The 140,765-nt window shown below is 40.6% G+C and overlaps 12 protein-coding genes and 1 non-coding gene across 21 annotated transcripts; 10 read left to right on the top strand and 3 right to left on the bottom strand.

Annotated features, from left to right (window-relative positions):
- The first annotated feature begins 437 nt into the window (after positions 1–437).
- LOC146518572 (inositol hexakisphosphate kinase 2-like) lies at positions 438–6,486 on the top strand. Its single transcript, XM_085159722.1, has 5 exons — positions 438–1,037; positions 3,333–3,564; positions 3,678–3,844; positions 3,952–4,127; positions 4,231–6,486. Exons 1-5 carry the CDS (start codon positions 824–826, stop codon positions 4,819–4,821), a joined length of 1,380 nt encoding a protein of 459 aa, XP_085015848.1. The 5' UTR covers positions 438–823; the 3' UTR covers positions 4,822–6,486.
- A 12,644-nt stretch (positions 6,487–19,130) lies between these two features.
- Positions 19,131–25,910, top strand: sec61a1a (SEC61 translocon subunit alpha 1a). Its single transcript, XM_085159721.1, has 12 exons — positions 19,131–19,248; positions 19,894–19,961; positions 20,085–20,150; positions 20,420–20,498; positions 20,582–20,713; positions 20,821–20,930; positions 22,095–22,248; positions 22,394–22,554; positions 22,674–22,871; positions 23,260–23,451; positions 23,543–23,619; positions 24,824–25,910. The coding sequence occupies exons 1-12, from the start codon at positions 19,242–19,244 to the stop codon at positions 25,008–25,010; spliced, it is 1,431 nt and encodes a 476-aa protein (XP_085015847.1). The 5' UTR covers positions 19,131–19,241; the 3' UTR covers positions 25,011–25,910.
- Positions 25,911–28,877: 2,967 nt separating this feature from the next.
- Positions 28,878–32,790, top strand: chchd4b (coiled-coil-helix-coiled-coil-helix domain containing 4b). The gene is made up of 3 exons (XM_085159220.1): positions 28,878–29,113; positions 30,845–30,943; positions 31,023–32,790. Exons 1-3 carry the CDS (start codon positions 29,092–29,094, stop codon positions 31,343–31,345), a joined length of 444 nt encoding a protein of 147 aa, XP_085015346.1. The 5' UTR covers positions 28,878–29,091; the 3' UTR covers positions 31,346–32,790.
- Positions 32,791–32,930: 140 nt separating this feature from the next.
- On the top strand, positions 32,931–39,257 carry uroc1 (urocanate hydratase 1). Its single transcript, XM_085159204.1, has 19 exons — positions 32,931–33,179; positions 33,690–33,820; positions 34,303–34,396; positions 34,503–34,562; positions 34,645–34,773; positions 34,860–34,921; positions 35,012–35,078; positions 35,197–35,340; positions 35,446–35,534; positions 35,986–36,048; positions 36,175–36,354; positions 36,455–36,552; positions 36,640–36,712; positions 36,857–37,046; positions 37,171–37,269; positions 37,365–37,464; positions 38,413–38,494; positions 38,585–38,684; positions 38,781–39,257. The coding sequence occupies exons 1-19, from the start codon at positions 33,054–33,056 to the stop codon at positions 38,919–38,921; spliced, it is 2,028 nt and encodes a 675-aa protein (XP_085015330.1). The 5' UTR covers positions 32,931–33,053; the 3' UTR covers positions 38,922–39,257.
- A 286-nt stretch (positions 39,258–39,543) lies between these two features.
- LOC146518576 (MAP kinase-activated protein kinase 2-like) lies at positions 39,544–45,203 on the top strand. Its single transcript, XM_085159213.1, has 11 exons — positions 39,544–40,052; positions 40,163–40,418; positions 41,387–41,526; positions 42,463–42,527; positions 42,615–42,694; positions 43,018–43,144; positions 43,321–43,396; positions 43,568–43,692; positions 44,174–44,259; positions 44,338–44,418; positions 44,508–45,203. Exons 2-11 carry the CDS (start codon positions 40,170–40,172, stop codon positions 44,742–44,744), a joined length of 1,266 nt encoding a protein of 421 aa, XP_085015339.1. The 5' UTR covers positions 39,544–40,052; positions 40,163–40,169; the 3' UTR covers positions 44,745–45,203.
- Positions 45,204–45,311: 108 nt separating this feature from the next.
- On the top strand, positions 45,312–58,771 carry LOC146518577 (actin nucleation-promoting factor WASL). Its single transcript, XM_085159214.1, has 10 exons — positions 45,312–46,117; positions 49,558–49,704; positions 49,927–50,013; positions 50,108–50,183; positions 50,274–50,346; positions 50,428–50,512; positions 50,619–50,772; positions 50,885–51,111; positions 51,194–52,468; positions 55,147–58,771. Exons 1-9 carry the CDS (start codon positions 46,019–46,021, stop codon positions 51,332–51,334), a joined length of 1,089 nt encoding a protein of 362 aa, XP_085015340.1. The 5' UTR covers positions 45,312–46,018; the 3' UTR covers positions 51,335–52,468; positions 55,147–58,771.
- On the top strand, positions 52,350–85,438 carry pfkfb4b (6-phosphofructo-2-kinase/fructose-2,6-biphosphatase 4b). Of its 7 annotated transcripts, XR_014874054.1 has the most exons (15): positions 52,350–52,468; positions 60,057–60,173; positions 60,258–60,354; positions 60,743–60,809; positions 60,907–60,981; positions 61,073–61,129; positions 61,627–61,748; positions 62,147–62,354; positions 62,454–62,600; positions 62,696–62,800; positions 62,902–63,031; positions 63,132–63,194; positions 63,485–63,549; positions 72,571–72,743; positions 84,904–85,438. XR_014874054.1 is itself a non-coding variant. In XM_085159207.1 (14 exons), the coding sequence occupies exons 1-14, from the start codon at positions 52,426–52,428 to the stop codon at positions 84,961–84,963; spliced, it is 1,356 nt and encodes a 451-aa protein (XP_085015333.1). In that variant the 5' UTR covers positions 52,350–52,425; the 3' UTR covers positions 84,964–85,438. The 7 variants fall into 7 exon arrangements, 6 of the variants coding, with proteins under 6 accessions (XP_085015333.1, XP_085015332.1, XP_085015335.1 ...); XM_085159207.1 differs by lacking the exon at positions 72,571–72,743; XM_085159206.1 differs by lacking the exons at positions 72,571–72,743; positions 84,904–85,438 and adding an exon at positions 68,263–69,943.
- A 2-nt stretch (positions 85,439–85,440) lies between these two features.
- Positions 85,441–90,551, bottom strand: arpc4 (actin related protein 2/3 complex, subunit 4). The gene is made up of 6 exons (XM_085159219.1): positions 90,442–90,551; positions 87,988–88,106; positions 87,783–87,894; positions 87,573–87,668; positions 86,608–86,778; positions 85,441–86,512 (listed from the first exon to the last, which is right to left on the bottom strand). Exons 1-6 carry the CDS (start codon positions 90,442–90,444, stop codon positions 86,507–86,509), a joined length of 507 nt encoding a protein of 168 aa, XP_085015345.1. The 5' UTR covers positions 90,445–90,551; the 3' UTR covers positions 85,441–86,506.
- A 2,092-nt stretch (positions 90,552–92,643) lies between these two features.
- On the bottom strand, positions 92,644–97,853 carry LOC146518580 (ras-related protein rab7-like). 2 transcript variants are annotated; one of them, XM_085159215.1, is made up of 5 exons: positions 97,708–97,853; positions 96,943–97,069; positions 96,539–96,757; positions 93,721–93,849; positions 92,644–93,614 (listed from the first exon to the last, which is right to left on the bottom strand). In XM_085159215.1, exons 1-5 carry the CDS (start codon positions 97,758–97,760, stop codon positions 93,510–93,512), a joined length of 633 nt encoding a protein of 210 aa, XP_085015341.1. In that variant the 5' UTR covers positions 97,761–97,853; the 3' UTR covers positions 92,644–93,509. The 2 variants fall into 2 exon arrangements, with proteins under 2 accessions (XP_085015341.1, XP_085015343.1); XM_085159217.1 differs by having other exon boundaries at positions 97,695–97,803.
- A 2,740-nt stretch (positions 97,854–100,593) lies between these two features.
- LOC146518581 (ras-related protein rab7-like) lies at positions 100,594–109,121 on the bottom strand. The gene is made up of 6 exons (XM_085159218.1): positions 108,837–109,121; positions 105,094–105,156; positions 103,467–103,593; positions 103,094–103,312; positions 102,134–102,262; positions 100,594–101,998 (listed from the first exon to the last, which is right to left on the bottom strand). Exons 2-6 carry the CDS (start codon positions 105,144–105,146, stop codon positions 101,903–101,905), a joined length of 624 nt encoding a protein of 207 aa, XP_085015344.1. The 5' UTR covers positions 105,147–105,156; positions 108,837–109,121; the 3' UTR covers positions 100,594–101,902.
- A 134-nt stretch (positions 109,122–109,255) lies between these two features.
- Positions 109,256–118,280, top strand: LOC146518582 (fibroleukin). Of its 2 annotated transcripts, XM_085159212.1 has the most exons (6): positions 109,256–112,665; positions 113,244–113,439; positions 113,794–113,871; positions 113,944–114,056; positions 114,212–114,474; positions 115,447–118,280. In XM_085159212.1, exons 1-6 carry the CDS (start codon positions 112,387–112,389, stop codon positions 115,787–115,789), a joined length of 1,272 nt encoding a protein of 423 aa, XP_085015338.1. In that variant the 5' UTR covers positions 109,256–112,386; the 3' UTR covers positions 115,790–118,280. The 2 variants fall into 2 exon arrangements, with proteins under 2 accessions (XP_085015338.1, XP_085015337.1); XM_085159211.1 differs by having other exon boundaries at positions 113,794–114,056.
- Positions 118,281–127,575: 9,295 nt separating this feature from the next.
- gata2b (GATA binding protein 2b) lies at positions 127,576–139,471 on the top strand. The gene is made up of 6 exons (XM_085160321.1): positions 127,576–127,745; positions 127,984–128,412; positions 128,957–129,544; positions 131,128–131,273; positions 133,798–133,923; positions 134,778–139,471. The coding sequence occupies exons 2-6, from the start codon at positions 128,187–128,189 to the stop codon at positions 135,057–135,059; spliced, it is 1,368 nt and encodes a 455-aa protein (XP_085016447.1). The 5' UTR covers positions 127,576–127,745; positions 127,984–128,186; the 3' UTR covers positions 135,060–139,471.
- Positions 139,472–139,758: 287 nt separating this feature from the next.
- Positions 139,759–139,831, top strand: trnaf-gaa (transfer RNA phenylalanine (anticodon GAA)). The gene has a single exon. It is a non-coding gene; the product is annotated as a tRNA-Phe (tRNA).
- The last annotated feature ends 934 nt before the right edge of the window (positions 139,832–140,765 follow it).

Genomic DNA, 140,765 nt, shown 5'->3' on the forward strand with positions numbered 1-140,765 from the left:
ATTCCACTCATACACCTTTCACACCGTTGCCCTGATCAATGGGATGTGAAAAAGTCCCCCCGAAAAGAAAAAATAATCAAAGAGGTATAGTGTAAGAACAATTTGGATTTCCTGCTTGGTTTGGTGTTAAATTCACTGCTTATGTTCGGTGCAAATTAAAATAACAGTACTTGAAAACTGTAGCCGATCTCTAAAGCAAAAACATCGATGAAACCTTCAAGTACAGCAAACTTAAAAAAAATCTCCAGTGTTTTGTTTTGTATGAAGCATTTTTCATGTTCTACCCTCCCCCATGTTTTCTCTCCTTCCTCTTTGTTTGCTTGTTCCTCTCCTAGGTATCTCGTCTCCTCCCAGCGACAGCTGCGTGTTTCTGATTGGGTGATTCTGGAAGAGGGGTGGGGCTTGCTCACTGCTTTGCTGTTTTCTAGCAGGCGGATCAGCCCAGCTGTCAGTTTCGGTAACAGGAGGCGACGAGTGTGGTCGCTGCTTACGCTGCTTGAATTTCTTCAGGCAGCTTGTAGGAGCTTTATAATCATTTTTTTACTAAACGTACAAGCACAACGAACATACCGCTTAGTCGGCGAGCCTTATAATTTGCTCTCCGGGAAAGGAAACTAATCGGAATACGGGATTTCGTCGCTAGCGCCGTCTTTCCTGTTCAGCCCTTTGTTTTGTACTGCTTCGGTCAAGTGGGAGAGCAGCAGCGCCCCCCTGTGAGCGAACAGGAAACAGCCTGAGGATAGGGAGCCAAACGAGCGGCCGAGCCTCTTGCCTCCCGTACGACGTGGGCCCCCCCAGCTCAGCTGTCCGATGCGGGGTGAGGATGAGTCCCGCTCTGGAAGCCCTCATGCAGGCGGAAGGGACTCCTTATCCCGGAAAAGGGGTGATGCTTGAGCCGTTCGTGCACCAGGTGGGGGGCCACTCTTGTGTGCTACGGTTTGGGGAACAGACAATTTGCAAACCCCTCATCCCCCGAGAACACCAGTTCTATAAGAGTCTCCCACCAGAGATGAGGAAGTTCACCCCTCAATATAAAGGTGAGTCTGTGCATCCCAAATATGAACTATTGAGCTGCCCGTTAGAGCAGCATGCATCTTTTCATTTTCTCACCTCTGTGCATGCGTTGTATAAGAGTCTCATGGGTGCTTTTAATAGTGCATTGCAAAAAACAAAACCTCTATTACATGAAATTTTGTGCTTATTTGCCGCTGCAGTACCTTAAAGTGCATTGTGTACACAACAACACTACAGAATGTATGTTGAATATTTGTAAGCTGAATGCATTGGCTTCAAAATGACTCACGTTACATTGTCAGTCATGTTGGAGCCTTTGGCAGACACAGCTATCCGTTTTCTGGCATATCCCTCATGTGCAAGGCAGGGTTTCAAGTAGCGTCAAACCTAATGGCTTGACTTCCTGCCAAGAGAATGAGTAGCCAGAGTATCCAGAGGTCTTGACTGTGTGACGCTTTTAAGGCAGCTATAGTTTCAAGATGCGTATTAGAGGGCCACGGCAAATCTAAAATAACTGCGGCAGATCACCAGAGTAATAATTTACAAGTCATTTGAGGAGATTTCCAGGTCTGGTTTCAGGGAACGCACGCATAAAGACTCACACACACAGAGACCTGAAGCAGGAATGCTATGTTCCCTGGTTGCATTCAGGTCCACAGTCTCTCACAGTTTCCCCTACAGACAATTACACCTAGTACATGCTGATACGGAGATCTTCGGGCAGAGATCTTTTGACGTGATGTGTGGTAACTGAATCCACGGTCATGCAGCATGGGGCTATAAAAAGGTCCTGGATATGGAATGGGATGTGAGGAGCTGATAGTATAGTAGACGTCTGGGGCCTTCAAATGCTCAACCCCACTAGCATTTTCCAGTCTTACATTTCACATTATGATGAGAGACGGGGAAAGAGCTGTGTTCTTCTAAAGGAATGTAAGGTTCCTTATCCGCGATTGTTGTAGATAAATGTGTCTCAGCAGTATCTGATGATTTAGGGACATCTTACAGTGGAATACTGTATTAGAAACATTAAGACTTTTGAGCAGATGTAGATTAAATTTATAAATTAGGGATAACTTATGTTGTGTAGAGGATACTATATTGCAATTTAATGTCACGGCAGTGACCTGAAAAAAGATTGGACAGGAACGTTTGTACCTAATAAAATGATATTGATAGCGATAATAATGTCTAAGTCAGTTTAGCCCTACTGCTGTACTACAGTCGATTTGCGCAACTGGGATGCAATAATCGCGCACTTGATATACGTTTATCACAAATTTATGAGCCCTTTTATTGAAAGAAACTCGGAGTGACTCATAAGTTCCTTTGCTGGCTGCAGTGGTGTAATGACAGTGCAGTGCTGAGGCACACATTCCTTCAGAGGCGGGGCTTCCCGCAGACTGATGATGTCAGTGCGCATGACATAAGTCAAGCCTCCGCCTGCGTAGAAGGATGGCACCCATGATCCAGTGGCCTGCCATTTAACATCCAAATCCAGTGCCATGTTATTTGCATGGCTGTTTTTTGGGTTTTTTTTGGGTTTTTTTTGTCGTTGTTGTTTGTTTGTTTGTTTTTTGGTCATTGTAATAAACTGTCATTTAATTTTCTAATTCAGTGGCTGATTTGTAATGACTCCTACTGCTGCTTGGTTTTGGTATCATGTTTTGTGTCATGTAACTTGGATGTTACATCCAGATCTAAAACAGTTCCTCTTGAACTGTTTCAACCACATCCCCTCCCTCCTTCCTGTCTGTGGTTGATCTGTTTCGGCCTTTGCAGCTGTGATGTTTATTCTCAGTGCAACACCTCCCCCACCCTGCCTGCAATACGCAGGTCCTTGTAGGGAGTTTTATTTTGGGGGGGTGACCCCGGTGGCTTTTTGCGGGTCATGTCAGAAATTAGCATTGGCGTCAAAGTACACTGGGTTTCTTTTTTTCCCACTGAAGGCCTTCCAGAAACATCCATTAGTCCATGAGTTTATCAAATTGTGTTAATTATTACTAACTGAAGCCCTCAGAGCATAATGTGGTAGTGCATTTGAAATATGAACTATGTAGATATACTTGCTGCTTAATATCAGTATCTATATTCTTATCTGTGTGTCTGATTCATTATGATTTGACACTTTAAAACTCTATCATGGAGGACTGCTTTAACTACTACAGTGTTACATTTTCTATCTCTTTTACTCATTGTGGATCATATAGTTTTCTTTGTGTAGTTGCTTTTTCAAATTGTGAGAATTTGTAAATGTAACAAACATGAAGATAAAACCTCTCCTTCTATTTCTCTCTCACACACGCTCACTCTCTCAGGTGTAGTTTCAGTCAGTTTTGAAGAGGATGAGGAAGGGAATTTGTGCCTCATCGCCTACCCCCTCCACAGCGAATCAGGGGACCTGGAAAACAAAGATCCCTCAACAGACTGTGAGCCCAAGAGCAAGATGGTGAAGTGGAGCAACAAAAAGCAATCCCCTTTGGGCCCTGAGAATGACAACTATAGCAAAGACAGAGGTAGACACAGTCGTAAAGAAGACAAGATTATGAGGTAAGAGAGCACCTTTATTGTTTCACGGAAATAAGAGTCATGTTGAAGACGTGTATTGTTATGAAGCTCTGTAGCACTGAAGCTGATGTCTTTCTTCATTCTCTCCTCTGCAGTTATAATCGTGATGAGATGCAACAGCAACAGCAGGCAGAGGTACTTTACTTTAGCCTGGAAAAAGGCAATGTGGTGTCACAGATCAAACACAACCCCTGGAGTCTCAAATGTCACCAGCAGCACTTACAGAGGATGAAGGAGAATGCAAAGCACCGTAACCAATACAGTATCCTTTTACCACATGCTTGAAGATATGAGAATTCTCAGTGTCTGCTGAAGTGGCTGAAGTGTTCCCTTTTTTTTGCCATGTGATCCTTGACTCTCCCTTTACAGAATTTATCCTTTTGGAAAACCTTACATGGCGCTATAGAGTACCGTGTGTCTTAGACTTGAAGATGGGAACTCGTCAGCATGGAGATGATGCATCAGAGGAAAAGAAAGCCAATCAGATTCGAAAGTGTCAACAGAGCACATCTGCATCTATTGGGGTGCGACTTTGTGGCATGCAGGTAAAGTATATTTGTAAATGAAACCATATATGCATGTGTGTTCTTTTGTATTTACTTGTTTATGTGCCGCTGTAGTGCTTATGTTGCTGTGTGACCTTTGCAGGTGTACCAGTCAGAGCCAGGCCAGCTGATGTTCATGAATAAATACCATGGGCGAAAGCTGACTCTCGCAGGCTTCAAGGAGGCTCTCTACCAGTTTTTCCACAATGGGCATCGCTTGCGTCATGAGCTGCTGTCTCCAGTGTTGCGGAGACTTCGCGAAATGCAAGCTGCCCTCGAGGCCTGCGAGTCGTACCGCTTCTACTCTAGCTCCCTGCTCATCATCTATGATGGCGACCCTCCCAGGGTTCCCACTAGACCTAGACATAGAGGTGGGGAGGAAGGTGATGAGGATGAACCATCTGATGAGGAGGAGGAAGAAGGAGCCTTTGGTTTCCCTCGCTCCTCCTCTGCGGGTGTCGGCGCAGGTGTGTCCGGAGGGAGCAGCAACAGTGGCGGTAGTCGCTCATCCCACAGCGCAGGAGAGGCTAGTAGCCCTGTGGTGGATGTACGCATGATTGACTTTGCTCACACCACCTGTCGCCACTATGGAGAAGACAGCGTAGTGCACGAAGGCCAGGACAGTGGGTTCATCTTTGGCCTCCAGAACCTGATCACAATCATCTCTGAGCTCGAGGATCACAGTGCAGACTGAGGCTGGACTTTAGTCAGCATGGTCTAAATTTTAAGCGTGGGATGAGCTCACTGAGCTGAAACCCTGCTACCCCAAGATGCATTATCCCTATGCCTATGTAGGGGTCTGCTTGGTGGGAACGTTGGACGCCTCTGCGTGAGGGGATAGTTTCAGTGGTGGTACCTGTGGTCTCACTCACCTGCCAGAGGATTGGGCTGCCTGTGCCCTTTTTGCACTTTTCAGAGACTGCTCCTTTTTGGTTTTTTTGTAACACATGATAGGAGAAGTGTAGTATGAGAGAGGTCCTTCAACAGAGACTCCTGTAGCATCCTAGGGCTCTCTTCCCTCCTCTCGCCCCCTGGTACAGATACAGTTCTTTATTGTTAAGTTCTCTCTGAGAGAGAAAGCCTGAGGCAGAGAACATTGAAGCTGTAGGTAACTAGAAACCTGTCGTGGTGCTTTACCTGTGATACTTTTTTTTTTTCCTTGGGATGTCGCTTTGACTGCTGGTCCCCAACAGCACAACACAATCATGGGGAAGCTGATTGAACAAGCTGACCTTGGCTGGCTGGGTCAGCAGCCTTGTAGCAAATGAGAAGCTTGCATCAAATAAGGACATTTTGTGTCTATTAAGACCCTTATATGGTTTGTGTGTTCAAGTAAGCACTTGGATTTACACTTTTTGGTGGAAGAATATTATTTAGTTCAATAAGAAGGGATCTGCCTTTTTCAACAGTTGTTCCCCTGTACTTATTGCCTATAAACAAAAGACTTTTTGGAAAGGGAATATTAACCTTTTTTTCTGGTCATTATCTTTTTCCTCTTTTTCATTCCTGAAAATTTGACTTGACAAAGAGAATATATTGATAAAACACTAAAAAGACTATAGACTATTTATTTCAACGGATTGTTAGAAATGTAAACAAGTACATTCCATATTACCACTTTAAATGTTACGTCCTTCTTATACAGACTTGGATTTCTTTTGTTATTGGAAGAGCTCTCTTGTATAACTGTGTGTTAACAGTATCTTGAAAATAAAGGCATTCATTGAGATAAAATTTATTGTCTGTGGTTTGTGTTTATAGTATGTTTGGGGTTTGAATTTCAGAAACAAGTATGGGTTATGAAATAGATAGTGAGGATCCTAATGAGTACCAAAAACTGTGTACTTTTGACCAATAATAGTACTTCCAGTTTCCAGTTTTGATTTGGGAACACAGACACCCTCTGCCAATGTCAAGTTTAAATCTTTCCTTTTCGATAAAGGATGTGGTTAGAGCTGGATCAGGTGACCCTGAACTTAGTTACGCTGCAATAGGCCTTGGCTGCTGGTGACTTCCCAGGACACAATAAGGTTTTCTTCAGTCACCTCCTTTTACTCCATGTGTTTATACACTGCTGTGAATTTCATCACTAGTTATTATTAAACTCTGGCTCTCTTTCCTGAAGTCTGTCTTATGCTCTGTGTCCCTCCCCTGATCAGCAGATGGCTGCCTCTCCATGAGTCTGGTTCTGCCTGAGGTTTCTTCCTGTTAAAAGGGACTTTTTCCTTCTCACTGTTGCCAAGGCCTTTCTCATGGGGTGGTAGGGGTCATCTGATTGCTGGGTTTTCTGTGTATTACTCCACGGTGTTTACTGTACAGTTTTAATCACCTTGAAGTGACTATTGTGATTTGGCGCTATCAACAACCAAAAAAAAAAAAAAAAACCTGAAATGAAATTGTTTGTGTTGACTATCATCTGCATTTGAACTGGAGACATCATATTTAGATCACAAGTGAGGTCATCTGTGAGGTATTGGATATTTTCATAGTGCACTTAATGTTCCAGTGTGAATGAATCAAACTTGAAGCTGCACTTCAATACACCTAAGGCTGATGGCTGTCAAAGATTGAGAAAGAGGTGACTCATAATTATCAGTAAGAGTCATTTCCTGAACTGGAACTGCTAGAATGGGGAAAAGATCAAATATCACAATGCTGAAACTAGAGCTGCTGTAAAACTGTAAAATAAGGAATGCGTCTTTATTTTTTTTGCACCTGGTACTATGAGTTTTTCCATCCATCATCCATTGTTCATATTAGGCAGGTACAAACAATGCTTTCTTTTATGAAAGTAACATCTCTCCTTAATGCTGTATAGTACAAAAAGAAAGGAGTCATTGTTTCAAAGAAAAAACATGTTTTCATACTTGAAAGTGTAAACGTAACTAAAGGGCAGCGTTAATGTAGCATAAAAACATTAACCTTCACAAAGCAAACAGTTATTTTGAGTTGAGACCATGCTGACAAATGACAAACAGTTTTTGTGCGCAAGTTGAACTTCAAAGGATCATTTTTCCTAAGAGAGTTCACTAGAGGTGTGAAATTGTGAACATAGGATTGCTTTTTGACCACACAGAGACAAATGTTTATCTCTGAAGAAGTCTGGGATTTTATCAAAGCTCAATTTAGTTGTTAAGCTCGAATATAGGGAAAGATTAAACCACTCCTGCCTTAATCGTGATGTGATGAACCTCATTCTGATAAAGGTTTCAGCATAAAAACCATTACTATAGTACAAGTATGGAAATATCAGACACCCTTTCACTCTGTTTAGACAGAATTAATCTGTGGGGGTGGGCAATGATTTTTTCCAAGTGGCAATAAATAAAGCAAAATTGAGTTCAGCTTATTGGTGCAGCCCTCAACAACAAAGCTAAATTCTCATCTAGCTTCTTGGGAAAATTAATTGGCCACCCTGACACAGAAAGCTTCCCAGAGAACTGGCTTTGGGTTTTTCCTTTCCTTTCGCAAGTTTGCTTGGTACGGCATAAACACAAAGATTGCTTACGCTGCATGCGTCACTGTCGTTACAGAGTTCATTATTAAGCAGTTTAGTTGAGGTTTTTGGCACAGTTGCTCTTTGGCGGTGACATTGGTGACTGATCTGCACAAAGCTCAGATTACAAACTTCTATTCAATAACAGTTCCATAGTGATAAGCAGGAAGAATGAGAAGGTGTTAGGCAGCAGCTCAGATTAGTATTTTCTAACATACTGTATGTACCCTAAACTCCACAGTGAAATGTGTTGCCTGTTAAAGCTGGCAGCTTTGTAGTCTGCCTAATCAGCTTTCTTGTGCTGGAAAAGAGTGTGGAAAGCATGCCTAGAATTTTGACACACCTGCTGGAAGGGTGGAATGAAATGTGACAGAACAATAACTTTGTATAGACGTATAGCAGGTACTGGTTTTAACCTTGCAACAACCTGATGTGAAATGGGTGGAGAAAGTTAACACGAAGAGATGGTTTAATCTATTAGGATTTCTTATTTATCTTTCCATGTTGGAAAAGTAAATATGGTGAACAGGTTCTTCCATACTCGCGTTTGTGTGTGTGAAATAAGATGTGACTTTAAATTAGAATTAAGGTTGGAGAAGCCTGTGACCACAAACGAGGAACAGAAATACCTGCTGAGAGGAAGAAGTTCAAATTACAAGAGAAATGAAACAGAAAGTCAGTCATGCAAATCATCTGATGCCACGACCACTCAGCAAGCTTAGCTTCATTTACAACTGGTTGGACTCAAAGCCTCCAATTGACCCACATTATCCTACTTTGTGTGCAAAATTCCTCTCCCTTCTTCAGTTAGTTAAAATTCTGTTTATGGACAGAAATTCTAGGTGCAACCAAGGGGTGTGACAGTGTCTGGCCTTGGAGGCCTCAGGATCACCTCTCTGCTTTTTGCAGAAGATGTGGTTCTTTAGGCTTCATCAAGCAGTGGCCTCCAACTTGCAGTTTTTAGCTGAGTTTGAAGTTGTTACCACTAAACCGCAGTCCATAATGAATTTAAGTTGAGCTAATGATGTAGCATCCACGAGCAGCTATCCGTGCATGTATCTTTGTGCATGGTGCAACTGCAGTGCTCATGCACTGCAGTTGGCCAATTTCATGGCCAAAGCACTAGTTAGCAGTGAAGTTTCTCTCTTAGAAATGATCTGTTCACTAGAAAAATGGCAGCAGTGGAAGAAATAGCCAGAAATGGCTAGGAATGATTGAGGGCTGCATTGAGGGTGCATGTCAGGTTTTGGCATTAGTTGTGGTTTTGAGAAAGGTTTAACATAATGTATTAATCCCATATCAGCTGGAAAATGGTGGAGTGCCTACTCCAAATTAGAGAGGAATTTCTGTCCCAAGTGGAGAAGCTTCATTATTTGGGGTCTTGTTCAAGAGTGGGGGGAGAGTAGAGAAAGAGACTGATAAACGAATTGGTGTGGTGTCAACGGAAGCTGCCTGTTGTGGTAAAGAGAGAGTCAAGCATAAAAGCTCTCAGTTTACCACAGGCTTTACGTAATGACTGAATGAATGAGATCATAAATGCCAGCAGCAGAATTGGCCTTCCTCAGTAGGATGTTTGGGCTGAGCCTTAGAAGTTAAGCAAGGAGTATGGTCGTGAGGGGCTAATACTGCTCCATATCGAAAGAAACCAGTTGAGGTAGTTTTGGCATCTGACAGTGGCCCTTTTTGGGTTTCTTTAAGGTAAGGGGATTTGGCATATCCTACCTGGAGGAGATCTCAGGAAAGATCTAGGACACACTGGGAAGAGTCTGTCATTCGGCTGGCTTGGCAACAGTTTAGTGTCCCACTAGAAAGGTTCGACAAGCAGCAGAAGATGGATGGAAGGATGGATGGATTTCTTATCAACAATATATTGTTTTGACATTTGTTTTATCAGTTGACTTCTAATCTTTTGGCCCTGCCCACTATATTAGGGGATTCGGTTCAGTAAACATCAACTCAGGAAGGTAAACAGAGATGCAGTCAGTTCAGGGGCGATGATAGTAGGAGGCATGAGAGGAAAGAGATTATAATTTCCTCGTTTCAGATCTAAAAATAACTTCACATCCGCTGCTCACGTGCTGCCTGCTGCAAAACAGATTTGGATTAATGTTTTTCTCCTCATTGGAATATACTGCTGGTTGTTTATATGGGTTTTGTGATGAAGCTGAAAAAGCATATGTAATCAGCAAAGAGCTTTGATTGGATACTTTGATTTGCTATATTTTTTAACTTTTTGCATTTTGGGGATGAGTCAAACTGTTTTGCTGTGATGACATGACATGGAGCATGACATGGAAAGACACAAATTAGAAGCATAATACCAACAGCTTTGTAATAAATGTGATCAGGTTGAAGGTTACTAGATCAAAGTAGGCTAAGGCTATTCAGGCCAAGGATGTAGGAAAGCACTTGTTATTATGTAAGATATTGTATTATTAATCATACTCTAATAATGCATGAATGCAGCTCTCTTTGCATACGTGAAGATAAACACATAAGTGTTTGTGTTTATTTGGTGCAAGGAGAACTGCAGTGCATATCTGACAGCCCTGTATGTGCTATTACAGCCTTTACTGTTCAAGGGTTATAAATGTTCTTATCTGATTGCATGTCAGTCCAGCTCTGTGTGCTTGAATGACTTTGAAAGGCATTTTGTTGCAAACACTGTCAAAAGAAGTTGCTTCTCAGCAAAACAAACTACCAAAACTGGATTTGAATGCTATATGGCACATGCACTCTACTCCGCCCTCCAGCAAAAACAGAGAATAGTGTACTATTTCAAAAAAGCACAGAAATAAGCAGAAAAGCAGGATGGTGTCTTCAAACAGTGGACAGAGAAAGGTTTATTTGCCCCAGGTGCTATTTTACAAAATGATTAATGTATGAAACTTGAAAACCTTAAGATGAAATATGGCTTGGAGAACAAAGATTTCTTTACCTTTCAACGCTAATTTATCAGCAGTAAAGGCCAGCAGAGGATGAAGACCAAGCAAAGTAAACACACTGTTCTGGCCAATATTGTGAAGTCTGTTAAGCACCTGTGTCAGAAACATTTACAAATTAAGAAAAAGAATGAAACAGCATTTTATTTAATCCATCTCATTAACAGGGTCAATTTTCATGTTAATAGCAGCAATTATTGTTGAATAGAATTTTCATCTAAAAATCTTTTAATTGTTCACTGATACATTTTTCAAGAATTTGCTAAAACATACAATATAGATATTGGCCTGCAGTTGTAATTTTTTATCTCAATCACTTTGATGCAGTTCTCACATCTGGAACATATCTCTACACCCACAATAGCCTTTGTCTGTTTGTACATACTGCTATTGTTGCTATTGTTACTTTTTTTATTGTGCTGATCCATTTCTCATCTCAATTGCAATACTCATCAAAAAATTCTTTTTTTAATCAGTCAGAACTACATATCTTTCACTCATCTTAATACTCTCCAACATTTCATTAGTGTTTTCAATCAAATTAATTCGAACTTTGTTTCATCCATGTATGAAAGCATGAGACCAGTCACATACTGATGGTAGTATTTGCTTTCAGTCTTTCAACTGAAAGCAAATACACACATGTTCATGTCTTGTATCACATGTATATCATGGCACTCCGAATTATACACAAGCATGTACGTACATATGCGACTTTACTTGCTTGTGAGTGGAACAGTGCAGATTGCCAGTAAAACCGTGCAGAATAAAACCCCCATCATCTCTTAAAAAATCCACAGGGCACAAGAGCAGGACCCCCTTGATCAGTGTGCAAACACTGTTTAGCAGATTATACTTTGTTTCCAAAGTACTTTTTGTTTATCGATAGTGATTTGTACAGTGCTGCGAAATTCTTCAGTTTCCTGTGTTTACTGTATTGTACTGTGTTGTATGAACATTGAAGGGAAAATAAAATTGTTTTGTCCAAGTTATACATGTGATACTGAAATAAGCTTTTCTGGAAAATTCACTTTTAGACACAATAGCAGTCAACTATACTCCACATAAAAGAATAGTCAGATACAGCATGTATTCAAAGTAAATGAAAACTGCTAGTCATTATGACAAAACACTGAAACATTTTCAATCCCCTGCTTTATATAGGCTCAACGCAACTTGTCAATTTGGTGAGAATAAATCATTGGTTGACAAAAAAACAAAAAACCTTTATCTTGACATTGCATCTTCAATGTTGAAACTTCAAAATTAACATGAGCCAAAGCAACTGACAAAAACTGTTACAGCCTTTTGCAAGTTAACTGTTGCATATGTACTATGAGCTATTTTGGGAAATGCATCTTTAGTGCTGAGAACTTAAGAAATGTCCAAAGGCAATTTAGAAAATGGTAAATGCTGAGGAAGCAAAGTGTTTTACCACATTCAAAAGCACAAAATAAGTACAAATAAGATTGTCTCAACAGGCGCATGTGTTTTTTTTAATAAAAGAACTCAAACTGCTGTGGAAAACCACACACATGTCATATTTTTTCTGACATCACAGTATGTTATGCAACCCTCCTTGAACCGTACCTAACAGATAAGGCTTTGCCACCATTAGGAATAAAATTATGGTTGACTGTCAATTTATGATCCTATAAAGCTGAACACACTCTGCTCTGCCAGTTCTTGTCCCATTTTCATATCAAGCAAGTGGGGTCACAGTCACTTGATAGCTGTGCTATAACTCTGCTTGCTCTGGCTTATCACTTCTTTAACTTTTGGTCCTGGTTAATTAATAAACACTTGATGAAATGTATAACTTTATCCAAGCAGGTAGGCGGGTTGAAATGATCTCAAGGGTCGTGTAAGTCACAGTTTGTTAAGGAACTGAAGGACAAAGGAATGTCTGTGAGACTGAACAAAAATGGGACTGGGGTTGTGTGAGTCCTTATTTTCACAGACTGTTGTCTGTTCTCAGGGTTGTGTCAGGACATCAACATCAATTTGAACATTTATTTATATTACTTAATCCACAGTCTGTTGTCCGTGCAATTACTTTGTGCTGACTGTTTCTTATTCTAATGCAGACTACAGACTTAATGGATTGCCGATTAAAGCAGAAGTGAACATAGTGTGTAATGTGTCAGACCACCATTAACCTGTAGAAAGTCTATGGTATGGATTGTTTAAGTTTCTTAAATGAGTGCCATTTTTTCAAAATAAATTCCATCATTTGGTGTTTTGGCATCAGTACAGGAGGGCGCTGCTCATCTAAACTCATTTGTGGTGACCTTTTCTTGTAATAGAGGGCAGTGTATCCAAACTGCAAACTGCAACAGATGAGATCACTGTAACTTTTAGGGCTATACTAATCTGATATATCTAAATCTGGGTGTTTCTTTCAATTTGTTACTCATCTGTAACTTACAACTGTTAATAAACATGAAGTATTTTGTTCATAAATAATCTATAAGGCTTTATGTGGCATTTTATGTGGTATGGGACCTGTGTGTGGTTCCGACTACCTTTTGGCCTGATTTATTAGATGTAACTGTAGTTGACAAACTCAAACTTGCAGACATCCACTGTGAAGATGAATTTTCTTTATATGACGGCTGAAGCATGTCAAGATGTGATGTGGGGGCAAGACTGAGTGAATCCTTTATGTGCACTCTAAAACAGAAATCCTTTTTGTCAAGTAAAAAATAAACAAAAACAAAAACCCACGCAAAACCCTAATACTGTACAGGTACACTCATTCTCCCTGAAGCAAAAACCAAGTGGACTGTATGACTCTGTATGCTTAAAATATCCCGGACAAGATGAGACACGTACTAGAGAAGGCATTGAGTGTTCAACTCAATAATCTGGATTAAGCCTGATGACTACAGCCCCGTTAAAGATGATTAACTCCTGTGTGGTTATGTTCTGGATTGTCAGTTTCAACACATTCCCTGGTCAGTGGGACTGTTTTTGGTTTTCTGCTGGGTAACTCTTTCCATGGAATAACTGCATTTCTCATGGATGGATGGATTATAATGAATATAATGAGCAAGTATGTGGGTGGAGGAGGTGAAGGCAGGATGTTTCTATGATGAACACGCCCATACATTTACAGCATAATGATGTCAGCAAAAAACCTTTAAAGTATATATAAGTGAACTATGGCAATAGTTTCAAGGAGTATTGGCTGTCTTGATTTTAAAATCTTCTTCATTGCTTTTTTTTTTTTAAATTGTGCTTTTAAAAAACACGTTATATGTTCTGACCAGATAAATCAATTTTTCCTCAGTTGGTTGTCTTGTTTTTATCTCCAAGAGATTTAGATGTATCCTTACAGTATTATTAACATCCACAGTGGTTTTTTAGACACTTCATAATGATTTTTTTTTTTAATTAAAAAGTAACCTAAGCAGTTCTGCTCAGTGGCTGTCAAGGTCATGTTTATGTTCAGAGTAAAGATGTGGAAGAACCTTTGAACAGGTTACATAAGACAGCTACAATGAAGCTGAACTGAGTACAGCTGCTGTTTATTTGTTTATTTATAAGGAACCCCATTAGGTTCCACAACAGTGGTTGCTAGTCTTCCTGGGGCCCAAACTAATTTGTTTGAGATTACGAGGACAAAAGCAAAAAAAGAGAAAATACACAACAACTCTGTCCCCATTTTGTTGCACTGACATTTAAATGTGCCATTATTTACATAATTGCTAAATAAGACACCCAAAGACATATTTATATATCCTCCTTAAACTCTGTGATCTCTATTTGTAAAGTGAGTGTGACCAAACGGCAGCAGTAGGTGTTTCAGACACAAATTTCTTGTGTTATTGGCTCGATCACTAGGAAATTTTCTACAGATGTTCATGAGTCCCATGTTTTGTATCTTGCAGATTTTAGTGGACCAGAAAATTGACATACATAACAACAACTCCTGGACATTCCTGTTGCTTTGTGGATCATGTTTATCAGGTTTAACATGCAATTTCCCCACCATAACACAACATATAATAATGTGATGGCACTAAGTTAATGACAGTGTTTGACGCAAAACTATTTACAATCCTGTGCTTTGTTTTCAGTGATAATTATCATGGCATGCTAACACACTGAACTAAAAGTCAGCATCGTTTTTGTTGGTATTTAGCTCAAAGCACTGCTGTGTTTGCTGTGTTAACTGCATTGCTTCACAGAGCTTCTCATCTCCGTGTATAGCTCTTTAATCCTTTTAATTGGTTTTCAGAACTTCTCCAAGAATATGCTCTTTCTACCAGCTTTAATTATTTTTCGTCAACCCTCTTAAGACTAAGACTAAGAAATGTCCTTCAGAGAGGAGCTCTTTGGTCACTAGGGTTTATCTAGCCTGGAGTTTAGGGTCGAGGACATGGCGTTCTTCTGTGTGCTGGATCAGTGCAGTGGATTACAGGAACAATTTAAATCAACCAGTTATAACACACTGACATTAGCACCGGCTCTGTTGCAGTTACATTTTAAACAGACCTAGTGAAATACTATATGTTAGCAGTCTGTGGGTCACCAAGAGTTCAGATCAGCTGTTTGCCTGAGACAGGCCTGTTTATTCTGAGCAGTGAAGGCTTGGCTAACTTTAGAGCAAGTGGGTGAACCCAAATTTAAATCAGTATGTAGAGGATTTATAGCATAATAAACCAGTATGCTGGCTAAACAAGCTTCAACGAGTTCTCCTCAACAAGCTTCTCCTTACTGACAGACAATCCGTGGGGTACAGGCACAGAACATCAGCATGTGGCCTTATAAATCCCCTGGTGACTAACTCTATCTCTCTCACAGTCAGCTATTAGTGTGACCATCTGTTTTACACACACAAACACGCAAGTCAGTTCAAACACACACAAATTCATTTAAATTAGAGAAAAATGTGGATCTTTTGATGTCTGTATGCTGTGAGTGCCCTGGTTTTTGATGGCAGGTAAATTAATGTCTTGATGCATGCTCAACCATCCAGGTAAGTAAATCCCTAAAGGTTGATTCTGTTCATCTGGATGTAGCGTTTGCAGTGGGAGAAATGTTTCCCCAACCTTATAAACAGTACATTGCACAATGACTGAAACTAGCACCACTGAATGAACAATGGGCTGGGAGGTCAGTTCCTTGATCATGGAGATGAATTAACTGGCAGACTTGCATGAGAGGAGAGCGGACCTCCAGGAACAAAACAAGGAATGAGATGAATGTGAGACAAAAAGGAAGGAGAACAAACATTCACCAGTATCAGTCCAAGGAACTCAAAATTCCTTCATGCTCATATTTCAATGAAATCAAAGACTCTTGTGCAACACCAGCTGCCAAGGAACTTTTCTTTGCATGTGTTTTTGTTCAGCTTGAGTATGTGTGTTCACAGTGACCATGTCACAAGTCACGTTTACAATTCATATAATGTTTTGGGGCACTAGTTCAAAAATTTTTGTTCAAGACACTAATATCTTCTTTTTAGAATTAAATAAAATGTATGAATAATTCTGAGATCTGACAATGTACTATGATATTGTGTGCTACTCCTCAATGCTGAAAGAGCCAGTTGAGGTGGTTCACGTATTTGATTAGGGTACCTCCTGGGTGCCTCCTGGGTAAGGTGTCTTGGGCATGTCCTACTGGAAGGAGGCCCTAGTGCAGACCCAGGACACACACTGGAGAGATTATATTGCTTGGCAGGCCTGGGAACACCTCAGTGTCCCCCTGGATAAGCTAGAGGAGGTGGCTAAGGAGAGGGAGGTCTGGACCTCTCTGCTTAGCCTCTGCAACCCAGCCCCAAATAAATGAAACAGAAAATGGATGGATGGATCTGACAGTGTTACAGTATATAAAGGTCCTGGTCAAATCTTGCGTTTGTGAGAGGCAGCCAATCAGGAGAAAGTTGCAGGGAGGGTTGCCTCTCACTTAAAGTGAGAGTAGTTTTAGACAGTTGGTGTTAAGAGGCTGCATTAAAGCCCAGTCTAAGAATGGGGAATTGGTATAATAGGTCCTCTTTAAAACATACAGGGAACTGATCTGGAAAATGTGGAATTAAAAAAAGAAATGACTAGAAGAAACAAGAACATCCTCAAAGTTACTATGTGTTTCACCTCCATGTAGATCAAAATCTTGTTTGCGGTTGCAACAAATTGCCACTTTAATTACGTAATGTTGTTACCTTTAAATGCTATTTGTATCTAAACCAGGAGCATCAAATCAAAGCATAAATAGTGGAACCCTTGTATATGCTGACGTCATTGCACAGCACTAAAAAAGAAAGAGCAGATATATTAATCTTATTCATCATTGTTAATACTGATGCTGGCCTATTGTTTTGCCTTTACTGACAATATCAACTGCTCTGGTTATTCTGTAAACTCCTTTGTGTATATTATTTTGTCTTTGTTGACAGTGAAACTCAAAAGGAGCTGTACCACTTTCTTGACAACCCTGTATTGCCTGAGCTACATTTTTGCCTCTGGTCAGCGCTGCCCTCTGGTGGAGAAAGTCATGTTTCAGCAGTGGAGGAACAAGTAGTCAGGTCGATTTTAAGCAAAAATAGTAATATTTTATACAGTTTATGATGAAGTTAATGCTTGATATTGTAGTACTTTGTATTATATACCCTCAGAATAAAATAAGTCATTATGGAATAGCCTCTTTTGAGTGTTAAACTGCTAAATCGGACAGCAGCAGCAGCCGAAGCCTCGTGGTGCAGGAATATGAGATGAGGTGCACACTTAGGGCAGTGAACCCCAGGAAGGCCGCAGGTCCAGATGGGGTGACCAGAAGGGTTCTAAAAGAATGTGCAGACCAGTTGGCTGGGATTGTCACTAAGATCTTCAACACTTCCCTCTCCCAGTCCTGCATCCTAAAGTCAGCCACAATTGTCCCACTGCCAAAGCATACCAACATTAGCAGCCTCAACGACTACCGACCAGTTGCTCTAACCCCTGTTATAATGAAGTGCTTCAAGAAACTGGTCCGACATCACATCATGTCCTGCCTGCCACCCACACTCGACCCGCTCCAGTTCACATACAAAGCTAACAGACCAACTGAAGAGCTCCACACCACTATCTCTCACCTGGAACAACAAGGGCATTATGCCAGGCTGCTCTTTGTTGACTTTAGCTCTGCTTTAAATACGATACTCCCATACAGACTAATAGTTAAACTGCTGGATATTGGACTTCCTTCTACCACCTGCCGCTGGATCAGAGACTTCCTGTCAGACCGTGTACAGAGAGTTAGAGTGGGGTGTCATCTTTCCTCACCCCTCAGCCTTAACACCGGCTCTCCACAAGGCTGTGTACTGAGTCCTCTACTGTACACTCTGTACACACATGACTGTGTTAGTACCCACCAGGACAATGCAGTCATCAAGTTTGCAGATGATACCACCGTGGTGGGGCTCATCTCTGGGGGAGATGAGACGGCATACAGAGCTGAGGTTCAGAGGCTGACAGATTGGTGTGTAGACAACAACCTGGATCTCAATACCACCAAGACAGAAGAGCTGGTAGTCGACTTCAGAAGCAGGAAGTTTGAGCTGCAGCCTGTCAACATTAGCGGGGAGTTTGTGGAAAGGGTGTCCAGTTTCAAGTTCCTGGGTGTGCACATAGACACAGACCTCCAATGGAGCTCAAACACCTCTGCGGTTTTGAAGAAGGCCCAAAAGCAAGTCCACTTTCTGAGAATCCTCAGAAAAATAGACCTGAAGAAGGAGCTGCTGACTGTCTTCTACCGCTGCTCCACTGAATGTCTTTAACCAAAGAATCAAAAATGCAAAGGAAAGAGACAATGCAACTAGCATCTATTTAAAAAAATATTTTCTTCCTCATCACATCAAGATTTATTTCCTGAACTGAACTGTTACACGTGAAAATATGCATAAACATGCTTATTTATTCCCAATATTGTTGCAATTACTTACTGTCAGCAGATTAGACATGTCCAACTGGTTGGTTACAAGCCTGGCTGGTTATGCCAGCTAAAATCTGGCTTGAGTTTCCTAAAATTACTCTATCATAAGCACGGAGGAGAGGAAAAAGGTCAAAGCCAAGATGTTGTCTAACGTTGTTTTTTTTGTTGTTGTTGTTGTTGTAACGTTTTCAAACTTTTCCAACATCTCCACTAAAATGGCAATAAAATCTGACACGATTGTACACTTGTTACTTCAACCAAGATGCGGCACAGTGCGCCAGGTTACAAAAATCGAGAGGTGCAAGACTGCCCAGTGGACAGGACACAAGACGTGACATCAAAATCAGCGCGCATGGCACAGGCAACACGGCGAGCATAATGGCATCGTTATGCTCTTGAGTTGGAAGGCATACATTCATTTGACTGTAACTTTAACTGCAGTAGTAAGAGCTGAAAAATATTGTCCCTCTGTTTCTCTGGGACTGTCAGGCTCCGGAGTTGTTTGCTTTACACCAGTATGTCAAAAATTAAAGTAGGTCTATTAAAATGTAGCTTTTCATATTTGTCCTTCGTTTCTTTGTATTGCAACTGTGATATGTGATGTTCAGTTAAAAGGTCGCTGTCTCTTTAAATCGCTGGTCTTCGTGTCTGTAGTGATGACGTGTCTCCTTCTTTTCCTCCCGGTGGTTCAGTTACTCAGGCTCAAGCTGGTCTCATTTCCACTGTGAAGAACCGTATAAAGAGACCAGTTGGGACATCATGGGCAGTAAGTTTCACTTTGGCACATGATTTTTAAGACTGTGATCTGCAAAAAACGAGGAGCAAAACTGAAACAGTGTTTTATGTGTTTTTGACAACTTAGTTAGCTAACGGTAACTAGCAACTGGCATTGATCGCATGCAGCTAGCATTTAGTCGCTAGCTTCCTGGTTGATAAATGTTTTTTTCCCTGTTATAAAAATATTTCTAGTGAGAAGTAGTTGTAGGGTTTAGCTTAATAACTAGGTGATATTTTGGCAAACTAGTTTTCTAGTCTGTAGATATCCTTTAAAAGCGATACGGTGAGGGGCTTTATTTCGAGACCTTTACGCTAACGTGTTAGCCACTCATTCAAAGACATTGACAGTCTAGTGATGACGACGCATAAGACGCTCTGTTTTTTGTGAGTCCGCTGTTCCTGTTTCCTGCCTTGCATTACTAGAAACATGTAGGTTGTAGAGGTACTGTAAAGATCTGACATAACAACAGGAAACTGATTTTTTTTTTTTCTTCAAAGCTTTGCTTTACATCCAGGTACATTGTTGGTACATTCACATTTGTCTTTAAAGTCCGCCCCCCATTCATTACCACGTCCCGCTGATGATAACCAGATATAATCACCTTTTTACTCATGTTTGTTTGTTTGTTTTCAGTCAAATTCTTGGAGGTGATAAAGCCTTTCTGTGCTGTGCTGCCAGAGATCCAAAAACCCGAAAGAAAGGTATGTGTGTTTTCAAATACCTCCCCCTTGTTTTCATAGTTCTAAATAAGCTTTATAATGTGTATGCTTTTCTTTTTTTTACCCCCCTCCCCTCGTTTTAAACTTATTACATTTGCTCATTAGATCCAGTTCAGAGAGAAGGTGTTATGGACTGCTATCACTCTTTTCATCTTTCTGGTGTGCTGCCAGGTGAGTCTCACTGTTGATTAGTTTGTGTATTTACATCTTTATGATATTTTTAATTGGGGAAAAAACCTCAACAGCTTAAATAAGTTTGTAATAATTTATGCTAAGTTTTTTTTAATGTTATTATTACATTAAGTTGTCTGTTACAGGAATGTTTCTTACATAATAGTTAAAGTATCAAGCTGAAGCCAGTGAATTCAGGGGACACACAATTATAACACTTCATGCAGCCAATTAAGACTCAACTATAAATGCAATATGTTGCTTTTCAGATTCCCCTGTTTGGCATAATGTCCTCAGACTCTGCAGATCCTTTCTACTGGATGAGAGTCATTCTGGCCTCAAACAGAGGTATATACCTTTTAATATATTTGTGTATAAGTTAGATATATGTCTGCTGTTTTCTGGGGTCTAACTTGAACATTTTCTTCTAGGTACTTTGATGGAGCTGGGTATCTCGCCAATTGTCACCTCAGGCCTGATCATGCAGCTGCTTGCTGGAGCTAAGATCATTGAAGTTGGAGACACTCCAAAGGACAGAGCGCTTTTTAATGGAGCACAAAAATGTATGTAAACTCTGCTCAGGTGCTGGTTTTAAGTAGTTTAAAATTGCCTATCAAGACTTTAGGGTCTCTGACCTCTGATTTTTTTTATTTATTTATTTTTTCTTCAGTGTTTGGCATGATCATCACCATTGGCCAGGCTATTGTGTATGTGATGACTGGCATGTACGGAGATCCATCAGAGATGGGTGCAGGGATCTGTCTGCTGATCATCATTCAGGTGAGAACAGGATGAATATCTGCAAACATACCTGAACTGTGTAATGTCAGGACATGTATATAAATTAGCTATAAATTGTTTTATTAATTAATTATTAATTGTTTGGTTCCTCGGAGTTTCCAACAATGTTGTTTTTGTTTTTATCAACGTTATTATTACAGATATGTTTCTTACACTGGCATTACTGTTTATTCAATGTCATTCTTATTAAACTTAATGTTGACATCACAATTAAAGAAGTGCACAAGGCGCATTTCAGAGAGAGGTTTCATTAGTTACTCTGTCAAATACAGGGTAACTAAGTACAAGGTCTGGTTCAGCATTCATATTAGAGTTGTGTGATTAGTAGTTGATTATACAACAATACAAAATTCTAATCTCTTTACAAAAGGCTGAGGCAACAGAGATTTTCTTTTTCCAGCTTGTCTTTTCCCAAAGCCTTGCCTGCTACCTTTTCATAAACACTCAAAGAATACCAGTGAAAACACTTTGATTAAAATCAGCCTTTTTTAAATTGTTATTAGTTGGTAATTGTTTTAAACCTGTGAGTATAATTATACTCCTAATGAGATGTTACTTTCATACTCTAGAGAAACAGGAAAGCACCTTGAAATCAACCTAAAGCACACATACGCCGTACTTTCGAGTACTGAGATGATGCTACTGGTACTTTAAAGAAATCTTTGGGCTAGGAAACATAATTAAATTTCAGTTATTTTTGGCTTTATTTATCATTTAGGGTAACTGTTATACTCATTGATAACGTAACAACAGGTATAGATGCAGTAATTTTCAAAAAAATGAATCAACGGAAATCATTTCTTTTTCATTTATTCTGCTCAGCTCACAACCTGCTGGGGTTGTGAGCTGAGCAGTTTTGCTGTCACCACAGCTTCTTATAATCTTGTGAATGTGAGAACGAAGTGGAGTAAAATTTTTGAATTTATCCCATCTGCTGTCAGTATTTTTATTTATTTTTTTATTAATCATTCATTCCACAAGCCTACGTAATTTCTTAAGAAAAATATAGTTTATTTTTATTAATTTTAAATGTAAAAACAGAAGACATAATGTGTTTGTTGGAGTCGATACTCAAAACTTTGAAAAACATGGCGAATCTCCATAGAAATCTCATATGACTCGAACTGTTACGTTTCTCTCTAGCTGTTTGTGGCTGGGCTGATTGTGTTGCTGCTGGATGAGTTGCTCCAAAAGGGCTATGGTCTTGGTTCAGGCATTTCCTTGTTTATTGCTACCAACATCTGTGAAACTATTGTGTGGAAGGCCTTCAGTCCCACTACTGTGAACACTGGAAGAGGTAAGGAACCAATAATTGGTTTTTACAAAGTGATTTTTTTTTTTTTTTTTTAAATTAAGTAATAATTAAAAAAAAAAAACATGTTGCATCTTTGCAATCCAAAACAAGGTTTCTAATTTGAGAGGATTTTTTTCTGTGTTTCCAGGCACGGAGTTTGAGGGTGCGATCATCGCTCTTTTCCATTTGCTTGCCACAAGGACTGACAAAGTGCGTGCTCTGAGAGAGGCCTTCTACAGACAGAACCTGCCCAACCTCATGAACCTGATTGCTACAGTCTTTGTTTTTGCTGTAGTAATATACTTTCAGGTCGGTTGCGTTTCTTTTCTTTTGTCTGACTTCACACTAACCCACTTGAGATTTAAAATGTGTATTTAAAAATAAATAAATAAATAAAATCAGTGTGATGAATTAATCTCTTCTCACAGGGATTCAGGGTGGATCTGCCAATCAAGTCAGCTCGTTACCGTGGACAGTACAACACCTACCCCATCAAGCTCTTTTATACTTCCAACATTCCCATCATCCTGCAGTCTGCATTGGTCTCCAACTTGTATGTGATCTCCCAGATGCTCTCCACGCGCTTCAGTGGCAATTTCCTGGTTAATCTGCTCGGAACGTGGTCTGTGAGTACATGTTTGCGTTTTATAGATTCTTCAGTTCAGTTTGTTAGTGTGTTGACATGCAAAGTGCAAAAAGACCCAACAACCCAAAAATAAATGCCTCTGCTAATGGTTTGGCGATCCATCTTCTTTATAAAAACTACCTCCTCTTAAACAGTCAGGTTTTTTTTTTTTTTTGTGTAGTTTTTTTCCTAACTACACAAGCTGCATTTATGTAAGCTTACCATGACATTCACACCTGTGTGCCAGGACAAGCCTATTCTTTGATATTTTTGGTTATTGATAAAAGGGAACAAAATAAAATTGTGGAAAGGATGTACCGGAGTCTGACAACTCATTATCATGTTAACATTAGTGACTGATGGAGTACGTTTTGTTCCTGTTTTCCCAGGACGCATCGTCTGGTGGCCCGGCCCGTGCTTACCCAGTCGGGGGACTCTGTTACTACTTCTCTCCACCTGAATCATTTGGCTCTGTTCTGGAGGACCCAGTCCACGCAGTAATCTACATCGTCTTCATGCTTGGTTCATGTGCCTTTTTCTCCAAAACCTGGATTGAAGTATCAGGCTCCTCTGCAAAAGATGTAAGTTATTACTGTTTTCTAGTAGGTTGTGTTATGACATTGTTTCAAGAAAACTCGTTCTTAGAGCTCTATTCCATTTCCTGTCATGCAGGTTGCAAAACAGCTGAAGGAGCAGCAGATGGTGATGAGGGGACACAGAGAGACCTCAATGGTCCATGAGCTTAACAGGTAAAATACAAAATCTGTTACACCTGTTGACCTTGAACGTCTGTCTTTCACATGCTGTGGTGCAAATAAAAGGGACATCAGGTGTATTAGAGGGCTCTTTTCTCTTCACAGATGATCTTGCAGACACCATAATGTTTGCCACAGTGTTTACAAATGTATTTATACCTGTCACATGAGGTGAACTTCCTTCCTTTCATCACTGAAGAAAATAGGGCGCCAGTGGCGAACCTGCCAGCTCTGGTTTTCTCTGGGGGAATGCCAGTCAAACTGCATGGTGCCAGTCTGTTAGCACAGGTTCCACTAAAGGATTGCGGCCTTTGTGTAACACTTGTCGAGTCTGTATCTGACACTTTAATTGGAATAATGCACATGGAGGGTTGAGGGGTAGGTCATTTTGTAGGGCTCTGGCAGTGTTGGAGCAGATACAGCTCCTATTGCTGAATTGACGATCTTCTCCTACTATTTCCTCCACACTCTTGAGACTGTGGTAGGTGTAGCGGCTCTTTTTAATGTGCCATCCAGGAAGAGCTGGAACTTGAATTGTCTCATGTTGCCAGCAGTGAGCAAAAAAGACACTAGTAAAAAGTCTGTAGTCACCAAAACCTTTCACAATCATTCCCTTTTGGAGGAATTATTATTGTTGTGTCTCCAATGCATTTGTTGTCACTTTCATTTACACCACAGTAGATGAAATGAGTTCACAATGGCTTGTGCTTTCTAAATTGACGGGGTGATATTAAACTGTGATTGAGTATTCCCTTTCTTTCTTAAGAAAGTATATGGTAAATGGCCGTATATGGTAAATGGCCTGCATTTGTATAGCGCTTTTCTAGTCCTTTACACTACATTCAGTCATTCACCCATTCACACACACATTCACACACTGGCGATGGCAAGCTACATTGTAGCCTGGGGCGCACTGACAGAGGCGAGGCGGACACAGGCGCCACCGGGCCCTCTGACCACCACCAGTAGGCAAACATGGGGTTAGTATCTTGCCCAAGGATATTTGGCATGCAGCCAGGAGGCAGCCTGGGATCGAACCACCGATCTTCTGATTAGTGGCTGACCTGCTCTGCCACCTGAGCTACAGCCACCCTTGTGTATATGTATATGTGAATGCTATCATCCTTGCTACAGAGTGCATTTTCAAAAAAAAAACACAGGGTGTATAATTTCCTTAATTTCTCTGTTTTCATTTTAGATACATTCCCACTGCTGCTGCCTTCGGTGGACTGTGTATTGGTGGTTTGTCAGTGATGGCAGACTTCCTTGGAGCCATTGGCTCTGGCACTGGCATCCTGCTGGCCGTCACCATTATCTACCAGTACTTTGAAATATTTGTGAAAGAACAGAGTGAAGTAGGGAGCTTTGAAGGCCTATTCTTCTAGCCATCGTGCTCTTGCTTTTGACCCAACTTTTTTTAGCACCACAAAACCCGCGTTTATTTTACAGCCATGAGAAGCCCCTGCATCATCGGCACTGCAATTTTTTAGGACGTTTGAGGAACCTTCAGGAGTCTCAGCTGAAATCGGGTACTGTGAGGTGCTGGGACAATATGCTGACTCTTCACTCCATTTGTTTTCCCCACAGACCTTCCAAAATGATGCAAAGAAAGACATTTGGCTGTGCTTTATCCATGTTTCTACCTGATTAAACATGATTAAAGCTTCCTATATTCACCTATAGGCTTCTTGCAGGAGTCCCTCCCCCCCTTCTGGACTGACAATACTTTGGTATGCAGGCATACTTGATTTGGATGGTGACGGTCATCTGTCTTCAGTGTGCTTAGTGTTATCTCCTACTTTTACTTTCAGCTTTATTTTATTTTTTTAGTTAACTTGCCAGTCAGTTAATGGTGTAAACCAGGAGGTGAACTATCAGAGTCGAGGAGTGAATATGCTTCTGATCGGGACACTGCACTGAAGCGTTTATTGGGTCAGGGTCCTCTGAGAAGAAGAGATGGAGCTCACATTGGGTTCCAACCTCTGGGAAATATTCAAAACTCATTTTTAATTTAAGGCATTCCCAGGGAGCTTCAGTATTAAATGACAGCTTTCATTGACTCTTGTTACCCACACCATGCAGTCTTATGTCTTGTTTTGTTTTTAGTTGTCTGCTTTGTGTACTTTCAATAATAACTTTTCCAAACAGACTGTACATAGGCCATATATTAAATAACTTGAATTTGTCTTAAGTGTAAGATAAAGTCTTTGAATATGTAAAAATAATTGCATTTCAGAACAAACTTGTACAAAAAACATTCTCAATAAAAAAAATTTGTGGAAAAAGACTGACTTTTAACTATTTGCTTGGAATGTCCTTTTTACACATGCAGGTGAATCTGGGGAGGTTTTTGTGATGTTTATGTCACCACAATGTTGTGGATTTAGTTCCCATATTTTGATGTATTTGTTAACAAATGATGGCTTTACTGTCTGGTGGTTTACAATCAGCCCGCAGGACCCTGTCAGAATTAAACTTGTGGTTTCAGTTTGAGTTTCTGGTCTTTGCACATAAACCGCCAAAGTATTACACAAAGAGGAAAACAGACAGTATAAAAACATGATGAAATAATGTGGTTTTGTCAGAGAATAATACTAAGTAGGACTGTTTGGGCAGTCTCATTGTGAGGGGCCGTGGCTTAGCTGCAGGGGAAGGCTGACCAACACAGGTTCCATTTCCATTGTATAATCACGCCTTTCGAGTAGGATGACAGCAGAGCTGGGTATGCTACATTGGAGAAAGGACTCACTGAAAACAGTATAAATAAACATTTGAGTGCCTGCAAAGCTTTACATCGCACTCATCTACATCTTACAAATATCAAACAAAAATATCACACACAAGGTTTTTTTTGAAAGTGTGTTTCCATAAGAATTGATTATAGTTGTCATTAAATTAAGAAACTTGAACTAATCCTGCTTTAGCATAACAGTGGTTTAAGGAAAATGACGTTATCTCGGGTTTGGGTCGCTAAATTACTGAAGGCAATGTTCAAATGACTACGCACCAACCTCATTGGACCAACATGCCATTTTCAAAGTCATTTTCATCACAGTTCTTCTCCATTTCGATACTTGGTTTGAACGTCTGCATGTCATCTTGACCTTCCACCTTCTCTCCAGTTCTTCTAATGTTTCCTGGTTTTCCTTTTGCTTTTCTCGCAGGGCTTTGTTTTTCTCCTGCAGTTCTTTGTTTGCCTCATGCATGTCCTTGTTTCTTTGTTGTCATTTGTGATGGATGGCTTTTAACTCTTCATGTCTCTTCTGTAGTTCTTGAAATAAAGACTGCACGTCTTTGAGATTTTTCTCCTGTCGTTGCTTTTGCTCTTGCATTTTGGTGTTTGCGTAATGGACTTTGTTGTAGAGTGCTTGTAATTGGGTGTTTTTGGTCACCACTTCTTGGATTTGGCTCTATTTCTCTGCATATTTTCTCAAGCTGTTCTTTCTCTTCCTTGAGTTCAGTGTTTTTGTCCTTTACTTTATTAATACTCACAACTCTGTATTTTATGTTTCAAAGTCTTAAAGAATATACTGCATCTCTCTCTGGGTTTCTGGAGTTTTTCCTTCTCTTTTAGCAGGTCTGAATTTTCTTTGAGTTCTTTATCGAATATTTCTTGTAATGCTTCCATTTTCTCTGTGTCTTTGAGTTTGCACTGCATCTGTTGGTGAACTGCTTCCTGTTGTTCCTTCTCTTAAAGCATTTGCATATTTCTTTGGAGTGCTTTATCGAACACGCAAACCTTCATTATTTTTCTCTGATACTTGAAGTTGGCACACAGTCTCTTGGTGTATAGCTCCTGTTTCTCTTTTCTCTTTAAGCATTTCAGTATTCAGTATTAATTCTCATTGCTTAGTAAAACATTATGTGTAAACCTTCCATGTCTTGAAGTTTGCCCTGTATTTGTTTGCACATTGCTTCATTTGATTTGTCTTTCAACATTTCTGTGTTTTGTCTCAGTGCTTCATTAAACATTGCGTGTAAGCCTTCATTATTTTTTTCCGTGATGTGAAGCTTGTACAGCATCTGATGATGTAATGCTTCCATGGTTTGGAGCCTGCACAGCATGTGCTGGTGTATAACCTCCTACTGTTCTTTCTCTTTAACCACTTCTGTATTTCTTTTCAACACTTCACCAAACATTACGCACAAACTTCCATTATTTTTCTCAGTAACCTGAAGCTTGCACCGCATCCTTCTCTTTCAGCATTTGTGCATTCAGCATTTGTATATTTGCGACTAAAAAAATTTGTCTGTTTTTTTTATTTTATTCAATTTTGCATCAACATTACACATAAATTTAAATGAAATATAATCTAATATAAATTAGTTAACTTAAAATATATAAATAAAAGTCTATACCACAGCTTTGATTGTGGGAGACGTTTAATGTATTTGCTTTAAAGATCTGATTTCAAGTTTCAAGTTTTTAAACTTTTTAATTTAAAAAAAAGAGATGGTGACCATTTAAATGGTCAAAATATCTGATCATTCAAAAGTTATTTTGACAAAGGAAGTAATTTGTTGGACACAAGGCATCAGTTATTCAATAGATATTTCAGATATTTCCTCTTTTTCCCCATTAAAGAGGGATTGAGCAATGGTGAATGCTAATGCAATAATTTGTTCATTAGCTTCCTACTGTAATTTTTTTTGTAATAATCTTTAATTAGTAGTATTATTTTCAATTTTGTACAATGTATTATTCAGGAACAGCAGGTGTTTGGTTTGGGCAAAGCAAATGGATTTTTTTTAAATTAGATACCAGAATAACCGGTATTACGACTGGCCATTCCTGTATTGTTCATTTCATGCGTGAAACAGTTTGCTGAATTATATTTTTCCCTCAGTGTGCATTAACACCTGTGATTATAACTCACAATATATTTACTCCAAAAATAAACATTTTGGAAAGCTCTTTTTGTAATCTCTATTTTATTTATCGTTTTATATTTATTACACACTCATATGTTTAACATATGAGTGTGTAATTAACATAAAAAAAGTAGAAGATGTAATATTGTCTCTTCATTCACTTATTTTCAGTGACGTTAATTGATTTGTAATACAACCGAACTTTAGGGATAAAAGCTTTAATGGACGGGTGTACCAAACTACCTGTAATTACTTGAATAATATTCAATAATTAAGCGGATAACATTTTATGTAATTTCGCAGAAATAAAGTGTGGTCCAAACACAAGATGAAGATGATATTTCTGTTACGAACTCCAGGAGGCAGCAACGCGCACCGTGGCGTGAACAATCCCAGCAACACTTTCGGAGAAGAAGAGTAACCACGTTCTGGCAAGGATAGTTGTGAAACAGCTTCCGAAGGATGGATTAAAACCTGCGATGCTGTGATTAGCGTTTGTTGCATTGTGTGTCAGTAAAAGGCGCAACCATCAGTGACCTGCCATCTATTTCAAGGAGTCAAGAGGAGGAAGTTAATGTGCTTCGGCGTGAAGAGATGAGTTCGGTCAGACAGGAAGGTAAGCATGCTGTGATAGCCGGCTAACTTTTCTGCAAAGCTACTCTCTAAAGCTTAGTTGAGTCTGAATGAAAAATGAATCTTGGTGTAATAATAAGGTGGATTAAGAAGCTCCCTCATAGGATCTGAGCTGGGACAGTTATCCTGAGAGGGCAACAGTGCCTGCCACCTGTGGCCGTCAGAGTTTAACCTTGACCAGAAGGTGCTATAGTCCACTAGGCCTGCAACATACCGTAATTATTAAAGTGACTAATATTAGCACGTTAGAAAGTCACTTCTAGTCTAGTTATAGTTTAAAGTGTGTGTGAAAGTATTTGGACTGTCATGGTAGCAGATTAAGTAATTCGTCACACCAAGTGTGGTTTTAAGATGCTTTTACACTACACAGCCCTTATTGGCTGTAGATTAAGTTTAGTTATTTAGTGGGGAAAAAGTGGCTATAATAAATGCTGAACTACAGCTGAATTCGTAATGTATAAGCTATGATTACGTGGCTTATTAATCCTTAGTTAATGTTTCCGAGAACAGGGAGAGGGCACACTCGTTCTTGGAGATAAGAGTTTATAATCACACATAATAATAATAATTATCATCACACAAATATGTTTCATTTAAAGGTGGGAAGAGAACATGCTTTATTATATAACTCTGTATAATCACAACTGTTAAATGCGTAACTACCTTTTCTATTTATCAGTATTAAATTCACGTGAATTTAACTAATTGAAACTAGCTTATTGCGAGCTTGTTTGTGCATGCAACGGAGTGGCAGGAACCTTTGCACACTCACTGAAATGGCAGCTCAGGTGCCTTCATGATATAATGACCCCTCTTCATATCTATGTTTCAATCAAAGTCAGTTTAATCTCAGTTTGCTCTAATGTTTATTCACTTGCAAGGGAGGAAAAGCAGTACAGAGTAATAGTGTATGCGAGTGCTTGCCAGGGCAGTCCCGCTGAGCCTGTTTTATACATTTCCCCATTCATATCAACCAGTAAACATGTACTGTGGGAACAGATGTGTGTCAGAGAAAACAGTTTAGTTGTATAGCGTGCTAGAACACAATGCTGATGGAACTTGAATAACAGATAGCAGAGAAGACACATCACAGATTGGGAGAAGGACAGACAGACAGAGAGAGATTTTCTCAGCTTACCTCGAAAGAGTGTTTATCTTCGTCTTCATGTTTTTGCTGTGTCTATGGGGTTTTCTCTGTATACTTTGGCTTCCTCCGACCAAAGAGAAGACTCAATGCCAGATAAAGCTCTTAAGTCCTTGGAAAAAAATCCTGGGATTTAGTTTGAAGTGCTTTGAGTGATAACTTCAAATAATCTTTTATTGGCTGTTAAATGATTCAAAGAAAATTGTATAAAATACCAACAAACAAAACACAAAAAAGAAAGAAATCAGCAAATCTTCACTCCAGAGAGTCTGTTAAGAATTGCTGAGCATTGTTTTAAGTGTGTTAACAAAATAAGAACTCCACCAATCATCTCCTGTGGAAGCTCGTTTCCTCCACTGGAAAAAGATACAAGAAACTGCCAGTCATAAGTAAGCCGGCATTTCATGTTATCTCGTAAAAATTCCATTTATTCAGTGGAAATTTTGAGATGTTCAACTCAAAATTTTGACTTATATATGGCAAAACCCCCCCCCCCCCCCCCCCAATGACAGGAAAAAGTTTTGATACCTTCCTGATGATTTATTTAAAATACTCTATTTCACACAACAGGTAAAGACACGATCATCTTTGCCACCAAAGAGGATCATGCAGCACCCAGCACTGCGGAGCTCGTGGAGGAAGACCCCAATGACCCATTTGAGGAGAGAGGTGAGAAACGGTAAAGAAAGCTTTGGTGAAGTTGCACAGTTACAAGTTATTTATTCTGTATTCTCCTCTTTTGTCCCAGGCTTAATTCTTCCCAATGGGGAGATTAATTGGAACTGCCCCTGCCTGGGTGGGATGGCCAGTGGTCCCTGTGGGACTGAATTTAAGGACGCCTTCTCTTGTTTCCACTATAGTAAGGAGGAGGTGAAGGGCTCTGACTGCCTGGAGCAGTTCAGGTCTATGCAGGAGTGCATGCAGCGTTACCCAGAGCTCTACCCACAAGAAGATGACAAATCACCCAGCGAGACCCCAAAAGACTCTGAATCCACAGATGCGCTGGATGAAAACTCAACATCTGCCTCAGATCAGGACTCTGATACCAAACAGGCCAACACAGAGAGCTAATAATGAGTCTCCGCAGCAACAGCGACGCTCAGTATCCATACATGACATCCCTTTATTGAGCAAAAATAATGCAGAGATATTTTTTCATTATTTGTCATCAGTTTATTTTTACTATCGACAGTTTCTTTTTAATAGCTCATTTGTAAATGATCAGAAATGGCTGTTTTGCTTTGGGCTGTGTGGAAGCTGGATAGACAAAGTGAGGAAACGCGCAGTACAGATTATTATGAGTTCATTTGAAGTAATTTGAATGGCTGGATGAAAGCAGAGGCTGCCACCTTAATATCAAAAAGTATTTAAGATTTTCCCTCCACTGGTTTCTGATTTGTCCTTAAAGGAAAATGGCTACAGAGCAGATACTGTTTGCATGCTGTTGCAGATAAAACATTTATTTCAGTTTAATTTACAAACTTTGTCAGCAAAGCGATTTAATGGACAAACGAAAAACAAGGTTTGTGAAGTTGTTTAATCCTGCCACTGTGCTCATCCAAAATGGTTGTAAATAATCTTCAGCTGAGTGCTAATTAAGGACCAAGCTTCCTACACCCGCACAGTGCACTGTGTGTATACGTTTGGCTCTTTTTCTTCGTGTCTCAGGATGAACATTTGTCTGCTGTGTGATTAACCATCACAGGTTCAGAGAGTGTAAACAGTATATTGTCTTAATTTTCTGTGTTTTACATTGTTACACAAATGTTACTTATATCAAAATTGTCTCAAAAGTTTATGTTAGTAACATTATTGAAAAAGCTCCCAGCTTTACGAGGCATGAAGCACAAACTGAAGGAAATGACTGCAACATGTTTTTGTTTATGAGCTATTTATTTGTGTCTTGGCACTCTCTGTCCAGTAAGACTGCATTTTTTTATAACCAGACCTGAAAAATTTACCTCATCTAAGCTGAAATGAACCGTGTGTGTGCCGCACAGGAGTGACTGACTTGACTTGAAGTGGATATTGTTAAAAGTTTTATAATAAAATCAATTACAAATCTCTGGTTTGTGAGATATTGTTGACTGTACACATCATATTGCAGGTTTACATCATTAACGATGGGAAAATTAACAATGTTACTCATCACGTGTTTGCTTACCGACATTGAGTTTTCACTCAAAAAACATACTGGTGTACAACATAAGATATTATATTGTGTATTGATAATATATCAGTACATCAGGTTAAAGAACCATAAACAGTAAGTCAGTGTACCCACCATCTTTGAAAACTGACATCGTGCCTGTAGTTTCCTGTTCTCAGTGAAACTGTGGTATTTAGTTGCACTCGTGGTTTTGTTAATGGGGAGCAACATTTATATAATGATTCTGCACAGTCACTGTGCTGTCTAAAAGTTTTCGGTAAGTTGTGACGCACACTTTTGTGTAACTCAGTTACATGTGCAAGCGTCAGGGGCCAGAGGTCTCAGTAAGTGTTTGTCTACTCAAGCATGTGCTGCTTCAAACTCCGCAAGGGATCAATAATTACCAAACAACCTCTTCTAGTCGTGGTGTACCATTGGTGCATTGTGAAGGGCAAAGATGACCAAAGAGCCAATGGGACAGTCAGCCAAAGAGCGATTGCCCTCAAATGTTTCTCCTTCCCTTGAATTCTTTCTCTCCACAGGGGATCGTTAGAGCTACTGTCAGGTTCCAGTCTTACCTTTGTCTACAGGTTTCTGATCAGGTGTGTCGTAGCAAATATCTAATACAGCATGTCTACTTTAAAGGAGATATGCAGCGGTTTGCCCCTCAACCCGCTGCCCCCTAACTGGGGAAGAGATCCAAATGTGCCACATGCACCTATTCGGACTCCCAACCTCACCACAGAAGAGGAGCGGGTGAGTAAATAGATTGCAAAACTATATTCTCGCACAGTTTGTAGGAGTTTTACCACCAAGAAATAGGTCCGTGAGTAGCACAGGTATATCCTGCCATAGTTTTTTTCATAGTTTTAGTTAATGTTAAGCACTAATGATGATAATTCAGATTTAAAAGACGTGACCAACATTAAAAGCGGTGACATTACAATTTATGCACAGGAAACTTTTGGACATTATCCAAACAGAGCTGCACTATCATGTCACATAATTGGGCTTCTCTAAATATGTCTGATGGGAAAGTGCATTTGTGTCCTCTGTCCTATTGCGTCACCTCTCCTGCATCATGCCCTTTCCTAAAAATTGATTATTCTCAAAGGTCCTCCACTAAGTGAGTGAATAATTTAGAGAAAAACACAGAGATGCTTAATAAGTTACACGAGAAGACCGGGGAGCAGAACGAGATCTAATCATGTCTTCTGAACATTTACGTTTCTTGTCTAACGTCCTCTAAATGCCTCTTTCCTCTAGCTGGCGCTGAGAAATGCCCTGCGTTATTTCCCCCCCTCCCACCATGCAACGCTCGCACCTGAATTTGCTCAAGAGCTGCGGCAGTATGGGCACATATACATGTACCGCTTCTGTCCCACATTACGGATGAGGTAAAGCTCACCAAGGACAGCCTGAGAGAATTCTGATGCCAATATTTCTATTCTATTTAGATATTTAACACTGAAGAATCTTTCTGTGAGTGTTACAACTAATAGAAGGCAAACAGTTGCACTTTGTAATACTTTTAAAATGTATTAATGTACTAATATATGGGCTGAGCTATACAGGCACTTACCAGTGTGGGCGTGCATTTACATTTTTTACATAATTTTTATATAAAGATTTAAAAGAGATGCTCAGAATTACGGTCATTGGAATCTTTAGGCAGAACAGGTAGAACAGAGAAAACAAAGAGGAAGAAAAGATTTAAAAAATCACATACTATAACAGTATGAAACTGAGAGACCACTCAGTTGATATATAAGATATATAAATATATCTTATATTTAAACTGCATTTCAACTTCAAAGTGGTATTTTGTTGATTTTTCCCCCATTTTACAAGTAACATGAATTTCCTTCTGCTTCCTAAGAGCTTACCCCATAGATCAGTACCCATGTCACACACGTCAAGCAGCCGCTATGATGCTAATGATTATGAACAACCTGGATCCAGCAGTTGCTCAGGTAAGCACAGCTTAACAAGGCTAAGCCTACTGAATAAAATGTTAGGTTTTCTGTATAATTTATGTGTTTGATGTGAATAACAAAGAATTCGTTCTTCATCCTTCAGTTTCCTCAAGAGCTTGTCACCTATGGAGGGAACGGACAGGTGTTCAGTAACTGGGCCCAGGTATGGCCTGAGTTAACATGATCGTTTGCACGTCTCTGAGCACAGTGTATAGCTTTTAAGTTTTGCATTTGTGTGGGTGCAGTTCCGCCTCGTGATGCATTACCTGAGCGAGATGACAGAGGAACAAACTCTGGTTATGTACAGCGGTCACCCCATGGGTCTTTTCCCCAGTCTGCCTTCCTCACCTCGCGCCATCATCACCAACGGCATGGTAACGGCGCATCAGGCATTTAGCTCTGTAATGTCATATGAAGAGATAAGTGACGCATTCACATGTTTTTCTTTTGCTTGCATCAGGTTATTCCAAATTACTCCTCCAGAGATCAGTATGAGAAGATGTTTGCGCTGGGTGTATCAATGTAAGTCCTCAAGGTCCATTATAGCTACTTGCTTTTTTTCGTCTGGAGATGCCAAGTGTGGTCTCTTTGCTTTTTGCTGTGCATTTTCAGGTACGGTCAAATGACGGCAGGCAGCTACTGTTACATTGGGCCTCAAGGGATTGTTCATGGAACTATGGTTTGTAATAATTACAAACAGATGCACACAACACAGTCTGAAAGTCCCTCACACAAAAATGTAATAATGCACGCTGTAGTCCCTGTTTTAGATTTATATTAGTGGTCCTTTTTTGCAGCTGACGGTACTGAATGCTGGCCGGAGGTACCTGGGCTCTGGTGATCTGAGGGGGCGTGTGTTTGTGACCTCTGGCTTGGGGGGAATGAGTGGCGCTCAGGCTAAAGCTGCCGTCATTGCTGGCTGCGTCAGTGTGATTGCAGAGGTCAGCTGGTTTCAAGTCATTTCCCATGAACTCTGATGACTAAGCAATAACAGAGGAAGTACTGTGTAAAGTCAATGTGACTGTGTATATTTGATTTGCGTTTAGGTGGATGAGGCTCCTCTGAGAAAGAGACATGAGCAGGGTTGGCTAATGGAGGTCACTAGCAGCTTGGATCAGTGCATTAAACGCATAAGGTAACTGAGAACATTGGATTAAAAGTCTTTATCAAAGGTTCAGTCAGACTGCTCTCGTTTGAAATGATTTACTACATCAGAGATCAAAAAGGTGGCCCTTAAATCAACTCAAGTTGGGAAGGTGTGTTTGGTTTTTGATGTAAGGAGACTGGTTATGGATGAAGCAGTGCATATCCAGCTGACTGCCTGTACTAGCTTGCAGGATTCACTCGAGCATGTTCTCTTTGTTGAGACTTTGTTCAACGAAGGGACATTTAACCAAATATCAGTGGGGGTGTTTGCGCCTGTATGTATACTTTTAACCTTGTGTGGATTAGAGGTGGTAAAATGTTTCGTACATTACAACAAACCCCATAAACATACAAGTAGCATGGTGATCCAATGTTAGAATGATTCCACAGGTAAATCTCTCAGCTGTGAAAGTCACTAATTACTACTTTGTTTCTTACAGAGAGGCTAAGAGCGCCAAGACTCCCCTCAGTCTGGGATACCATGGCAATGTTGTAGACTTGTGGTGAGTCAGACGGGATACGTTTACACTATAAAACCCAGGTGTACAGCTGCAGCTGCAGTGAAGGAGACAGTTTTTGTTGTTGTTGTTCCCTTGAGGTCTTAGTCATAGTCTGCTCTTTCTAAACAGGGAGAGAATCCTGCTGGAGTTTGAGAGGACAGGCGAGCTCCTGGTAGATCTGGGTTCAGACCAGACCTCGCTCCACAACCCATATAATGGTGGTTACTATCCAGTCCAGCTCAGTTTCCATCAGGCCAACCAGCTCATGTCTACTGATCCTGACCGTTTCCGCAACGTGGTCCAAGAAAGGTTAAATTAATCACAGAGCTTAACAAAGCTTATTGTTGTGCTGTTGTTTTTATATGTCTCTCTATTAAGCTGAAGAAATGTGTTTTAAATGCTATCACAGCCTCCGAAGACAAATAAAGGCTATTAACAAGCTAGCTGATGCAGGCATGCACTTCTGGGACTACGGTAATGCTTTCCTCCTGGAGGCCCAAAGAGCTGGTAGGTAATTTAACAAACACAGAGAACTCCATTATCATGCAGTTAATTATAGACTAATAACGAGGAACATTGTCTTTTGATTTACAGGTGCAGAGGTTCAAAAAGTTGGTGGAGGAGCAACAGAGTTCCGTTACCCTTCTTATGTGCAGCACATCATGGGGTGAGAAACCTCCTGAATGAACTAAACTTCACTAAGTTTAAATATGTTGTGAAGCCTGCCATACTGTGACTAGACCCTTTAATGAGATGTGTGAATAAGCGTGTGTGCAATATTTGTGATCTCATTTCATATGCCTTTACCCAGGGATATTTTCTCATTGGGCTTTGGGCCATTTCGCTGGGTGTGCACATCTGGCGACCCCAGAGATCTCGCTGTAACTGACAACATTGCCGCTACTGTCCTGGAGGAAATGAGCGCCAATGTACCTGATCGTGTGAAACAACAGTACAATGACAACATTCGCTGGATTAGAGAGGCTGGAAAACATAAAATGGTAAGCTCCCTACTAAAACAATCCACCCACTGGATATTTCAGTGTAAATTACACAGGTAATAAATGAATAATAATACAACAAGAATGCCCATATGCTTCATGTATTGTTTTTTTTTTTGTTTAGGTTGTAGGATCACAAGCCAGAATCCTGTACTCTGACCAGAAAGGAAGAGTCTCCATTGCGTTGGCGATCAACCAGGCTGTTGCTGATGGAAACGTTTCAGTAAGAGGATAAATTGTCTGCTGAGGTGATAATGAGGCTTGATGTTCAGTTTTGAGTGTAGTCTCAGTAGTGTCTATGTTGTTACTCTTGTTCAGGCGCCAGTGGTTATTAGCAGAGACCATCATGACGTTAGTGGCACAGACAGCCCCTTCAGAGAGACTTCTAATGTGTATGATGGTTCTGTCTTCTGCGCAGGTACGTGGTACACTCACTACAGCTGAATACAACTGAAATTTGAAGCTTAATACATTGAACTCATTTTACATCACGGGCCACATACAGCCCACTTTGAGCTTAAGTCATCTTACGTGGGCCAGATCAAATAATTATGCCTCAGTGTGTGTTACTGCCTTCTTTATTTTGTTGGAGTCCCCTAGCTCCTGTGTGTATGTTCAGTTTTGCTTCCCCTGTCTCTTTAGTCAGATTAAGTTCACCTGTGTTCCCTGGTGTGTCCCATCCTCCTGATTACCTCATGTGTGTATTTAAGCCCCTAGTTTTCTTTAGTTTGTTGTTGTGATCTCCCCTTGTGTTGTGTGTTCTCCTATCAGTCCAGCAGTGTTAGTTATTTTAGGTCAGCTCTGCCCTACCTGTTTTATTGGCCTGCCACTTGCCAGCTGATAAAGCTGAGCTTTTTAGTTCAAGTCTGTCTGCCGAGTCCTGCATTTGAGTCCGCACTCAACCTGCCACACACAAGTGTCCCATGACACAAGTCAGTTCCTTAAAGGCATTCTGAATGCAAGAATGGGAGACTTACAATATTTTAAAGCTCACTTCCAGGCAGCACATTGTGGTGACAGATGCAGCTTTATAACAGAGCGTATGACCCATTACTGGTTGAGAGAGTTTCAGTGCCTCTGCAGGAAACCAGTATCAAAGAAAAATGCTCTGTGCTTTGCTTCATGGACGGTACTGAAACCGAATTGTGTCTTTAAAAAAAACAAAACTGAATCTCCTTGACTACTGCTGATATGAAAACTGTTGTGGCTGAAAGTTGTGGCTTGGCCCAGAAACGTATAACTTTGGTGACATAAAGCCTTTTTTCATATTCTCATCGTTCTTGTATTTCCACATTCATATAATCCATAAATACTTGAGCAGTAATAAAAAAGTCCACTCACAGCTCACAGCGTGTACCTGTTGCAGACATGGCAGTTCAGAACTTTGTTGGTGATGCATTCAGAGGTGCCACATGGGTATCCCTGCACAATGGAGGTGGTGTTGGCTGGTAAGTCTGACTACAACAGTTCGCCAAAGCCATATTTATCTATTAATACAAATTTAATTCAGGGTGATTATAACTGCCGCCCATTTACAGGGGTGAAGTCATTAATGGAGGATTTGGTTTGGTGCTGGACGGCTCAGAGGAGGCAGCAAAGCGTGCCCGTTTGATGCTCAACTGGGATGTCTCCAATGGGGTGAGATAGCTGAATGCGAAGCAGCTTACAGCCTCACTTCACAGTCTGCAGACGATAATTGTCCTGCTGCTATCTGTGTGTTTCTGTGTGTTGCAGGTGGCTCGTCGCTGTTGGTCTGGAAATTCAAACGCTTACGAGACCATCCAGCGCACCATGGAGGAGAACAGGCAGTTGCATGTCACCATGCCCTTTCCTGTGCAGGATGAGCATGTGCTGGATCGTGCCCTGCAGGGCTAAGCAGCAAGGCAAAACCAGCAGTCTGTGTAAAAAACCAGCCACAAAACTTATCCATCTGTTCAAATTTTACATAACAGACTTATCATACCACATTCATATCACAAATACATCTGAATACGCAGAAAGCCTGCAAATATTTGTCAGTACTGCAGTAGGTAATAAATCTATATACAGTGGCAATTTTTAAAAACAAAACTCTATCAGGTTGCTACGGTGTTTCATATATTTTAAATGCATGTATTCTTTATTTTCGAACTTGTATACATTATAAAACCTGTGTTATTTGTGTGTACTGAACCTGCTATTACTATCAAGTAATTAAAATGCCAAGTCCTACGTGTCATGTGCCATACAGGATGTAAAGTAAGAAAAGCTGCAGTTCTCCGCAGTAAGAGTTAAACGACTGATGTTCGAGCCAAGGCCAAGTTGGTCACAGTTGATAGCACATAAAAAAACAATATGGATTGTGCCCTGAACATTTTCACTTTGCACTGCTCATAGCTTTGTGTGTGTGTGTGTGTGTGTGTATATATATATATATATATATATATATATATATATATATATATATATATATATATATATATATATATATATATATATATATATATATATATATATATTCAACTCAAAGGGAGCCAATTTCTTGCTAATTGGATCAGATTTTATTCTTAAGGATCCCAGTTCCGTTTTGTTACACTCTCGAAGGCGAATGGTCGCGTACTTACTACAGGTCTTTGCTCTGTCTGCTGAGATCCTGCCGTGCGTCTTAACGCGGGATTGTTCCTTTAAGAAAACTGTGAATGGTCCACGAATTTGAGCCTCGTCGCGCTGACGTAAGGGAATTGGAGAGGTTGGTGTGCCTTGCAGGAAGAGACAGATAACAGTGATGAGGACCAGGCAAAGGTACCAGCTTTTTTTGCCGAGATTTTTTCCCCCACTTGTTGTGTTTTTATAACCTCTACATTTACACAGCCAATTGCTGAAGTCGTTTGAAGTCCGTGACAGTATAACGGTGCTTGTTCCCCTCCCTTTTCTGCACATCGAGGATTCTTTTTTTTTTTGTTATTTTAGATTGCCTAATTTTTTTTCTTCAGCCATAAAAAAAGAATGGATCGTGACGTGTTGTAAGTAAGTAAGAAAGTCGTCTGGATATATGTGGATGAGCTAAGATGACTCTGGGTATTTTATGCGGCAGAGCCTGGTGACATTTTCTTTTCTGCGCCACCGTCGGCTTTTAGAGAAAAAATGGATCATTACCAGGAGGAGCAGTCGGTAAATTCTATTACCGCGCAGCACGGGACAGCGACCAACAGCGACTCCAACTTGGGCAGCGGCCTGACTGACCTCCAGCCACCTGCTTACTTCAAACTGGAGTTCAGGAGAAACGCGGTGACCGATGACTACAAAATAACATCTCAGGTCCTTGGCCTGGGAATCAATGGCAAAGTACTGGAGTGTTACTGCAAGAAAACAGGAGAGAAATGTGCGCTCAAGGTTTGTGACTGTGCCTGCCGCTTTATTTTGTTGTTGTCGCTGGAAAGAAAGAGAACAGCCATCAATTATTCATTTCCCCACAGTTGCTGTGGTCTGCACCGTGTAATGGTGACTGGAAATCTGTGCAAATATCCTAATGTCGTTTTATCTTCAGGATTTGATGTAAACTTTAATGTGCGGCAGCTTCAAATTTCTTTGAATGATATATCATATGATACACATGAACCAGGGATGAATGGAGGAGTAACCTGAAGCAGATTTCCCTTTTGAACTACCCAGACAGTAGTTGTGTCTCACACGCTGTTGTATGCTGTCTGGGATGCTGCTGCACAGTTTTTACTGTTGTGATGTTGTTATGTGGACAATGAGCTTCTCTGTTAAAACTTTATACCAGTGTCTCTGACATATAAAAAGGAAAAAAAAATCCCGCATTTTTCACTCATCCATGCAGCGATGTTGAGCCCACAAAAGCTTATGTGTTGGGAGAAATGCAGCTCTAAAGCTACTTTCAGCCGCTCTCTTATTCACAAGGCTGTCGCCAGATTGGGTTGCTCCTCATGTTTGATTTGGCGGATTTTCACGCAGGATGTAATTCCTGATGCAACTCCCAAGGAACTGGTGTTAATTAAATAAACAGCTGGCTATGGGATTGCAGGAAAGCCTTATAGAATTAGGCAGGAAGGGCAATCACTCCAGTTCCTCCACGTCTTTTCTTTGGAGGTTTGTGTGAGTGGCAATGTATGTTGATGTGTTATCTTCCTCCTTCAGCACTCAGCTTGCATTGTCACAGCTGTTGGGATATGTGTGCTGAGTGCAGCTTTAAAATCCTGACTTTTATTGCTCCCTCTGGAATAACTGCTCAGCAAACAGCAGTAATTTAATGCCTTTAATTTTGCTTGCCTTGAACACTGATTTGCATTTGGAAGCATTTCATTATAATGTTTAAAACATTTTGTCACGTTCAACAGATTCTCTACGACACTCCCAAAGCTCGACGGGAGGTCGAGCTGCACTGGCGAGCTTCCGGAGGTCCCCACATTGTACGGATACTCAGCCTCTATGAGAACATGCACCATGGGAAGAAATGTCTCCTCATTGTTATGGAATGGTGAGAATAAACACACTGTTTTTTTGGCACCTTTAAGCAAAATCCGTTGCTTAAAAATGGCTTTTACAGATATTGGAGAACAGTTTGTGAATCTGATTTAATCAACAGACTTTTCAAAGTAAATATTGTAACTAAATGGCCTGTATTTGTATTGCGCTTTACTAGTCCCTAAGGACCCCAAAGCGCTTTACACATCCACCCATTCACACACTGGTGATAGCAAGCTACATTGTAGCCACGGCCACCCTGGGGCGCACTGACAGAGGCGAGGCTGCCAAACACTGGCGCCACCGGGCCCTCTGACCACCACCAGTAGGCAACGGGTGAAGTGTCTTGCCCAGGGACACAACGACCGAGCCAACCCTGGCTCGAATCGGCAACCTTACGATTACAAGGCGAACTCCCAACTCTTGAGCCACGATCTCCCCTAATCATTTTGTCATTTCACTGATTAATCAATGGTGTTTTAAACACTCTAGAATTTTGAAAACTCATTATAACTTTGCTGAAGAGGTGGTTTGAGTGTGATTATTCATAGAAACAGCCAAAATTAAAAAATGTGAGTTTATGTGAGCATGTGTATTATTCCTTTGTGTTGTTATTTTGCTTCCAGTTAAATTTTAACTTGTTAAAACAGTTAAACTAAAACTCAAAGTGGACGCAACAAAATAAGTAATAAAATAAATAAATATAAATAGCTAATAATAATAATAATAATAATAATAATAATAATAATAATAATAATACTTGAATGCATGCAAGTCTAAGAAATGGTGGTCAAACAAAAACCCTCAAGACTGAACCCGCCTGAGCAGTTAATAGTCGGGACAATGACTTGCTTTGTTATAAAACCATGATTGCAGTGGACAACTGCAGTCATTTGCCAAGAGTACCCCCACTGCCCCAGTTCTGATCTCTTTGTTAATCTTGTCTCAGCATGGAGGGAGGGGAACTGTTCAGTCGCATTCAGGCCAGAGGGGACCAGGCTTTCACAGAAAGAGGTGGGTTCGAGTTCACATTTAACAGTTTCATTTAATGGTTTCTGCATTGCAATCTGTGCTACCATGTCTCTCATATCCTCCAATCAGAGGTGTCGGAGATCATGCATGACATTGGCATGGCCATAGAATACCTCCACCACATGGACATTGCTCACAGAGATGTAAAGGTACTGTAACGCTGTTCTTTCAGAAGCTGCTGAAGACTGCAAGTCTGGTTAAAATGTGCAACATTGCATTAAAAAGTTAACCCTCCACACAGCAAAATGACACATACCCAGAGTTTTAAATACAATGTCAAGTGTACATATGTAATAAGATGATGGTGACAGACCAATCTAACTTTAGTGTAAAGTTGATGCATTGAAAAAGGCCACTGCGTGCGTATTAGTGAGATGCAGCAGTACACTGTGCCCTGGAAATCATTTACACAGTTAATAAAAGATTTTATAAAACACAGTCAGATTTTCCTTCTTTGTTATTCTCACCACAGCCTGAAAACTTGCTCTACACAACTAAAGAGAGCAACGCTACTCTAAAGCTGACTGACTTTGGCTTTGCTAAGGAGATGACGCTGCACAACTCCCTGCAAACTCCATGTTACACTCCGTATTATGTAGGTGAGTGTCCAGTGAAATGTGATCGCAGGAGTTTCAGGTGCACTGCGTATTTGTCAGTATTAGAGTCAAAAGTTGTTTTATTTTATTTATTACTGTCTCCATGTGTGTCTGCATATGATCGACGTTTTGGTGTGACTCTACCCACATTATCGTGTTGTATCTGTTTGCCCATTCAGCGCCAGAAGTGCTTGGGCCAGAGAAATACGACAAATCATGTGACATGTGGTCTTTGGGTGTAATCATGTACATCCTGTGAGTATCTTGTGCCTCTCTAATTAGCAATACTAATGACTAAAAATCAATTCTGCATAGTGCAAAATTAAGAAAGTGTAAAGTTCTCTTCTCTTCTCTTCTCTTCTCTTCTCTTCTCTTCTCTTCTCTTCTCTTCTCTTCTCTTCTCTTCTCTTCTCTTCTCTTCTCTAGACTCTGTGGGTTTCCTCCATTCTACTCAAACACAAGCCAGGCCATCTCTCCAGGCATGAAACAGAGGATCAGGTTGGGCCAATATGAGTTTCCGAACCCAGAGTGGGCAGACGTTTCTGAGGAAGGTCAGACTAACAGAATAACTAAACAATACTTGCACTGCTGTGAAATAAAATGCAAGTAGAGAGAGGCTCTAAATGAATATGCTATTGGTCCACAAAGTGTAAATTACTGCGCCACGGCGCTTCAGCGTTCAGCCTCACTTTAATCCTCGCACGCTTTAACAACATAATCATGTGCTTAACAGAGAGAATGGAAATGACCTGCATAAACTTTCCGCTGTAATAGGAACCTCATGGTTTGCAACACTAGATCTCTGTATGTTTAAACTTCCCATGGTGTTGTCTGTGTGTATCTTTTTGTTCTCTTGAGTGAAGAGGATTTTTTTTGTTCTTTTACATTAGTTCTCGTTTCCAGTTTCCAATCACTGAAGAATTGAGAACTTTTGCAACATAACAACTGAGATAAACCCATAAACATATCTTTATTCCACATGCACGTTGCCCTGTTGGATTGCTTGTCTGTCTTTTTTAATGTTACCTGCAGCCAAACAGCTCATCATTCAGTTACTGAAGACAGACCCCAGTGAGAGGATGACCATTGGACAGTTCATGAACCATCCTTGGATTAGTGTGAGTTAACACCTGTGCCCGTTCACCTCTGTGTTTTCTCCCATTGCACACGCTGATGTGAATGTTTTTATTTAACAGCAATCCATGGTGGTCCCTCAAACACCTTTGTACACCTCTCAGGTTTTGACAGAGGACAAGGAACTATGGGAAGATGTAAAGGTGAGAATTGTATTTACTTCAGAATCTGGCCACAAGATGGCAGTAGACCATTATCTCAGATTTAAAGCACAAACTGTGTCTTCCAACAGGAGGAAATGACCAGTGCCCTGGCCACGATGCGCGTGGACTACGACCAGGTGAAGATCAAAGACTTGGATACATCCAACAACCCTCTGCTGAAGAGACGCAAGAGGCCCGTTCCTCAGGGAGCTGATGGCGTGGAGGAAGCTGACAGAGGGGATGGAGATGGATCAGGAGTGTGTAACAGTCAGAGAGAAGTATTGTTTTCTGAAGAACATGGTAACATGATCACGGAAGAAAAGTAGCATTAAAACCAGAGTAGCAACATTTTCCATCCACATATCAATTGTTGTACTTTACTCGTTCTTTGTGTTCCTGCACTCACTTTAAAGAATGCCATTTATTTTTAACTCTCACTACTTAAAGTGAAATAAAATGTTGTTTTTTATCTTTTACATTGGTGTCCTGTCACATTTTACATGGCAGCTCATTTTATACAGAACACTAAGAAACTTGGAAACTTTACATTTATTCTGATTGTGAGTAACACAAGAAAAAGCATTAAGCTTAGAGACTTTGTATAAGCATTAGGAACTGATTTTCCTCTCTGTAACCAATGAAAGACGATATATGGAAGCCATAAAAGATAGTTACTTAGGCAAGATAACATACAACTAATTCCTCTTTACAAGTCACAACTGTTTACGTGGTTATGTCACTGCGCTGTCAAGGGACTAATAAACCTTGAGAAGTGAAGGTGTTAACATGGTTCATGCTCGTTATTAATCTTGCCAAACATTTCCGCGTGCTTGAAATGTCTTTCTTTACCAAGCCATTAGTGTTTCCCGTTGTACTTGGCTTCAAGATAAATGCTGTTCACTTTTTCACTCTAAAGTGTGCAAAGCCAAAACACAAGCTCTCTAATTCAAGTGTGGCAATTGGACTTGGATGTTTCATGTACACAAAACCATTAGAGAACATAATTATACTAACTACTTTTTAAACCTTGTGACTGAATCTTAAACAATGTCAGATTTTAATGGCTTCTACTGAGATTTCTATGTGAAACCCTGATCTCATGCAGTGGGAGAAAATTAGTCAATATTTTTCACTGGAAGGGTCGTGGATTTAAAGCAACATGGAAATGGAAATATTCAGGGAAATTAAAATAATTTCCTTGGGTACAGAACTTAAGCAAATGTATGAATGTAGGTGTTTAGTTTTGTGTTTGTCTTTAAAAGTTGTGCCCCAACCAGAACAGGGAACTGCCTTCCTTAAAAACGACTTTATTTACACTTCATCCCACATATGGTTAATAAGTACTCCTTTGTTTCACTGACGATTGTACAAGTGACCTTTGAGTATGCACCCTCAATCATTTGGTTACTCAAAACTGAGTGGATACATGGCGTCCATAAATTTGCATGATGACATGCTGTAATGGAAACGTTACCATTCAAACTATGGTTAGGATCAGGAAGTGGTGTGTTCAGGACAGGTCCACTGGACGCATCTGGAACAGGAGGAAAGGCGAGATTAAGAGGGTTGAGGTAAGGCGAGGAAAACAGGAGTCTCTGTGATGGCCTTGGCTCTGATTACTGGAAGTCAGGTTATAAGTGACCTCCTGACGATCCGTGAGAAAGGCATCCTCATCGGTCTGCTGGAGCCGCAGTGTAAGGTACACTTCATTAATTTGTATGAAAACAGCTGAAATATACTCATTTTTGCTGCATGTGTAGTGACATTTTAACCAGATTAGCGTCCAATTTAAAATGTTTGGTGTTTATTTGTTACATTTATTTGATACATTTATTCATAAATGCTGTAAAATATGATGGAAAAATAAATAACAAAGCTGAGAAAATTGGATGTGTTTTAAGAGAGTAAAACACATTCCCACCATCTGTTAAATTCTACATGATGATAATAGTACTGTAGTAGCTCGATGTACTATGATGTATGTCTCTCTGAATCATTTCATGCTAACACTTGTTTTCATGTTATCATCTGCTACTATCAGAAGGAGCCTGGTGTATGAATGGGTCATGTGTTAGAGCTATTTTAGTTTTACATTTAGCCTAATCTTGTCATCTGCAGTCTCAGATGCTTGTTTTGTCTGGCACCGTTGTGTTGCCAGAGCATCAACCACAATATTTAAATATTATTTAAATACCACTCCGCAGTAAATAAATGAGGCATTTTTAAACAATTTTCAGTGTTAGGGCTTTAGACAGTTATTTAATTAAATTTTAAATTCTGTGGTGTATTTGTTACCTTCCCTCTGTTTTCTCTTGCTTAGAGACTAGAGGCTGTGTTCATTCTGGCCAAAACATTTCTGTTGCGAAACACAGAGGCACTGTGTCTCTGTGTCTCTGGTGTAGATCAAATTAGGCTATGCACAAACTGGCTCTCCCAGTTCATTACGTTACACTGACATTATCACTACCAAGAAGAAACAATTTGGGAAAAAAGACACAGAGCAGACCCAGAACAGAGACACTGATAGGAAAGAAATTGTCTTCATGGTGCAGCCATAGATGGCCATTTGATTGGCAACATAAAAATACTAAATGGAGAAAAAAAATCACAAAAGTGAAAAAAATACATTATTTTATATCCTCCAACAAAATTCTAGGGTTAACTTCCAGAGTTCACAAATACATCCTTTATAGTGGCATGTAAATGGTTAATGACCCCTTTTTAGGGCACTATAAAGTTCTTGTATGGTATCCTGTGTTTACATGCACACAAACTGCATTGCGTCTGGTGTTGTGAACTGGCACTCAGTAGATAAAACTGAATTATGTTAAACTGAAAATCTGTAGTGTGAAGAACACACATCCAGATCCAGGAGGGCCAGTATAGCCTGACTAACACATTCTAGACAGATGTGTCACCAGCACAACAGAGAACATTAGATATCTTGATTAATCTCTTATAGTCTGCAGTCTTGTTATTCCATGTTTTATGTGGTATGGATGAGGCTGACTTGCCTGTGGTGAGCAAAAGCTGCTTTGAAAGTGCATTTTGAAGTACAAACTACTGACAGTAATTTATGATGCAGCATGTCACTGCCATTGTGGGTTCCCTGAGACACGTACAGATGGTTCTTTTATGGTGCTTCCTTCCTTTATTACTTGTGTTTGCTTTCACAATAAAATTGTCTTTCCAAACAACGTCAAGTTCACTCACCTGCTAACACAACCTCACCAACTGCCCGTCCATACTCACTCCACACACCTGGCCCAAGTGTACTACTGCACAAGTACAAGAGATACAATGCCTAGCCCGTGCTCCACCCCTCCCCTGTCGCTGAGCCAAACCCACATGCCTCCACCACAATGAAAGACAATTATAACAATTTATAATGCTAAAACATTCAAATCACAACAAAAATCGACAGAAACTCTAATATACATGAACCGAAACATTAAATGCCACTGAAAATGTGCAAGGTTCCAGGTTTGGTTTCATTAAAAGAAAAGGAAAGACATGTTGATTAGTCCTACTTAAGAAGACTAAAGAGTGCAGGCAGGGTAGAGTGGGTGGAGACAAACGGGGCGGGAGATTTGTGACAGCAGGATAGCTAGCAGTGCAAAGAAAGGTTTACAATATGGGACTTAGACCTGCTATTATGTGCGGTGTGGAGAAAGTGGAACAAACAAAAAAACAGGAAGTGGAGATGAAGGTGGCAGAACTGAAGATGCTTCAACTTTCATTGGGAGTGACCAGAATGGAGGAAAGGTTAGAGAAACAAGGCAGAGATGGTTTGGACACATGCACAGGAGAGACAGTAGACAGTGGAGCTGCCAGGCAGGAAGAAAAGAGAAAGACTGTAGAGAAGCTTCATGGATGTAGTGAAGAAGGACATGCAGTGGTAAATCTATAGGGCTGAGGTTTGGATTTTGCATTCTGCAGACTGTGAGCAGCTTCCACCTCTTTTCACATGCACTACACATAGGTCAAGTGTGTATGGTTATCTGCCTGATGTATACATTGCCTGGGCCTTTGCAGGGTTAGAGGAAGAGAGGCGTAATGCAGGTCAAATTACACTATATTACAGTATTCAGTTCAGATGTATTTATATTGCCCCAAATCACAACAACAGTTGCCTCGGGGTGCTTTAAATTGTAAAGTAAAGACCCTACAGTATTGGAGAAAGCCCCACAAATCAAGCAACCCCATTTGAGCAAGCATTTTGCAACAGGGAGAAGAAAAAAATGTACTTTTGACAGAATAAAACCTCGAGCAGAACCAGGCTCAGAGAGGGAAAGCCATCTGTCATGACCAGCTGGGGGTTGAGAGGTAAGAGAAGAGAAAAGAAAAGAGATTGTAGGGAGGCAGGACAAAACACAGACTAAGGGAGAGAGAAGACAAAAAGGCAATGGCATGCTGCAGTGGTAATATAAACACGTGGGCAGTGAAAAGAGGTCAGTGGAGTGAAGAAGTGCTCAGTGCATGTCTGAGAGCTTCCTTTTCTCCTCCTGCATGGCAGCTCTATCTTTAGCATCCATTGTCTAATATAGCCACTATCCCTCCTCTGCACGTCTCGTCATTTCATTGCACAAAAACTATTTAAAAAAAATAGCTACTCTATTTGAATCACCACGCAAAATTGAATGTAGTTGAACAACCAGAAAGGTATTACAAAATGTAGTTAAACTACAGGATTACTTAAAAGTAGTTCACTATTACCTAATTGAAGCAACAGAAAGAAGTTAAATGGAAAAGAGGTCATCAGTCTCTCTGAGGAGCAGCATCTTTGCTGTAAAATGAAACTAGAATGACTCAAAGGGTTACTGTCAGTCAGGAAACGTGAGCTGGTTTCGAAAGTAAATGATTTCTTTTTTTAAAATCGGATGTTACTCATTAAAGAAGTGATTGTGTAGGAGGACGGGCGCACAGTGTCTTCAGGACAGGGTTAATGCAAAATATCAGAAAAACAAACCAAAGCTAACTGCACAACATCATTACTGAAGAGACATTTACACAAAGACACCAGGAAGTTGCATTAAATTTTCTAAAATTTAACACCAACATGAATATGCCTGTGCCTTGTATCTTAATAAATTGCACATCATGTATTGATGCACTTTGGACCACTACTGTCTATTTCAGCTGATGAAATCTACAGTAGCACAGATACTACAGGCCATAAGTACCCCAGGGGAGAGGCCAAGCTGGAGTCGCTTAGAATGCGGTGTGGTGTGTCTCATTGAGGATTCGTCCATGCATTCCTATTTCCTGCGCTTATACTGCGTCAAGGTAAAAAGAACATCATTACTGCTCACATTCACTCCACCCACTCAAACTGGCACATACGTTGAAACGTGCACGCTGCTTCCAGCATGGCACAGCACGGGGCAGCTTGAAGTGTTTCCTCTACTTTGAGGTTTCCATCAGCAACAATAGGAAGACTCATCCAGATGGGTGCGCCTGTGCTTTTCCTTGTGCAACTCTAACAACTCCTCTCATTCTGAAACACAGCGTTCCAAGTTACTGTGGGAGCAGGAAATGTACATTCCATTCAAGTACACTGCAGCGCGTGCTTTCTTCCATACTTTCCCCGCAGATGTAAGTGATCCTGTTTTGTCATCGATGCATGCTTTCTGATTATCAGAGTGCCACTTTTAGGTTGGATTTGGGTAGATTTGCTGTGTTTTCGCAGGACTACCAGGTAGGCGTCAACTTTGCAAATGACACTGAGGCAGAAGAGTTTCATCATACCGTGGAGGCTGCCTGTGGTTAGAATAACAACAAACACATCTACACGTATAAATGCTCTCAAAGGCTCAGCCCTGTCTCGTATTTTAACACAACCTTTATATTTACAGAAAAGATGACCAGCATGATTGAAATGACAGCAGTGGGCAGTTCAACGAGGAAACTGCCTGCTGATGATTTGGGGTGAGAAAGATAGCACCACTTCGTGTCTTTAGAGGGAAGGAAAGAGCGTTAAAGAGTTTTGTGTTCTTTTGTTCTCTTTAGAATTGAACCATTGCACAGTTTGAATGGGGAGAAAGATCTCCCTATCGACACATCTTCCACGGCAGCTCCTCCAGCTTCAAGTTCTGTATGTCAAACTCTACAGTGAAATGTTAATGGGGTAACTGTTAAGCTGTTATTAGTCATTAATAATAGCATGATAAATGACTCCCTGTTATGTCTGCTTGGTGAAGTTTAAGGATCTTGACCCGGCTATGAGGAGACTGTTGATGCAGGCCAAACTCACAGAAGAAGACTTGAAAGGCAAAGACATTGCCGAAGCTGTTGACTGCATCATCAACAAGTTTGGAGGGCTGAAGGCTGTGCAGAGAGAGCTGAGAAACAGAGGTACTATATCCCGTTAAGTTTATTAGTATGTGCAAATATTTATTTATGTTTTAGTTTCAGGAAAAATAATTGTTTATGTTTTTTAAGACAGTGTTCTGTCATATGCACATAGGCCCAATCTCTCAGACACTGCCAAGATCTGCAGGGGCTTCCATCTATCTGAAGAAGGGCCCGTTGCCACCAGTCCCTTCCATCAAAGACAGCAACACTTTTCAACAAACACCAAAGGACATGGACACGGTAGACAAGAGTCAGACAAACACTCCGATTCCTTTCCCTCCACCTCCCCCTCTGCCAGCTCCTGCAGAGAGGTTCAGAAAGAGTGCAAGTTTCAAAAATGTAAGAGGAAAAGATCTAATTGAGCATCCATACTTGTACACAGTGGGTGGGCTGAACAAACTTTTGTGTTTTGTGCTGTTAGGCTGGCTCCCGAAAATCAACAGAGACAGGCTACTTAATCCTGGTTGCACTGAGAGAAGCGTTCAAAGAAAAACAGATGCTTCAGCAAAGCAACAGGGAAGATAGAGAACCTACTGCTACTATTCCTAATACTAACCAATGATGGACTCCTTTAAGAAATCTTGGAAGTCAGCTTGTACTGTAAATGTAGTTAAAGATGCAGCTTTTTGGCTTTGATTGTCAAACAAAGCAGTGGTCAGATTAAATTGCTATAAGGCAATTGGGTAATATGAAAAGCCACATTGTGCATTTAAAAAAAATTTAAAATGCTATCATATCAGTACAGTATGCTAAGTCTTAGTTTAGAGTCATAGATGTCACTGAATTAGATAACGAAGGGCCAGATTTTCACTTCACAACGTAAATCCCAGCTTCCTTAAATGTACCCTACAGCAATATAAAGATAAATGAAGAAACAGATGAACTTTTAACTACTCTTTTGGTTTAGTTTCTTTTCTGGAAATCTAGCTGAAAGTGTATGTTTTACTTGTCTTCTGTATAACATTTGTCATGACTGTAATGTTTATGTTTTTAAATATTCTGATTTCTGTGGGGTGCAATGTTTTATGTATTTTTTTTAAAGTGCTTTAATGTACACCCATGGTGGAACCTAAAGAATAAACAAAGGGGAGCACGCATTATAGACAAGATATGGAAGCTCTGTTCTCCTGTACTATAACAGCACTGCCTGCTTTCAGTTTGCTTACAATTCAGTAAAATCTGACTTTACTTATCCAGACATAAACAGTGTAAAGGCCAAGGTCAAAGTCGACAAACAGGTGAGTGTGGTAAGTAATTCAGTCAATTGCAAAGGTAAAACCCCCTCTGCTCTTTTTGTTTTAGATGCTTTTCATGTGCTATTTGTGGACCAGTGTTTTAAAAAAGGAGATTTGGGAATAACCTCATGCAAACAGATATTTAAACCAATGTGAAGCGGTGTTCCTAATGACCCCCCGCCTCCCACATGATACTATTTTCTAAATCTCAAAAGAAGAAAATGAAATGGGGTTAAGGCATTCTTAGAAGTCTGTTTTCGTGGAGAGGTGGGGATGAAAGTGGATGAGCGCTAACGCAGAGAGGTGGGTGTGCGCACGCTCCCGCAGACTGAGTCGCTTCATTCATTTGAGTGGCCGAGCTGCTCTAAGCGTACTGCGCTCACCAAGCTGGGAAAAAGACTCTTTTAAAACGGGGATCATGAGAGGCTCCTACACTCTACGAAACGCGCAGGAGAGGCCAGGTAGGACGCTGAGTCCTGTCTTTTATTTTTCGTTATTTGCTCCTTTGTACGTGACGTTGCTGCGAGTCTTCGCTGGCACGGAGTACAGAGTGTGCTGTACGCGAGCAGCTGGGCTAACGGGCGGATGAAGTAAACAAGTGTGTGTCACGTAGGCTTGCTCCGGAGCTGTCAGCGCTTTTTGCCGTGCAAACGAAGGAGGCAGACTGCGGGGCAAGCCTAGGAAATGTGTAAAAACGGCTGCTTTCAGATGTGTTGCAGTAAATAATGAATTTTTGTTACTTTTTAAGCGCTTTGGCAGCAGCTTCCTGCAGAGTGGCTGCAGCTGTTGCTTAGCTAGCTGCACGCAGCTGACAGCCATGGGAAGGAGAGCAGAGACTTGTAAACACTGTTATCACAGGGTCATAGTAGTTATGTGTCAAACATCACGCCCCAGACTCATCCCTATTACTGCCTGGGCTGTGATTCGGGAATATTTGATACATTTCTGGAGCTGGTCGTTGATCTGGCACTGCTCAAGCTAGAAAAAGTTGATGGTTAGGAGATAATTATGAGCATACTGGTAAAAGGAGAACTTCTGGCTCTTCTTGCATTCACTATGACCTCCGGGTAGCTTTGTCCTCTCCCACGTGGCTTCATAAGTTTGTAATCCATTAACCAGTTATAGGAAACTTCACTCTTGCTGTTACACCAGGGTGGATCTTTATTAGCAGTAACTCGATAATTTCCAAAAGCATCTCCTGTGAAGTCATTTTATTAACACGTGCTGTGCAGCAGGGGATGGTGCACAAAGACTTTAAGAGATTTCAAAGTCTAAACAGACGCTCAGGTTTTGTCACTCACTGCTTACTACTCTGTTTACTTCTGCTTGCTGTTCTTGTTCCTCCATTACTCGTTTGCACTTGTGCATAACAGCGGCACTTGGCCTTGCTCTAATGCTATGTCCCATACAATACAACGTTTTAGTTATTATAGGAACAGGCTCTTATGTAATTCTATTAGTCATGTATCCCGATGAGTCTGTTTAACGTTGCATAAGACACCATGCAGGCAGGTACACAGATTTCCTGCTGTTCTTTTTCGCAGCTGTGGTCACGGAGGTTTAAATGTGTGCAGGCTGAGCTGCTGTGGCAGGTGTACGAGGGATGAGCAGAGCTCAGGCTGCACTGGTGAGGAGACGTGCTTCACTGGCTGTCCTTATTATGCATAGACACAGAGTACACAGAGAGAGGTGGGGCTGGGCAGAAAAACAGGAAAATCATACTGGAGTCAGTCTATCTGTGTGCAGCTGATCTGTTTATACTGAGGGGGCTGTTTAGTGTGGCAATGGCAGCTGATGTGCATATTAAGCTGCCCTTGCTGTTTAACAATAATCACTGCTACTCGGAGTGGAGGGTTGGAAAGGCACTGAGTTGGCTTAGTCATGAGCACCAATATGTGGTTATAACTGCAGATTGGCTAGGAATATGTTCCAGATTGTGCAGCAGAGTCTTAACAGATTATATCATTATGTTTAGCCACAATAGCTGTAACTCCCGCAGGATATTCATCTCCGGGGCTCAGAGGTTGCCTCAGACGCTGCATTAAGACCGCCTTCTTTCTCCAGCCTTCTCTCTGTAATAAAATACCATAAAAAAATCTTTATATTTGGACATTTTCATATCCTCCAGATTGTGGCTCTAAATCCCTCTAGTCCCTTCTTAAAGGCTTGGTCTCACTCTCCCTGCACTTCCCTCTCCCTCCTGCCCTCCCTCTCTCCGTCTGCTCTATATCTAGGTGAAAGTTCACCCGCTCACACAGGCTTGCAGCGAAGGCTTGATGCAGGCTGAGGCTGTGTCATATTTATGCACTGAGTGTGCAGCTCCACGGTGCTCTAATCTAGCTGCTGTTTTTGCATGTGGGAGCATTCAACCTCAAGGTCGTTGGAGGTGTTTTTGTTGTGCCTTACTTGGTCTTTGTTAATCACCCCCGGATGAAACGTCTCCTCTTTTGTTCTCCACACTATTTAATTAAGTATGAACCGACAAAATGATTCTAGGTCACACCATTCATACAGATTAGTTACAAAAATATTACTCTTTTAATCTATGTTAATTGACAAAAGCAGCACATTGGCAGCATATTTGAAAAGCAGAAACAGTAAAAAGGCTCTATTTTTAGCTTCTCTGCTGTGAAGATTTGCTAATTTTTGCTGGCTTAAAGGTGATTGAAAAGGAATTTCAATCACCTTGAACACGGGAAATTGTGAGCAACATTTTGTGTGATTTTTCAGTCCTTTATCAGAGTCAAAATGGAATTAAATGTCTAATAAAGCAGACAAGACCACAGACTTTTAATAGCTTGACAGCTTCAGGCATTATCACTCAGCAGTGTAGACAAATCCTTTCAGATGAGTCCGAAAATCAAACTCTGTCGTTTTAGGATTATCTTGTTGCCAATTTCCTACAGTCCAAAATGAGCCAGAAAAACAAGGGCAAACATTTCGTCAACATTTCAAGGTGCTAAATATGAGTGTTTTGTATTTTTAAAATGTCTGTTACTCCCAATCAGCTTTTCCTTATTGTCATGGTGGTTCTTGATAACCTTGAGCTACCCCTCCAGTGCATCTGCCTGCAGACCGACTCAGACTTCACCGTGTTGGACTGCAGATATCTATAACAGTTCTTGTTGTGCTGGTGCAGGAGGGGAAACTCTAACCAGAACCTGCAAGCTCACCACGAGCTACAGAGCAGAACAACGACTACCCAGCAAGTCCAAAGATGGTGGTGTTGGAGTCTATCTGAGGGAGGAAAGAAATCAGGGAATGCCTCAGCTGCAGGGATTGAAAATGGGCCAGGTCATCTTTATTCCATCACTCTTAATTTGGATCATATTCTGTTTGCAGGACGGTTTCATGTGCATTTAACAGATTTCAAAGCCATCTCAAACAAGCTGCTTCGAGCAAGAAGACAGAAAGAAAGTGTTCTCAAACCAAAGCAATCCAAGTGAAATATGGGTTATAAAGGCTGCTGTTTGGCACTGGTTGTGTAAATTTGGGGTGAACTTTGGCCCACATTAGATTGGAATCTGTTACATATTCCTCTAAATGATGCTGCGGGTCAAAGCCTATATTTAGGGAAAGTAGGATCATAGTGGCCCAGAAACAGGACTGCCATCTGCTCTCGTCTGCAGCCCACATGAACAGAGTTTCAAATCCAGATACTTTTCACTTAGAGATTTTCTGAGATGTTTTTTGTGGAAGAAATTATGAAACCAGAGGAGTAGACTCAGAACTTGTACATATACCAAATATTCATACATACATACAAAGAGTTTGTTAAGAATTATATTGAAAAGGTCAAATGTCTCGGGTCATTGCAGGTCATTAGATGCTGTATTTTAGCAGGATGAATTTAAAGACTAATTTATATAGTCGTTACTGGACATTATGTATTTGTTATTCATTTATAATTTACATTTATCAGATATGCCACTTGTGTTGTTTGTGCCATTCACCAGATTAAACTGACACAAACTTTCCAAGAACTCAGCCTCTGAGTGGTTGAAGAATAACTTTTAGTGTCCCTAAAAGCCTCCCTATGGCTGTGGACATGCATGCTTGAGTGCTTTTATTTGCTTAGAAAGCCAAATGTTTGAGCATGTCTGTTGATTTCCTGAAGCCCTGAAGTGAAAGGCTGATGGGATTAGTGGTGCTGACATGTTGACTGCTCTCAGACACTCCTGCCTGCTGACCTTTTGCCTAATGACCTCTGGTGACACTGTAAACGTCTCCTTACAGATTTGTCTCATTGTAGGGCCTGCTTTGGTGAAGCACAGCGCCCTCTGGTGTCAGAACCTTGGTATTTTGTTTGGGCTTGTCAGCATTGAGGATAAACGATGATTACAGGATGTTGTTGAACTGACATGACTCACTTATTACTTAAAAGTGCAATTTGAGTCTTCTGTTCATCTAAATTTGTGCTGCCGTCTGCATTTTCTCATAGGTTCCCATTTATCGTTTGAGACATAAAAACTGTCAAGCAAGCACATTGTGGCTTCTGACTTTGACTTTTACCCAACTTATTTTCAGTTTATTTATGATGCATGGTAGACTTTACTACAAGTGGGAGCAAATAACTGATTCACACCTACCTAACAGAAAATTAATCTGCATTTTTTTGAGAAACAGAGAGAAATGTGACGATGTGTTGGTCCATGTCCATGTAAGTTATCCTCCTCAGACCCGAGCTCTTGGTTTAGATGCATTTTAGATGTGATTACTTCGATCTGATGAGAATATAAACTTATCCTATTTGAACAGGAATTTGTTACATTGTCACATAATTGCTGTAGCTTTTTAAAGTATTTGTGTTTTTAAGACAACACACTTATTTTTTCAGTATAACACAATAATGTCTGTCTCTGTGTTAGCACTGAGCTGAAGTGGACATATGAGTATTGGACTGTTGCTGTATATGTTACCCCAGGCCATCTACTTAGTGCCTTTTGTGGCATTTCTTACTGTAGCTATGGTAATGTTACACAGCTCAGCAGCGAATCCTACCTCAGTGACTGTTTCACCACTTAATTGATGGGTTTAAATTGTCTGGCAAAACTGAGGTGCTTGTGTTCGACTCTGTTTTACTGAGGTCGGTCAATGCATTGGACCCTCTGCCAGAAACATCAAATCCTCAGCTAATCTTGGAATTATTTTCCTGTCTTCAAGCTCATCCTTGTCAAGCTCAGTCTTTACTGTCACTCAGTAAAAAGCCAGGCTCCTGCCTAAATACGTACAGCTGCTAGGGCCTTATTCCAACCGTCACGCGACTACACTTTCGAAGTTGTGGGGCTTAAACTTTGGAAAAGCCTTCCTCTTTATATCAGTTTGGCTGAATCAATATTTTGTTTAAAACTGCTGAGAACTCGTTTTTCACAGGTTACCTTTTCCTTAAATCCCTGGCCTGTTACTTTTGGCTAAGTAATCACTTATGCTTGAATTGTGTTTATGTACTATATGTTGGGGTGGTAAATACATGTTTTTTGACAGACTGTAAAGCTATTTGTAAAGGTGTGTTTAAAAAGTAAAAATGAGAATAGTTATTGTTATTCTCCCCGCTTTTTATTTTAGTTTTTATCGTTTTTATTCAGAAACCCCTAGGCTTTTCTTATATCATTGTATATAACAGTAAAAATAAACTACTATACTTAATACTATACTATACACTATATTCGTGTTTATTAACCAGTTGCATTTTTTGTTGAAAAAAATATTTACATCTATCAGACGGGAGTTTCTGCTGCATCTTACTTTGCTGGCAACTTTTGCCACATTAAGCATGTGTGATCAGTGAGGCCCGTGACTGGGTCGTGTAAAGCTGAGGCTTCCATGGTTTTCACGATGATGTTGAGCTGTGCTCCCAGCAGTCCGCATGCCCTTCTTTCCTGCCCATGCACCTCTGCTATTGGCTGCTGGGCCTCTCGTTCCATTTCTGATTGGCTCGATTTCTTGCTGCATTCACTGCCCATGTGTGCTTCATGTGAACGCCTAAAACTTGTTTTTCACTTAGCGTCTTCGAATCGTACGTACGTAGTTCACGAGTTATTACGGTAACTTGTAAACAGTCGCGTTTTCGTGAATTTTTATTTTTATTCATTCATTTATTTATTTTACAGATGTTGGATGCTTGTGATATTTCAACACAAGACCCTAAGAAAAATGCTTCACAAGACTTTAAAACACAAAATGGTCAACAAAAGCATTGAACTTTACATGACCCTGGAGTGAATTGAGTATTTGCTTGATTGAGTATTATTTGGGTAAACATTATAATGTCTTTGGAGTATTTTGTCTTTTATTAACACGATTGCATTTGAATTCTTCAAACTCAGTTGGGGCTCTTAATCAGACTTCCATACGTAAAATTATGGTGGGAGTTTTTATATAAGCACCTGGGATAATACTGTCACGTGAAATATGTAAATACATTAATTCACGCTGACATGGGGAAAAAGACGACTGAAGTATCGTTACATCCTGTACCGGGACATTTTGTTTTCTTCCCTCCCTCGCTTTCCGTTGCGCTCAGTATCCTGTCCTTACGGTAATGGGGAAACTGCTGTTCCTCAGCTGATATATAACATCTACCCCCCTGCAGAATTTCAGTGCCAGGCTGAAGCCCACCGCCTCAGTTTGTTTTCAGGAGGGTAACGTAAATGACCCAACAACTAGGATGATAGACAATCAAGAGTTTATGGTGGAGGGTTACCCGCGGGAGCTCACCCAGAACCCTCTCAGGAAGATCTGGATGCCGTGCAAAAACGGCCACATCGCTCATAGACGCGGTAAGATGCAGCAGGTCGTCAAGTGCGCAAAGGATGTGTGTCGGAGATGCGATTTCGCTCATCTGTGGATATGATCTCGTCTCTGGTCTCTCTCATTTTTGTTCTGTTTTGCACGTTTAATGGTCAGATTTGTGCTTGAACGTATCACGGCTGGTTGAGATGTTGCGTGCTCGGTAATGTTGCATCAGGCGCATCTTGGCTGGTCCATATTTCTCCTGACATCACATGCAGGGAGTGGGATTCTGAATCAGTTTAGCATCCGATTACACAGGTCTACTGCTTATAGTCAACGTGCCTTATGTTAGTTTGTCTTGTAGGTGTAACACTGGGCAGCTGTCCTGTAATGTGACCCGGGTGCTTGGTTTTCTGTCTGATTTTCTCTCTCACTTTTTTTTTTTTTTTGCTGAGTCATTGTCTGCCTTCCCCAGAGCTGTTTTTTAGTTTTAGTTTAAAAAAAGCTATAGCTAGTCCAGTCCCGTTTTGGCACAACACACGTTATCTTATCAGTGTGACCATGTAATAATATTATGCTCCTTAGACATCAGTCTAAATTTCCTTATCTCAAATGTATTTGATGTGTGGGAGTGTCTTAGTACTTCAAGATATTCCTATGGATGTTTCTTTTTTGCATAAGCAGGTTTGTTTTTTTGTTTTTTTTTACTATACAAACAAATAACAGCAAAAAAGTAATTAGTAACAGAAGAAAAACGGAAATCGCTAGTTTAAGTCTTTAATTTAAACACTTGTTTGGGGCTGTAACAAGCAGACCTTTGTGGTGGTCCAGCTGAATTTCATCCAAGTCTGAGTTGTTGTGACAGCAGAGCACAAACCTGGCATTTTTCCACCTAATTAATCAGCATGTGCTGCTGGTTAGCTATTAAGGAAACATGTAGGCTTCTGTTCTGCTGTCTGAATTTATGTGCTTCTCACAGCCTTGTTTTTAGCTGCACTTTTAGTTGTAATTTTTTCACTTTTTCTTGATCTCAGCCTTTCTCAGACATGTCGGAGCTGGCCCCCAGCTCTCATAGAGCCCAGCGACTATAAAATGCACATGAAGGATTTTAGTCTGAAGCACGTGGCTTGCATTTTTAAGCAGTCTCATTGTTTTACCTCATCTTTATTCTGTAGCAGTGCATATAACTGTTACAAAAAGTTTTTTTTTCTCCAAAAAAGCCCTCTAGACTAATTATTGTGAATTATTGTTAATTACCATATTAAATACGTGAAAAGCTTTCAAATTTAGTTTCTTTTGTCTCTCCGTCTCTGTCAGTGTGCATGACAAACTGCCCGACCCTCATTGTGACAGTTGGACTTCCAGCCCGAGGGAAAACCTACATTTCAAAGAAGCTCACACGCTACTTAAACTGGATAGGCGTGCCAACGAAAGGTGGGAGCCACTTCCTTAAAATCATGCATAAAGTGAAAACCAACATTGCTCTGTGTAAACATGACAGTCGTCTCCTCTCAACAGAGTTCAATGTTGGCCAGTACCGGAGGGAGTGCCTGAAAATCTACAAATCCTTTGAGTTTTTCCGTCCAGACAATGAAGAAGGCCTAAAAATCAGACGGTGAGTCTGCACATGGTTTCCTGGATGTCATGCAAAGTTTCATTCCACCAGACTTCACCCATGTGTTGAAGAGAGGAGAGCTCAGCTGTGAAATTACCTGCTGGGTTGATCGGTCAGATTGAAAACCTGGTAGCTTTCAGCTATTGTTGGCACAATAGCCAACAATTGTTGTTGGCTATTGTGCCAACAACAATTGGCACAAGACTCATGACTCAACAAGATAATGACTCAACAAGACAATGACAAGACTACAGCTTGGTTTTATGTATAAAATAATACATTTTTCTTTCACGATGTAAAAAAGAATGCAACAAAGACTGACCACAAAGCCTAGAGTCATCCCAGTACAAATCTGAAATGTAAAAATCTCTCTCATGTCTTTCCACAGTCAGTGCGCTTTGTCAGCTCTTAATGATGTACGGCAGTACCTGAGCGTCGAAGGAGGACAGGTTGCAGTGAGTCCTTGATTCTGTCCCTGACGTCTGCTGTAAGCTTAGAACACATAAGCACATAGAACGGCTGCATAACGCTTGTTTTTCCATGTTGTTTCAGGTCTTTGATGCCACTAATACAACAAGAGACAGAAGAAGGACCATCATCATGTTTGCTGAGCAGAATGGATACAGGGTATGTTTAAAGCAAGATGGTACTCTCTTTTTCTTTTTTAAAAATTTGGATTGGCGACCTCAAAGTTAGCTGTATTTTCTGGTCATTTCAGGTATTTTTCGTGGAGTCTGTGTGTGAAGACCCAGAGGTCATTGCCCAAAATATAGTGGTAAGCTTTGTCTCCTTTCATTGAATCCAGTAGAATCAAAACAGGACTTTTAAAGTTTCTGATATACCTCCCCAAACATTGGCTGCTGAGTCCAAAATAAAAATCAAGAGAAAATTTAGCTTTAAAATTCATCAGAACTGAGTTGCAGACATAGACTTTATATGAAAGATGGATGTAGCTGCTGTAGCGTCACCAGTTGGTTAGTGAAGTCCAGTTTTGAAGCTTCGTGTTGAGCTTTTTAGAGTGCTGCTGTCTTAGTGTTTTTGAAAACACACATCATGATCGGGGTGTGGATGGGACTCAGAAAACAAGGATGCTCGTCTGAATGGTTGTTTAGTTGTTGCGAATGAGTCTTGAACCTAGCTTAGACTTTAAACTAATTACAAAGGAGTTCACTGAGGTTGCAGACCAAGACAGAGAGAGTCAGCATGAGGCAGCAAACTTCCCCTTCCTGGTTTCGTCTGCTCACATCCTCTCCTTGTGTTTCCTCTTTGTAGCAAGTTAAGCTGGGAAACCCAGACTACATTGACTGCAACTCAGATGAGGCCATCAAGGACTTCATGAAGAGAATAAAGTGTTATGAGTCATCCTACCAGCCTCTGGATGAGGTTCTCGACAGGTGACCACATACAAAACATGAAAGCGCTGGATTTTTAGCTGGATTTCTTGCAACATGAGTTAAACATTAGGTTTGATGTATGTAGATGTTGAATAGTAGGCTCTGACACAGGGATGCAGTTCTTCTTTCAGTGGAAACAAATGGAGCTAGATTTATTAAATTTTTTTGCATTTTGCACATTTTACCTCCATCTTGTATCTAGGCTTGTTTTGCTTCTTTTCACAATGGAGTGGGTTTCTGTCTTTATCAGCTGCACATCTGCTAGTTAGGTCATAGCTGCAGTTACATGAGAGGGTCAAATTTTAGGATAGCCCTACCCTCTCACAGTGTGCACCCATCAGTAGAGTGGATGAAATCAGGTCAAGCTCACTGGTGATTAACAGAATGTCTCGTTTCAGGGATCTGTCCTACATAAAGATAATGGACGTGGGCCGTCGTTACCTGGTGAACCGTGTCGTTGACCACGTCCAAAGCCGAATTGTCTACTACTTGATGAACATCCACATCACACCGCGCTCCATCTACCTCTGTCGCCACGGTGAGAGCGACCTCAACATCAAGGGACGCATCGGAGGAGACTCGGGCTTGTCTGACAGAGGAAAAGAGGTCAGTGTTTGCGCATGTAGAGAAAATATGGCAGCACATACGTTTCAAATCACCGAGTTGATCTAATGCATCCTTCTGTGGTGCTCTCTTGCTGTCCAGTTTGCCAAACGTCTGAGGAATTTCCTCCAGGAGCAAAACATCAAAAATCTTAAAGTGTGGACGAGCCAGATGAAGAGGACAATCCAGACCGCGGAGATCCTTGGAGTGTCGTACGAACAGTGGAAATCTCTCAATGAAATTGACGCTGTATGTCCACCTCAAGTTTTCCTTACTTCTGTGCAAAAGCCTCTGTGGAAACATTTGCGTAAATGCTGAACATGTTTCCTCCTCTCTTTCCACAGGGCGTGTGTGAGGAGATGATGTACGAGGAAATCCAAGAGCGTTACCCTCTGGAGTTTGCCCTGAGAGACCAAGACAAATACCGGTACCGCTATCCGAAAGGAGAGGTGAGCATAAAACTTATTCTTTAAGGATTTTTTAGTTGTTTTTTGGTTGTTTGAGTTTTAAAAACAGTTGAGAGTGTGACTGATCTGCGAACCTCATTCAGTCATATGAAGACCTGGTTCAGCGGCTGGAGCCTGTGATCATGGAGTTGGAGAGACAGGAGAACGTTTTGGTGATTTGTCACCAGGCAGTCTTGCGCTGTCTTCTTGCATATTTCCTGGACAAGACTGCAGGTAAGAAGGACTCAAAGTAGGCAGTTTGAAGTTTTTTTACTTTACCATCAGAGTATGCTTTTTAAAGTCTGAAACTTACTATAGCTTTCTGTCACCACAGATGAGTTGCCTTATCTTAAGTGCCCTTTGCACACGGTACTGAAGTTGACACCAGTGGCTTATGGTAAGTTCTGTAAATTAAAAAGCTTCTAACACGTTCACAGTTATACATGAGTCCTTAAATTCTATTCTTGTTGTATCATTGGAAACAAAATTTTAGCTTGTATTAACTTGTATCAAAAGTAGTTAGATGTAAACTTTAAGATACATATTGTGAAAATGTTTATCAAAATAAAACGCCTGAGATATTAAAAATGGCTTGCCAGTGGGCGTGAACATAATATTATATTTATTTAGTATATTTAAAAAGGAACATTTCTGTATTATAAGTAACTACTGTTTGCTCTTACGCAGGATGTGAAGTGGAGTCTTTCTGTTTAAGCGTGGATGCTGTAAACACACAAAGAGACAGACCAGAGGTAGGTGTCACCAGCAGCACTCAGAGCTTTGACCTCACTGCATTTTTACCCTGTGACCCACAACTCAGTCAGGAGGCTCCCTCACACTGTATACATAGGAACCACGACAACAAATAATATTCAACGAAACAAATAATACTCAGGCAACATTATTACAAATGTTTAGATTCTCTAAGCTGCAGACTCAGTGGTGTTTCACACTCTTTAGAGAAAAGAATTAATATAAAAATAGAATTTAAAGTTTGGGTTAGTCTGTGTGCAGATTCAGTATAAGGTGTTAGGGTTTAGAATAAAGTTGTGTCTGTATGTATTGCTGATGCTCATTTCACAATACAAACAGGGGTCTGAGGGATCTGAATGGAGAATCCAGAGAATTGATCTGTCAGTAGGCTGTAATTTTGTATCTGCTGATATCTAATCTCAGAGCACAGGTTACCGTGGCGATATCCTGCTCAGAACCAGCCTATTCATTTATGTCCTTTGTAAAGGATATTTGTTTTTGGTCTATATCTTTTGATTTATTTGAGCTATGCTAATAAATCCTGACGTACTAAACCGAGGACATCCTGGGCTTTCCATTGATATCTCTGTTCAGGGCTCGCAGTCGGGCTACCAAAATCTATCTCTGCCCTGCCCGTCGGGCTGTCGTAGGAAGGAAAAATATATGTCAATGCTTTTGCATTCTTTCGGAAATGTAGCTGGGTAATTATGTCATTGGCATCGGTGAGCCACTGTCAATATGTGACATATTGAAATCACGTTTGAATTTGCGCTTGTTTTTTGCTTTCACTTTGCAATCGCGCGAACTGTGTATAGAGAGCGACAGTACTGATTGGTGAGTCACGATAATTTGCGCACCAATTCCTCTGACATCGTCTTATCAATCGTTAGCTTACTATGCAAACATGACAAGTGAAATCTCCCGCAGCAAGCTTAAACATGTGAGAGGTTGATCGCGCAGAGAATTGCTGAGCGTTATGTGAGTGCATGTGTAAAAGCAGCAGGATATATATTTTAGTTCTGCTGAGCCAACTAAGACAGGTCAGGGTGAAGAAGTGACAGCCAAAGAAAAGCTTACCACAAAATGGAAAAGTTATGACAAATCAGACTATAAGGCAAAAAGAAGGTGCAGCTTTATGGTTTCATGGAAAAAATAATTTCTGTGGCTGCAAAATGACGAGCTAAATAACCAGGGCTGCACATAAGTGGTTCGCAGGTGCGCATTCGCTGTCAAAATAAAAAACGCGCACAAGATAAGCGTGTTTGCGTACATAAGATTTTCTGGAGGAGGACAGACATTTGTTTAGAACTCTTAAAGATGTTGAAGAAGCTCCTTTAAGCAATTACTTTGGTGTTCCTCCACCTCCAAAGAAATGTCAGAAGGAGTCCGAACCACAAAAGAAGCGCGTATTCTCGGAAAAGTGGTTGCAGGAGGTGAGCTGGCTTCAAACAAATGATGAACACAGAGATTTGGTGCAGAATGTGCCGTGAAAATCCCAGTCTAGCGGACCAGGGATTTTGAAATTTTGTGAGCCCTGCTGCTTTTAGCTCCAAAACTTCAATGGGAAGAAGAATTTTTCCTCGGTTCTCAGGAGGATGTATCCGGTAAGAAGTAAACCGCCTTCGTAGTAGAGAAAACCAGGGTTAACTAGTCCTGTTTCGTCTCTCGAGAGGCACAACACCTATTCCAACATTTACTGTAGCTCTCACTCCTGAGCAGGCCTAGCAGTCAGTACTAATCCGTCTGTTTCTTCTTCACACAGCGATTGTAAACTTTCAGTCACACGTTCACTGTCCATCCTCCAGTGATCCCTGACAGCAATCAAAACAACTGAAGTCACTTATTATTGACATTTCTACCTCTTTTCTCATCAGCTATGACTTTGATTTTTTCCTCAGGTTTGCCATCCAAGAGCTGCATGCTCAGATGGCTGTTTTAGGATAAATAAATGTGTGCACTCATGAACATGTACCAATAGCTTTGTGTTAGGTTGTGGTTGTGTGAGACGTTGTGTTTGCAGTTAGGCAGGTGGTTGATAGTGTCAGAGTGAGTAAAGGGTATATGTATGCTAGTCAAACCAAAAAAAAAGAACAGAAATTGCACGTTTTATGCTGTGAAGTACATTTTTAACTTTGTTTTAAATCTATTTTCTCAGCACATGATGTTTTCAGTTCTGGTTGATGTGTAAATTTACTGAACACAAGTGAACTCGTACACCTCAGCATTGATTCTGTTTACTGCAGTGGTCTCACTGACTGAAGTCGACCCATCCTGTGTTATTGTCTTAAGTTTAAATATGTAGCATATGTGTGAATACAATGAGGAAAAATAACAGTGCACTCCGTCAGTGTTTTTAAGTTGTTTTAATGGCATTTCAAAAATTAATTTATTTCTGATTGTGGCTGATTTGTATTTACATTCATTATTTATAGACATGTATTTTATGCATAATGTAGCTTGTTTTCTTAACTATGTGATGGAGACTGTTGCTTTAAATCTCAACATTGTTGCTGCTTCTAAAATGATTCACAGTTTCACTATTGCGATCTAGGCTTTGTGTCTGTGCTACCAAAGTGAACATGTCGAACCTCCAATAGAACCAATAAGTTGTTTTACAAAAAAATCAGCATTAAATGTTAACTTGCTGCTGGATACAAAAAGACTGATTTAATTGAATGTAACATCATTTCTTCTCAACTGTGTGTGTGTTCACACTGAACGCGATAGAGGCGGCCAAAGCGTCAGGTTTACATGTAAAGTCAATGTAGAAGCGTCGCTGAAACGCGCGTCAGTGTACCGCGTCTGGTGCGTTTGACTCGCAAATAAAACCACGCGCGTCAGTTTTTGTGTTGCATTTTGTGCATACGCGCGTATTGCGTCAACCGCTCGAGTTGGAGAAATCTGAACTCCAGCATCAAATCGCGCCGCGACAACCAGTCAGGAGCCTGATTACGTGGCTCTGACCTAGATCAAAGGGGCAGATCCAGCCAAAGCATTTCATTCTTCATTCAATATGGAGGAAGGGCTAATCAACGCCGTAGCAAACAACCCGGAGCTGTACGACACTATCTGCTTTCTGTACCGAGACAGGAATATAAAGGACCGAGCTTGGAGTAAGATATGTGAAGAGATCGGGCAACCTGGTAAGTTCATTCATTTGTCTTTTGAAATTTTTCACTGACCCGGGAAAGCCGCACAAAGCTAGCAAGCCACCGCTATTTTCCCACTGATGTACAAATACCGTTCTGCTTTTATGCTTGTTGTCATATAGGAATATATTTTGTTTATTAATAAACAGCAAACAGTGGTCCCACTGTTCATCCGTCACTGCTTCGCTTTTTCGCTGATTTTTTATTGCACTGTACAGCAGCCTGATTGACAAATCTCCTCCGTGTTGTGTTTCCTGCGCTTGCCAAATTTATAATGTTTGGTTTTGATAACCATCACGTCCAATAGAAAAAACAGCACAAAAACACTCATAACTATGACCTTCATTCGGAAATGGACACCTGCACCACGAGGGAAAAAGGTGCACGAAAGTGGCAGGCAGATAAAGACAAAACGCTGCATAATAATACTTTTACGTTTTTGCAGTCTACAAAGGTTTGCACTTTGAGAATCAACTTGTGAGAACTGTGAGTAATGTTCATGTGTGTGGGGAAAAAAGTGTATGAAGTGCGTTGCGTGGCCAGGAGCTAGTTATTCTGAGAACCCCTGCTGAAATAAATGAGGGACCACTGTATATACTTTCTCTATGATTATTGTATTCAACCTGTTAACATTTAATATTGTCTTGATAGAACCAACTGATTCTGCAGCAGAGCATCCCCTGTTGCTTCTCCTGGCTCCCCAGTCCCTCAGCTCCTGCTGCTGCACCCACAGGTATACAATTGTAGCATCAGATGTACAGCAAGCACTGATAGCTTTGTACTCGTTGGGATTCCTTTGTGATCACCTTTACTAAATATCTACAACTACAATGTTGAAATTAAAATCTAGTAGCAGCCTTCTCATTTCTTTGTGTTTTGTGCTGTGTTTTACAGGCCCACAGAGGAGGACAGCTCCGAGGCAGATGAGGGACGGGTCCCAGGACGGTCCATCGGTGATGGAGCTGGCCATCCTGGTGTCCCTGAAGAGGCCACACCAGTCTCCAATTGAGCATTTCCTCCTCAGCCTTGTTCCTGCTCTGGAGAGCAGCTGGGTCTTTTTTTATTCCTGCCTCTCTGTAAATACTTATATTTTATATATTTGTGTTTAATGTTTTTCTGTGTGAGAATTTTAATATTATTTCAAATAAATTTTTATAATGACTAATGTCTCAGTTCTACTACACAGCAAATGTTGGCACCCGACTTGACACATGTAGAATTTATTTCATATTATACTAATGACAAAATATACTAATACAGTGGGATGCAAAAGTTTGGGCAACATTGTTAATAGCCTTTATTTTCCTGTATAAATCGTTGGTTGTTACAATAAAAAATGTCAGTTAAATATATCATACAGGAGACACACACAGTGATATTTGAGAAGTGAAAAGAAGTACTGGATTTACAATAAGTGTGCAGCAATTGTTTAAACAAAATCAAGCAGGTGCATAAATTTGGGCACCACAAAAAAAGAAATGGAATAAATATTTAGTGTATATCAATGTGTGTGTCTCCTATATGATATATGGGTGCCTTTGTCTGGACGTGCTTCCCATCCAGAGCTCCACAGCAGAGAGGGAAGTTCCAGCGCTCCTGGAATCCCTCTGTGACGGACCGCCAGTCTCCAGTTGAAGGCACAGCCATGAAGTCGTCCACTAGACAGTCCCAGATGGCCGTTGCAACCTGGGGGGTGATCTGGCACACCGTGGACACACCGACTCTGAAACTGAACGCGATGGTCCTGCAGGAGTCCCCGGTGACAAGGAACCTGGACAAAATTGTTCAAAATTAGTATTATGTGTACTGCAGTTACAAAATACATTATTCAAATTCCAAAATACTTTTGTGATGTCAGATTTAAATTACAAAACATAAATCTTACATAAAACATTTTGTAATTATAAGGATAATTACATAATAGATGTCAGATGTTTTAAGATGGCGCCGAGTATGGCAGGCTCGTCGCGAGCTCCCCCAAGCAACAGCTGTTTTTTGTGTTTAATTTTCCTTTTCCACTATTTTTTCACGAGTAGCACATGTCTCCTTGTGTACGACCAACAAACCTTACTGGACATAAAAGACAGACTTTCTCATCACTTTCCGGAGTTCAAGTTTTGCAACACAGACCCTCCGTTTGCAGACCCCCGATTCATCTCACCTGAGACGCCTTTGTTCTCTGACCCTGGAGGCCACAAACGCCGAAGCAGAGGGAGAAGATCTGGCGTTCTAGTTTGACTGAGACGGCGCACTAACAGACCACCATTACCCAGTTTATTACTGGCTAATGTGCTTCTCTTGAGAACAAGCTGTGCAAGCTTCGGGCACGGATCTCATTCCAGTGAGAGATGCGGGACTGCTGCATGATCTCCCTCACAGAAACCTGGCTATCGGACAAGGTACCGGACTCCGCAATACAACTACCGGGGTTCTCTGTGCACCGCGCGGACAGGTCACAGGATCTTACTGGGAAAAGCAGAGGCAGTGGTGTGTGTTTCATGATCAACAACAGCTGGTGTGATTATGCGAACGTGCACCCGGTCAAATCCTTCTGCTCACCGGACCCAGAGTACCTGATGATTAAGTGCTGGCCATTCTGGCTACCGAGGGAATTTACAGCAGTGATTATTATGGCTGTTTACATTCCCCCACAAGCCGACACTGACCAAGCACTCAGGGAACTGTACAGCACGATCAGCAGTGAGGAAACCGCACACCCAGAGGCGGCGTTTATCACGACCGGGGACTTTAACAAAGGAAACCTGAAGAAAGTTTCACCAAAACTCCACCAACACATTCATTTCAACACTCGTGGAGACCGGCTACTTGACCACTGCTACACCTCTTTCCAGGATGCGTACAAAGCCCTCCCCCGCGCTCCATTTGGCCAATCAGATCACCGCTCCATCCTGCTCCTGCCCGCCTACAGGCAGAAGCTGAAACAGGAAGCTCCAACCCTGAGGGCGGTGCACAGTTGGTCGGACCAATCGGAGTTATTGCTGCGGGACTGTTTTGATCACGCGGACTGGGAAATGTTTCACGTGGCTGCTAAAGACATCGATGAGTACACAGACTCAGTCTGCGGATTCATCAGGAAATGCGTGGAAGATGTCATCCCATCCAGAACAGTTAAATCCTTCCCAAATCAAAAACCCTGGATTAACAGAGATGTTCGCACGGAGCACCGCTTTTGCCTCCGCGAACACATCGGACTACAAACATGCACATTACTTTAGAGGGAAAACCAGCACACCGCAGACCATGGCCTCTCTGTGTGAGGATCTAAACGTATTCTATGCTAGATTCGACACAGCGAACACCATGAGACTGGACAGTGTGTGCACCGCGGATGAAGTCAGTGCGCGCACTGTGTCTGAGGAGGATGTGCAGAAGTGCTTCAGGAAGGTGAACGCACGCAAAGCTACTGGTCCGGACGGGATTCCCGGCCGCGTCCTCAAGTCATGCGCGGCTCAGCTGGCTGGAATGTTTACACACATCTTCAACCTTTCCCTCTCTCTTCTCTGTAGTCCCAGCCTGCTTCAAAATGGCCACCATTGTCCCTGTACCCAAATCCTCCACCATCTCCTCATTGAACGACTGGCGACCTCTAGCCCTGACCCCCATCGTGAGCAAATGCTTCGAGAAGCTGGTCAGGGACTTCGTTTGCTCTTCACTACCCGACTCACTGGACCCTCTACAGTTCGTATACCACCACAACAGGTCCACTGATGATGCCATAGCCCTGACACTACATACTGCCCTGTCACACCTGGAGAAGAGAGACACGTATGTGAGAATGCTGTTTGTAGACTACAGCTCAGCATTCAATACCATCGTTCCCTCGAAGCTGGACAGGAAACTGCAGGATCTAGGACTGAGCAGCTCCCTCTGCAGCTGGATCCTTAGCTTCCTGTCTGACAGACGCCAAGTGGTCAGGCTGGGCAGCATCACCTTATCCCCTATCACACTGAACACTGGTGCTCCACAGGGGTGTGTACTGAGCCCTCTCCCGTACTCACTCTACACCTACGACTGCACGGCCACTAGCAACTCCAACATCATTGTGAAGTTTGCAGACGACACTACAGTGGTGGATCTTATCACCAACGGTGATGAGATGGCTTACAGGGACGAGGTCAGCGCCCTGACCCACTGGTGTCAAGACAACCATCTCACCCTCAACGTCGCAAAGACAAAGGAGTTGATAGTGGACTTCCGGAGGTGCAGAGAAGCACACACCCCCATCACCATCAACGGTGCTGCTGTGGAGAGAGTGAGCAGCTTCCGGTTCCTCGGTGTACATCTGGCGGAGGATCTTACGCGGTCAGTACACATAAACAAAACAGTGAAGAAGGCGCAGTAGCGCCTCTTCTTTCTCAGGAGACTGAAAAGATTTGGCATGAGCCCCTGCATCCTCAGGACCTTCTATCGCTGTGCCATTGAGAGCATCCTCACTGGATGCATCACCACCTGGTATGGCAACAGCACCGCTTACAACCGCAAAGCTCTCCAGAGAGTAGTGCGGTGCTCTGAACTGATAATTGGAGGTGAGCTTCCCTCCCTCCAAGACATCTACAGGAAGCGGTGCCTGAGGAAAGCGGGAAAGATCATCAAGGACTCCAGTCACCCCAGCCATAAACTGTTCAGACTACTTCCATCAGGAAGGAGGTTCTGCAGAATCCGGTCCCGTACCAGCAGACTGAGAGACAGCTTTTTCCACCAGGCCATCAGACTGCTGAACACTTCATAGACACCTCACCTTCACTACTGGAACTTCAACATTATGCACTCCACACTGTATATAAATGCCACTTGTTTTGCACATGTTCAACTACCAACCTCTGTATATTTTATATATTTTATTTTATTGTTTACTCTGTTTAATTTGTAAAATATGTATACACACACACGCATGTAGAAAAACATATTTAGTATACACATCCAGTAATGCATACACTCTTATATTGTACATATATTTATTACTCTCAGATTTAGCCATTCTTATATTTTGCTTGTTTTATGTTATTGTATTTTTTTTGCACACCTGTTGCTTGTGAAGCTCGCACACAAGAATTTCACTCGCATGTACTGTACCAGTGTACCTGCACATGTGATGTGACAATAAAAGTGATTTGATAATATATATTAGATATAATATAAAACAGTCAGTTGTGTTTTGTTTTAACTTTACCATATCATAATTTGATTGGTAGCAACTTTTACCACTACAGTGTGCCAATCACTCAAAATTCCTAAACATGTCAATCAGGTAGGAATGAAGTAAGACATTAATAGAAATAAAGAGTTGTATGTTGACATGTAGCCCTTTCCTTGCTTGAATCATTGTTAATATTTTTGAAAAATTAACCTGTGATAAGACAGCTTATCAAGATAGAATATGCTAGATAGAACCATATAACTAAAGATGAACCAAACTGTTCAGTTTTATCTAGCTCTCAGTTTTAAGAAAGGCTGGTGACCCCTGTTATAGAGTCTGACAGCTGCGAGGATTATATACAAATATTCAACTATCCCAGAATTAAACCAGGTCTAAATAAAAAAAAAAGAAAGGAGTGAGTATTACTACAAAGATTAACCCACAGTGGTCCTCATACCACAGTTTGATATCAGCAAACACTGATAACAGCATAAATCGAACTAAATCGGGATTTGATGAGACCTTTTGTGTATCACTAGAAATATTATAAACAGTCGTCTCCATACCACAGTTTGCTATCAGTAAACACCGACAGCATTCACTGTTAGCATACCACATCCATGTTAGCAGTGTATAAACGATAGTTTAGCATATATTAGCACAGGTATCAATAAAGGACTACCGTATTAAACACTTTTACTAACCGCATGCAGATGGACAGGCACTCTGCAGGTGGGATTGAGCACCTGTAGTTGGTGTCGGTACCAGCGGTACCACCTGTAGACGGTGGTACCGCTGAAAGCCACGGTCGTCCAGGCGCAGCTCCTGGAGCAAATGGTGAAACTCACCAAACTGCTCACGCCTTTGGAGGACCTGATGGACCCAGGTACGGCGAGGACGTCCTTAACGCCGCCTCTTCTTCTTCTTCTTTGTGTTTAACGGCGGTTGGCAACCAACGTAAAGGAGCATTACCGCCTCCTACTGTTCCGGAGTATGGGTCAGACAGTGAGTTTACAATCTGTGTACAAAAAAACAAAACAAAACAAAAACGAAACGAAACAAAACGAACAAACAAAAACCTACACTCTTTCATAAACACCTATATCCTTCAGAAACCCCACCAGTTCCCTCACCTGTGCCCTACTACCCTCCAACACACTCTTCAGATTAAATTCCCCAATTCCCTGCTCCTTCAATCTATTCTGCAGAACTTTCCTCTTCACATCATAACCCTTGCACCGCAGTATTACATGCTCTACTGTCTCCTCCTCCTCCTGGCACACTCCACAAAGCCCCGTCTCATGTCTCCCCGTCTCCTATCATCTGTAGTGTTTTATTTAATGCACAATGTCCCAGTCTAAGCCTGGTAATGACCACCTCTTCTCTCCTATTACCCCCTATACAACCTACACTCTGCCACCTCCTTCTTAAGATGATACAATTGCCTGCCCTTACTCCCTGAATCCCACCGCTTCTGCCACTCCTGAACAACCTGCCTCCAAACAATACCTTTTGCTTCAGATCCGCTGCTTTTAATTTCCATCTCAGTCCTATTTTTAGTCAACGCTCTTTTTGCCAACCTATCCACCTTTTCATTTCCACTGATTCCTACATAAGCTGGCACCCAAAGAAAGTGAATATTGCCACCACAACACCTTATTCTGCTTATAGTCTCCAGAATAGTATACAGCATGCCCTGCCTTGTCTTCGAACAAAATGATTGTAGACTTGAAAGAACAGCTGCCGAGTCAGAACATACTACCACCTGTCTGATTTTTGAACACTCTACCCATTTCAATGCTACCAAAATTGCTACCATTTCAACCGTGTACACTGCCAGTCCATCCGAAGAGCGTCTGTTAATTTCAATATTTTTTGACGGAACTGCTATTCCAAACCCTGTACATCCAGTCCCTGGACTTTTAACACCATCCGTGAACACATGAATACACTCAGGGTATTCATTCAAGCTGTGAAAATAAAATGCTGAAACAAGATCGACTCTTCCTTTCAATTTTCTCTTCAGATCCAGCAAGTACCAGTCCACAGGAGGGGTCTCCAATAACCATGGAGGAACCACAGAGAACACTACTGCAGGACATATTTTCATACACATGACACTCCTTAGCCCACTGATTCCCCACCTTTCCAAAATGATCCTTCTGACTTCTTCCATACTCCCAGCATTCCAAAAGTACCTCCTCTGTGGGATGTGCGTCACCATGACCACCAAGATGAACCCAGTAATTCACCAATACTTGCTTCCTCCTAAGATCTAGGGGCATTTCTCCCATCTCCACCTGTAGGACACTGACTGGAGACGTTTTAAAAGCTCCACAGCACACTCTAAGGCAGACGTTCCCAAAGTGTGGGGCCCGCCCCCTGGGGGGGGCGCAGAGCCATTGCAGGGGGGGCGCGGCATGAAAAGGGAAAAAAAAAAAAAAAACAACGCTTGGACCCTGCTAGCACGGGCGCCCACACAAAGGCAAAGCAGGAGATGAAGCATAGCTGAATATGTTTCCAAACCAACTTCATTCTAAGCCAAAGACTAGAAAATATGGTGAAGCATATCTTCCCTTTGGTTTCACCTGCACAAGTGCCGAGGTAGGTCTCCTTGCAGGATTGGTTTTCCCTTCGTTGGGAACAGCGCTGGGCTGTTTAAATCATGGATAAACAGTATCCCACATTCTTGATTTGTAGTTCACAAACACTTGTTGTAATGACTAACTACTCCTGACATTTTGGAGATGTTAGCTCTTTATACAGTAAAGTTACAGTGGGATACAAATAACATCAGGCTGATCCTGCCACAATTTGTTCCCCGGTTCAAATCATGGACAAACAGCGTCCAACAGTTGTTTATGTCTTTGAACCCATTTTGCACAGGGATTTTTTGAAAAATGTATTGATAGCAATGTTGAATATTATTACACAGAAAAAAAACAACTACATGTAAAATAATTACACCGTGAGGCCTCTGCCTTTGTAAATGGAGGGACAGTAACTGCATGTATATGTAAGCCTGTAAAACCTGCAGATCGTCAGATTAACAGTATTTCGTCTCTACCTGCCATTCTGCAATTCATCTCATGTAAGCAATAACGTGCACACAGCGTGACGTGAAAAAAGGCACATACCTTTGACATTGCATGACGAACTCTGTATTCCTCATCCAGTAAACGCAAAAAAGGAGTTTTAAAAAAATCTCCGTTCTCGGTGATTCGAAACGCCGTTTACGTGTGGACGAAACAGCTGCGTTTTCAAAAATACCCGTGTAGGTGTGGACGTAGCGTAAAAGAGTTAGTAGTTTATTTTCTTACTACCTGTAATTTATTGCAGATTACTTGTATTTGCTTAATTGTTTACTAAATGTTTGAGGTGTGAAATAAACCGCAATGGAGCAAAATATGGGTGTGTGTGGTTGGAGGATGTGTTCGTGCGTGCGTGCGTGCGTGCGTGCGTGCGTGCGCGAGGGGGGGGCGCGAACATTTTTCTTGTAAAACAAGGGGGGCCCAGCAAAAAAAGTTTGGGAACCACTGCTCTAAGGGCTTCCGATTGCAGAACATCCAAACGTCTCAACACAGAAGGAGCTGCTCAACCATATGCCACACACCCATAATCAAAGACCGATCTAATTAATGCCTGGTAAAGTCTTTTCAAAGCAGAAGAGCTCGCTCCCCAACCCCTCCCAGCTACACACCTCATAACAATAACTTTTTTGCATTTGGTTTCAATCTGGTCAATATGCTCCCTCCATGTCAGTCTTGAATCAAACACAACACCTATGTACTTAAAAGAGCTCACTTTCCCAATTACCTTGTCATACAGTTTCAATGTCAAAGTCTCACTCACATTTCTTTTGGTAAAGAACATCATTTTTGTTTTTTCCACCGAAAACCTTAATCCCCAGTCAAATCCCCACTCAAACACCATATTTACAGCCTCCTGAACCCTGACCACTAGGTGCTCAATATTTCTTTCTTTTTTCCATAACACATCATCATCAGCAAACAAAGACCTCCCAATTCCCTCAGGAACATCAGAAAAAACATCATTGATCATTATAACAAAAAGCAGGGGACTAATCGCACTGCCCTGTGGCGTTCCATTCTCAACCATGCACTGACTAGAACTTGTACACCCAATTCGCACTTGGATCTTCCTACCAGATAAAAAGTCTTGGATCCAATTGAATGTCCTGCCACCAATACCCAACTTATGCAACTTGATTAAAAGCCCATCCCTCCACAACATATCATATGCCTTTCCTATGTCAAAAAACACTGCCAAAACAGACTCTTTATTGGCCTGCGCTTTCCTAACAACATTCTCAAGTCTAATAATAGCATCCGTTGTGTTCCGACCTGTCCTGAAACCACTTTGGTAATTGGTTAAAGCCCCTTTTCTTTCCAGCTCAAAGGACAGTCTTGCCATTATCATACATTCCATTAACTTGCACACATTTGATGTAAGAGCGATTGGTCTGTAGCTATCTGGTTTAGATGGATCCTTCCCGTGTTTTCTTATTGGCACAATAACAGCCTCCTTCCAAGTACTTGGGAGCTCACCCTTAATCCAAACTGTGTTAACCAAACACAGCAGTTCATTAAGCGCTTTCGTACCAAGGTTCTTCAACATTAAATAACAAATTTGATCCTTTTCCGGGGCTGTGGGCTTTGTTTTTTGAAGTGCTCTCACCATTTCCTCCCAAGAAAACGCCGCATCCAAACTACTGCCTATGTGCGCCTTTCTTACTAGAGCCTCCGAATACCGTGTTTTAATTTGGCACATTCTGTCTTTTCCCAACACTGATATGTTATCAGAGCTAGGAATCAGCAAAAGTTTTCACGATAACCTCCACTTTTTCCTGAGCTGTTACAAAGTTCTGTTGGCCTGAAGATAGAACTGGGTAATCCCATTCCCGCCGGTCACCTCCCATTCTTCTGACCATGCCCCAAACCTCCCCCACTGGAGTGGTTCTTCCTATTTTAGAACAGAACAACCTCCAACTGCTCCGCTTTGCTTGTCTCACTGTTCTCCTGACCACTGCCACTGCTTTTCTGTATGCAATCAGAGCTTGTATGTTAAGGGTTCTTTGGAGAAATTTAAACGCCTTGTTTCTTTCCTTTACAGCAATTCGACATTCCTCTGTCCACCATGGCACCAAAGTCCTACTTTCCTTGCCTTTACTGGTCGGGATTGAGGCCTTGGCGGCTACCATAAGTACTTCAATAAACTGATTATTCATTTGATCAACGCTACCAGACTCATCAACCTTGTCAATCGTTTCCTCACATAATTTTTGGAATTTTGTCCAGTCAGCCCTATGAAAACTCCACTTCTTATGCACCTCTCTTAAAGATACCTGTATCTTCCCTCCAACATCACAGAAAACAGGATAATGGTCACTGCCTATGGTAGTGTCTGTTCTGATGGTCCACTGACTTATTCCTGCAAGGACAGTTGAGACTAGAGTTAAATCCAAAACGGACTCTGTTCCATTAACAACATTACATCTGGTCCTCCTACCATCATTCAGGCACACCAAATTGCATGTATCCATCAATTCCTCAATTACCTTACCATTTTTATCTGTGTGTGTGCCTCCCCACACTCTGCTATGGGCATCAAAATCCCCACACCAAATAACTCTACGACAGTCACTTCCTTCAATTGAACGAAGACGCGGCAGCTGGCGCAAGGATTGTAGAAATTCGCAATAACATTTGGTTCATTCCTGTCCCAAACCTCAATAGCAATATACTCCAAATCATTGCCTTTACCCAGGACTCTATATGGAATGTCTTGTTTGACAAACGTTGCACACCCTCCACCACGGTCCCTGTCATTTCTTATTATTTTGTACCCATACAACTCAAAATCCAAAGAAGATTTAAGCCGAGATTCCTGTACACAAATGACATCCGGTTTAACATCAAGTAGTTTGATGAAATGCTTCAACTCTAGGCCATTGACCAACAGACTCCTTGCATTCCATTGAAGAATAAGTACCATGATTACATAAAAGAACATCATGTTTCCTGACTTGACTGATAATTGAGGTTGTCTCTCACTTCTTCCCATGTCAGTCCTACTAACCCCAAGTGGTTAATCGCCGCCTTAACAATGGCCTGAATTTTCTCCTGCTTAGATCTCACATCAGCTGTGGTGTTTATCACTCCTGCAATGAATGTAACCAATGCCATCTTATCAATAACCATACTATTCGTGTTGATCCGGGTAACTCCTTGATCCTGAGATGCACCCTGTCCTGGGTTGACGTTGACCTGTTCACTCACTCTCATCACCCTCACTGCTTCAGCATAGGAGATCTTCTTCTCCACCCTCACTTTTTGAATATGATTTTCTTGTTTCATTCTCTCACAGCATACGCAACACTGTGACTCCCACCACAACTACAACACTTTGGTTGAACTCCATCTCCACATTTCCCATATTCGTGATCTCCACCACACCGAGCACATCTCCTCTTTTCCTTACAGTTTTTTGCTAGGTGTCCAAACCTTTGACAGTTAAAGCACCTCAGAGGTTTTGGAACTAGGCTCGTACTGTATAACTAATGAAACCCAAAAACACTTTCCTTGGCAGATTTCCTTCTTCAAAGTGTATCAGGATACTTTCACTATCCACCTTAAGTCCTTCTTTTGTTGCTTTCATTCTGACCACAGAAATCACATTTCCTCCTTGGATTTTGCTTTTCAGATCATCCATTTTCACACTAATGGGCACCCCAGAAATTACCACCTTGCATCCACCTCCCGTCTGTGCACCCACTTGCCCAGCATTTTCTACTTTAAACTTCCCCAATTGTTTTAAGTTCAAAGCTTTGTTGAGCTGCTCTTCATTCACAAATTGCATAAGAAGATTTCCATCTGACAGTACCTTAGCAGAAACTATATCTCCCACTTTACTGTTAAGTTCAGCTGTCAACACGAACAGACTCAGTTTTTTAATATGGACGTGTGTTCTTTCATTGAATCTTAGAACAACAAACATTCTTGTTCTCTCTCTTCTCTAGCTTCTAAAGAATCATCCCTACCACTACTGCTCCCACCTCTTTTACGCTTTTCCCTCCTCTGCTCACCTTGCACTTGCTCCAGAAGCATTTCCTCCTCTTCGTCAAAATCAACATAGTCCACTCACGGAGCAGTCATGCTCAACCTCCGCCACGGGTGGACTGCCAACCAGGTTTGAATTTTTGGCATTGCTCCAACCAGTTTTGCCAGCAGATGCCGCTGCCATCTGTCCTCTCTCCTCCATCCACCTCCACTCCGCCAGGTAGTTTGTTCTCTCAGCAGCCGAAACTTTTCTAGCTGTGTGTCACACTGTCCAGCAAAAAACCAGCGCAGCCCCTTCTGCTCGAGTCACGACCCACGTTTCCTTAACGCCGCTGCTCTGCTCTCCACAGTAAATAGAGAAGGGAGATTCTCTCTTCAAACGCTAGCTCGACAGCTGCCATCTTGCAAAGATACCATCTAGCACAACTTCCTCCCACATTCCTCCGACATTTCCGGTTCACGCACGTCAAAATTGCATATTTTGACGCGCAATTGATTTGTGTTGGACACGCGTCGAGGTGCGAATGTGCACGCTGTAACGTGCGGTGGAGATGAAGCCAGCCGCGGAGGTGTGCAGGTCGATAGCGAATGAGCAACAGCTTCTGACTTTCCAAAAGTACTCATTTATTTAGAATATCAAAAATAAAAGTGCTACCTCTACCACACATTACTCGAGAGCACACTAGTCCGCGTACACACTGGAGCATCCATTACGGGAAGAGTGTGAAGAAGAACAAAAAAAGGGTGACACACCAGTCATGAGACAGGAGGCGCCGCCATGTGGTGATACACTGCATTACAACAGCAACTGTTACATAGTCACCCCTGGTGAGAAAAAGGCAGTCCTCAGCCGTACACAGTTGAAAAAGCACACACCACCCCTAACAGTACCCTATACATAGAGGTTACAGCTAAGATTGGCACACACACAGGGCAAAAGACCATTCAAAAATGAATTTGGTGAAAATAAGGTGAACATATACAGTGGAAAATCAATTTTCTTTGTTTTGTCACTTTTTTTTGTAAATGCCAAGAATGAACCTTAACACACTAAAGAGCCATAAAACTGGATTAAGTAGAGCAAACAGAAACATCTACATATCATGACTCAAAATAACAATGCAACAAGACAGCATCAAACAGGTGTAACCAAAACATTTCACTTCAGATCAAGCCTAGTAGTGTGAAAATCATTAGTCCATCTTTTGTTGCTCCAGCCAGATGTAATTCTGGGGCAACGTCTGGGCCTGAGATTGTAATGTCCACCAGCAGCTGGGTGCTGGACAGATCTGGGTGAAACACTGTCTGGGACAGCGCCCACACCAGAAGAACAGTCAACGTCCGGTAAATCAAAGGCGAATGGCTCAGAGTCAATGTCAGTGTCTGCAGGGGGGCCAGGGCGTGCCTGAGAGTCAGAGTTCAGATCCTCTGCAGTCTCTCTCCCAGCAGGAGATGAAACACATTGTTCTTTGGAAGTGAGAGAGTCCCAGGTATGGAACGGTTGCATGTTCACAACATGATAAACACCTGCACCCAAACCGGAGTCCACCCAAGTGAGCCTGTAATTAACATCACTGAGTCTCTGAGATACACACAATGGTCCCTCAAACAGTGGTGCAAGTTTAGCAGTAAAGTTAGACTGAGCGTCCGACCTGGGGTGCGTCTTAACTCTCACAAGGTCACCAACACAAAACGTGGCATGTCAATGTCTCAAGTCATAGTAATGTTTTTGTCTGTCATGGCTATAGTCCAGAGCTGCTTTGGCGTGGTCGTGAGCTTCCTGCAGGGAGGCTCTTAGAGTCTCAGGGTAAGGTACACCCGGTTCATCAACACCTGCTGTAGAAGGCTGAGTGATAAGGTCAAGAGGGGTGTCTAACTCACGACCATAAAGCATCATGGCAGGAGTCATACCTGTACTATCATGGGGGGCGGTACGTAGAGCAAAGCAAATCTGAGGGAGAAACTTGTCCCATGATATGTGTTTATCACCTACATAAGCGCGGATTGCAGTTGTCAGAGTCCGGTTGTCGTGTTCGGTAGCATTCGTCTGAGGGTGATATGCTGTAGTGAGTCTGTGCACCGAGCCTAAGGCAGAAACGACATGTTCAAAAAGCTCGCTCACAAAAGGTCCACAAAGTGCTGTTCAAAGGTAGGTGAGGCGATAACAATGTCATCCAGGTAGACTGCGCAGGTTTTGTAAATGAGGCCAGCAAGCACAGAGTTCATGAGTCTCTGAAAAGTTGCAGGCGGGTTGCTGAGCCCAAAGGGCAGCACCCGAAACTGGAAGAGACCGCAGTGAGAGATGAAGGCAGTTTTAGGCTTCGAGTCCTCTGCTTCAGCAACCTGCCAATAGCCTCGCGCTAAGTCCAATATTGAGACAAACTTTCCCCGTGCCAGAAAGTCCAAAGACTCATCTACACGAGGCAGGGGATAAGAGTCTTTTCGGGTAACTTGGTTGAGCCCTCGAAAGTCCACACAAAACCCTGGTTCCGCGGCCGCTCTATTTACAATAACTACAGGGGCTGCCCAAGGGCTTGTGGAGGGTTCAATGATGTTGTCCTTCAACTTTTGTTGCACTTGTTCTTCAATCACACGTTTCTTAGCAGGTGACGTGCGATAGGGTGGGAGATTGACAGGTGTTGCATTGCCAGTCTTTATGGCGTGCTCAGTGATAGCTGTTCGACCAAGATGACCATCAAACAAGGAGCTAAACTTGCTGAGCAGATTGAGTAAAGCATCCTTGTTGTTCTCTGAGAGACTTGCTTCAGACAGTTTGGCTGTTAAGTCTGAGCGAACCAAAGACATCAGTGTTCCAGGTGAATGTAAGTAATCATTTTTGAAGGTCCTCCTCATCGTCTGCGAGTGGGCAGGGGATGTCCTCAATGTAGACTGTTCTAGTGGGAATGTGAATAGAAACAGAAGCTCTTGCCATAAAATCCATTCCCAGAATGAAAGGAGAAGACAAATCTGGTATTATTGCAAAACGCTGGTAAAAGTTCTTGTTCATGAATCCAATATTGAGCCAAATAACACCCTCAGGGATGCAGGGAGCATTATTGGCGAGGTTAACTGCAGGACCATTCCACTCACTTGGGTTTCTAGGGTAAGAGTCATTTACTTGAATGAGATCTGTTCGTATAGCCGAGAGGGAAGCACCCGTGTTGAGGGTAGCATCCACGGATGAAGCATTGAAGTTCACTTTCGTTCTTAGTGGGGTATTCCAGTGGACTTGTGAAAAATTGTCTTCTAAGTGTCCAAGACTGTGTCCACCCTGTAGTGAATCAGGCATGTGAGGCTCCGTTAGTAACTGGGGGTAGGTTGGCCTCTGTGAAATGTCCCCCCCCCCCCCCTGTAGTTTCCCGACTGCCTGTATTGTGGCTGGGATGTGGTGCTGCTTAATTCCACCTTTTCATGGCCTGGGTCAGAGGGGCCAGGCGTCAGCAATGGCTGGACTGGGCCATGCCTAGCAGTGTTTGAGGCTGAGGTTGGGTGTCCCTGTTCGGGCGCCAGTTGTAACGTGCGGTAGAGATGAAGCTAGCCGCGGAGGTGTGCAGGTGGATAGCGAATGAGCAACAGCTTCTGACTTTCCAAAAGTACTCATTTATTTAGAATATCAAAAATAAAAGTGCTACCTCTACCACACATTACTCAAGAGCACAGTAGTCCGCGTACACACGGGAGCATCCATTACAGGGAGAGTGCGAAGAAGAACAAAAAAAGGGTGACACACCAGTCATGAGACAGGAGGCGCCGCCATGTGGTGATACACTGCATTACAACAGCAACTGTTACAACGTGTCAAATTAGCTGGCGTCTAGAGCTGCATGCTCAGATGGCTGTTTTAGGATAAATAAATGTGTGCGCTCATGAACATGTGCCAATAGCTTTGTGTTAGATTGTGGTTGTGTGAGACGTTGTGTTTGGAGTTAGGCAGGTGGTTGATAGTGTCAGAGTGAGTAAAGGGTATATGTATGCTAGTCGAACAAAAAAAAAGAAATTTTATGCTGTGATGTACATCTTTAACTTTGTTTTAAATCTATTTTCTCAGTTTTCAGTTCTGGTTGATGTGTAATTTTACTAAACACAAGTGAACTCGTACACCTCAGCATTGATTCTGTTTACTGCAGTGGTCTCACTGACTGAAGTCGACCCATCCTGTGTTATAGAATAGAATAGAATAGAATAGAATGCCTTTATTGTCACTATACAGTTGTACAATAACATACAGAGCATCTCCTACTCAGTGTAAACATGCTGGGGGGGGGGGGGGGGGGGGGGTACAGTTCTGCAGCGCTATATAGATATAGACAGTATTAACATAGGGAAAAAGATATATATATATATATATATATATATATATATAATGTACAAATATGCAAGCCGTTTTTTAAAAAAAAGTAATATGTAATAAATAGTGTTGTGTATATACAGTTGAGTTATTGCACATAGAATTGGTATTGCACAGTGGTGGTCCATAGAGGAAGTGGGAAGAAAAAAAGTGTGTGTGTGTGTGTGTGGGGGGGGGGGGGGTGCTGTGTTATCGCTGCATGTGTGAGTTCAGGGTGGTTATGGCTTTGGGGAAGAAACTGTTTTTGAGTCTGTGGGTTTTTGTGCTGATGCACCTGTAGCGCTTCCCTGAGGGAAGCAGGCTGAACATGTTGAAACCAGGGTGGGAGCTGTCCTTGATAATGTTTGCTGCTCTGCTCAGGCAGCGGGAGGTTTTGTCTTAAGTTTAAATATGTAGCATATGTGTGAACACAATGAGGAAAAATAACAGGGCACTCCATCAGTGTTTTTACATTGTTTTAATGGCATTTCAAAAAAATTAATTTATTTCTGATTGTGGCTGATTTGTATTTACATTCATTATTTATAGACGTGTATTTTATGTATAAAGTAGCTTGTTTTCTTAACTATGTGATGGAGACTGTTGCTTTAAATCTCAACATTGTTGCTGCTTCTAAAATGATTCACAGTTGCACTATTGTGATCTAGGCTTTGTGTCTGTGCTACCAAAGTGAACATGTCGAACCTCCAATAGAACCAATAAGTTGTTTTACAAAAAATCAGCATTAATGTTAACTTGCTGTTGGATACAAAAAGACTGATTTAATTGAATGTAACATCATTTCTTCTCAACTGTGTTGAGTCTTACACATTGTACACATAAAAATCTAGATAAAAATAAATACATTTGTTTCTCACACTACTCTTTTGGTCAAAGTGTTTATTTTGACAAAGCTAAATGACACAAAGTGATTACACTTAGAAAACTGACTTCAAGTCATACATGTCAGTGGGGTGTGGGTAGATGTTTGATCAGCGGCTGATATTAGCTGTTTGGCGATGTGTTAACACTGATGTTTATAACAGCTGAAAAATATAAATTGAGTGTTGCTGTGGTATAATTTATGCATGGTTTCTCCACCAGAGGGCACTCTGCAGCTTCCCTGTTAGCAACACACATTTGGGAGGCCACAAATAACAACCAGCGGATCTGAGTAGCCGGGCTGAATAAATAACTACACATTACAAAAGTATCTGTCAGTGTATATGAATATTAGGTTTTTAAATAACCAAATATCAGTATTAACAAATCTGACATCAGTCATGCTCGAGTGTGAAACGGAATAAGTTATAAATAATTAAGCTGTGTATCAATACTTGTACAATTAAATGCTAGCTTCTGTAATGCCCTTTTAACACACATTAAAAATCTGTTCGACTTTCGTACCGCTAAAGGCCTCTGGAATATGGTTTAATTATTTGAAATCAACAGTTTAAACAGATTTTTTAAAAATGTCATCATTAAGAATCACTGTAGCTGCACTGACAAGGTCTGTTAGTACCACCTCATGAGACAATGGCTCATTCTTATACTGAATATGGAAATCAGGTAATTAATGAACAAGTGAATTAATGTAAAACTAAATGTAACTCAGTTTTTTCCTCTCGTCCCTCTTCCAGAATGTGAATGTGCAGCGCAGCACTGAAGACGCTCTGCAGACAGTCCCTGCTCACTTCTAAACTCCTCCACTTCCTGTTCCAGCCGAGACCTCATCTGACTGTTTTTTTAGGATTTCTGAACAGCCTTCACGGTGCTGCTCAGCTGCTGAATGAGGCAGCTTTTTGCCTGTCTCAGAGACATCTTTTTACACTCTCACTGTAATGCACTTTCACTAAATGTCCTCCATTTTAAACATTTATTTTAATCGCAAAGAGCTTGACTCTCTTTGGGGGAGGGCAACAAAAGGCAGATGTGATTTTTTTTTTATATGTGGACCTTGTTAAAGGTGCAAAAATATTAACTTTAATCATCGTCTTCCATGATTATATTAATATTTACTGTATAGTGGGCATTGTGTATACTGCCATATGGGCCCGTTGTTTGTTTCTGAAGGTGTTTTTATATGAAGAAAGAGAAGGAAAAAAAACAACACCAGAAAAAGATTGAGGACACTAATCAAATTGCTTTAAGTATTTTCCTTTTCTTGGCTGTTAACGTTTCTTTTTTCTTTTTTTAACTAAATGGAACAACGTGCCGTGACTGCTCTCGGTGTTATAAATGAAATCATTCCAGAGATTTAACAGCGAGCAACCCACCCCTCCTGAAAAAACATTATGGGGGGTTGAGATATTAAATGCATGCAGCGTGTTTTCTCAAAAACGTAAGCTGATATGCTAAAAATCCAAAATGAAGCACTTCCATTGTTGTAATCTTATATACAAAGCTATTTGTATATAAGATTAAACGTTCAAAGGCTGTTACTTAAAGCATTTTAAATCACTCCAACCTTCACAAATGAAAAAGAGTATAACAAAACTGTGAAAACTGTAGATGCATGTTTGTTAAATTTGTGTGTAAAAACATGTGTATTATACTTTTTGTGGGGTAATGGCTTATATTACTATACTGGGGGAAAAATAACCCAAAATGCCTTTTGTGTTTCCAGCTGTTAGACCTCAATAAATTTGAATGTTTCTTGTAAAGAAAACTGGAGTTGTGTTTAAAGACTGAACAGAAATCACAGAAAATACAAAGCAGACTGGGTTTTTTTATTCGTCTTCATTGCCAGCAAATGTATTCTTGTTTCATTGACGACAGACTCGTCTGTGTACTTGTGAACTACAGCAAGAATCATTATCTAATTGATTGCATTCATGGGTTGAAGTATGTTGTAACAAAACAATAAAGGAAATTAATATGCATATAGTATATATATTGTCTATATATTTAAAAAAATTAAATTATCTGGAAAAAAAGATCCATATTAGCCTGTGCTCATGAATATTGATAACTCTTTTTAAGGACCTGCCCTGACTCGTTATGTTCAAGGCAGAAATGAATGTTTCGCGCGTAAATGTTCATTATGTACAACCGCCAACATTTCTGAGCACAGAGGGAATTTAAGTTTAAAGGCTAAAAGCTCATTGGCCTGTACATCATTACTGTACGTCTTATGTAGCTCAGCTTTTATTGGCTGATCATAGTTTGTCTCCTCTGATGTGAACGCTCCACAGTGACGGCCAAGATTGCAAAAGGAATGCATTTTTCCGAGTTTCCTCGTTCTCAGAACTGCAACAGAAGAACAAAAAGCAATGAAAATCATATTTTAACTCTTGGTCATCTTTATTTAAAGTTTTGCACGTGAAAGAATTACTGAAACTCACATTTTTGAGGAACTCCTCAGCAACGATGCGAGCCCTGGCGTTGACAGACAGCTTCATTTCACTAATCTCCTTGTCAATTTCCTCCATGAAATGAATGACAAAGTCCACTAGCTTATGCTTGTACATCTGTTCTGTGTGGAAATTGGTGATGAGAAAGCTGATGTCATAGCCCTGTGAAATTAAAGAGAACAGTAACGTTAACGATGATCTCATCACCACATTCACTTGAACTGAATGCTGTTGAGTTCAAAAACTAATATAACTCTCCATACTTGAATCAATGAGCCTGTTATTTGGAACTAAACTTTATATTTTATTTGTGGAAAACACTGGAGGTAAAAGGGCAGCTGCTATTTTAACCTAAAACAACGTTCAAGAACATGTCGCTACCTACATAACTATATAAAGTTTTTGTGTTTAATAATGTTTATGACACTTGAAGGTTCATAAAAGTTTTTATTTTTAATTTTATTTGATGAACACTGCCCACCCCTTACATACTACATAAAAATACTTAAACAATTAAATGACAGGAAAGTTCACAGTAAATTAAGAAAACATTATCTTTCATAATTACAGGACAGTCTGTGCAATGACCTATCATACAATTTTCTGTATTTTTGCACATTTATCATGTGCAAAATGACCCATTTGTGGCCATGTTGCCCAGCAACCACCTACCAACTGACTAAAATCCTCTGACTAAACAATACTGATGTACTGTATGTATGTACTGATGATAATGTCATTACTAGTAATAATAGTAATAATAACGATGCGGGTTAAATTTGATGTTGTCTTTGGTTTCTTTTGGCAAAAAAATTATAAAACAATATGAGTGTAGAAAGCTGCAGAATTTAAAACATTTTTTAAATATTATCATTATTGTCAATGGCAACAAAATGCCCAACACCTCTAATAGGAACCATTTAAGTGTGACTGATGCATTTTCCAAGGCCACTTACCTCCACTGGTTTCCTCCTCAGGATGAAGAAGTTCTCTGCTCTCATCATCATGAAGCGCATGAACTTATGGCACAGAATCTTCTCAATCTCATCGGCCTAGAACAAATTAGTTAATTAATTAAAAATAATAATGGGCATTATAAACAGCTGTGACGTTTACATGAGTGTGTTAATTACTAACATCTGGTCTAAGTCAGGGTCTGCACTCACCTGCTTGACAGCGATGCTGACTCTGACAGAGTTGATGGAGCCTTCGATCAAAACCTTCTCCTTGTCATTACGGCTGATGATTACAGGCTGGAGGAGCAACTCTTTACTGCTCCTAAAAAGAACCAGAGAAACACACACACAGACTATAAACACTATAGGTCCATATGCATAGTGACGTTAAACTCCTTCAAGTTGCTAGGCTCACCTCACTTCCACCTCTGGCTTGTTGTGTCTCTCCACCACTTGTGAGGAGAAATTCTCCAGGCAGAGGGCGGCCTGCAGTGTGGCACGCACAGCGTTGAGATACGGGCGCAACGTTGCTGTCTGAGAGTGAAAACCAAAGAAAAAAAACAAGAGAATATTTTCTTAACCATATCTGTCTATTCCCAGGTACAGCCAAGTGTGACTGGACAATAAGAGGTCATGAGTGTTTCATACAATTTCTCCTGCTTGCAATACTTGCTTATGTTCAAAAGTTATGTCAAGTCAAAAAACAGTCCTGTCATTAACACGAAGATAAAGGTATCCATAACAGGAGATAGAAACTACCAAGAAATCCTGATGCTGGTGTAATATATAAAATCTCAATCAATAAGGGGGAAACCAACATAATACATGCAGCTGTTGTAACGCAGGTAGCTCTGAGTGACACTGATTCATTTTTGGCACATGGACAACAGGAGATTTATTTGAATCTACTCTAAAAACATCCCCAAAAGGAAGTTGTCGGCAACTGCAATTTAGCAACTTCCTGTATTTAACTGACAGACAGATGTTATAGTAGGGTTAATGAGCATTTCACCCCTTATTAGAAATAAATTGTGAGAGATTGGAATGGATGTGGTCAAGCGAGTCATCTTTAACCATATGTATGTGTACACCAAGAAAACATTCCTAACATGGTTGGGGTTTTCGGGGATGACTGTGGCTCCATCCAAAGAGCATGAAAGGGCTGAATTGTTTACTCAGTATTAAAAATGATGAGTCATATGTTATGGCATTTGCACTCACCAGATCTAAACCCAGTTGAAAACCAAAGTAGGATTTTCCGTTGGCGAGTTAGCCCATAATGAGATACATACTGTTTGATGACACTTAAGGGATCATCATCAAACATGTTTTTATTTTATATTGTATATTTTTTAACTGCCAAAAACTGGTAATGCTTTGTTCACTTTATCCTCTGATCACATGCATAAATCAAAGTCATCAATATCACAATGCAGCATACACTCATTGGTCACTTTATTAGGTATACCTGTTTAGCTCCTTGTTAATGGAAATATTTATTTAGCAAGTCCTATGGCAGCAACTCAGTGCATTTAGTCATGTAGACCTGGTCGAGCAATTTGCTCAAGTTCAAACTGAGCATCTGAGTGGGGAAGAAAGGAGGTTTTAAGTGAGTATTTCAGAAACTGCTGACTGACTGAGATTTCCCCACACATCCATCTCTAGGGTTTACAGAAAATGGTCCAAAAAAGAGAAATATACAGTGAGCTGCAGTTCTCTGGGTGAAAATGCTTTGCTGATGCCACAGGTCAGGTGACTGGCCACAGTGCTTCAAGCTAATAGGAAGGCAACAACACAAAAAACCTTCTCCAAAATTGGACAACGGTAGACTGGAAAAGCTTTACCGGTCTGACCAGTCTCAATTGCTGCTGACAGTTTCAACAGTCAGATGGTAACATTAACATTTGAGGTAAACTACATGAGAGCATGGATCCATCCAGCCTGGTGTCATTGGTGGCATGATGGCATGAGAATATTCTCTTGTCACCAACTGAGCACCGTTTAAATCCCACAGAGTACCCAGGTATTGCTGTATACAGTGTACCCATCTTCTGATGACTGCTTCAAGCAGGATAAGACACATGTTTCCTAGCTCAAAACATCTCAAACTGGTTTTTTGAACATTATGAGAGATCAGATATGAATCCAGTAGAGCACCTTTCTGATGCGGTGTAATAGAAGGCTTGGATCAAGAACATGCAATCAACAAACCTGCAGCAACTGTGTGATGCCATCGTGCCAACATGGCCCAAAATCTGTGATGAATGCACCTTGTTCAATCAAGACACACCTGAAGCAAAAACGTACTAGCAAAGTGTGCCTAATAAAGTGTTCGGTGAGTGTTGCCACATGCCGTACAAAAGTCAGTAAGACAAATTAAAATGTTAAAAGCTTTTATTTAAATATGCAACATGGCTTAGCAATAGAATATTTTTTTTTTACATAAGCTCCAGAGGGTGCAGCACCTCCACCCTAAATCTCTCCTTATCAAACATATCATCAGGTCAGCTGTGACAACCAGCTCGCCAGATGCAACCCTCCCTTTTCAACACCGCAGACAGCACTGTACGCTATTTAACAATTAATATTACTACAGAGTAAGGACCTATCTGTTCTCACCATCAGCATGAACTATAACCAAACAGCAATCTGCCTTTTCTTTTAGCAAGAAAACTAGCTGGCTAAAATTAGCCTGTTAGCAATCCCGGTCATCTAGCTACTCTAAGTGTCACAAATGGGGAGTAACAAAATCCGTTTATGGGTGCATTTTCCGTTAACGAACGGCTACAAACCCAAAACCCACAACGCCGAATATGTACGACTATTCAGCTATGTCGTTTCATAAGTACATATGTCTAATTTCTCTTACCATTTCTCAGTGTCAGGAGAGGCGGCTAAAGGCGGAAGTAGCTGCACTAACGGAGTCTCTTCCGTGAATATTCCGGAAATTATCCGCTGCTGTCGCCGCTGTGATGATACTGTCGATCCGTAACCAAGCAAATACAGGGCCAGTGTGGCTGATACCATAATTTATAAAGGAGGTGTAGCATTACTTATGTAGACGTGTATCATGAGCTGTTTGTCATGACTTGAGAGTAATCATCATCAATTTGCAAATCTGAACTTTCCACGATAATTAGTTAACACAACAAACTACATCTTTCAGGTTTTCATGTATATCGAAACTATTACGTTAAAAAGGAAAGCAAAGTGAGTGTCTGTTATAGCTAAATAACGTCTACCAACATTATAATGCACCGTAATGTGAAATGGAAATGGAGATGATATATCTTCAGGAGTCGGACCACACCTCCATACATGCCCCTTCCGGTTCTCTGTCTATATATGACCCCTTGTACTACAAGCTGTTTGTTCAAATCCTAAATTGCCTCAATTTATGCTCACACCATCTGCCATTATCTACTAGAAACGCTGTCAAACCTTGAATTAGAATTTAATCCCAGCTAGTATTTTAGTTTCCTTAAATGGTAAGTCATTCCAGTAAAGCAGCTATAATTGCTTACCTAACTGGAATGCAGCTTTTGCAGTTGTCAGTAACGCCTGAAGAGCCTGCGGGTATTACTGCTTTTTCTGGTATTCTTGCTTTGCCTGGAAAGCAGAACAAGAATACCAGATGCTCACTTGATTCCTTTCCAATTCTATTTTTTCAGAGTTTGAGAGTTCTGGTAATACACAGTACTGCATGGTACTGCTCAGTGACACACACTTTAGTAAGCCCTATGCTTATTTTGAACATGGATAAAAAGAAATGCTTTTATGTGAGCGAGGCCTGTCTGCAACAGGATGCATTGTTCTGTTGTATAAGGCCATTCCAACATGTTAGCAGTTATTCTGGGCGATTTCCATTTTTTCTATAAAGTTAGGAGAACCTATTGCTATTTTTCTAACTTTTTAGTGTTTTGCACCCATCCATCCAATTTCATCTGATTATCCAATTCAGGGTGGCAGGAGGGATCCCAGCTGTCATAGACACCATAGACAGGTTACCAATCTGTCACTGAGCTAAATAGAGACAGAAAATTCATCTTTACAGGCATGGTGATGCAGTGATTAGCACTGTTGCCTCATAACAAGAAGGGCCTAGGGCCTTTCTCTGTTGAGTTTCAGTATTCTTTCCGGGTAACTGCATACAGTCCAAAGACATGTGTGGGATTAGGCTAATGTTCAACTCTAAAATGACCGTAAGTGTGTGAATTGGGTCTTTTGCCAGAAGTGAATTTATCCCAAGTGGCCACATCTGCCACTAAAAAGCGAGAACGTAAGTGGCTCATCCATCTTACTATCCATCACAATTCACAGGTGGTGGCAATACTACTTGTGTGGAGATTGCACGTGCTCACTGTGCCTGTACCGCTTCCTCCCACAGTCCAAAGACATGCTTTTTAGGTTAATTGGTGATTCTAAAGTGGCTGTGGATATGAGAAGTGCTTGAATTGTATAGAATAAAACACTGCAGAAATGTTTGGTTAAAATGTGACTTTTAGTCTAAAGTGCTCTGAGTGGTCAGTAGAAAAGCTCCAAATGCAAGTACATTACATTAAAATCAGGCAAATAAAAGAGTTTGAGTTCAGGAGTATTATGACTACACTGAAATAAAAAGCATGAAAATATATGTATCAGTGTGTCACTGGACTGACTATATTACTTTTGTTAACATGGTGATAGAAAGGCCCCGATATCCAGTCCCACCGCCCTTAATGTGGGAGTCAACAAATAGAACCACTCACAGCATGATCATTAATGATAAGATCATAATCATCACGTTTTAACAAGATACAAGTGATATACGAAAAAGTGTGGCAAAATTATATTTTGAGTTATCAAAAAGTTTAAGTAGGAGGAACAGTAGTAGTGGTTTTTGTGGAAGGATGAACGCTAGACACCTCTAGCTAAAGCAGAAGTGCCAAAATTGCAGTTTCTCTAATAGCCACTAGATGGTGTCTTGTAAAGCAAGTCAAACCTGACAGTCTCCCATGTTAAAACAATGCTAAATAGCGTTAAAGACCATGTTTAAAACATAGCAAAAAAAAATAAAAATAAAAATAAAATTATGTACTTAGGATCTTTCAAGATAAATATCAAAATTTTTAACAACAAAATACTAAAACATGAGAACAAAAAAATTACTCCAAAACAAGTTTATAAATCTAAGTTTTAAAAACTAATCCACCAAGTCCACAGATCTCAGGCTCAGAGGGAGAGATGTCTTTTGTACTCTATCTCTATCTTTGTATGCTGCAGAGCCAGCAAGCCCTGATCACATGACCTCTGGGACATGCTGGAGATATATGGATGCAAAAGTTCACTGATGTACACTGATGCTTGTCTATTATAAAAATAAACCAAAACGAATAAAATAAAATAGAAATCTTAAAATGTACATGGTAGTTCATCAGGAGTCAGTTCAGCTGAATTAGCAACAGTGTGTTATGTGAGTATTTAGAAGAGTTTGTCAGTGGTGCAAGCTTCAAAGTTCCAAGGAGGTCTTGTTAAGATAATAACCATCAAAACAAATGAGCAACTTAAACCCAATGAAGTAAAGACATGAAAAATATTCAGTCCAGTTCAGAGCATGACACAGTGGAGTTTGACTCAGTTTCTTAATCGATTTAAAGTGATAAAAGCAAAGATGAACCAGAGATTTATTGAGCATTCAAAGTGAAAAATCAGTCAAAGGTTACCCCAAGATTCCTGCGAGAGATGCTAGAAATGTGTATTAATTTGTTTATAAAGATAGAGGGGGCCCTTCCATGTGCAGCACATTGTGTGAAGGGTAGTGTTGATGGAATAAACAATGGCATGGAGGAGGGAGAACAGTAGGCTGTTTCCATTCCCTGGGAGTGAGGTGGAGGTGATGTAACCAAGGTGACAGTGTGTTTCCAAAAAGTTAAGAGAGAAGATGGTTCGAGTTTTCCCTTAGCAGCTGCATATTTTTGCTGAAGACTTAGATTCCTCATTCTCTCCAAATACTATGGGTTCAGGGAAGTCATTATACAACTCCACATCTGTCCCCTGTGAGGCCTGAAAAAAAAGCCAACAGAGTTTTGAAAAGTCAACGGGCACACAATGCCACAATATATTCCAAAACCAACATTTTTTCCCCTCATTCCATAAAACTGTAACTCACCTGTTTGAGTGTGTTACTTGCAATTGTCTGGAATGCCTGTTCTAGATTTGTGGCGTCTTTCGCACTGGTCTCAAAGTAGGGGATGTTGTTCTTACTTTGGCACCAGGCTTGAGCCCTTTTGGTGGTCACCTGTGGATATACAATATCATTAATATACTCACTGGATACAAAATTATACTCACTGGATGGTGTCAGGCTGGACCCCTGTTTGCTTTCAGAACTGCCTTATTTCTTTATAACAACAAAGTGCTGGAAATATTCCTCAGAGTTTCTGGCTCATTCTGATTTGACACAATCACACGGTTGCTGCAGACTTGTCAGAACAGTGTGGACACTTTGTAAATGCTCAGTTTTCTGTATTAACTGATCATAAAGTATGATCCAATGTTTAGGTCAAAAGTACAGATAGGCACACTATTCTTATCTTCTTATCTTTAGTTGTGGGCCCACAACTAGGTCAGTTAGCCTAAGTGCTAAACTATCTGCCTTTATAGACAATTTGTCTACCAATAGACTAAAGAATTTCTAAACTTTGAGATTACTTTGTGACACTTTATGGACATCAGCAATGTTTTAAACACTAGTTTATTAAGCTATGTACAAATGGCATGAAACAAACATCTTTATTTATCCCATACAATAGCCTTCAGCCAATAGCCAATAGCCTTTACTCGCTCTGCTCAGTATTGTAATTTCTCCTTTCTCACACATCTGTTATGTCCCCTAAGACGTCCAGCGGACGCGAAAAAGCAAGAAGTGTTCAGGCAGAAAAATAGTGAAGGGGGCTCTTTTAAGAGCAGAAATATGTTTTCTTTTAATTATTAATTAAACTAAAAGACGGACAAACTGCTATTAAAATAAAAACAAAATAAATAAACAAAATAAAACTCAGCAGTTGATTACTATGCAAAAGAATGAGAAATGTAAAATGATCAAACACACCCTCCTCTCCAGAGAGGGTGCTGGAGCTTTTTCTTCTTCAGCAGCTGAAAAACCAATATACAGGCTGTCACTGCCACTGACTGGATTTGTGACGCAAGACTGCAAAAAGCAAGAGGCACCATGAGATGGGAGGTTCCCATCCCACAAAAACTTTGTGCAGTAATCTCCACAAACCAGCTGTATTGTTTCTCTTTCGGTTTTTATCTTAGTTTAAAGATGCAGAATTTCTATAGGTCCTTTGTATTCACTAAAGTTTAACCAACATGTTGCCATGCCCATTTCCAGTTTTTTGTTGTACTTTGGAGAGCTGCCTAGTATTCGCAATCTGTTAGCAACCGAAACAATTTCAAGGAGGTTTTTGGTCAGAGGATACACATGTAGCTCCATGTCCTGAGGGATGTACATGTAGCCCTCAGGACCAGAAGTTGCCAGAGGGTCACTAACCAGTCTTTAGGGCTGTGTGACTAGGATGTTGAAATCTTGATCCTTGACCTTATGTAGTCACAATTATTGTCACACATCCAACGTGGCAGCCAAATAAACATCACACGCCAGTAGCGTTAGATGCAGAGCACCAGCTGTTCAAGTTTCTCTTCTCTCTGGTAAAACGACCGTAGCTTTGACCAGATGTATATCTGAGACTTCTAAAACACCATCAGTAGGCGTCAGGCACAAGGAGGGTGTCTGAGCTTTTTATAAACCAGACCGTACTCAGCAGAAAAGGCAGAACAAGCTTCCGGGGACTTATCTGTAAATTCACACTGCAGCATTATGGCTCACACATGCTGAGGCCAGTGCAGCGAAACCTCTATGCACTTGAATTCGGTGAAAAAGGTCTGAGTTCTGTTCTCAGAAAACACTCGAACTGGGGGAATATTTCCACGGGAGACACCTGTGCACCTACAGTAGCAGAACGAGAGCTTATCAGCTCCAATCGCTGCAACCTAATATCTGTCTCAGCCTCAGTTTCTTTAGTTTAAACTCCACCACCAACACTGGAACTCGCTCTAATGTCCCTGCTCAGGCTGACATGGCATGCAAGATGGACCTTCAGCTTAGCATACATTTCAAAACTAAGAGAAGGTTTAACAGAGAAACAATTAAATTGAATCAGATCTGGCTCTTCCAACCCTACCACACTCAGTGCTTTGGACTTTCCTTCCTAGCTTTGATTGACAGACACTAGAAAAGGTTTTACTCTGCTTTCATTTATGAAACGTATCAGAAGAAAATTGTGTTTTTCACAAAAAATATGTGAGTCTTGAAAGTTTATCTTTAAATCTTATCCATTTATAAATAGACTTGAGAGACAAAATAAACCTTGATTTCATAAGAGGCTGCTATATCTTTTCCCTTACCTTAGTCATATCTGTGGCAGGTAAACAGTCATCACATTGTTACTAACAAATAGAAAGTTTACTGCTCCAGCCGTCTTACTATAATATTTAGCAGTATTTTCTCAAAGATCATCCTAATTGCTTTCTTATATAAAAACAGGCAAATGTTATGTTATACAGTTTTACCTGGTCAGTTGATTTCTGTGCCCTAATGTCTGCTCATTCAGGTACATTCATCAGTGTTTTTAAATAATATCAAGGGTGTTTTAGACAGTCGGTCAATAACACTTGAGGCAGTAATTTAATAGAAACACAAACACTCCCATCAGTCTTCATTTTAGTCAACATACATCAATCAGCTAATCTTTTAAAACACAAGCACTTCATTTACCATCATGAGCTGGAAAGCACCTGCATTCTTTCTGATAGGAAATTCAATACCAGTACTGTGAAGTAAAGTTATCTATGCTATGGCAGAGACAGCCTTCTAACAAACATACGGAACCCGGACCTTTTTGTCTCAGGAATCTCATACCAACCTCTCTGCTTTCCAAGTCAATCTTGTTGCCTAGCACCACAAATGGGAAGTTCTCGGGATTTCGAGGGCTGGCCTGGAACAGAAACTCTTCCTTCCAGTTGTCAAGCGATTTGAAGGTTTTTTGCACTGTCAAGTCAAAAACCAGCACACAGCAGTCTGCTCCACGATAGAAGGCAGCATTCAAAGACTGGTACCTCTCCTGGCCAGCTGTGTCCCAGATCTAGGCAATGAAAGAGAAACGCAGTTAGTACCAGGACACCAAGACTAGAGATAATGCAGAACAACAACGTCCTACTAAGGACCTGGAAATGTCTTTTCTCAATAAAGCTGTGCTTGAAGCTTTAAACATTAAATCTTCATTTGTCCTCATATGATCAAAGAGTCCAACTACTTTTTATGCCACACCTGCAATACAACAACCTGGTCTCCAACCATCACCTCCTTCGTTAGGAAGTCTGCTCCTATTGTGGTTTTGTACTGGTTACTAAACTTCTTGTTCACATACTGGTTCATTAAGGAGGTCTTCCCAACACTGAGAAAAGAAACAGCAGCACAACAGATATATGAATGTGGTTAAATCTTTTTTAAATTTCTATTCCAAGTTGAGTTTAAATAAAAGCAGCATGTAGTATAGACAGGTTGAAATATGACTGCTTCAAACATATCACCAACCATTTTAACATGTGGTCTGTATAGCAGTATAGCTGGTTATATTATCTGTATTCATGTGGTAAAGGAAAATAAAATAAGAGTAGGGTAATATTATCCATCCATAATAAGAGAATAGATTCAGTAAATAAGTAAATTGGTGCAAATACATAATAATCCACGTGAGTGAGAGAGCAGTGATTGGTACGAGGAAGCAACTCTGACAATCAAGAAAAATGTTTGTTTCGCTCTCAGTTGTGGATATCTGATAAACAGCTTTGTGTTGTTATGCACACTTAAACCACCTTTATTAAGTAGTTTTAAACATTCCTTTAAACAGTATTTCAGCAACTAAGGTATAATTGTGCATAAAACAATAGGATTAACTAAGTCTTAAATGCAAGATACATAGTTAATATTCTGACTGGCGACAGCTTATTGCACAACAACAACAACTTGTGCCAACGACAAAGTAACACACTTTAAAATTACATTTAAAATACATTAACCTCAAAACCTCACAATGAATCTCCCAGGATGATGACTTTCAGGAGCGCCCTCTTCTTGGATGTCATTTTTCCACAGCTGCATTAAGACAAAACGCAAGAGAGTTTAGTTACTAATGCTTTCCTGATTTCCTGTGTTGACTTTTCCTGGCCCTGCACCAATCATGTATGAATGCCACTCATTCCAGTCATGTACCTTATAACCTGTTTTGCAAATCAATCCAACTCCTCCTCAAACCAGGTGACATCAAATGTTTCAGCTGATTTCGGTGTCACTAAGCTGACAGCACACAGATTTCAATCCACTGTCAAGCTTCGTATGGTATAATTATGCAAAACAACCACAATCACAAACATAACATGAGTTCTGTTCAACATACATTGATTAAAGAATTTGTTTGCCACACTGGATATGGCTGATCTAAGCCATGGGTCAGCCACACCCAGTGTGTCAACTGGATCTAACTGTTGTGTAATCTTTTTTGAACACGTAAGTGAATATAAGTAAGTGAATATATATTGTACTGCTACCTTTAAGTGTCGTGATCAGCTGATATATTTTAGAGCCCAAAGCTTGAAGTAAAAAAAAACAAAGAGAGAAGTTAGATTGTTTGTAATTTTGAGTCTCTGTCTCAGTGTTATTTCCTGTTTTATTTTGATAGTCTCTTGTGTCACGTGTTTTGTTTTGCTTCCTTTTTCTTGTTTTCCTTGAGCAGTTTCAGCCAGTGTTTCTCATTTCCCTAATTATCTGGTGTGTATTTATTGTCTGACTCTCTCTCTGTTTATTGTTGTGCCCTCCCTCTCTGCTGTGTGCTCCCTTGTTCCTTGTGTCTCCCCCCTAGAGTCCTAGTTTTGTATTCCTGGCTCTAGCCCTGTCTTGTTTTGCGTTTTAGTTTTGTGTTTTTTTATGTAAAGACTCCAGCATTAAAGCTTTTTTTAGTTCTTGTCTCACAAGTCATACATCTGGATCCTTATCCTGCCTGCAGTACAGCCATTTCATGACAGATTTCATAAGAGGCTGCTTTAACTTTTACCCAAACCTTTGTCATATATGTAGTAAACGGTAATCACAGTTTTACTGACAAAACAGAAAAAACTAGTGCAGCAGCTCTCTGACAGTAAGCAGTATTTCCTTAAAGCTGATTCCTAGCATACAGGTGTATTCCTGACTCAGAATGTCCTTTTAGAGCTCAAGCATGCATTTTTCTACCAGTAAACTATAAGCCTGTTGTGTCTGGCCTAATTTGGCCCACTTTGCAGTGTGTTACATTTTGCAATTAATGGTGAAATATCTAAGAGGGAAAATATTTCACAAACTGAATTATTGCTGTTACAGCACTCGAATTCAGCGAGCTCTTTAGAACAACCCATTCTTTCACAAATGTTTTTAAAGGTAGACTGCCTGTCTCAGTGCTTGAGCTGTGGCAATGGGACTGAAAACACCTGAATTTAAAGATTTTGGGGAATGAGGTCCAGTAATTTTGTCCATATAACATATCTCAGTCTTTATACTCTGCACAATGTCTGTTGGAAAAAAGTTGATGGTAGTGTCAGACAGAATTGAAAAATGAAATCTGTTGCATGTATGGCAACAGATTTCATTTTGTCCTCAAGCTTGTTGGTACAAGAAATAGTTGTTGTATGATCAGACAATCACGGGTAGCTGCGTCACCTGCAAGTCACAAATGAAAGAAAAACTATTCAACACAGAAAACAAACGTGACAGGACACGTTTGCCTGCAACGCTAGCACAAAGATGTCTAGCATACTTATTTAACATAGTCTGTCTATTTAAAGGCGTCAATATTCCCCCAGACAAAATTTCACAAAGTGGAAGGGGCATTTTACGATGCTTTTTATGGACAGAAGCTTATCCCTGCTGCGCAAGGAAAAAGCCTAGATAACTTTTTATGTCCTCCATCATTTTTCCTGAGGGGTGGTTTAGGAGTCATCAGCGGATCCGATTGTCTGTAGATCCCCAGCTTCTCTAGTCTGCATGTTGAACCCTGAGTTGCCATGTTTGCCGTTATCTTGGGGGGGATTTACCCTGTTTTCATTAAAGTTCATTGTTCCATCCTGTGTTTGAAACTTTTGAGTTCAGGAAATTTGAAATGGGTGAAAGAGGAAGTGAGTTAGTTCCAACTTGGAAATTGGAATTGCCACTGAAAATTAGAAGCTGTAGTGCCCCTACAGGCCACTTGCTGCCTCTAAAAGTAAGACAAACAATGTCCAACTAAATAAGTGGATTTTTCTAACTCAGATGGATAAAATTAGAGGCCGGGCTGCTTTGACAGTCATGCGCTGTTTTAATTGATTGCTTAGCTAAATTTTCCTCTGTAAATTTGATCTGCTGAACTGGACCTTGGGACAAGCTGATGCTTTTAAGAGAATAATCTGACCAATGGTGGTGCTTCACTTTTGGTGAAAAAAAAATACACTAGTCTGTTATAGTAGTTCAGTTTCTAAAATTGTTAGATCAGCCCTTTTGGTACCATTCAAAGTAACCCCTGCCCTACTATGTGATTGGCTGATTAGATATTTGAGCTAACAAGCAGTTGAACAGGTGTACCTAAAAAAGTAACTGATAACAATAGTTAATGACTTAAAACATGAAGCACAGTGCATTCAACACCTATACAAGTAGTTTTTTCTCATTTACTTAAACAAAACAAAACAAACCATACCAATAACACTAACTGGTTTACAGTGAATTCAAACTTTGTGAACTGAAGGCCAAAGTAGATGGAAAAAGTAAAAAAACAAAACAAATGTATATCAGTTATCTGCATCTGTGATTAAGGCTTCACACAATTACACACCTGAGGGGGTGTGTGAATGGAAAAGGAAACTGAGAATTTCATCAACCATACATACACTGAGACACAGAACGCCAGACTGTTAATATAGTCAAGAGTTTTATTATTTGATGTCCGAATTTTCTTTGACAACATTATTTGCATTGCAGTAATTTTGTTCTTATAAGGAGGAGTACTACCAGGACAAATAACTGGATATTTTCATTAAATGGAAAGATAGAATATCCATTTGATTTGAGTCCATTATACCTTCACCATCTATACACTGTAATACACAATCCGTTAAAAATATTAAGTACTTAGCCAACCTGAGCTACAAGCAGATAGATAGAACAGCAATAACAAAGACATGACAGAAGACAGGTGTAAGCTGTGTTGGTGATGCATATTGTAATTCTATAGCGATGAAAGACGTCTGATGAAAGGACAGAACATATACAGCAGTAACAGTAGCAGTACAAGTAATGTTACACAAAAGGCAAATATTAATATATCAGGGACAATTAATCCATGTTCTACACTGACTTATTAAGTAGACTCAGCTTTTACTTTGAGTCTACTTAATAATATTTCTACTGTGCTGTTTAGGCAGTTATAAACCCTTTAAGCACAATCTTGAAGGGCAAAGGCAAAGATAATCACCAGAGTGTTCAACAAATTCTCAGGACCTATCAAAAAAGGAAAGAGTAAGGAATTCTAATTTGAAAGGCATCTGGCAGCAGATGTTGCCCAAAAATCAATCATCCTTGTATAATGTTTAAAGGCAAAAAAACATACAAAGTGCAAAAAGAAAGAAGAAAGTGTTTCAGATTGGCTTCAAAAACATCATCAGCCAATTAATACATTTGTATATATAGTTCAACAAGATTATTCATTGACAGATAGGCAAAAGAAAGCAAAAGAGAAATCAGAGAATGCGAAACTTGGGATGCTGACATTAGCCAACATCGCCTCACATTAAAGATAATCAGCTAGGACATCTAGAGTTCCCAATTGCACTCTGAAAATGGCTCCATCTTGCCCCCTCAGCGTGAATGTCGGGCATCATCTGCACAAATGGGTTGCTGGGACAGGAGATCACTCACAGGAGATCAAGTCAGGGACCGTGAGGTCAGAGTGGGGCTGGGGGGTGTCATTTTTCTCTTGATCTTTGGGCGCTGGACTCGTCAACATATTTTACAAGAGAACACTAGTGTATTAATTTGTGTATTAATTGTGAGGGGGACACATCCATGTGCAGCACATTGTGCGAAGGGTCGTGTCGGTGGAATGAACAATGGCATGGAGGAGGAAGACCAGTAGGGAATTCCCTTCCCTGGGAGCGAGGTGGAGGTGATGTAACCAGTGACAGGGCGTTTCCAAAAAGCCAAGAGAGAAGATGGTCCAAGTTTTCTCTTAGCAGCTGCAGCTTTCTGTTGCGGGTTTAGGTCCTTCATTCCCTCCCAGCTTTATGGGCCCTGGGAAGTCATTATACAACTCCACCTCTGTCTCCTGCAAGGCACCAAGAAAAAAGAAGTTAAGTAAAGCCGAAAGATTTTTTAAAATTCAACAATCACACAATGCAACAAGCCATTTTAAACCCACCACCAGCACACCACACACACACCCCATTAACCTGTAACTCACCTGTTTGAGTGCATTACGTGCGATTGTCTGGAATGCCTGTTCTACATTTATGGCTTCCTTCGCACTGGTCTCAAAGTAGGGGATGTTGTTCTTACTTTGACACCAGGCCTGAGCCCTTTTGGTGGTCACCTGTGGATATAAAGAGAGATTGAGTCCATCGACAACAACAAGCTAAAATAAGTTGTAAAATACAATACAATAACTCAATTTTCTGCATTATTTGATTAGGATACAGGTATTGATATTTAGGTCACAAGCATACAAAGTCATATTATGCTTATAAAAAAAGATATTCCCAGTGCTGGAGGAAAAGTAAACGTTGATTTTTCAGCTACATTTGGGCAATATCTGCTCAACAAGCATTTCTCATAGGTGAGTGCACAACTTTCAGGTGGAACATGTATCATTTGTTCTCACAAAACTGCTTTTATTTTGGTTTTTGGATGTCTGGCGTGAATAGCTTTACTGAGGTGTCAATTTGTCAATTCACATTGTAATGTTGAAGTCTATGCTCTGATTATGCCACTTCAAACTGTGGATAAGAGTTACTTCAATGTTTAGAGTTACTATCGTTGAACTCCAGCTGGAAAAAAGCCACTCTGACATTGTTATGTAACACATAAACTTGAGGCGAGCTTTCCAAGCTTATACAAAGGCCCAGTCAAGGCATGCACTTCACTAGCCACAAGAAGCTCCTCTGCTCAGGTGAAGTGACTTTTGTAGTTTCACCAAATCCTCTTACATTCCTTACACAGCAATTTAACCCCATCAACACCTGCGCTAATCTTTATGGTCACAGCAAGTCTTTAATGATTTAGTCTTTTCTCCTTCTACAGATCCACCAAACAAAGCAGCACAACAGTAAGAGCCACAGTGTGCTGTGTGCACTTACAACTGACACACACATAGTTAAAGTCATTCTTATAACAACGAAACTAGAACCAGGAATCTCATACCAACCTGTCTGTTCTCCAAGTCAATCTTGTTGCCTAGCACCACAAACGGGAAGTTCTCAGGATCTCGAGGACTGGCCTGGATCAGAAACTCATCCCTCCAGCTGTCAAGTGTTTTGAATGTATTGGGCGCAGTCACATCAAACACCAGCACACAGCAGTCTGCTCCACGGTAGAACGCAACACCCAAAGACTGGAACCTCTCCTGGCCAGCTGTGTCCCAGATCTAGGCAATGAAAGAGGAACAATAGTTAGGCACACCAGGATTAAAGATAATACAAAACAACAACTCTCAATAAAACTGTGCTTGAATCCATGAAAACTTAAAGCTTCATTTGTCCTCACATAATTTAGTCCTCCGACTAGTTATCATACCACACCTGCATTGTAACGAGTCGGTCGTCCACCATCACCTCCTTCGTCAGGAAGTCTGCTCCTATTGTGGCTTTGTACTGGTTACTAAACTTCTTGTTCACATACTGGTTCATTAAGGAGGTCTTCCCAACACTGAGAAGAGAAACAGCAGCACAACAGAAATATGAAATATGCAGCAATTAAATTACTGTGTTTGGTGATATAAATGAATGTGGTTAAAGCTTTTAGAATTTCCACCAGCTTGAGCACATTGGGTATCCATCTTAATCGAGACAAGCTGATTTTAAATACAAGGATCCACTACATATAAGATGAATGATGACTGCTTCAACCATATCGCTAACCACATTAGCAAATGGTCTGTACAGCAGTATAGCCACTTACAGGGTCGTAAAGCATGTGATAAAGGAAACTGAAATGCTGCATGCTATGATGATGTTATCAGTGTGTCATTCTTGTGGAACAAGAAGACACACTCAGCAAATTTAACGTGATCCTTAATCAGTGCAAACAATTACTGACCTGTGAGGGTGACAGAGCACCGATTGGTACAGGTAAGAGAGAATGGTTAGCAAGTCCAAAGAGTAAAGGCTTTGCCTCACTCTCAGGTGTGGCTACCGGCCAAACTGCTATGTTGTTGTTATACATAAATAAATAAAAGGACAAAACTAAGGTATCTTCACACAGTTAACAAACCATTTCAGATGCTTTACCACCACACTAGAGTGAAAGAGTCAACTAATTTGCATCTAGAAAACTCAGATACAAAACAGACCAGTAATCTGATTTAGATATCTGTGGGAATTCTACATCCTAACTCGTGAAATAACCAGAAACCCCTCTTAACCCTATACTACAGCCTGCCACGGCATTCAGTCGTTGCGGGCTGTGTCAACCTGAAATTTAGAATTTCTCAGGAGGTGCACATTAGGCTATGTTCTAAATTAAGACGTAGATTTCCTACTGAAGCATACTAGAGAACTGTTTACATCATAACCTACAAATTCATCTTACTGGTCAATCAGCAAAGAACCAGAGTCAACTTTGGTGTTCTTTACAAGTGGTCATATGATTCAACAAAACAGGGATCATTCCTATTTTAATTTTTGCAAGTTAAAACATTCAATGGCCTGGAGTTACATTTCAGCCTGGCTTAACAATAAGAAATGAATGAATGGTGGTTGATTCAACCTGTTTGGCCATTATGTTTTCCTTACATATAAAATACTGTAATTTATTGGTGAATCATATTATCACAGGGATACTAAAAAGATTTCAGTGTTCTCAGGTTCACCCAGCTTTAAGGTTTCTTATGAAACTGTTTACTAAGCTTTTTTTATATATAAATTATTGTGAAAAATTAAAAGTTCCCTTGAAACCATGTTTGAATAACTGTAATATAAAAACTACTTTTGAAAGATGGCATAATGAGCATGAAAACTGAGCTTGATAACAATAGTAGTGATTAGCAGCAGATAAGGGCTGCATATACAAGAAGCATAGTTTGTATTCTGCCTGGCGACAGCTTATTGCACCACCACAACAACTTGTGCCAACGAGGAAGTAACGCAATGTAAAATTAAATTTAAAAGACAAAAATAGGAAAAAAATTGAATAGTTTGTGTGACTCACCCTGAATCTCCCAGGATGATGACTTTCAGGAGCACTTTCTTCCTGGATGTCATTTTTCCACAGCTGCAGTAAGACAAAAAGCAAGAGGGTTTAGTTACTAATGCTTTCCTGACCTCGTCATAGCAAGTCACAACCTAACCACCAGCTGTCTATATACCAGGAACAACATAATCAATACAAAAAATAACTCAGTTTCTTTACAGACTGGCCTATTGGACAACTTTATGTCTTGAGTTTCATGGCCCTGCACCAATCATGTAAGAATGCCACTCATTTCAGTCATGTGCTTCCTAAGCTGTTGGGCAAATCACGAGGAACATCTCTCTCTCTCTCTCCCTCTCACTTAAACACACACACACACAGGGAGGTTACTTCTAAGAATATTGACTCCTCCTCAAAGTCCAAACCAAGTGACATAAGAGACATTTTCTGCTGATTTCACTGTCACCAAGTTGACAAACCAATGCTGCACAATGTACCGCTTAATACACCATCAATTGCAAGATATAATTATATAAAATGACCACAGTCACAAATACAACATGACTTGGGAGACAACATGCAAATAGATGTATAAATAAAATGAAATCTATTTTTTCCCAGAATCTATACAAAAGTGAAAGACATATTAGTCAATTTGGGGCTAAAATGTTGACTAAATTCTGGAGAATTGGACAAAACAACTGGATCTGACTGACTGACCAATGGATTACGTCAGGCAGAGTGGGTATGTCCCTTTAGTTTGAGCAAGAGTGGTAGTTAACTGTTGTGCAATCTGTGCCTTTTCTGAACACTCAAACACTCTTCACTGCTCAGGGATGTGCACAATTTTCCCCAATACTCATCAGAGATTTCACCAAGAGCATACCCAGTGCATGATTAAGTTAATATGTGTGGTATTATATTGTATCACCCCCTTTAAGTGATCAATTGTTTATTTGAGAATGCACTGTTTGAAATAAATAAAAAGAGGAAAATGAGATACCTTGGTGTTTCACTAGGACAAAAAAAAGAGAGATTTTGTCAGCCAGTATCATTATACAATGCAAGACTGAAGCTGCATCCACACAGAAAGTGATTTGCTTCAACAAGAGAGCAGAGAAAGTGAATGGCATTCAGCGATTAAGAGCAACTAAGGGTGAAATAACAGCTGGCGAGGTAAAGTTGGTGGAAACCAAGAAACTTCACCACCACCAGCCGAGTGATTGAAGTGAGTGAAAATTAGAGTGCACAAAACTGTTGCTTGACATATAATCTGGTAGTAAATACGTTAGAACATTACTTAGATAACCACAGCCTACAATGTCCACAAGCAACAAGATGTCAGCTTTGATGGGATCGGCGATGAGTGCTTCGCTTCCAGTGTTGACGCAAATCTGACCTTATAGCAAATCTTTTACGTTCTGTCCAATTCTGCAGTGGGTTCCAGTGAAAATGTATATTAATGTCTTGAAGGGCTATGTGTAAACCTTTCCCATACACAAATAGACTAGATAGACAAAATAAAATGTGATTTCTTAAGACACTGCTTTATCTTCTCCCATACCTTTGTCCTATCGGTGCTATGTAAACACTGATCACAATGCAACTGACAAAACAAAACCTGGGAAAAGTACTGCACTGTCAATAAGGAGGGCAGAAATAGCAGATGTCTGGCAATTTCCTCAAAGCTAAAGATGATCCTAATTGTATATTATAGCAGTTTAGTATGCAATTGGTAGTATACAAACATCAGCAAGGTTTCACCAGTGTACAAACATGGCCTCCCACTGGGAATTTTCTTTAAGAAAAAAACAAAACAAAACAAAAAACCCTGTAGCCTTTATGATTGCTAATGTGCCTGAAATACCTTACTGCTCCAGTTAGATTGTGTACATGTTTTTATAAAAAAAAAAAAACTTTAAATTTAAATGAAACCCGCTGCCTGATTATTAATTTGAGAGTCAGAAATTCCTCTGAGCTGGAAAAGCACCATATAAAGATATGTACTGTATATAATATACACTGTGGCAGTGTCTAATTGTCAAGTCCAATTATGTTTCTCCTTTTGGGTGAAAAAAAATACACGAATTGTATCTTGTTTTGGTGGTGAAGCAATAACCGTTTAGGTAATATTAAACAGTAAACATGAACTCTTCATTTCAATCTGCATGCATCAGTTTACTAAAGTAAAACACAACCATAAGCTGGAAAGCACCAGCATTCTTCCTGAGTGGAAATTCAATACCTGTGAAGCACAAAATAGTTGACAGTAGCATGAACAACAGCAACACACTGTCATGGAGGTGTGCTTAAATTAGTCACATGATTACAGCAGAAGCAGAGATCAGACATTTAAACTTTCATGAACAGCAATCCATGATTTCTCATTAACAACTACGATTTCTGACAGGCGGTTCAGTCCAAAATGAGATGGTGGCCTTTCACTAATATGATCAAAACAAATTAAATTATTTGTTCTGCCTGAATGAATATACAGTATTTCTCAGTTAAGAAATGACTGTGCATAAATTAGGCTCATTATTATTTATTATTTTAAAAACCATGAAGTTTTGGACTCCACCACAGTTTCTCTATGCTCATACATTTCTGCTCAGAGCATCTAGTCTTCACCTCTGATACGGGTTATAAATGCAAACCAAACAACACAAAACAAACCCTAAACTAAAAATAGTTTTGGAAAGCAGAGTTCAGACAATGTTCAGTCAATTACTCTAGGTCACAGAGGGAAGCCATCATCATTTGTGCTTGCTAACCAGCTTCTACATGGGAAACAGATGCTTCAGTAGTGAAGGATAATCTTTTTAAACGTGTGTATTTTAGCTATAACAAGTATGAGTGAAGAGATGGATATGATGAACAACTTCAAAAGACACAAATTAGGACTAGCGGTAATCCAAACTCACAAGGCTGTTTGCAGCGGAGGAGCAGTTTTTCAACTCCAACCATTTAATTAAAAAACTGTGCAAGACCATATATGTGTCATCATACTGTGCACAGTATTTTTTAATGAAACAATAAGAAAATGGTAGACGTAAATGTCAGACAGCATCTGTCATTGAAAAATAAAATACTCAAAACCTGAATAAATGTATAGCAAGATGTTTCTTTTCTGTCTCGAGCCTGTTGGTACAAGCAATAGGCGTTGTATAATTAAAACAACTTGAACGACGTGTAACCGCGTGACCTGTGAGCCACAAGCGAAACGAAACCAATTTAACGCACAATACAGACATGACAGGTCAAGATTCACTAGCAACACTCAGACATATATAACATCTGTTTAACACATCCTGTAGACAATAAGGGTGAGGAGATCGCTTAAAGGTCACACTGACCAGGATCAAGATGTAGCCAAAGAACACAGTGACGACTAGCTAATCAGCCACTCGGTGATGTGTAGTTCTGAGGTAAAAATCCTTCTCTGTGTGCATGAGCATTAACACCGTTTAAAGACACCAATATCCCCCTTCACAACATTTGACAATGAGGAGGTTTTTTTTTTGTTTAGGTTTTTTTTTTTGTTGTTGTTGTTCTTTTACGATGCTTTGGCCGACAGACCAACCCCGACTAGCCGGTCTCCTTCCTTGTTGGATTCGACCCAGATGAGCCACAGGCCGGCCTTGTTTTTGCCGAAAAACACCTCACCACCATTAGCAGCTACAGCGTCAGGACATCCAAAACACTGACAAGTGGAAAGACATTATACATATAAAGAGTTTCTTGTCGTCTCAAAAACTTACTTTCAGCTCGTAACACACGGTAGAGGAGACTTGCTGACCGTATCGAAGCCGGCTGCGAGAAAACTAGCCGTTGTTGTGCAGCGTAGCTAGCGTCAGTTGCTAACTAGGCGTTACGTTAGCTAGCGTTGATTTGGCAATGTCCCGTTTGAGATTCTCAGAAAAGTTTCTGACGTCGACACCGACAAAAACCGTGTCGTAAATTCACGAGGTAATTTATCTACAAATAGTGTTTAAATTTGGCACTTGCCTTAAGGCTTGCCTGCCTACAAGCCACCCAACCAGCTAACTACCTAGTTCTCCCTTGTCTTCTTTCACTTCCGCCTCCCAAACAACGCTTGTGCCCTACGTCAGACGTAAACAGCCAATAACAACCCCTTCTGAAATATTAATTAAGGCCCGTATAACTTCTCTATCCTCGACTTTCACAGCCCATTAAATGCCACAGCTCGCGTCTTTTCAGAGAAAATATTAATATTAGTACTGATTCTCAACCCTGTTGGCATTCATATAAAACAAACATGACAGACACGTATTAAAAACATTAAAATAATATTAAACTCAATTGTCCTAATTTTACCCATTTTATTTTATGGATTTCTTAGCTCACAACGTTTTAAACTACTGCCTTTTAACAGTTTGAATTATTGTTTGTGTATTTGTGTATGTGTCTATGGTGTATTTGGGCAAATGTTTGAAAACAAAAAACTGAAATCAGTGAAACAATAAAGTATGTGACAATGAAAAGTGAAAATTTGGGCAAGGTTGATTTAGAAACTTGCCTAAACTCCTACTAAGTGAATTAGTATTCAGTATGAGTGTGACTAGCTTTAACTTAGTGGTCAAGAAATTAATATTTTGTTTAATAAAGTTTTCAAGTTTCAGAGTATTGGTATTAGGGTTGCACCAAACATAATACACAACAACTAAAATATTATAAAATACTGTAAAACATTTAAAATTCTTTAAGCGTAGATTGTTTTCGAATTGCAGAATTACCCAGGCTTTGAGCACAAATGATAACCTGCTGATGTTATGTATTGATAGATTACAGTAAACACTGGGATTAAACAGGCAAGTTGCCAAGCTTTCAGTTAAAAATTAACTCCCACACTGAGACAGATCTGACCACATCATCACCCTGACTCGCATGATTTTTATCAGGTGTGTGCTTATTGTCCTGGTTGCGTTTTTTTCACAAGACCTGACTTTGCACTAGATAGGTCCCACTGGATGACATAACAGATAACTGGGCTAAACCTGACAAGTCTGTAGCCTGGATATATAATAGAAAGCCATGTTGGAGCTTTGTAGTCATTCTGATGCCCCTTAATGCAGACTCAAGTAATTACAGTTCCCTAAATTGATAATAAAACGGCTTCAGAGCTGCTGTTCCACTTCATTCAAAAACACAACCAATATGTTAAATCTTCTGACATAATGAGTGAGATGATGAGCTGCATATTCCAAGTAATTCTACATAACCTTTACAAAATATTCAGTGAACATGAGCTTGGTATTTTAAAAGCAATTTTTTTTCAGTGGGAAACACCATTCTGGAGAGGCACCTTGAACTGATCTTAACTAATCTAACTCTCAAAACCTCCAACTACCATTTTTTTTCATTGTATAATTAAGATGATATTATCCTAAGAACCAGCCTATTCATTTATGTGATGGACATTTGTTTTTGGGTTATATCTTTTGACTTATTTGAGCAACCCTACTAAGTCCTGGCGTACTAAACAGAGGACATCCTGGTCTTTCCAATGATATCTCATGTATTTGGGTGGCCTCTTTTAGCACCAAAGAGGAAGTAAATCACAAAATAAGTTCAATAGGAAGATTCTCTTATCCTTGGTTCTCAGGAGGATATGTTAGAGTTGTCATTTTAATTATAGTGAATTATTACACTCCACCAGTGAGTCATCTAAGATAATGGTTGGATGGATGGAGTGAGTAGTCCACCACTAGAGGGCAGTGGAAATTCATTTTGAACAGAAAACCAAGCGAACTAATGAACTCAGACCTTTTTCAAATGTATGCTGTCACTCTGTGTAAAACAATAAATTGAACATTAATATTTTTCCTTTTACTTCTCATTGGCTGTTAGTGTTATTTACTATATTGTCAATTTTACTTACATGAATTATATCTTACAGAAGTGCAGTCATGAAAAAGAAAGTCTTCACGGGACTCTATTAAGTTTTTTGAAAAACAAAGTACACCCTTACTACTTCCACGGGAATTAAGTAGCAGCAGGATCTGCTAATCACGTACACTTGATTAATTGATTATCAGCCCCTCTATGAAAGCAGAGGTGTTTGTAGTTTGCCTTGTTTGGAGTATTCAGATGAGTCTTAACAAAATACCACAATCTTCCCAAAAGTGGACATCCCAGAAAATTCACACTAATGTTGACACATATTTAAAAAATGAAAGAAAAGCTAAAGAAAAAAACAACAAAACAAAACATGAAGCACACCTCAGGCTCTACAGGCCTCGAATGGCATGTCAAATGCTAAAGTTCATGGAGCAACACAGTAAAAAGAAAGGTGGGCCTAAATTCCTCCAGATTGATATGAGATACTAGTAAAGTCATACAGAAAATGTCTTTAAAAATGGTTTCACATTAATATATCATCTCTCCATACTAAATGTCGTATGGGCATTTGTTCTCCTCATTACTGGAAGCGTGCCTCTGTAGAATCTTGATGACTGGGATGACTCTGGTGTTTATAGAGAAATTCCTCCCTTCTTACACCTATTGAATCTGGAGTCTTTATGGCCTCTTTGTAAATACAAACACTGCAACACAAAAGCGTGTGAGCTAGAAAACGGTTCATGGGTGGGAAGGCGCCACATACTTGGAGCATCTGCTGGATTTTCATCCTTGCAAACATTGTCGCATTTGCACCTTGATGATGGCAAAACGTAAGAGCTGCTCAAGGTGGGACACATCGTTTATATCATTAGGACAGACATATCGGCAAGGCGTAGAGTCTATTAAATCATGAGAGACAGCCATCAAAGTGCTTGTGTATTAGAGATATAACGGCACTTTCATTCACATTCTTAGTGCGTGGACGTGTAAACATGCATCTCTGTGTGTGGCTGTGTGGGAGGGGAGGAGAGGCAATGAGATGAGTTAAGGAGATGAACAGATTGTGTGTGTGTGTATGTGTATTAGGGGGTGGGTGCATTAGTCCGTGTCAGACAGCAAAGAGTGCCGCATTTATCTAGGAATCTGAGCCAAAGCAACCTCACTAGCAGGAGCACGAGAAAGAGGACAACAAGTGAGATGATCTGAGAAGAAAGAAAGAAGATGAAAGAAACCCAGAGAAGAAAACACAAAATGGACAAGGACATGACTATGAAGATCTAATTTTTCCTCTTAAAAAAGGACAAAGTCAGCAAAGTCTATTTGCCTGAAGAGGCACTGCTTGATGAGCTGAAAGAAAGTGAAGAGAAAGTTTGCAGGGAATCGTCAACACAAAGCAACTACTTGGAGGAACAACGCTGGACCACGGTTTAAGGTTTAAAACATTTTCCCATGTTTCCTTTCAGTTCCTTTAAGTTTAGCATGCTTCCTCTCCTCTATGTGGGAGTGCTGCTATCCTCAGTTGCCTCTCCAGCCTGTATAAATCCTCCCTGCAAAGAGAATCTAGTGGCCTCACCCATCCAGCTTGGGACTGGAGTTGGAGCAGGTACCGGGGCTTGTGAGGGTCAAACTGGGACAACTGCCTGCAGGACAGGGGTTTCACTTGCAGCAATCTCGGACGTCCCTCGGAAAGTGGAACACAAACATGAATTACCCCAGTTTCAGTACAAGGTAACTGACATTTTATACAGTACTTTTCATTGTGTGTGTGTGTGTGTGTGTTTTTCACAGTTCCCAGCTTAAAAATCATAAAATCTCAGAGGGGCCAGAAACAACTCTTAAACAGTCAATTAACTCCAGCAGCCTGGGAGACCTTAAAGTTTACCTTTTTACTCATTGTGTTGTAGTGAGAGTGAGCGGCATACTACCAAACTCATGCCAGCATGTTCTTTCTCATGGAACGGTAGACTTGGCACCACCTACCAGCCAGGGAACAATAACCGTCAGCAATCAAAGAAGGGACAAAATTAGGTTTGCTTTAAAAATATCCTCATCATATGGCTGTGCTGAGCTCATGCAGGAACAGGTGTGTTAGGGACATGATTAACATGGGTGATGTAAGTGTAAGAGACACACTGTGACACAAAACTGAGCTGTCGGTTATGTGTGAGGATGTGTGGATGATATTTATGCACATGCACAGCTTTATTTTTAGACTTTTTATGCATGACTGAATAACACTAAGGAGTGCTGAATCATTTCTGACTTTCACAAAATTATTTAGATATATCTGTGTCACTGTCTAGCAGACTGGGGTTGTCAGAGAGCGCCTGGTTCAGCTGCAGCGCTGCATGCGCTCTGTCCAGGATACTGGGGGACCTTGGAGTCACGAGGGCCAGGAGAGCAATTCACTTGGGGCCATCCTGGCTTTAATGGCAGCTGTGCTGACAGAGTGTGACCTCCACTGTCACAGCCAGGCCCTTGGGGCCATGGCTAAACGACTGGGTAAGTAGTACACCTTTATATCCCCAATCTCTGCAACACACAAACATGCACACACATAAATGCCAGTGCAGTCGCTCCCCCACACATAGTAAACAGAACCTCAATGAGACCTGCTAGGCGTCGGTCATAGGTGAGTACATAGGAATTTAACCACACTAAGAAGCATGCCAAAAACTCTGTATACATGCACACACAGATGCACGGACACATGCGGTACAGCTCACAAAGTGAAAAAGCCTTGAGAGCGCTATCATGCATCCTCTCTGTGAGGTATACAGGGGAGCGTCTATTTTCAGCCCCTGACGACAGCGTGACTGGCCTCACTGATAACCTAATCTATCTCTTGGTTGGCAGAGAGTGCAGCGGTGGGGAGAGAGGGGGAGAAAGACTTGCTGCTTTTCCTCAAGAGCATCACTCAACATCCACCCACAGGTGAGGGCATTACAGGTAGCCACGTGAATTGTTGTTCATTTCTAAGCAGAAAATGCACTGTGTGTGCCCTAGTTGCCCCCTTGGAGAGGCTACATCCTCGGGACTGTGCAGAGATTTACACGCTGGGGATCAAAGAGAATGGAATCTACACCATCCAGCCTGACCTGAATGGGCCGGCACTAGAGGTATTTCAGATTCACCGCACTCATAAATGAGACAGACATATTGCCCGCACCCCAAGCCCACACCACCCTGGTCAGCTTCTTTTGGAGATGTGCATGCTATCTGTGGATCAGTAAAATCTGGGACTTATAATATTACAATCTCTGTATTGGTTTAGGCTAAATGTGACATGGAGACTGCGGGTGGCGGGTGGACAGTCATCCAGAATCGGCAAGATGGCTCAGTGGACTTCAACAGAACATGGCAGGAATACCGGGAGGGCTTTGGAAATCTGCAAGGAGAACACTGGCTGGGTAATGCAGCGTTGCATGCCCTTACCTCCAGTGGCCAACACCAACTCCGCATTGAGCTGGAGGACTGGCACCAGCAGAGGCGCCAAGCCACCTACAGCAACTTCAAAGTGGCCTCGGAGGCACAGAGGTGAAGCACTCTGCACACAGATATATTTTCTGCGCTAAGGGATTAAAGTTACCTGGGGATTAGACCAAAGGTCAGAAAAAGAGAGACTTGAGTCTGGAAGTCAGCTACAACAAAAATATATTTATTTTATCTTCAGTCACAATCTTATTTGCTTTCATGTATTAACAACAGCCATGAAAACTTGTTTTCCCAATCACTTTTTTCTTAAGTATGAACTGCATGTTTACACAAACAGACAAGGTTCTGAATATTTCAAATGGGCTGTTTCTGCTTTGGTTTGAAGGAAATAGGATTGAGTGACCAGTCAAAATGTGATTAATGTCCTGAGAGATGTGTGTTGTTTTTGTATGGCTGCCAATCAGTTTTGATCAAACTACATCCTGAAGCAGATCAGCAGAGTTAATAAATTAAAAGTTAATAAAGTTTTTAACATTACCTTTCAAACTTTAGCAAAGGCAAATAATGTCTTCACCTAATGTCTTTATGTAATTCAAATGACCATCTTTAACTTACTTTAAACTGCAGCTTTTGAAGTTTTCACTTTTACCTATCCTCAGTTATTTGCATTCTAGTTTTCCACATATACGATAGTCTACATAACACTATACGAGTTAGGAGACTTGTATATCCAGGACTCTTTCCATTATCACCCATTCACTGTCTTGGTGTGGCTGTAGCTCAGGATGTAGAGCAGGTCATTTACTAATTGGAAGGTTGGTGGTTTGTGAAGGTTGCTAGAAGGCACTTCAACACAGCCAAAAGTGCTTGTATCAACGGGTGAATGAGACGTGTTATATAAAATGCTTTGATTGCTTAAGTAAAGTAGAAAAGTACTGTATAAGAATCAATCCATTTGCCACCTTGCCGGGAGTGTGAAATTAATATAAAACATAATTTTACTCGGCTTTTAACAAACAACACACACATAAAAACAAAACAAAAAACCTCAAATGTTGTTTCTCTATCTTCCAGGTATCGCCTGACAACACGGGAGTATTCTGGTGATGCAGGTAATGCACTGAGCTACAGTAAGCGCTACAACCACGATGGCAGGTCCTTCAGCACTGCTGACAGAGACTATGACCGTTACGCGTCGGGAAGTTGTGGTCAGTACTATGGTGCAGGCTGGTGGTTTGATGCTTGTCTGGCAGCTAATCTGAATGGACGGTACTACCGTGGGCGCTACAGCGGGGTGACCAACGGCATCTACTGGGGAACGTGGTACATCCTGACAGATGGACGAACTGGAGAGCGCTACTCCTTCAATAGGGTGGAGATGAAGACAAGACCCAAAAACTTTATGGGAACAGACTAAAGATAATGATGACAACATAATGAGGAAAATTTGCTGTGCAGTAGACTACAGTAATAATCACACCAGACACTTTCTTTCTTCTTTTATAATCGATAGATGCTTTGGTCACTATATTTAGCATAGCTTTCATGTCACTTATCAGTTATATGCAGATGGCAGCTAAAAGATTTTTAAAAAAGTGTAAAAGAAATAATGTTTAAATGCTGATTAGCAGACTGTGACGCTCTACTTTTTTATGATGGGCTCACTCTGGCAAAAATACATGTTACTTCATAACAGTGAAACAGTTAAATACATATTGAAAATATTTCAGAGGTTGCTGTAATAAATTTCCAGAATCTTTATTGCACATCAACAACCTGCAAAAGGCTACCTTAATGTATCACAGGATGCCAGGGGAGGCATGTTTTCTCCGTGTCAACGGTTTAAGGACAAGACAAACAACCCAAACCACACATGAAAGTCATCCTTCACATGCATGAGTTAATACTGGTAATTTGCTTGTGTTCCTACCTGTCTATGCTCTGTGACCTACAGAAATACAAGCTGCCTGCAGCAGCTCACAGACATTGTAGGTCAGATGAAGTCATGGGAGAACGTTTACTAAAGGCAAGAGGTCATTGTGTCCCTGCAGAGAGCTCAGCTGTTATATACACAACTCCTAAAACTAAAACTTCATCACACTGTGATTCATGTGACAGGGTGTCTAACCACAGTCCCCTCCAGTATGTTCTGCCTCCAGCTGCTTTAATAGAAAGCCAAAGAGCCAAAGCTCACAGTCTGATACTAAACCAAGAGTAGCCCAGTTTTAGACAGGCCATCTCACCTGACTAATACTTTCCCAGGTAGCGGTCTAACACACTAACGGTAACTCTCAGGATCTTCTTTTTTTCTTTTCTGTTGGAAAACCGTCCTCCACCCACCTCTATTAAATCAAACACAAACATACAGAAACCTCACCCTCCCCTGGTCTCTAGAGTTGGTGTCAGCGGGGGTGATTCATCCACAGATGTGTTTCACGAAGACGTTTTGGGAGTAGGTATGTGAGTCAGTGGGTGTGTGTCTCACAGTCTTTGTAAAATGCTGCCCCTATTTTAGCATTGTTTGCAGTGAGCTGTCAGTCTCTGCAACAAGCAGGCTGTCTAATGTGATCGTGTGACAGCGCTCTCATCTAAACACACAGACACACTGCTGTCAGACCTCCTACCTGCCGAAGTATTTCACATACACTACTTATCTACACACAAGGAGATGTCTGTTTTATGCACACACACACACACACACACACACACACACACACACACACACACACACACACACACACACACACACACACACACACACACACACAGGAGTCAGTGGTTCTCTCAGCAGATAAGGAGGTGCATGATGTGCTTGGCTTCTTAAAAACAAATGGATCCCATTGTACACATCATGGGAAGGTAATCACTGTTACACAACCACAAGCTCCTTTTCACCTGTTTCACACATAATATTGCGCGCACACACACACACACACACACACACACACACACACACACACACACACACACACACACACACACACACACACACAGGCTAACAATAAGCAATTATGATCAATCACCCATAAAACCTATTATACATATCAGCTTTCTAGTTTAATTTTCTCTGTGTGTCTTCGTGTGTGCTGGAAACAAGGCAAAGTTAAAAGCTGGATGGCTCCGTGTTCTGCCCCCTGGTGGTTCCTGGTTGTATTGTAGAGACTGAGAAAAGCTTTGTCTCAGCTGAAGATGAAATGTGAAGTCAACACAAAAGAAATTAAAACCAGGATAAAATTCTGTCAGTCTAAATTATTATTATTATTATTATTTTATCTTTAAGAGATTCTGCCTGTATAGAGATGAACGTCTAAAAATCAAGCTCAGTATCTCAATCAATTTTCACTCTATGTCATCAATAAATGGAGCAAAAACCTTTTCCTACCACTTTCTGTTCATCATCACTCTCTATTTTTGCTTTCTATCACTTAATAGGAGTTTGACTGATGTTGTTCAGACCTTCTCAAATTTCCTCCTTTTCGACTCTTCATGCTCCGAGCTGCAACTGCTTTCAATAAATTCAATCACTCCTCCTGATCTCTTCTTCTCTCCACCTTTCTGCATCCATCAGTCTTGTTGACAAGGGAGGAACAGACACCCAGGGTTGTGTCACCACAGTATCCTGGCACAGTGTCTGGAGTGGGGTGATAGTGGTGGTGCGGAGGGGTGCGGAGGGGTATCAGCAGGCTCTGCTGCCCCAGGGCCGGAAGCCCAGACTGGGCAGCGGTTAGCCAGCACATCCCTTTGAGAAACACTGTGCTCCTCTGAGGGAAGTTCAGATATGTGTCATTTATTTCTGAGTGACACAAGAAAATATCAGATTTAAAACAGAACTCATGTTAGTAGTAGTGTGTTCATCTTTCTGCAGGAGGCTCTATTTTTATTTTTATTTATTTTTGTGGTGCTTATAAAATATGTTTTTATAATCTTTCACATGATGTAAAAAATTTAGAACAGCCCATCTGGTTACAAAAACTTAAAAATATAACATGATCTCAAATGCCCTATGATAGACTCTTAACCTATCTTGGGTAAGTCCTGCATCTCACCGTGTGAAAGCTGGGACCTGCTCAAGCCCCATTGGGACCCTGAAATGGATAAGCTCTTATAATATGGATAGGTGGCCAATAATCACTGCAAATTCCCAATCAAATAATCTGTTTATCCAGGTGATATCCATCAGTCCACCAAACGTTAATAATAATCAGTCTCACTTTCTCTTTATATCATATTGAAATGCAGAGTAAGACTTCACAAAACACTTCAATATTTCACACAGGAAACATTTTATGTTTTTCCTCAGATTTGGCTCCAAAATGAATATAATCTCTCTTCACACTCAAAGGATTTTTTAAGAACATGGATGAAGGCAGAGACAGTTTTAAATGTGGGCTGCCCCTTTTTTGACTGCTGGAAATGACTGAAGTTGTAGGAATGTGATATTCCCATCTATGTGTTTAACAGCAGGTGGCAATGTTGCTTAGAGCAAATCTGGAAAACAACTTTCACATGAGAAACTGCACAGTAGTCTATAGCAAACAAGGCAAACAAAGTGTCTATAGAAATGAGAGAACAATAGCAACACTGTGCTCTGTCAGAAAATAAACAGCCGGAGACAATAACTGTGCTTAACCTACAGCCTGTTTATGTGAAGAGCGATGAGTAAAAACAATAGCTGAGGTCTTATTTTTGAAGCCATATATGTTAATGTGAATTATTTCAGGGGTTTTGATAAGTTTTGTTCAAGTCATAAGGTTTCAGAGAACCGCTGAAAGCACAAGAGCCCTGACTTGACTGTAAGCTTCAGGTTGCTGTGCCTCTTTTCAACACTGGGGGCGCCATAATTGGTACTGGAGGTCAAAGGACAAAATCTGCTCATAGTGATGTAAGTTTTTGAAATTAAGACTTTACAAAATTACAAAACAGGTGTGTTAATGCAGACTGTGGTGTAAATGAGCCTCGGGCTCAGCAGCACAGCATAGCAGAAAAGAATCTGGTGAGGTGACAGCATGAAGGAGGCGGGAGGATGAACTTAGTGGCCTGCAGTGGAAGGGACTTTTCATACTTTAATCTGCTGTCATTGCGATAAGGGCGTGCATGGCGGCTGTCAAGTGCAAGGAAAGTAGGAGGAAGGCTTGAGGGTGGGGAGGAAGCAGGAGCGGGTGAGGTTTGAAAGGTGTGTGAGTATAACAGGCCGTTAGAGGCTTGTTTCCCTGACCACAGGACCACTGAGAGACAGCATGTGCCTGCTTTTAATACTGGTCCTGCAAAAAACCAGAGAAAGGCAGCGTTCCGTTTGAAACCGGAATTCACCAGAACAAGTGTATCCTGATGTGGTGAGGAGCTGAGGTGAGGAGGGGAGAGGAGGGAGGGAGGGCTCAGAGGGCGCCAAGTGGCAGGCCTCGCTCCATCTTTATGCATAAATGTGAGCATGAAAGTGGAGGTGGAGAGGGTTTGCAGGCAGGGAGCGGAGGCACTGCTGGGGTTTTTTCTAACACAAAAAACAACAACTTTTAATTAACTAAATATTTATGTGATTAACATTCAGCATGTTTAAAATCTTTTGGAGACTAAAATTATTGCAGTGCTTGCTGGTACAGCACTTTTTTTAAATCAAAAAGTTGAATACTTGTAAATAAAGTCAATAAGTTTTACATCAAAATTAGTCATTCATGACATTTAAATTTTATGTAATCAGTTATAATAGTTTTGATAAAACAGTGTTTGATGAACTTCTGGTATAATAAGAAAGCTTCACTTGACACTTTAAAGCAGCAACTTTAACATTAGATTAAAGTTGACCACTTGCGTATTAAATGTGCTGCTCATAGCAATGAATCTTCAGTGTTTTTAACACAGAAGGAAGCTGGTTCACTGATTCACTCACATGTGTATGAATATACATGCTCACAAGCACTTTATTAGAAACACAGCATTAATGCTATCATTAATGCTGTGTAGGTGCTTCATTTGCTCATCTTTAGCTGCCATCCTGCAAATGTGTCTGCTGCACAGCTGTGATACAAATCTCCTCATTCTAACATCTCCCAAAGGCATCTTACTGGTTTCACATCTGCTGAGTGGCCAGGCCTTTGCCCGCTGCCCTGTATAGCCTCAGTCTCTTTTAGCGAGTACAGGACAGGAACATGGCGCGCTCTCAGTGTCGTGAATTATTGCTCCAAAGCGCTTTACTTCCATCAGCATTTATGTCTCATGCAATTCCATAATAATCCACCTCTGATGTGAGGGAAAGACGGAGAAAATAACAGGAGAGGGGGTGAAACGATTGAGAGTGCTGATCAGGCAGACTCCAAATCAAAGGATTATCTAATCTGATAATACCTGCTGACAACAAAATTCATGCGGGCGACCTCCAGGGGGTCAGAAGCAGCTCATCATAATATACCAGGAAGACCTTTCACAATTAATAATCCAATAAATCCTTTAAATATGCACACTGTGCTTGTCAAATTATGAAATATGAATACTGAGAGAGAAAGAATGAATGTGCGTACATGTGTGCATGAGCGTATGTGTGTGTGTGTCTGTAAAGTAAAGTTCAGTATGAAGGATGTGGTAAAGCAGCCCAATGGTCAGCTGTGTTTCTCTTCTCTCTGTAGCTTTCTCTCTTGCACCTGCAGAAAGTTGTGGCAAAGAGGGAAAACACACAGACACACACACACTCTGTCACTGCACTCTGATGACTTCACTGTCTTCTGCCTGAGCAGCCGCAAAAGCCACACTGAATTTCTCTAAATGCTACGAGATTTTCTTTTGTTATTGTGTGTGTGTGTGTGTGTGTGTGTGTGTGTGTGTGTGTGTGTGTGTGTGTGTGTGTGTGTGTGTATGTGCTGTAGGCATCTTTTTACACAAAGCCCAAGTAAGAGACAGGAATGGATCAGATGTCTTTTTTTCAGCGCCTCTGTGTCTGATGTGCGTGTGACATATAGGATAGGTTAGCTCTGTAGAATCAGCTTAAGCCAAGCACAAAGTCTGGGGATTTATAGACGGGAAATCATTGAGGATCAGACACAGAATGAGCAGAGAGATGCAAAAACACACAACACCACCATGTGTACCAGGACACATGCACATGTACATGCAGAGCATGCAAAAAATGCATGTTTGGTCCAAGGGTCTCGAGCCTGTGGCTCCTAGAGCCACATAACAAAAAACAAGCTATTTAATAAGATGAATGGAAATTAAAAATTTTTTTTAAAGCATTTTAAAATCGGTTGGTAATAAAGACGACTGCTGTAAGTTCATAACAGCAACAAAACATGATATTACTGCATGCAAATGCAACATTAAATTAGATGAAAAAGCTGTGTCACTCTCATCATAAAGCTAGAATATGTTTTGTAGCTCCAGACTGATTTCTTCTGGTCAAAACTGGTTCTTTTGATTGTAAATGTCTTATTGAAGCCCTCATAAAATCCATCAAAGTCTCTGTCATGTAGATGGTGATAAATTTCCTCTGACTATTTCTGGAGGTTAACTTTACTTGATTTAATCTGTGAAAAACTCATTAAAGATTCCTGGCTGACTGACAGAAACAGAAATAAACAAGGGGCATTGTGCAGTTATCAGCCTCATTTTGCCCAAAATGATTTTGTCTTTTTGACGAATTTCTTACCAACTATTGGATGGATTGTTGTGAAATTCAGTTCACACCTTCATCACACCCTTCACTGCTGATTTTGGCCTGAAGCTGAACTTGATGAATTGGCACAGAGAATCTCCTTTTAAACTGTGAACATATTTATCTTATTCAGTTTGGTGTCGTAATTACAGAAAATGTAGAAGTTTAGTTTTACTTCTGGCCATTTTCCCTGAACAGTCCTTACTGAGTGCACACCTTAACATATACACTGCACGTACACTCGGACGTACACTCACTCTACCCACAGGAACTGGATTAGCACAAAGACAAAACAAAAGAATGATGAAGTGAAATTGATGAACACTCGAAGGTTGAGGGGGGAGAAAAGGTTGTTTTGAATTCTACAACTCCCCGGACAGCTGCAGTGAAACAGAGATTGATTGACAAGTGGTTAGTGACAAGGTGTTGTAAACTCTCATATTCTGCTGAAGTGAACCTCTGACCTGTAATGACTAAGAAAAGCTACACAGAGAGAAATGCAAGATCAAATGAGAATATTTAAAGATATTCAAGATGCTGAAATAGTTTTTCACTGAGATGTGTGGACAGCAGGAGTTTAGAGAATAGGGAAGAATCAGTATTACAGAATAAAAAGTTACTTTCTCCTGCTCTGTTGTCACAAGGGGTCACCACAGTGGGCATACGTTAGAACTCGGCAGCTTGCAAAGCATGAAGGACAGCGGCCTAACTATGGTTATTTTTATAAAGTGTAAACTGTGCATAAGGAAAAGGAAAGATTACAGCGTCTCTGCTCCTCGGCATAGATCCTGTAAATCTCAGACACTTTAAGGGATGAACAGCTTTCTCTCAAAAGCTGCAAAATATACAACGAAGCAGAACCTAAATCTTCCCAATCAGGGTGAACAGAACTACTACTCTCCCGTAGGTGTCACTGTCTGCCTGATTATTTCAACCAGCAGCACAGTTTTGTCTTACCATTAGGAGTCCTCCTAATTTGCAGGCCAAGAGTTAATCTAGCTCTAACAAGTTATTCAAAAAGCTGCCGAGAGATTAACTTTTTTTAATGGACGTCATATTTGTAATTTTTTTATGTATTCACTTTATTTAAAAGGATTCTTGAACAATGACTGTCACTGTATGCTCAATCCAATAAAATCGGAAAATACATATAATTACATACAAACTAATTCAAATTGAATTTTAATTCAAGTAATTAAGTTATCTAAACATTTAATTATCCATGAAATCAAACAAATTCGAATGATGCTAAAATTCTAATAAAGAAAAAATCAAATAAAAAACAAACATTGTTTTAAAAGTAACTTTGAATAAAATGAAACTGAGAATTACATCAGTTTTATTTTTTTTAATTAGACCCACTACTTTAAGGAACTTTATTTTATTTTCCCATTATTTTTTTATTGACTGCAGAATCTAATCTAATCTATAAGTGATTCTAAACTCACCCTTTATTCATTCATTCATTCATTCATTCATTCATTCATTTCCATTAGATGTTAAATCATGTGCACTTAATGACCTGTCACCAAAAAAAATGCTATAAAAGGAAAACTTTTGACTTCAGGAATAACTGTCACACATCGCTGTGATGTCTCAGTAATCAGCTCTGAAAGGAAGAAGAAGAAAATACTTTTTAAATGGTCATCTCTGGTATTTCACGTATTAACTCAACTGCCTTCAAAATATATACTTTAGAGTAACCTATGCAGGCAGATTACCTGCAGTGTTTGAAGGACTGTGATCACGTCTGTGCGGGAGTCATCAACCTACCCCTATCTTCTCTCAGACTTGGGCACAACTTGAAGGGGTTTGCAAAGACTGGTATGCTACCTCACTTTGAAGCCTTATATAATTTGTCACAGTCTTCAACCCAGAATTAGTTCTATTAGGAACATGCAAAGAGGTTTGTTGTCCGCTATGCGATGCTTGCATCTATCAAAGCATCTGAGCAAAGGCCCTCACACTGGTGCAATATGAAAAAAAAAAGGGGGGGGGGGGAAGAAATGGGAAATGCTCTGTCATTGTAGGGGGAGTGGAGCGAGGAGAGGAGGAGCGCTCTTGCCTGGTTTGACTTTCTGTTTGACCTTTTCGGGAAGGAGAACTAATCCTTGAATATAATAGACTGTACGATATGGAAAATGACTGCGCCGTTATCTGCGTTACCCTGGAGACCATCAGCAGCACCCAGGCCTGCTGCAGCTGCCAAGTTATTAAGCATCCAGTTTGTATATATTGGAAAATACCTTTTTTCTGCATTAACCGATCACTCCCCACGAACACACGTATCCACAGTACAACAACAACAAAAAGGTTCCTCCTATTCTTTTTGTCTGCATGACGGAACACTGATTTTCCTTTTCTTTGAATGAAGCCCTGAACCACAGGCTTTGTCCTGATTAATTTTATCAACAGCATATTGTCTTATAAAAGTGTTCTCTTTATATCGAAATTCCTGACATAGCAGAAGTGACAAATAATGGTAGAACCGTTCTCTTTGTTGAAATTTGCTTTTCAACTTGGGGCTATGGGAGAATTTCAGAATAGCCTAGTTTCCTCCAAACATACCAAAAAAAATTTATTCTGTTATTTAAATGAGCAGGAGTTTTTTCAAACAAGGCATGCGTGATTTCAGCCATGATCGTGACTGATTAAATAAACAAATATCAATCTCTGCGCTGTTACCAAACCGTTGCGCGGCTTAATACCTCTATTAAACCTCTATTGCCTGATTTTTCCATTTGCAAAATTTCCAACACGTGAAAACATTATTCAGTGTTTTTTTCTTCTTCTTCTCTCTGCTTGGAGCGGCTGCGGCTGCGTCTGTTTAACTCTTATGCAGTCAAATCCAAGAAGAAAGAAATTAGATATCCCACAACAAAGAGCCGGAACCTCAGATGGCTCCTGCAGATAACCCAAAAATAATGGGAAGCCAAGCTGTATTTATGCTGTCAAATGCACCGAATAAAGACTTTGCACATGCACAACATTAAACTTGTAAATAATAGCCAACATCACCCCCACCCCCGCCGCCCCTCTTCTCTCTATCTGTTTATCTATCAATCATTCACACAGATCTAGTCCAGTATAAGTGATGCATTCGCTGCATTAGATGTATTTGTTGTGCGAGTTTGAAAAGGCGGCGATAATCTGGGAGAGAGAGATAAGAAATGCCATTTATTCCGCGGCACTTTGGAGCCTATTTCCCGGGCCGATCAGCCTCATTCTCCCCGACACCTCCAGCAGCTCGCTGATAACGATTAGGCTATTTATTATCTTCACAAAGAACAAAGATTAGCCAGCACCGATGAAAAATTACCCCGGGATGGGCTATAATCAGGGGATCCAAGGATCCCACCAGGATTGGATTTCTCTTTCTCTCTCCTTCAGTCTCACACGCACACATCAATGTAACAGGCACTTGAAAATAATTAAAAGCAAAAAATTAAAGCAGCAAGTAAAAACAACAACAACGACAATAACAAATAATAATAATAATAATAATAATAATAATAATAATTTGTGATTTCGCGTAGATCATTGCATTTATGTGTAACACGTTTAGAATTTTTTATTTTATTTTATTTTACTCTATTTTCTGTAAGTCTGCTCGGCGTTTATTATGAGGGGAAACCACTTCCTTTTTCGCCCTATAATGAAATTCTCAGAGCTGAATCGGGGAGCGACCTCTCTCTTTCTCCTGGGCTCGTGTGAGAAAAAGAGCCGTAAATAAAAGGGTGGATAGAATTAATGTCAAGTCCTAAAATGGAAGTGGATGTTCGCCGCCGATAAGGTTTTTATCGCTAAGCCAGATCAAAAGGGCTCACACTCAAAGCATGTGTATTTCCACATTATCATGCTGATGAGCTCTAATACTGCTCACTTGTCCCTCTGGTATTCTCTGCTTTCTTTATGCTATGGATGTCCTCTTAATACTGCTTAAAACGATTTATATATATATATATATATATATATATATATATATATATATATATATATATATATATATATATATATATATACACATACACACGTTATTATAATAGATAGATAGATAGATAGATAGATAGTGCGTTTGCACACAAAAAAACAACTTTAATGAGCGTTTGCAAAAAATAGATAATGAGGACATTTACACAGTCAAACTTTTTAATCTAATGGTAAATGGACTGGTTCTTATATAGCGCTTTTCTACTCTTCTGAGCACTCAAAGCGCTTTACACAACTTGTGCATTCACCCATTCACATTTCTCTAGGTGCTTTTCTAGATAACATTCACACACATTCATACTCCGATGGATGCATCGGAGAGCAATTTGGGGTTAGTATCTTGCCCAAGGATATTTGGCATGCAGACTAGGGGAAGCCAGGAATCGAACCACCGACCTTCTGATCAGTAGATGACCTGCTCTACCACCTGAGCTACAGCCACCCCCAATCATCTAATCTTTAATCTGCCCTCTTCCCAATCTTTGCTGTTCGATTGGCGGTTGTTGGCCTGTTCTTCGAAATCACAGCAGGGTCAGGAGGATGTACTTGATGTATTATTAATGCTCCCAAAGTGTAAATATCAGTTGCAGTGTCCTTCCTCGAGTTCATCCGCTGGGACTACAGTACAGTCCGATAAATCTCTCTCTCTGCTGGTTCCTCAGTCTTGGAAAAAGTTCATGTCCTGCTGAATCTGTTTTTTCTTCACTAAGATGCACTGACGTCAGGAGACGGCGTCAAGCAGGCGGCAGCGTTTGCCGGCCGGGGCTGCACGCGCTCCCTCTCCAATTATTGTCTGTCAATCAAGCAGCGAGGAGGGAGAGAGAGAGCGCGCGAGAGGGGGAGAAAGAGAGCTTTCAGCCTCACACATAGCAAAACAAACCATTAAACATATTTAAAATAATAATAATAATAATAATAATAATAATAATAATAATAATAATAATAATAATAATAATAATAATAATAATAATAATAATAACAACGTGGAACCACAAATAAAATGACATGCAATACTGACTCCTTCATTTTATAACTGGCTACATAAAAAGGTGATTAATAAACATTATTGACGCTGTCAGTATGCCTTCTTCATCGGAACATTAATGTATACATTAAAGAAAATGATCAGCCCACCTTTATTAATTAAACAGCAACGAGCTCGCTGTTTATGGAGCTGTCTCATGTAATAAACCGCCTGCAAAATAAGATGCGGCAACAGACTGACACACTCGAACAAGATACTGATTTGTTGAAGCTGATCTCTTAGCCAATGCATTAGCTGAAATGCATGTAGACTTGGGGGGAGCTTTATATTTCACACTGATTCTAAATGCACTAAACATTTCAAAAATGTATTTTTGGCGAATTTTAAAGAGCGTGTGACCTAAAATTCAATAAAAGTTGCACACGCCTGGCCTCAAGCAGCCAGACAATGTCTGCAGGAATATTACAGAAATGTCTCAGTGATTTTCTGGGCGCAGGCGCTGCCTCTGAGGTTTTGCGGAGGTAGTTTTCAATTGGCTGGGTCCAAGCTTTATTGGAGACTCCGCCTATGAGCTTAACAAGCCAGGCCCCGCGCTGTCAGCCACAGTTATACGTGTTGCTTTAAGTCCCAGTGGACAGAGTTTACTCTGACAAACACAATCGTAAACTGTAGAGGACCTGCAGCAGCAAACGCGGACAGACAGCCGTTTTCTAAAGAGGAATCACCCGACCGGATACTGTAGATAAAATATTGTCAAAGGTAAGATATGTTTACCTTATTGTCGCACAGCAGAATATCAGCCTGTGGATGGGTATAAAGAATGATATGTGTTTCGTTTTTGTTTTTTGTGTGTGTGTTTGTTTTAGTTTTTTGCTACCGCTGCATCATTAGTGCACCGGATTCATCCATACGATCTGCATTTAGTGCACCGATGCCTACAAGCCTGCACAATACCTCTGCGTTTTAAATATTAACCTGTGATGTTTACTTGTTGCAGGTTTCCAGTGTCAAACTCGACTGGATGTTCAGGAGAGGAGAGGAGCTGAGTTAGGGAGGGACGAAAACCAAAGCTCCAGTTCTGTGCTGTGAGTGGACGAGAGTGAAAACCTCGTGAAGGAGAGATATTTCAGGGGTATTCTGTCCCCTTCCTACCTGGATATCATTTGACTTTGTGAACAAAGAGTACAGAGAGTCACAGAGATGGACGTGGCGGCCGATCAGCCCCGCTGGGTGCATCCCCACGCCGTGCTGAACGGACAACACCCAGACTCTCACCATCCCGGCCTGGGGCACAACTACATGGAGCCCACGGCGCAGCTCCTGCCTCCGGATGAGGTGGATGTTTTCTTTAATCACCTGGACTCACAAGGAAACCCATACTACCCCAACCCTGCCAGGGCCAGAGTGTCCTACAGCCAGGCGCACGGTAAGATGGAGTTAACGCAGGCGTGCAACTTCAACGAATAAACACAGAAACTCAGGAACAGCTGGCTTATCGGGAGTCTATCAGAAACAAGAGAAAACACATTTCTACATGTGCGCTGAGTTTATGTTTGTCACGGCATTAAAAAGGCAGTAGTTAACCTGAAATTTACCTGCAGGTTGTTGTGAAAACGTCTGTTAATTTATTTTCTATTTTATGTTGCCTATAAATACATCGCAGGCTTATGATTCTTATAAACTGGGGCATTTTACATTGACCCAAATGCTTATGCTTCTGTATTTCACAGTCTGGATGGTTTATTTGTTTTTATTTATTTTATTAGATTAGATTTTTTGCAGTGCAGTCCTAACCTGCTTTTACGCACGCATAGTTCATACTGTTGTCATTTCTGTTACAAAGATATTATGCTACTTTATTAACATGTTTAAATCAGGCCTGTGTATCAACAAGTCTTTGCTATTTCTAAACCTGCAGCCGCCACAGTCGGAATCGGCTCCACAATAACAAGTTTGCTTCTGCTTCACAGCTCGTCTGACGGGGACTCAGGTCTGTCGGCCTCATCTCCTTCACAGCCCGGGGATTTCGTGGCTGGACGGAGGAAAACCTGCCCTCTCGGCTCACCACCACAACGCCTGGGCCGTGAGCCCCTTCAGTAAGCCCAGCCTGCACCACCCTGGCTCTGCGTCCCCCGGCGCTCTCTCCGCCGTTTACCCGTGCAGCAGCAGTTCAAACACGGTCTCAGCATCCTCTTTAACGCCGCCGTCCCACTCCGGCACTCATCTGTACACTTTCCCCCCTACGCCACCCAAAGACGTGTCGCCGGATCCAGGGGCTTCGTCTCCGTCGTCCACTACCAGAATCGACGAGAAGGAATCTATCAAATACCAAGTGTCTCTGCCAGAGGGCATGAAGATGGAGGGCTCCAGTCCGCTGAGAAGCAGCCTGGCCTCCATGAACGCCCAGACCCCCACCACCCACCACCCCATACCGACGTACGCTCCCTACTCTTTCCCAGCGGCCCACGAGTACGGCAGCAGCCTGTTCCACCCGGGCAGCCTGCTGGGCTCATCCAGCTTCACTACCAAGAACAAAGGCAAGACACGGTCCTGCACCGGTGAGTCCAGCTCACACACATTTAAATACACACATAAAACAAAGTAAATGTGAAATTACACAGCCAGAACCTGTATGTAAAATTTGTCTATGGTTTATGTAACGATCTTATTGCAGGACTTTTGTTTAAGCGGTTCAGTTTAATTTTTTTTACCAGCCTAAACTAAACCTAAAGAATGTCTAACTCATGGGAAATCACAAAGCAAAGCAATGTATGCGTTTTTAAAACGATCTGTGGCGCCCTGCTGTTTGGGCTTTTTTACTTAGGAAGCAGAAATCTTGGTTTGCGTAACTCGCTTGGCTTTGGCGATTTTTAACCTCCTTTAAATTCACGCAATTTGTTAATAATAATAAACTGATTTTTCACTCTCGGTAATTATGGCCAGTCAGTAAAAAAAACATACAAGCCAACTGTTTATTAAACCTAGAGTAGTTTTTGAATGCCACAGTTAGTATCACCACCAACACAATAGCTGCTATTAAATAAAATTAAATAAAAATAATTTTAAATATTTAGAGTAGCATGTATTTATGAATTACGTCCTAATTCTCCACTGAGTTCCTCCGCAATTTACACTAAACACAGCCAGTCAGTTGTTATGTGCACGCTGTGCTGATTGCCTCATTAATTTTTCACATTTGGGAAACACAAGTAGAAAAACAACTACTAAATACTTTTTTTTTTTATCAGCGTTTTCTCGGAGTGAATGATGTTACAGACCGGAGCATACACTCCACAGATCTCCAGCACAGAGCCACTTTGATAAATCTCTTTTGTTGAGCGTGACTTTGTAATTGCCTGAGCTGGCCGCGCGAACAGTGAACTGGATCCAGCCCAGAGGTGTGAAAGGATGATCCGCAGGCGCACGGAGCCAAAAACCTCAGTATTTAGGCTAAGAGTCGCTTCTCTGTTACATAAGACATTAATACATTGTCCTGATTGTTATTTGATAACAGATCAGCTTCAAGCCTGATTGTGTTTGACCAACTTGTTACCAGAGATAAAGTCCAGGGAAACCCAAACTATCTTTTTATTAATTATTATTCTTATGACGTATGAAATCCTAACTGGCTACAAGTGTATTTCTTTGACAGCAACATAATTATATGGCATTTTTTAAGTACTTGAAAATATTTAAATGTATTTAATGTAGCGTTACAGGTGTTTTATGTCAAGAATTATTTTAGAAGAAAAATAAGACTTGATGTTGAAGCCTTGGAAATTGAGGATGAAGCAGAAATGAACATTAAAGTCAGCTTTTGGCTCCTTTGTGCATCTGATAGTGTAAATTCTGAAAGAGTCACTTTATTGTCTAGTATAACACATTTAGACATTATTTTGTTGTCTAAATAAAGCATCACTTGATACAAAAGCAGATTATTTTACCTTTAATGATCTTAAAATAAGTTGTTTGTCAGTGTGAATTACAACTGCTGGGAGAGCTGCCACATCAACCTTGCCACCTAAATGAAACATGTCCGCGCACACTTGCACACATCAACACCAAGAATAAATACAGCCCGCAGGCTAAGCTCTAAATTAGGTGGCCGTTTTTACAAATGTCCATGTGTGTTCTCCTTCAGAGGGCCGCGAGTGTGTAAACTGTGGAGCTACCTCTACACCTCTGTGGAGACGTGACAGCACTGGACACTACCTGTGCAACGCCTGTGGGCTGTACCACAAGATGAATGGCCAGAACAGACCACTGATCAAGCCTAAACGCAGGCTGGTGAGTCCATTGCTCTCTTTATATGGAATTGAATGGCTATGCATGCATGCGTGTGTGTGTTTGTGTGTATGCATTGTGGAGGGTAGTAAATAAAAGAGTGTAAGGTGAAGGGTGAGGGGAATGAGGTACAATTCCAGGAAAGTTATATTTTCCCAATCAGTTTCCAGGAATTGTGTTTCTCACTCACCTCTTGCTCCTTTAGCTCAGACTGTTCGCAGAGTGGGTCTCTCTGAATTGTTTTGTTATCATTATTACAGCTACTTCTGATACTGTCATCGATAGCAGGGCCATCATTACTATCCATCAAAACAACTCGGAGCCTCGCTGACACTGTATGGGTCATAATGCTGCTATATGCTGTGCTGATATTTTGACAATTTGTATGGTGACTGGGATTTAGTAAAGATTATGTGTGTGTGTGTGTGTGTGTGTGTGTGTGTGTGTGTGTGTGTGTGTGTGTGTGTGTGTGTGTGTAAGTAAACAAAGCAAAACAAAGCTGTTTGTCAGACAAATTGTTTTAAAGGGACAATAAAGAACTGAATCATCAGCAACATATATTTCCTATTATGAACTGCTTCACAGGGAAGTAGGTCAGCATTCAGCTCCAACTTTATGTCACACCCATCCCACTGATTACTGTGAATTCATCTAGCAATTGTTTAACACAGTTAACACAAGATAAGTCACAGTTATGGTGAAATCTAATTTTAAGGAAAGAAGCAACAAGAATGCTACTTTCCAGCTTTTGTATTTTTTTCAGCGTCAGCTTTTGGCTGCAGAGTATTAAAATGAAATAATAATAAATAAATAATTAGATCTTTGTACCTGAAATGCATTCGTGGAGCCACCTGCAGCTGCTCACCTGCTGTGTTTACAGTTTGTCAGCTGCAGTAGGAGGCAGCTGTGTAGCTGTGTGGGCCACAACACTTTACACCAGGATTTGTGGAGAGCGCTTTAAAAAGCTCGGACCAAAGGCACAGCGGATCAATACATTAGGAGCCCCCGAAGGAACTAATATAGTTAAACATGTCAAAGTGTAATTTGTTCTAATGAGAATAGCGTTCTGTAGAAGTAATATTTGAATCCCACTGGCTACGGGAGGGACGACGAAATACAAACATCGCAAAACACCTTGGCACCGAAGGAAAGATGGTAAAGAAAATGAGGAAAGGCTAATAATTGAGACCAAGCACAAAACAAGAGAAGGTCTTGTCTTAATAATCCTGTAAATATAAACGTGAATCGGCCAGAGAAAAACCTGCATTGATCAGACGGGCTGACGCGCGCTGAAGGCTGTCACTTCCCGAATTAAATCCTTTCAGCAGAGATGGATAATAGCAGAGGATTCATTCTCTGCTTTATCTAAAAATAATAATATTTGAAAAAAAATCCCGACGCCATTAAGTGCAGAATAAATGCATATACGATCATATATCACGCATGCTTTCCGTATACGTCGGCCCGGGCTTGCAGAGCTCCGAATGCGTCTTGTATTCAGAAGCCTTCCAGTTGTTTCCTATCCGGATATCTGACCGGTCCAGATAAAGCGGCGGGCCAGTGCCAGCTTCCTCCTGCGGCCTCCTAACTAGCTAGCAAGCTTAGACCTCACTTTCTAGTGGTCAGGTTTTCCGTCCACAACACAGAAAGGAAAGCAAATTCATTTCATTAAAAAAAATTAAACAAAAGGAGAAGGGGCAAAGCTTAACTGTTGATGTGTGCCACAGTGCACCCCGGGTACGCTTACTTTCACTCTGTTCACAGAAAAAAAAGAAAAAGAAAAAAGCTGGAAAAATGCTTCAACGACGCGTCGACGTCACACTTAATTTTTAGTGAAGTACCAATTACTGGAACATTTAGAGTCATGATGGTGTTCAGTGAAAAAAGGATTCACCTAAAAGCATGACGCAATTAGGTGTGACGTATGACCCCAGATTCATTTGGCTTTTTAATTAATTTATTTTTTTAAACGGGGCATAAACATAATTTGAAGTCACTGATGTTACCACAATACTTTATCAAAATCTATTTCCCACATGACATCATAATAATACATTTTATATCAACTGTGAATACACTGAGGAGCTATTTAACATCAGTTAAATAGAGCTGCCACTATTAGTCACCAATACATTTGTTTTTATAATAACAATTAGTGATCAATCATAGTTTTATTAGTAAAGGTCACAAAGATCCACTGATTTTAACACTGCCAGCTTGTGTTTTTCTTATTCTTCCATGTTAGCGAATGTCATCATTAAATGTCACTGGACTGTTGGTTGAAAACAAAGCATTTGAAAATGTCACACATGCTCATGGAAACACAACATGAGCATTCTCCACAATTTGATTATTATTATTATTTCTTTTGGTCCAATAAAAACAAATTTTGTGAGTCAACAGTTGCAACCTTAATGTCACAAAACAGTATAAATCACTGGATTAGAAAGTTAAGCCTATTCTAGATTTCTGCATACATGCCTTATTTTCCTGTGCTCTAATCAGAGCTTGATATTTATTCTTCCAGTCTGCAGCCAGACGAGCAGGCACCTGTTGTGCTAACTGTCAGACGACCACCACCACACTCTGGAGGCGTAATGCGAATGGGGACCCGGTGTGCAACGCCTGCGGCCTCTACTATAAACTGCACAATGTAAGTTTTTATCCTCGATCCCCAGTTTGGGGTCCAGTAGACGGGAAGTGAGCGGGCAGTTTACCCTGATTGCTGAGTGATAGGAGAGGCAGAAAAGAGAGGGAGAGGACAGAGAGGAAAGGGGGAGAGAGAGACAAAGGGTTGTTTTACTCTCAGACACTGTTGCATTCGTTGGTGTTTTCTTTCTTTGTGCTTTATTGTTTCCATGGTAGGCGTAATCCCCTTGAGAGTCACAATGGTGGGACTGTTATGTAGTGGGACTGCCACAAGCCCAGCCTCCATATGAATAGCATTAAAGCTCAAGGTATAAAAAAAAGGACTCTGTGGTCGTGGATGTGCATATTTCTCTTTTAAAAACAACAAATAATTAATTATTTGTGCTAATAAACACTGACAGTGTTTATAACTTGTAGTTAGTGAATTGCACTGAGTGGTGCTGCTTCTTGATGCCAAGCATGTGTATTACAGTTTATTGTATTTAATCCACCATGCATGATTAATGATGCTGTTGCTGTGACCAGTCCCTGGAGTGCATTGTGTATTAATTAGCAGCTGAAAACTGTCCCCAACAGCTGGACAATTTAGTCCTCTTTGATTTGACATATATTGATTTATATTTTGATGAAAAATTATAGTCCAGTAAATACAAAACTAGCTTTACAAGGTTTACACTGCAGTGGGAACCAACGGCTACAGACAGGACAAGCAAGAAGTAATGGATTAATGCATAGTTGATTTTCGACTTTTGAAATATATTTTGCTATTTTCACAAACATTTAATACTTCTAGGTGTGAGCTCCAGCACCAAACTTTAACCTCGTTATTCACCTCTTCACCAAACTTTCTCTGTGCAGGTGAACCGGCCTCTGACCATGAAGAAGGAAGGAATACAGACACGCAACCGCAAAATGTCCAACAAGTCCAAAAAGAGCAAGCGGCCCAGCGACAGCTACGAGGAGTTTTCAAAAAGCCTGCACGACAAGAGCGCTCACTTCAGCGCCGCCTCTCTCGGTCACATGACCATGGGCCACTTGCCACCTTTTAGCCACACTGGACACATGCTGCCTACGCCCACCCCGATACACCCGTCATTCAGCCACCCACACCACTCCAACATGGTAACGGCAATGGGGTGAGAGGGTGAGGTGGTGTAGAGTTGCCCACAAGAATCTGAGATGGTTACATGAAGTGGGATGAGGGTCTAAACTAGAGGACTGTGTGTACAGTGTTACAGGCACCCGGTTTGTGTGTCTTCATCTCGACTGATGATGCCAGTGGTGGGTCGGAGAAAAGATGTGCGATGAGGGTCAAGGACCTTTTACTCCTTATCTATAGGTACCAATTTTGATGGAAAACGAATCTGCTTCCTCTCAGTCAGGCACAGACATGTAAACACAAAAATGTCATTGCACCTCAAACATGCGCTCCCGCTGACGGCCTGAGTGCAGTTTAACGTGTGCGGAACAGGTTCGTAGTTACTGTGAATATTGTAAATATGTGCGACCAAAGGGGGGTGCCCCAGAAAGAGAGATCCCCTTCGCAACTTTAAAAGAATATATGCTGGATTTTTTTCTCATGGACAATTTTATGGGAATTTTCACAAAAGAAACAAGCAAACAGAAAAAGTTTATGAATTCTAATTTGACACTGTTTATTATAATTATTGTTATTATAAGTAATATTGTTATTCAGATAATTTATTTTCTTTCTTTTTTTTTGGACTATATTACCTGAATCATAATACGGACACTGTTATCCCAGTTATAAATATATTTTTAGCTGAAGCGCTTTGTTTGAGCAGGTCAACATTTATACTCTTAAGAAATAAAAAAAAATCATGTTCATTATCATGTTTTTTTTTTTTGTCAGTTCAAATATAAGTCTTTGAGAGGGCAATACATACAAAAATTCACATAAATAAGCTTTCGCCTCATGAAAGTTCCATCTGTCCAAATCACAGGTACAGACAGGCTGATTTACTTCTGTGTACTGATATTTACGTTAATCATGTGTACATCAGGTAATCTGCATCCTTTCTGTGTTCTTGTTCCTCAGTGGAGCATGAGATTTTACCTTCATAAGGTCCTCCAACACTGATGTTGATGTTTCAGTGTTTAGAATAACCTGTATCATATTCATCTTACACCATCCAGAGTAAGACAGCACACAATCGGGTGGTTGTTGCATACTGTTAGCGATAAAAAATAATAAAAAATATATATATAAAACTAGGAGTTGTGACTAAAGACACTTATTTCCGTCATGATATTAATTTATAAACTTATTCTTAAATGAAAAAAAGTCCACAAATCCTTGTATACCAAAGAAGTTGTTTCATCCCATTCCTCTTTGCTGGAAGGTGTGTTTTATTGTCTTTATTGTTTATGTTTCTTCTCAGTGTGCTCATATGTCACAAATACAATACTCAATTAGATTTAAAGATATCCTTGTAACTAGGGGTGGGTATCGTTTAGGTTTTATCCGATACCAGTACCAAACCGGTACTTTTGAAACGGTGCCGGTGCTTAAACGGTGCTCGAACCGGTGCTTAAAGAATGGAGAACACAAAATGGTCCAAAAACCTCTCACGTTCAGCTGTTTTTTTGTAAAAAGATAACAATGTTAGTCTTTTCTGCAGCTATAGGGTATTTATGGCATCACTCTTGGCTGGAAGCAGTGCTTAAACAATGGAAAAAACACAAACTTTGTCCAAAAACCTCTCATGTTTAGCTGTTTCCCACTTTTTCTTTGGTCATTTTAGCCTTTTTGGCCAGGATGAACTGAGTATCTGCCATCAAACAAGAAGACAGCTGCATGTAACTACGACGGTGTTTGCTAGTTCACCTTACATGCATTAATGTAATAACGTGGTTAGCCTACTCAGCGTAAATGACACACGAACAACATTAAGCTACTCACCCAGAGAAGAACGGCTGCTGCTGCTATCATCATCCGTTCTTCTTTACGGCGGTCTGGTTACTACCGTTTATGTCAGAACCGGTGCCGATACCGGTACCCATCCCTACTTGTAACTGAACAAGAGAAATTACTCCAAATAAGGAAAAAAAGCAATCAAACTGCATTGTAATATTAGTACATCTACATCAATATATTAGTTTCTCTTATTTGCTTTTCAGTATTGGCAGAGGAATTCAGTTAGAGCATCTTCTGTTTTAATGAGAGTATCAGTATTGTTTTAATCATTCTTCCCTCCTCGAATTCTGCCTACACCAGATGTGAACCGGTCCTTTCACAATGGTGTTCTGGCTGTGAGCAACGATATGTTGCCAATTCCTGGTACTAAACCCAAGCAGTCCCAAGCATGCTCAACCCCAAGAAATCCACAACCAAATGCTCCTTCCCTGTGAAAAATCTCTGTTAAAACCACCAAACACCAACTGTTCATTTGGCTGTTCATAAAATTCATCAATTTTAATAATGATTTCAGTTGCCATAGGGCACAGGCAGGGTACACTGTGAACAGGTCACCAGTCAATCACAGGTGGGCTCGCACATAGAGACAGACGTCATTCTCTCATAATTGCACCTGCTGCCAATTTAGAATAATCAATAAACCAATTAACCTGGCATATAACATTGGAGAAAGCCAGAGTGCTGGCAAACAGAGAATATACACATTCCACATACATGTAGTCTCAGCCATCCAGTGGATTCAAACCCAGGTCCTCCACCCTACACTAATTGCTCAGCACCAAATGGCAATGTGTGAATAATTTCAGCATGGCAGACACTAAAAAGGAAGGGGAAACCAAATTATTTAGCCGGCTCCAAATGTTTGTTTGTGCATGCTGTTATCTTGCTAACGTATTTAAATATTAATAATAGTTTAAACTTGGTTATAATGTGCTGCTGTAGTGGTTACAGATTGTTTTGACTGCTCCCGGGAGAGTAAAACCAAAAATAAAAAACCCACTGTCTGACCTGGACATGCAGCATGTCATGGTGTAACGAACCCACCCACTGACCTCTTTGACGCTCTCCATCTTTACAAGCTGGCATTTTCAGTAAAATGCAATGGTACAGTTTCAGTGTGCTTGAGTTACCCCTCTAGCCTTTGTTGTCATGAAGCAGCACTTTCTAATAAACAGGTTACTTTACTTGGCAGCGGAGATTAGCGCTGTTGACAGAAATGGAGCTGGCTGAGCCATATGTTCCCATCGTTACTTAACCAGTTGCATCTGCTCATTCGTTAACACTCTTACGAAATACACTCTTAACAGACTGTTACTAATATAGCAGTGATGTAAGACGTATACAAATTACATAGTTTTTCAAATAATTGTTTTTTTTTTAAATCAAAAATCTTTATCTTTTAAAGCTGTTACTGGGTTTTAGTTGCACACAGAAATTATAGAAACCAATCCAAATAACCTGAGATCTGCTTTAGATGACTAAGCCACAAATACAGCTTAAAAAAATTACATAATTGAGTCACAATTTAGATGCACAAGGAGCTTAGAATCATTTCATATTTTGGTGATATTTCACAGGGCTGTCCTGTGTTTTGTTTCACAGTGAACAGAAGTAATGCTTTACAGTTAAAGAAACGCTTTATTGTGTGTTTGTGCAGCCACACGAGCTAACTCAAAACCTTAACACCCAACAGTAGCTGCAGTGTTTGGTATCTAGAGCTGATTTTAATTTCTGAAGCTTTTGCGTACCGATTTTAAAATTGCACAAAACAAGGATAAAATGCATGTGCTTTTAAAAAGCATGGAATTAGTGTGAAAACAATCAGTAAGAATGTAAACAAGCATAAACATACTCCGTGTCGGAATGTCTCTGTCTCTAATCTCTGATGCATATCAGAGTTATGAAGCGTCTGTGAGTGCAGGAGTTCCTAAGAAAACTGAAGAGTGTCCTCGCCTGAGGCAGCAAGCCCAGAGACGTACAGCTATGGGTCAACCTAAGTGCAGCCTACGGCCTCATCTCAAGACTTTCACGACCTCTCACCTTGGAAGCACTTTCTCTGTTATTCTTCCAAGGCCTCCCACAGACTTGTTCACAGACCCTTTTAAAAGGCCACGTCCTCCCCAAAAATATGACAAAGCAAAAACATGAGACTTGCTATAAATAGGAGATAAAAAGCAGCCAAGTAATGAGAGTCATTTTGCAGAGTTGAACCTCTCTGGGGACCTCGGCACAACGAAGGGTTTAGGACTGGGTGGGCATCCTAAATCTCCTCACAAGTGAGATTTATAACTCCCACCTGTATTGCAACAACTCCATTTGTTTTTCTACTAAATTCAATTACTGGAATCAAAAACAAGGACAGAAGTGACTTCAGAGGAGTCTTAGCAGACCGATGTGATAAAGGAGATGAAAGGTAAAAGGACCGGTGTTTAACCCAACGCAGAAAACTAATAATGATGAAGGGAGGGGGTGTCAGTGAGCAGTGGAAGAAAACAACTCACCCAGATTAGGTCTGGATCCTTAAGTGCTGAATTATGGTTGTGTTTATTGCTGAATTGAAAGCAGGCAAGCAGTGAGAATATGATTACACGCAAATTAAGAAATTATATTTTAATTTTTTTTTTCCTGGATAGTTTCAGCTTAAGAAAGTTGATTATATTGTAAGTAAGTATGTAAAATGTATTTATATAGCACTTTTCACAGATAAAATGAAACCAGAAATTAAAAAAAAAAATTTAAAAATAAAATATTGCTGAGATTCCTTTTATAGCTTTTAAATCAAAGCAGACTTTTTGAAGGATTATCTGTCTTTAATTCTGTAGCCCAAGTTTTATTTTAGTCCAAAACTTATGCATATTGGCGTCCAGAAACTATGTTAGTAATATAATATCAGCATATATTGCCGAAATAGCTCAGTTGGGAGAGTGTTAGACTGAAGATCTAAAGGTCCCTGGTCCAATCCTGGGTTTTGGCAATACAGGTGGATGATTTTTGGGGCAGGGATATCTCAGTAGGTAGAGTGGTGGCCCCATGATCGGAAGGTCAGGGGTTCAAAATCCCAGAACAAGCTACCATCCCTACACGCTGCTCCCTGGCCGCTTGATTGGTGGCTGCCCAATGCTGCACTGAGTGAATGGGTTAAATGCAGAGAGGAATTTCCCCACGAGATCAATAAAGTTTATGTTTTTAAAAAAACAAAAGTGCTGGTTGGAGACGACAGACAGTTCATATGGATTCACATGAAACTGAACTGAAACCACCTCACAAAGTTTCTGTATTTGTTTTGCCGATAAAGAGAGAGAAAGACACAAGAATGCCGATCACAGAGGATAAATTTGATATTTTACTAAGCAGTGCATTGGCAAGCATGAAAGTGCACAACAGGAACATGTTAGGGATCATGTGTTATGGATAAAAAGAAAGAAATATGTTGACTATGCACATTTATGAATACATTTTGTAGGAATTTCCTGACTATTATGGAGCCAGAACATTCAGATCACCTGCTCAGTTCATCATATGCACTAAGCCCTACATGTCCTCACAACATACACAACATAAGCACAGTTATTGTGTTTGCTTCACTTGAAAATTGAGTGGTATAAGATTATATGCATCCAACTGTCAATAAAACCCACATTAACCCACCTAGGTGAGTTAATGGCCAAAAAGTGTATTTCTTTCTATTACAGCTATAGTGGACACAAGGGTTCAGTTTTGCATAAGAAATGGGCAAAATACGGAAAATACTAGGGGTGGGGGAAAAAATCGATACTGTGTAGTATCGTGATATTTTGTTTGCTAATAATGTATCGATACAGGGACAGCAGAAATCGATATTTTGTTACAGATATTTTGTTTGTTGTGGACTGGAACATGCTCTGACTTCAGAGCATGTTGATCCTTTT

The sequence above is a fragment of the Neolamprologus multifasciatus genome, chromosome 5, assembly GCF_963576455.1.
Source record: "Neolamprologus multifasciatus chromosome 5, fNeoMul1.2, whole genome shotgun sequence".
Lineage (NCBI taxonomy): Eukaryota > Metazoa > Chordata > Actinopteri > Cichliformes > Cichlidae > Neolamprologus > Neolamprologus multifasciatus.

Bases quoted from the DNA above. Each gene is read 5' to 3' on its own strand.
- LOC146518572 (XM_085159722.1), top strand. From the start codon at position 824: ATGAGTCCCGCTCTGGAAGCCCTCATGCAGGCGGAAGGGACTCCTTAT. The intron at 1,038-3,332 runs GTGAGTCTGTGC...TCACTCTCTCAG, and splicing joins GTTCACCCCTCAATATAAAG to GTGTAGTTTCAGTCAGTTTT. The intron at 4,128-4,230 runs GTAAAGTATATT...TGACCTTTGCAG, and splicing joins TGCGACTTTGTGGCATGCAG to GTGTACCAGTCAGAGCCAGG.
- sec61a1a (XM_085159721.1), top strand. The intron at 20,931-22,094 runs GTGAGAACAGGA...GTTTCTCTCTAG, and splicing joins GTCTGCTGATCATCATTCAG to CTGTTTGTGGCTGGGCTGAT. The intron at 23,452-23,542 runs GTAAGTTATTAC...CCTGTCATGCAG, and splicing joins CAGGCTCCTCTGCAAAAGAT to GTTGCAAAACAGCTGAAGGA.
- chchd4b (XM_085159220.1), top strand. From the start codon at position 29,092: ATGAGTTCGGTCAGACAGGAAG. The intron at 29,114-30,844 runs GTAAGCATGCTG...TTCACACAACAG, and splicing joins GAGTTCGGTCAGACAGGAAG to GTAAAGACACGATCATCTTT. The intron at 30,944-31,022 runs GTGAGAAACGGT...CTTTTGTCCCAG, and splicing joins TGACCCATTTGAGGAGAGAG to GCTTAATTCTTCCCAATGGG.
- uroc1 (XM_085159204.1), top strand. From the start codon at position 33,054: ATGTCTACTTTAAAGGAGATATGCAGCGGTTTGCCCCTCAACCCGCTG. The intron at 34,397-34,502 runs GTAAGCACAGCT...TTCATCCTTCAG, and splicing joins TGGATCCAGCAGTTGCTCAG to TTTCCTCAAGAGCTTGTCAC. The intron at 36,355-36,454 runs GTTAAATTAATC...ATGCTATCACAG, and splicing joins CGCAACGTGGTCCAAGAAAG to CCTCCGAAGACAAATAAAGG.
- LOC146518576 (XM_085159213.1), top strand. From the start codon at position 40,170: ATGGATCATTACCAGGAGGAGCAGTCGGTAAATTCTATTACCGCGCAG. The intron at 42,528-42,614 runs GTGGGTTCGAGT...TCCTCCAATCAG, and splicing joins CCAGGCTTTCACAGAAAGAG to AGGTGTCGGAGATCATGCAT. The intron at 44,419-44,507 runs GTGAGAATTGTA...GTCTTCCAACAG, and splicing joins AACTATGGGAAGATGTAAAG to GAGGAAATGACCAGTGCCCT.
- LOC146518577 (XM_085159214.1), top strand. From the start codon at position 46,019: ATGGCCTTGGCTCTGATTACTGGAAGTCAGGTTATAAGTGACCTCCTG. The intron at 50,014-50,107 runs GTAAGTGATCCT...GTGTTTTCGCAG, and splicing joins TCCATACTTTCCCCGCAGAT to GACTACCAGGTAGGCGTCAA. The intron at 50,773-50,884 runs GTACTATATCCC...ATATGCACATAG, and splicing joins GAGAGAGCTGAGAAACAGAG to GCCCAATCTCTCAGACACTG.
- pfkfb4b (XM_085159208.1), top strand. From the start codon at position 58,675: ATGATAGACAATCAAGAGTTTATGGTGGAGGGTTACCCGCGGGAGCTC. The intron at 60,174-60,257 runs GTGGGAGCCACT...TCCTCTCAACAG, and splicing joins GATAGGCGTGCCAACGAAAG to AGTTCAATGTTGGCCAGTAC. The intron at 60,982-61,072 runs GTATGTTTAAAG...TGGTCATTTCAG, and splicing joins CTGAGCAGAATGGATACAGG to GTATTTTTCGTGGAGTCTGT.
- arpc4 (XM_085159219.1), bottom strand. The intron at 87,669-87,782 runs GTGAGTGCAGAC...AATTTGTTCTAG, and splicing joins TCAGCATCGCTGTCAAGCAG to GCCGATGAGATTGAGAAGAT. The intron at 86,779-87,572 runs GTAAGTGGCCTT...TTAATTTCACAG, and splicing joins TGAGGAGGAAACCAGTGGAG to GGCTATGACATCAGCTTTCT.
- LOC146518580 (XM_085159215.1), bottom strand. From the start codon at position 97,760: ATGACATCCAAGAAGAGGGCGCTCCTGAAAGTCATCATCCTGGGAGAT. The intron at 97,070-97,707 runs GTGAGGTTTTGA...TTCTTTTCTCAG, and splicing joins ATCATCCTGGGAGATTCATT to TGTTGGGAAGACCTCCTTAA. The intron at 93,850-96,538 runs GTTGGTATGAGA...GTATATCCACAG, and splicing joins TTGACTTGGAAAGCAGAGAG to GTGACCACCAAAAGGGCTCA.
- LOC146518581 (XM_085159218.1), bottom strand. From the start codon at position 105,146: ATGACATCCAGGAAGAAAGTGCTCCTGAAAGTCATCATCCTGGGAGAT. The intron at 103,313-103,466 runs GTGTGGTATGAT...TTCATTGCCTAG, and splicing joins ACCGACTCGTTACAATGCAG to ATCTGGGACACAGCTGGCCA. The intron at 102,263-103,093 runs GTTGGTATGAGA...TTATATCCACAG, and splicing joins TTGACTTGGAGAACAGACAG to GTGACCACCAAAAGGGCTCA.
- LOC146518582 (XM_085159211.1), top strand. From the start codon at position 112,387: ATGTTTCCTTTCAGTTCCTTTAAGTTTAGCATGCTTCCTCTCCTCTAT. The intron at 112,666-113,243 runs GTAACTGACATT...ACTGTCTAGCAG, and splicing joins TACCCCAGTTTCAGTACAAG to ACTGGGGTTGTCAGAGAGCG. The intron at 114,475-115,446 runs GTGAAGCACTCT...TCTATCTTCCAG, and splicing joins GTGGCCTCGGAGGCACAGAG to GTATCGCCTGACAACACGGG.
- gata2b (XM_085160321.1), top strand. From the start codon at position 128,187: ATGGACGTGGCGGCCGATCAGCCCCGCTGGGTGCATCCCCACGCCGTG. The intron at 129,545-131,127 runs GTGAGTCCAGCT...GTTCTCCTTCAG, and splicing joins CAAGACACGGTCCTGCACCG to AGGGCCGCGAGTGTGTAAAC. The intron at 131,274-133,797 runs GTGAGTCCATTG...TTATTCTTCCAG, and splicing joins TCAAGCCTAAACGCAGGCTG to TCTGCAGCCAGACGAGCAGG.